This window comes from Nuphar pumila, chromosome 2 (genome assembly GCF_984573655.1).
Source record: "Nuphar pumila chromosome 2, dmNupPumi1.hap1.1, whole genome shotgun sequence".
Lineage (NCBI taxonomy): Eukaryota > Viridiplantae > Streptophyta > Magnoliopsida > Nymphaeales > Nymphaeaceae > Nuphar > Nuphar pumila.
In genome coordinates, this window is record NC_143250.1 from 129,093,476 (window position 1) to 129,210,892 (window position 117,417).

The 117,417-nt window shown below is 36.8% G+C and overlaps 2 protein-coding genes across 4 annotated transcripts; one reads left to right on the plus strand and one right to left on the minus strand.

The window, feature by feature from the left end:
• Nucleotides 1-20,437: 20,437 nt before the first annotated feature.
• Nucleotides 20,438-26,217, plus strand: LOC149847088 (cytochrome P450 704B1-like). Its single transcript, XM_089993175.1, has 6 exons — nucleotides 20,438-20,836; nucleotides 23,092-23,307; nucleotides 23,777-24,073; nucleotides 25,144-25,533; nucleotides 25,721-25,921; nucleotides 26,038-26,217. Exons 1-6 carry the CDS (start codon nucleotides 20,438-20,440, stop codon nucleotides 26,215-26,217), a joined length of 1,683 nt encoding a protein of 560 aa, XP_089849301.1.
• Nucleotides 26,218-45,133: 18,916 nt separating this feature from the next.
• On the minus strand, nucleotides 45,134-93,975 carry LOC149847089 (protein SHORT ROOT IN SALT MEDIUM 1-like). 3 transcript variants are annotated; one of them, XM_089996799.1, is made up of 23 exons: nucleotides 93,892-93,975; nucleotides 93,331-93,516; nucleotides 93,007-93,216; nucleotides 80,278-80,580; nucleotides 80,117-80,134; nucleotides 79,934-80,022; nucleotides 78,980-79,681; nucleotides 78,831-78,876; nucleotides 78,132-78,224; nucleotides 77,985-78,040; nucleotides 77,156-77,276; nucleotides 55,116-55,330; nucleotides 54,951-55,014; nucleotides 51,042-51,215; nucleotides 50,916-50,946; nucleotides 49,799-50,829; nucleotides 49,615-49,689; nucleotides 49,354-49,428; nucleotides 48,940-49,242; nucleotides 45,871-46,065; nucleotides 45,752-45,793; nucleotides 45,597-45,659; nucleotides 45,134-45,494 (listed from the first exon to the last, which is right to left on the minus strand). In XM_089996799.1, exons 2-23 carry the CDS (start codon nucleotides 93,400-93,402, stop codon nucleotides 45,405-45,407), a joined length of 4,068 nt encoding a protein of 1,355 aa, XP_089852925.1. In that variant the 5' UTR covers nucleotides 93,403-93,516; nucleotides 93,892-93,975; the 3' UTR covers nucleotides 45,134-45,404. The 3 variants fall into 3 exon arrangements, with proteins under 3 accessions (XP_089852925.1, XP_089852926.1, XP_089852927.1); XM_089996800.1 differs by having other exon boundaries at nucleotides 93,331-93,445; nucleotides 93,892-93,954; XM_089996801.1 differs by lacking the exon at nucleotides 80,117-80,134.
• Between the last annotated feature and the right edge of the window lie 23,442 nt (nucleotides 93,976-117,417).

The following is a 117,417-nucleotide window of genomic DNA, read 5'->3' on the forward strand; positions in this document are numbered from 1 at the left end:
GGTCCTCATGTGGGTCTCACTTGCCAATAAATGAGAAGGGCGTCCAAGGAGGGTCACATACGTTGAGGTGGTTGCATGGCTGAGGTGGCATAACTTACAATAAGTGGAGCTTGGATAATGGATTTAGATCATGCTACATGGGATCCATTTGTATTTTTTGGACCTTAGGAGTTGGATTTGAGTATGTGGAATTTAGGATCGCATCATTCCCTCGCCCTTGAGATTTGCCTAGTTCTTTAGGCAAAAACCATTTTTTTCTTGCTTCAATTCAAACTTCTTCCATTCACCAAGAGAAAGCATCAATAACTTGATTTTCAGGCTCCTTTTTGTACTAGAGCTCGAAATCACACCTCATCATCTTCACGATCCACTTGTACTAGAGTGCAATCGTGATCCATTGCTACATGAAGTATTTCAAACTCTTGTGGTCACTGCAGATCATAAAAGTGTGTTTCAAGGAGGTAGGGTCTCCATTTTTTGAAGGCTAGGATGATAGCAAGCATCTCTTTCTCATATGTTAATAATGTCTTGGCTCTATTCACAAAACTCTTGCTAAGAAAAGCAAGGGGTGGCCTTCTTCCATCAACACTGCTTTGATCATGATGTCACAAGCATCAGTTTCTACAACAAACTCCTTTGAGAAGTCGGGAAGGGCAAGGACTGAGGCTTCACACATGGCTCACTTGAGCTTCTTGAAAGCAACGACTCTACTTGACCACGAAAATATATTCTTTTTCAACATCATCGTCAATGGGGAAACAATGATCTCATATCTCCACACAAACCACCTATAACAACCAGTTAGGCCACGGAACCCTCTTAAGGCCTTGATGGAGTTTGGTTTATGCCAAGAGACCATGGCTTCAACCTCCTCAAGGTTTGTGCTTACACTGTTCTCATCTACAATGTGGCCAAGGTATACAAATGGGGTTGTCTGAAGTTTCACTTGAATCATTTTGCTACGAATTGATGCTCTTTTAGGGTTCATAGAATGACCTTAACATGTTTTCAGTGCTCCTCCCAAGTACGACTATAGAAAAGTATGTCATCAAAGAAAATGAGGAGAAACTTTCTAGGCATGAGCCAAAATATATCATTCATCACCCTCTAGAAGGTGGTTGGGGCATTTGTCAATCTGAAAGCATGACTAGGAACTCAAATTGGTCATCATAAGTCCTAAATGTTGATTTTGGTATATCCTCTTCTACCATCCAGATTCGGTGATATCCCACTGTAAGATTAATAATTGTGCCCCATGCAACTCATCCAATAACTCAATAATGACCAGTATGAGGTGTTTGTCTTTCAATGTTACTGTATTGAGAGCATGGTAATCAATGCAAAATCACCAAGTATGATCCTTCTTTCTCACCAACAAGACTGGTGAGGAATAGGGACTCAAACTAGGGTAAATCATCCCACAATCGAGCATTTCCCATATTAATCTTTTTATCTCATCCTTTTGAGAATGAGCATACGGGTAGGGCCTAACGTTCACTGGCCTTATGCCCAGAATGAGGGTGATATAATGATCATGGGACCCTTCTAGAGGTAGAGAGGTTGGTTTTGCAAACACTGTAATGCCACAAAATTTAACCCAAAAAATATGACCATTTTTTTTATTTAAAAACAAAAATACAACCAAAACTTTAGTTCAATTACCGATAGAAGTTTTGGGCAGATTACAGGTATTTAAAACCAACATCCATTTTATAAAGCAAATTAACTTAATCATTAGTTAAATAAATTGTATATCAATCAAGTCTTAGTAATTGTTCAAAATAAAGTTTCACATGATTCAAATAAATGGCTCCATGACACTACCCGCAGCAATCCTGTAACCGCTCCATGTTTATCATTCTTTATCTGAAAAATTATAAAGTATAGGGGTCCGACTACATCCAGTCTGAGTAGGAAACACAACAACAATATGTGTATTCATATATATTTCAAGAAACATAAGGATACAAAATACATGCAATCCATATGTATTTTTACCCAGTATAACCATCAGGTCAACATGCAATTAACTGCAATAGTTAAAACTGTGCATTGTAGATCGGAGCAATACCATACTATAATATTTGAAATATCTAGGCATATATCTCAATGCATAAAAGTAAACTGCTCAGTTATAACACTTATGTTTCTCTATTTAACCTCCCATGTGGATACTCAAAGGGTAAAATCATGAATCAGTCTGAAACCACCCGGGGTTTGTTATGCTATGTAATTTAATTACTTGAGAGTTCGGCTGAAATTGATCTAATAGAGATGATCTATGACCAAGAGAGTACTCTCTAAAGGTCAAATAAGAATAGGATGCATCTCGAGACTTATGCAGAAGACATGGATCAACCACCTAGGACATATTGGTTGTCATGATCCCCTGACTCTGAGGACTAGAGACTGAGTGAAACGCCTAGCTCTCACAAAAAATAATCATCCTACAGAGGCTTTACCATCTACCCTTTTCAAGGTACACTAAAAGTCTGGTGACATATATCATCTTTCAGGTATACACAGAATCCCAAAATTTAGATTGTGTGCATGTATTAATTAATTTATTACTTGGTGTAAATCACAACACCCCACTGATTTATCACAACCACAACCCAATCCTAGGTGTTTTCATGTGCATGCATATTTTCATGCCTTACTGCATAATCACATATCATGTCAGACACCATAATAGTTTATCTAAGCTATAGGCTCACACAGTAGCCAACACCTCTGCATGCATAAATATCATAATGATAGGTATATAATACATATGCTACACATTCATAAAGTGCCATTCATATATTGCAAGTGTACATAACATACTGCACCTCACATTGTCATGGTGCCCATAACCATTGCATGAAATCCATAACACCTTCATGCATAATTCATTTGTGTGTACACATCATAAGCATGCACTCATATATGGCAAATTCCACATTATAAACATAACATCATGGACATAGAATCACATGCATAATAATCACATGGATATCATCACATGCATGATATCATAGGCATAGCCTTGTGTGCAACTAAACCAAAATACTTTATGCCGAAATCTATATTTTCATAATTTAATGTTATTTTAAAATCAGTCATGCCTACTTCATAATTTAATAAACTTTCGGATTTTTATATGAGATTCATATATGTGTCACGGTCGTATTGAAAAAAATTGGGACCCAATCTCATTATAGATGAAGAACTAACAAATCCAAAACCAAAGACTATTTTTTTGTCGCTGAAAGTCTTGTCCTAGGTTGTCCTTTCAAAGAATCATCAACCACCATTTGTACAAAATAAAATATTTTTTGAGAATTTTATAGTGCTTACTATAGCATATTAAGCATCAGACCCAAAAAAAAATAGACTTAAATCCAATTTCAACTGAAAATTAAAAATCGTTACCATTGCTATTTTTTTGTTAAATTACATATCAGATTTAGGAACCATTAGCTTCTAAATTAGATTTCACTTATTTTTCATTTCCAATACATAAAGAATTAAGCCCTGAGATTTTTATGGCACATTCATATCATTAACAATAGTTTTTATAAAAATCTCAGCCCAGGAACAAGTACCATATAGGAGCTATAAATCCCACAAAACTGGAATTGTTCCTAAACTGTGCAAAATTCTGCACCAAATTGCAGAGAGAATATCTCTCAATCTCTAACTTCGTTTGAGATATTTAGAGAGTCTAGTTTCACCCTATAAAAACTTAGAATTTATTGGCTCGTAGGCAAAGAGAAATATAATTTACATTGGGTCTGGTTGGAACCAAATTATGCAGAAATTGCATGCAGTTTGAGTTTTTAACCACACAATGTCTTTTTTTTCTTGCCAAAAACTATTAGCTAACTCCACCATTGATTTTGATCCAGCATAAACCCCTTATATCTATACACATATCTATCCCATTTCATATTGTACTTACAAAAATTCAGAACCTAACGTAAACCTATGTCAAAAATCACCCAAACCATCATAAAGACAAGAAACCAATTATCTAGTTAAGCATGATCAGATTCGTGTATAAAGATCATTTGGGTATACATGATTAGATCCATAAATACACACCCAGAGATACTTGATCAGACTCATAACAAGAAAAAAAAATAGAAATACATGATTTGTTTCAAGGATCAAGATTTAGATATCCACAATCTAATTAGTGAATAGAAATCCAGTGTTTTGTTTTTAATGTTTAAAAAAAAAACAAGCATGAGCACCGATTTTTTATTTCAGACCAACATATCCTAAAGGTATGTAGTGTACGTAGATTTTAGATTCTCAAATGACGTTTTCTAAAAATTGAAACTTTCATACTCAAAATAGATACTAGCTACAGTCTAATTAAATATAACCAGATCCAAATTGATTTAACATACATGTTGAAACTGTTTTGAAAACACATTGTTGTTAAGCCTATACTTAACTACAAAGACTATCAAACGTATACAGAAATGCCTAGAAGATATGCACTTTCAAAACCACATAGATCATCCAAAATCGTTCTTAAAAACTTTAGATTTTCTGATTCAGGTGTAGTTTTGGTTTAGAATTGAGATGCACTGGTCCAAGGGTTCTAGGGTCACCTAGGGATGTGTGTGAGGGTCTGAGATATGACCTAAATTCAGGGAAAGGCTGTTAGCGATAAGAATCTATCAATTTAGCAATTTCAGAAGTTTTGGACACCTGGCGAGATGTGATTTTGGGCTTCAGGACATAGAAAGTTAATGAAAGCTAGACTAAGGCTAAGGAGGGTTGGTATAAGTACATGAGACGTATGAAGTCTCACACATTCTAAAACTCGAACACACAATATGCAATGTAGATATACCACTCGGTTCGTCGGAAGAGCAAAATGCTCGGTCCGGGCATTGGGGGAATCTTGGGCTTTAATGAAGGGTTGGACATCAAACCTTTGGGTATGATATGCGAAGTAGTCTAGGGAGGATCAGGGAGTCATGAGAGATCAGAAAGAGTAGAGAAAGAAGAGAGGAAGAGAGACAAGAGATAGATGTGAGAAAGAGAGAGAGGAATGACAGAGAGGAATGACTAGAGATAGAGAAATGTCAGATTCGAATAATTCAATTCAAAAATCAATGAGTTACCCCATACCTCCTTATATAGAGGGGCTGGGTTGAGTCCTAACTAAGCTACACTTTATCTAATTGAGAAAAGGCATTAACCCATCTAAGCTAGGACTCTTATTCTATTAAGAACTCTACACTAATTACTTAATTAATTAAGGACTTTTAGTTAAAAGCTATCTAATTATCTTCTAGAAGGGGGATATACTCTAGGACTCTCTGAATTAATGTCCCCCACATATGGGGGTTCATCTGCTAATTGACTTGGTCTCTCATGGAACCACGTGTTTGGCTTCTCTTCGTTTGACTAAGATTCTAAATGAATTAGTTTTTCTTTAATTAGAGAAGTCTCCTCAGCTTTCACGTCACCATCTTGAGATCCACACACTACTGGTCGACCATCATGGGTCTCTATAGGTATCATCTAGATAGATCCTAGGTACTAGATCTCGATCTCCTATCATATTCTAGATTGTAACAAATCCACCATGCTTCGATATACCTTATTCGTAAGGTCCAAACTGTAACACTCCAACTTTTAAATTTCAAAAATCATGATTATTTTTTTAAATGCTTTTAATTTCTTTAACAAAATAACATCAAAAAAATCTTATCGGGACTAAAACTTAGTGTGCTACTTCTCGTATACATTCATAATCATACAACATTTGAATTGAAAAACAAACATTCATAAATTGAAATAAATGTTCATAATTGTCCGAAATTTAATACAAATGTCCAATTATCAATTTAATTAAAATATCATAGTCTCAATCCAAAACTTCGAAGGTTTGGAAAAGGTATGGCTCGGTCTCCATCGCAACCTCCCACCATCGCACACGAGTTTACTCACTTCCTAAAAAAAATATTCGAACCATAGGTTTAAACATACAATGTCTCAGTAGAGTAGTACTATAATGAACAAGCAAACAAGAATGTGCAAACCAAAATTTCCTCAACTTTTCATGCAAATAATCAAATTAAACATAGACAAATTTAACATCCAATTTAAACATCTCAAGTAAGTGTACTATTATAAAAATAACAAATATTCATAATTCATTCAAACTTAAACAAGTAAAATGCATGTACAGTTAAAAATGCATGAAGTTACTAATGTAGAAACCATTCATATGAGTGAACTGGTTCTTATATTTAATTATCTTTTCTTTCTACCATGATGCATGTCATGCTTATCTAATGCACATACATTTATGTTTCACTTCTTAGCCCCATAGGTACAAAAATAGGCAGATGTTTGGATCAGGACCATGACCTAGACAATGTTTTCATATAGGGGTGGCTTTGGCCTAGCCGGACACTTTTCACCTGTCTTGGGTAAGGGACAAAAAGAGTGGGAGAAACTTCCAACACCACCATTCCAATGCATTGAACTTTTACTTATGAGTTTCTTTCCTCTATGCTGCAGTCTATTGCAAATGGTTTCCCCTATCTTCATGGTTGGGGAGGAGCAACATTCCATTGTCAAAAATATATTTTTACAAAGCCAAATATACTGCTTGCCCTCTCCTTGCAAGCCCTTTCTTTAGTGTCACATGTTTCACTTATTTAAATCAAATGTCTTATATGTAACATCATAATTGAATCCCTCAAAGTGGGTTTGGCCACTTCAGGCAATGGATGCATATTTGGAATATTGCATTTGATACATGTCATATTTCTTGCTTTGCAAACATACGCACATATAGATAAGCAACATAATAAATTTTTATAACTTTGCATGCATCCATACATTCACCTCATCATCATAGAGATATATGCAAACATGCAACATGGATAACATCATGACAGTTGTCATTAAGGTCACAACTCGGACCTTATGGTCCCTTATTTATCGCGTAGACTTATAGGCGAGTACATTTATTCATTAAGCATTCAATCATGCCCCAATAGTTGGGCATATTATTTTCTATAGAAAATCAAACTTTTACAGAGTATACATAGGCTAAGAAGTATTCATAAAGGTACGCATATCAAAGAACGATTTATGCAAGTATTCGGGGATCGGTTCATCACCTGGTTCCAAACTTGCGAAAAGTCCAACTTTGTCCGACTCTTATAGAAGCTACAAAAAAATTCATTTGGTGGTTAGAGCTGAATTTTTTGCAATCTGTAGAAATTTTTTTCATCTTTCCAATTCCACAAGCCGTTCATAAAAATTCATTTGTATGATGGAGTTGTGAATGTTTTGGTGCATGCCTATATTTTTCTGTTCTGACTATCATAGAATAGTGCTCAGTCCATAAACAAAGCTCAAAATTTTATAATATATGTAAAATTTGTTAGCTTTCCAACACAATAAACCGCTCATTAAAACTCTTTCGGACAAAGGAGATACGAGCGATTTATCGGTCAGGTATCAGGTCAGAAACACATAATATCGGATATATGCATTCGGGTGGTGCCAAAACAGATCACTTAAATCCAAAATTCTGAATTTTTTTTAGGAACTAAGAAAGAAAATTTATCAAATTTTAACTACATTAAACTAAGACAAACTACCATGGACAAATCTTATTTTCGCAGTCATTTGGTTAAAAAACAAACATGTTTCACATAGGGCTTATTTTTTCAAAAATAATTTTGGTAAATTTCATAATAAACGAAGTAAATCGCAAAATTTGCATACAAATAAAAATCAAAAAAATATGTAACAATTTCAGAATACTCACATGCATGTACACTACAACTTCCAATTAAATTGTTTATAAGATTATTAAGACATATCATGGTTTTTATAAAAATTATCAATTTTTTTTAAGAAATCCGATAACATAAAATATGTAATTTCTATGGAATTTGGCCATAAAAATCATTCAAATTTTTATAAAGCATTTATAATAATATGATCTACTAACCCAAGTCTAAATTTGTAGAAAAATAACTAGATAACTCATGTATTTCAAAAAAATTTACAGTTTTATTTTATGAGAAATTGGCTTTTAGGAGAATACAATTTTTAGAGGGGTTTTCTTTTGAAAATCTTTCTATTTCGTACTTCGATAGACCTAAGCCAAACCCATGTGTGAGGGGTATGGTTTAGGGTCTATACTTATGAAAAAATGATGAAATTTGTGCCCATGAATTTTGTTCTACGTGTAGAGCATAAAACCCCCTACTTTGGCAAAATTTGATCATATGAGAGTAGATTGCTCTTTTTGCATGAATCGGTCATTCTACACAAACAACATCCTCACCCATGTTCTCCTTACATTCTCTTTGTGCCGGTAAAAGCCTTTCTTGCTAAGCCAAGGGTGAAAAAAACTAAGAGTTTGGTGTAGAGGAAAGGAAGAGAGAAGAGAGATTTGGGAGAGAGATAAGACTTAAAGAAAAAAACAAAGGGGTTAGGGGGGGGGGGCGTGAGCTCCTCATTATTTATAGACTTAGGGCTCTGGGTCAAGGGCTGGAATTAATCCTATCCCTTGATCCAAATCAAGGCTAGGTTTTCCAAAATTTTAATTCTACCTCTTTCTTTTTTTTTCTAAAATTCCCTTTTCCTTTTCTTTTTTCTTTCTTGTTAACCTAAGCATATAGTTCAATATCTATTGCATATACCATAAGATATAATTGATGTATTATATCTTATAAAGAAAAGAAAGGGTTGGTCGACCACCATGGGCTGACACCCTTTTCATTTTTGAGAAATTTCTTGGCAAGCAAGTTGACTAGGTAAGATTTTTTCTTTCTTTCTTTCCTTATTCCTTTCTTTCCTTCTTTCTTCCTTTCTTCCTTAATGTTCCAGCCTTCCCATCCTAGAAGCCTATAGGATGGGACGTCCCCTTCTTTGGAGGCCTACCTAATGAATTTGTTAAGTATTGAACCTTTGTGAATTTAAAGTTTTAAGTTCATTTTAAATTCTTAAAATTGCCAAGGATGTTCCACATAGGATGAGATATCCCACCTATGGACTCCTACCTTTTTATAAATTCTAGTTTATTTACAAGTTCTATTCCATTAATTAAATTTCTAATTAATTCAAATAAAATTCTATAAAAATTCAAATCTGAAATTACATGAAATGACAATACATGAAATTTAAACTAGGCTTAAGTGTAAATAGATTTCATCTATACAATTTTGAACTTCTATTTATTTTAATTTTTTATTTTAAATATTCCTTAAAGGTCTAATTCAAATTCTTCAAAAATAATTTCTGAAAAATTCAAAGCTCAATAGGGTCGATGGGACCCCTGATCGTGTAGGATATTTTTCTCACACTTAATATTTTTTTTTCTAAATCCTACAAGCCCTATAGCATATTGCTTGACTCAAATTATCATTATGAAGTTTCTCTTCTAAAAATATCATTTTCTTAAAAATGTATTTTGAAAACGATTTCTACCAGGGTCGGCAGGACATGTTGTTGGTTTGAATATTTGATTTCATTTTGGTTTTGTACATTAGATTTTAAACTAAATTCAAATTTATCAAATTCACATTGCTATCAAGTTATCCTAAATTCGTCTGAAATCCCATTCGACTTTATTTCGATAAAATTTATCAATTATTTTATTAAATTTTAATCTTTTTTAGAAATTTGATTCTGAATGTGAATTTTACTTAAATCAACTTTAATTTTTTATAGGATGTTTCTTATATTTTATTTTAGAATAATCTATATTTTTATACTTCTTTCTCATAAAATTCTTATTATTATTTTATTCATTAAAAATATCCTAAAAAATCATAGGTATTACTTCTAGATTTAATCGAAGGTTTCAAATTTAAATTCAACAAAATATATAAATTAATGTACATTTCAAAATTGAATTAACATTCAGTTAAGTCTTAATTTATATTCAAATCAAACTCAAATCTAATTATAATATTTGAAACATATTTATTAAATCTAAATTAAAATTCAAATCCGATTAAAATCAAAACCCTAATTCAGAATAAATTCTCTACCGGAAATTTATTTTGAATCCTAATAAATATTCAAATTATAAATTAATTCTTATCTTAATCTTAATTAATATTTTAGCCTTAATTTAATGTTATTTCTCATAAAATATAAAAATTTGTGGGTTTTACACAAACTTTAGAAACTTCTTTAAATCAAACTCCCACTCCCATGTGGCCCCACCGTCCCACTCTAAAAGATGTTTTTGTATCATTCAGTTATACTTACAGAGTCTCTTGGTCTTCAGAATTCTAGTGGGTTGGGACTCTGTCCTCATCATGGGGAGCTTTTACTATAACTTACAGCTCACCGTGGAACAACTTTAGGCAAAAAATATGGAAGACGGGTTGAATCTCCACCTCTTCATACGCTAGTTTCCCCACCTGTTCTTCCACTCAATATGATCCATAGTACTTGGGCAAGAGCTTATGGTAGTCTTGACCCAAGAGAGTCTTGTGTCCTATAGGTCTACATTTTCTCCTGCCTTGAATGTCTGATCGGTCCGGCCCTTGTCGTATATATGCTTCTTATGTTCTTGAGTCTTCATAATGTTTTGCTTCAATGTAGCGAGTATCTTATCTCACCCCTTTAAAGCATGATCTACTTTGGGAGATGTTGCACTCTCATGCTCGTATGTAGCAACTGATGGGGGAAGAAACCTATATAATGCCTTGAATGGAGTCATCTCGATGGACGAGTGATGACTGGTGTTATAAGCATACTCCACCAATGGCAAAAAGTAGTGTCCCTTGTTCAGACGGTCTTCCATGAAGCAATAAAGGTAGGTCTCTACCACTTTGTTCATAATCTTTGTTTGTTAGTTCATTTATGGGTGGTGAGCGGTACTGTAGTTCAATTTTGTCCCACTAAACTTGAAGTAGGTGGTCCAAAATTAATTCAAGAAGATCGAGTCTTGGTTGCTCACATTGCTCATGGGCATCCCATGGAGCTTCACCATGTGGATCACAAAGTGTTTGGCCACCAACTCGGGCGAATACTCTCGTGGCAACCCAATAAAGTGGGCATACTTGGAGAATCTGTCCACCACTGACATGATAACTTTTTTCTGCTCACATGATGGTAGGGCTTTTATGAAGTTCAAAGAAATATCTTGCCACGCTCACTCGAGAATCAATAATGGTTGTAACAATTAGGGCAGCTTCACTGCCTCATACTTATTGGCTTGACATACTATGCATTATCACACATAATCACAGACACAAGTCTTCATGCCCAACAAATAAAAGAGGGCTTTCAGCCTTTGGTACATCTTGGGCATGCCCTCATGACCACCATTGGGCGTGTCATGCACCTTGTGCAATAAATCCCTGATCATGTCACTTTTTGATGATAAGTAGTGATGATGCGTTAATTACTCATAAATATAATATACTATAATTGCATAAATACATCATTTATAGATTTAGAACCCTCATTTAGATGAATTTAGATGTCATTGATTTATAGTTCAAATTCCGTTCAAATCAGACTTAAAACGAGAGAGATATCGCATTTATAGTGTAGCGGGTCGGACCTCGAGGAGAAACGGGTCAAAACGGATCCAATTAGGCCATTTGGGCCATGGATCAATGCAAAACGTACCCAATCCAACCCACATCAGCCCCAGCCACGTTTTTGAAAAATATTTGCTAAAAAAAACCCACTAAAAGGTGCCTAGCCAATAAAAATATTTTAATCCTCTTTTTGGAAATACCAAAAAGAGGGCTTTTGGCTTTAAAATCATGAAAAAACCCTAGCTCCCTTGTCTTTGTCTAGGAAGTTGTGCCTCCCTCCAGCCAAATCTCGATCCACCACCGTCTTCCTCAACCATTAAGTTGCCCCATTGTCTTCTTGGGTTTGCTTGATTTTGCCAAGCCCCCATTGTCGCCGACTCTTTCCTCTTCCATTCCTCTTCTTTTTGAGACCTACCCTTCTTCTCCTCCTTGGTTAAACTAACTCCTCTTGCTATGTTTGTAAGTAGAAGCAGCCATGGAAGTGCTCCAGTTGTGACAAGGGTGTCGTCTACCCTTCCATAGCTAGTCGGCCCTATCTCCATCCGGCTCTCTACATCACCCGTGCCGCCAGGCCTCCACGCCATCCTCGGAGTACCACCCGCTGCGATTTCCAGCATCTTGCAGCAAAGACGCAGTAGACAACACCACCGAGGTTGTGTAGACGCACCTCCTGGGCAGAGTCCACCTCTTCTTTGTCCCCTTCAATCGTCGGACGGCCTCACGAGGTTCATTTTCGCTCATCCCCCTCTTCTAGTTAAAAACCCATATGTATGTGCTTTTGTTTGCATTTGCCTGCGTTTTTCTGTTTTGTCAGCCATAGCATAACTATTTTTGTGCTTAAACCAGCACAGTAGTGTGATTTAGGTATTTAGTTGAATTCTATTCTGCGTTTTACATATTCGAAAACATGTTTCGCCCTTTAGCGTGTCCAACAGACTAGAGTACTTCTAGCCGGCTGGAACATCCCACCGTAGGTACTTAATTTAGCTAATTAACAATAGCTAAACTTTGTTTCTGTAGTGTAGGAAGTGTTGTTGATATTTTAGAAATGCTATTTTGAATTTAATTGTCTCATTTTAGATTTGTGCAAAATAACAAAAATTGGGTAGAAGGGACTCTACCCGATTTTCATATTTTGCCTATTGAAGTGATTAGCATAGGGTAGTTGATTTTCTGTAGGAACAGTAATTTGTTAGCTGATTAGTTGCTAATTAATGCTTTAATTTATAGTGGTAAAGTTTTACAGATGCATTAGTTAAAACCATGTTTTAGTATGTTTAAAGTATTTTCGTAATAAAGGAGTTTGATGTTTTGCATCTTAGGTAAAGTAGACTACATAGATATTTTGTCTACTGTTAAACAACAAATTTAGATACTTTAAGTTTTGTAGAAGAACTATAAGTTGTTGGGAATTTAGACTTGAAGTGTGTGATAACTCGAATGCTCAAGTTCGGGTGGAGTTTACCCCACCCGATTGGAGCATTGTGCAAGGAACAACTCATGTATGCTTTACATTTTGAATTCTTGTTGCAGTTGTGTTTTGATGTTCAGTCCATAGTTATTAGTAAGGTAATTTAGAGGATATTAAGCTTGTCTTGATAATTTTGATTCACGTAATTAGTTTGGCATGTTTAGAATTCAGTAGGTTCAATTTCATGTTACCCGATTTGAGTATTTTGATACATATAGGAAATTGGTTAATAGTCTTGTGTTTCTATTAATTCACTGCTGCAGTAAGTAGGTTTTAATTAGTTAATAAGTATTATATTGAGTAGTTGGATGGATTAGGTTAGGATAATTTGATTAACTTGGGTTCACTTCTTAGTAATTCGTGTGTTAGCCTTGTTAGGGTTGATTTTTAGGATTGATTGAAGTCACTATTTTACAGTAGATTAGGAGGTTGATATACTCTGTTTTTCTTAGCAGTAGTAATGTAGTAGTTTATTTCAGGGATTAGTGAGTTGCGGGATGTGTTTGTTAATTAGGCCAATTCTAATTTTAGCATTGATTAAGTTCAATTGTACTTTAGTCAATGTTTGCATTCGCATTTTAGTCCATGACTGTGTAGTAGCTGTAGACTTGTCGTTCTAGCATGTTCTTGCTAACTAATTAGTGGATATATGTTGTGTTGATTAGGTCAGGTAACTTAAATTAGTTAGGTTTCGTGTTTTTATATATAGTTAGTTGGTTCAAACATTGCACATCAACTAGATTTATTCTAGTCGATCGTGGCATTTTTTAGGCTCTTGAATTGCTGGCACGTTTGTGTTTTCAGCCTGTTCCTATTTTCAAGTAGGTAGGAATTAGTCGAATGTAGGTGTTAGTTATCTTAAATACACTTGTTCTTGCAGTTTAGACTTTCATCGCAATGTCTTTTGACTCCTACGTCAAAACTGGCTAGAACCGCATGTCTACCCAGGTTTGTCGGCTTACGAGCATAGAATTCGTTGTTGATATTAATAATTTTTGTAGGATAATAGTTTACTTGGGTTTAGAATTAGTAAGTATATATTTTAGTTCGATAATTAGTGTTTTAGGATTTATTTTTGCATAGTTTTGCCCTTCACATCATTTGATTTTTTAGATAGGCTCGTTACGCATTTCTGTTTGAATTTGTGATGCCTATATCTGGAGCTCTCGAAGTGATATTCGGGATCCAAAAGCTTTGCTGAATTTCTGATTCTGTCAAAAATTCAACGCGATAGAAATCACTCCAATCGGATTTCGTTTAGGCCATCTACAATTCATTTTTCGACTGCCTATCAGAAATTAGGGTTTCACATAGTGTGGGGGCAAAATAGTTATTTTCCATTTTATGTTGTTTGTCTAATTGTAATTTTTAGCATTCTATTAAGTTTCTAACATTAGTTCAAAGTTAATTGTAGTGTTAGGATAATTAGTTTAAGAAATTAGCTCTGGTAATTTCTTGTTTTATGTAAGACTTAGGTTAGCAAGTAATTTTAGAATTAATCTAGAAGTAGTCATTTCAATTTCTATAAATAGTTTTACTAACTTGGTTTCTATGTCATGCATGTGATATTAAGTTGCGGATTAAGATCAATTCATCCAAGCAGTATCGTGCTTCAATAGTAAAATAACGAAAATGCCCTTGTGTTCGCAGGCTTAAGTCACTGCGCGTTTCTTTTCAGTTCTTGTTTAATTTTGCTTTCATTGTACTATTCTCTGTAAGTGAACAAGCTCGATATCAATAAAATGCAAAGTTTAGTTTTAATTTGAGTATATTCTGTTCTCTGTGGATCGATCTAACTCATCACTTATGTGGAAAATTGGTATTATTACTTGGTTGGCGATTTTCTAAACGCTTTCAATGACAAAATAAGGTTTTAAAAAAGACTCTGTTAAAAGTTCGATCAAGTAGATTTGTCCTTTGTAGAACAAGATCTCACCTCTAACTGAGTGGTTAGGGTGACTATTCGGGTTTGTACCCAACTCACACACAATTGTATGGATTTCACTATCGCCTGTTTGGGCATTACATGCCTTACTCAATACATTGCATTCAATAGTTGTAAGTGTGTGCAAAAGCAGTGTGTTCTTAAAATGCCGGGAAAGTGAGTCATTCTCTTTGTTCTCCATGCCCTTCTTATATTAGACCTCAAAGTCATATCTCATGAGCTTTATGACCCAGTACCATTGCTAACTAACAATAGTGATATGTTGCCCCAATAAGTACTTGAGGCTTTGGTGGTTGGTCTGCATGATAAACTTGCATCCAAGGAGGTAGGGGGCGCCACTTCTCCACTGCAAAAACCATAGCAAGTATTTCCTTATCGTAGGTAGACAAGGCACAAATCTGATTGGGCAAGGGCTTGCTCATGAATGCAATGGGATATTCCTCTTGCGAGAGGACAACACCTACCCCACTATCACGCACATTCATCTCTACTACAAAAACATTGAAAAAGTTCGTCAAGGCAAGGAAGAGAGTTTGGCATATGACTGGCTCTATTGGTCCATGCAAAGCTATCATTCTTCAAAAGAGCAATGAGGGGCTGAACTATGAGACCAATCTCTCACAAATTTTCGATAGTACTCAGTCAGCCCAAAAAAACCTTGAAGTTCCTGTATGGTTATGGCTTGGGTCATGCTTGCATCATATCTAACTTTTTTGGATCGACCTGGATGCCTTGGCCGGAGACAATATGGTCAAGATAGCTCGCTTGCTTTTATCCAAAAAGTCACTTTGACATCTTGGCATATAAGTGATGCTCCTGTAGAGTGTTCAAAACCTTATACACATGTTTTATATGTGCTTGCCAACAATGACTATACACAAATATGTCATCGAAAAAAACAAGCATAAACTTTTGGAGCATAGATTTGAAAACGTTGTTTATAATAGCTTGGAAAGTGGCGGGTGCATTGGTCAACCCGAAGGGCATGACCAGGAACTCATAGAGAACTTCATGAGTTTTAAAAGATGTCTTATGAACATCATCGTGGGTCATACACACTTGGTGCTACCCAAAACGAAGATCTAGCTTGGTGAATTAAGTAGTACCATGCATTTTGTCAAGTAGTTTCTCAATTACCAAGATCAAGAACTTATCATTTATGGTGATGTCATTTAAGACCTTGTAGTCGATGTAAAACCTCCTTTTACCATCATTTTTCTTCACCAAGAGCGCCGGTGAGGAGAAAGGACTCACATTAGGGTGGATGATTCCTTAGCTCATCTCTCTCATAAGCTTTTTAATTTTATCTTTTTGGGAGTGAGTGTATCGATATGGCCGCATGTTCATGGGTCCCAAGCCCTCCTTCAAGGGTATATGATAGTCTTGGTACCGTCTATGGGGCAGCCCATGTGGCTCAGCAAATATATCAGAAAATTTTACCAACAAGTCTGTCATCTCGAAAAAAATGTCCAAGGGAACCGATGCATTTTTTGGCTCTATAGTTTAGGCGATGAGCAAATAGGCACTTTGGGTGCCTCAAAGCAATTTCAATACTCCTTTATGTTGCACTTCTTCCACTATAGGACGTCTGATCGCAACTAGTCTCACCTCTTCTTTGTCCTTCTGAAAATATATCTTCATATTGGAGAAGTCTCAGGTTACTTTTTTGAAAGTTCATAGCCAATGCATTCTAAAGATCATGTTTACACCATGAATAGGTAAGACATATAGATTAACTCTTTGGAATTGTAAACATACATTTGAGCAAACTTATAAACACTTGAGGTTAGTCTTATTGTCAACTATTACATTAAAGAAAGGGTGCTCCTTGAATTTGCATCTGATTTCCTTAACTATGCTCTCATGAATGAAATTATGCATGCTATCAAAGTCAATGAGAACATTTACCTCCCATGAGTTTAGGCTGCCATGGATCCTCATGAAGTTGGGCATAAAGACATCCGAGAGTACATGGTAGTAGATGTCGTTGCCAATCTCCTCCTCACTATCAACCTCGTCTGACAGCTTGTCATCTTTAGAGTCTGATTCTACCACTTGAAACATGTGATAGCACTTGCATGTGTGGCCTTTGAATAACTTCTTGTTGTAGTTGAAGCACAACCCCTTCTTGATGTGATCCTTCCACTGAGCTTGGGAGATGAGATCCACTTTAGGGGCTGACGCTATTGCCTTGGATGAACCAGGCTTGGTTTTGCCTCCTGAGAAACGATCACAACTGTTAATAGGTCGGTTCAGCCTCCGCATGGCTTGGAGTCACTTTTTTTGCTCGTCCTGAAGCTTAACCACCCCATAGGCCTCATCCAAACTCCTCACATCAATAGGTAAGACCTCGATGTGAAGATCCTTCCACAGTCTACTGACATAGAACCCAAGCACGGTCTCTTGTTAAATTATGCTTGGTACTCATCCAAGTTGTCCCATTGCTTAAGATTTTTTAGCTATACATGGTGATTCACCAGTACTGTGATACCAAACATCTCCATTACTCGATCGTCAAACTCCTCCTAAGAGGGTTTCCCACGTACAATATCCAACCACTCATACCATCCAAGGGCTCCACCTTCAAGGCAAGCGATTGTTTCAACAGCATGTGCCGCGAGGGTCATGTTGTGACAAGTGAAAAAGTGTTTGAACTTAAAAATCCACTAATGCACAATCTCACCCGAAAACAAAAGTACTTTGAAGCGAGGTTTTTTTACTCATACCTTGCATGAAGTTATGGGGCAACTGCCGAGAATCGAGTTGTTTGGTCCTTCCATGCATCCACCACCAAATATAAATCCCTGGGGTCCTGGCTGCCCTGGTATGTTGAGTGTACGAGCTTTGATGCTACCTACAAGGTTCGCCATTAACTACTCTATATGCTCCAAGCAGTTTTCTTGTTCCATGCTCACTTATCATTGCTAAAAAAGTTTGGCTTGCTTTTGTTCAACAATCACCTGAGCTTGTTCTACATGCTTACGAAGTTCTTCTGTTTTATCATTATTGGAGGGTTGGGGCTCCATTATTGGAGAGTCGATCTCCAAGAGGAGGGTGATTTTCTTGAGAGAGAGGGTGAGGAAACTTGATTTAATTTTCATATATGCTAAGGAAGGCTTCATATAACAATTACAAAATTTTGCACACTCACACATCTAACAAAGCAATATTAACTCATAATTCTCTACTTTAATCTAACTTAGAGAAACACATCTTCAATGCACTTATGAGACCTAACACACAAGGCCCATTTAAAATTCCAAGATGGAAGTCCACACTACTTCCTTGGAGGGGCTTGAATGTCCTTTGGTGGTGCCAATGGGTGGGACCCACTCTTCTCTTCTTTCTAGAGGCTCTCCATGTGGGTCCCACTTGACAATAAATGAGAGGGGCATCCAAGGGTGGTCCCACATGGTGAGGTGACTGCTTTGATGAGGTGGCTATATAGCTAAGGTGACATGACTTGCAACAAGTGGAGCTTGAATAACGGACCTGGAAAAGATTCATTTATATTTTTTAGACATTAGGAGCTGGATCTGAGTTTGCAAAATTTAGGATGGCATCAATTGGGAAGGGTTTGTTATGTTGCATACATATATACCAACAATGAACATGATTGTCTAAGACCAAAGTTTGCTTTGTCATTTCTGTCTCAAAGGTTATTAATGAGTATTGTTAATAACCATTAACTCGAAAGATGTACCAAAATATTTAATTGGAATAAAGTGACAATATGAGTCTATTACAAGCATATGTACCACATGGCTCGCGGTTTTCAATAGGTCCTTTTGGTGATTTTTTCAGTAGCACCATGAATAGATCTTTTTGTTGAAGGCTTCATCTTCAAGATATCCTATTTAAAAAAAAAAGATGTATAGTATTACTCAAATTCACTCAATATTATACTTGTGATGTAATATGTAAGACTATATATTTGCCGTAAAGGGGTTTGGCATAGTGGGATGGGACCTAGGCCGCTAGGCAGGTGGTCTAGGTTCAAATCCCATTGGTGTCTCTCCTTATGCAAGCCGAAGCGTGGCGACTCCCTAGGAGAAAGCAGTAAGCCCACTGAGTTTTACACTGTCAGGACAGCGACCGTTAGTATATATGGCAGGCAAAGCCAGCACCACGGCTGGGTCTATGATCGTGGGGGTGGTTTCTACTGTAAATATAAAAAAAAAAATGTAAGACTGCATATTCAATGATATGATGCTGGAGTTTTACCAATGTCCAATTAGCACTTTTGTACTAATTTCCAAATGAGTTTATCTTGCAATCAAATTATAATTGTCATAATATAACGTTGCACAAGTCACAAAGGCACACAAAAAAAAAACTATTTGTGAACAAAATAAAGATTTTATCTATTCAAATATTCAAGGATTACAGATCCATACAAAAGACCAACACTAAGCGCATCTTTGACATTAGTTTTTTTAATAGCTGGCATAACTGCGTTCTAAATTTGGCACGCATTATTATTATTGAATTAAAAATATATGTACATACCGCTCATTCCTTAATTTCAAAAATCTTAGGTTCCTGAAAACACTAGTCCGTCACAATTTGGAGACCTTTTGGCATATATTTTGTCGTATAAGAATAATACATTTTTTAATTTGTATGGCAAACAATATCACCATGGAATCGGAAATAAATTGGAAATCCATATTCTTGCCTCGGTACTCGCATCGTTGTGTGTGGATTAATGAACTGGTGCAGGCTAAACGGATCCGCATCAGACAGACCTAGGCCCCTCATAAATCAACTTATAATATATAAATGTGCATCTAGGGGTGGCAATCGTGTCGGGTTGGCGGGTCGACCTGACGGGTTGGCGGGTCAGCATATCTCAACCCGAACCCGACCCGTTTATTAAATGGGTCGGTTGTGGTAAACACGAACCCGGCCCGTTTAATAAATGGGTAACCCGACACGACCCGCCAACCCATTTAATAAATGGGTTGGGTCGGGTAAACGGGTTCTCAGGTTCGCGGGTCAGGTTGGCGGGTTGGCGGGTTAACCTGTCCGCCTAACCCGTTTATTAAACGGGTCAGCCGGGTTGGCATACCCCCAACCCGAACCCAACCCGTTTATTAAACGGGTTAGGCGGGTTGGCGGGTTGACCCATTTATTAAACGGGTTGGCTTAAGCTAGGCGGGTTGGCGGGTCATGTCAGGTTTTGCCACCCCTATGTGCATCGTTGGTTCATCTAAAGCGTGTGATTCTCCTGTTTGATGCCTCACGCAAGAAATGCTTTACTCCTACTAAAACTGCAAATGGTCTTGTAAGTAATTAACAATAATGTTTATTTCTCGTCGTGCTATTACCACTACTACTACTACCGCTGCCAAAACCAAACCACAATCCGTGCTATTAGGACAAAAAAAAAAGCAGCAGCAGCAATGATCAAGTTAATATGTGTCTTTCTTCTCATTTCTATCTGCCCAAGCAGGACATGTAATACGTAAAAACTACTCCATGTATAAAGAACACCACCAAGAGCGTGATCTGCTGGTTGGTATAAAACCCAGTTGGATCATCTTGTTCATTGGTGTGATCATGAAGATGCCTAGCTCAAGCAGTCCAACCGTAGCTGGGGTTCCCTTGGGCATAGCCCTTGCTTTTGTGCTTCTCTCGGCCTGGATGATGGTGCACAGGTGGAGACAAAGAGGCAAGATTGGGCCAAAGACGTGGCCCATTGTTGGAGCTGCGATTGAGCAATTCATCAACTATGATAGGATGCATGATTGGTTAGCAGAATATCTATCCAAATCAAGCTCCATTTTTGTGCCCATGCCATTCGCATCTTACACATATACCGCTGATCCCGCAAACGTAGAGCACGTTCTCAAGACAAACTTCCAGAACTATCCCAAGGTATTATCATTCTCATCAGGAATTCATGCATGTAGTTCAGATTTGCAAGCATAGGGTTTGAATCGATTTTAGTGTTGGGCGCAAGATTCTAATTTTTTAGTCACGTTCATATATATGTTCTACGACTGACCTACGTTTTGGACTCAATTTGGCCTCCTTAATTTGCAACTAAACAAACATATATGTATATATAAAAGTAGCTGCCATACCCTAAAGTGCGCAACTACCAGCGCAATCATACTGGCCATCCATTGTAGCCTTTATGGACAGCCAGTGCAAAAAATGCAAAAAAAAAAATCGCTAAAAAGTGAGTTTTTCTGCTTTTTTTAGGCTTTAGTGGCGCTAAAGGTCCCGGTTCTGCTGGGACCTTTAGCGGCACTCAAAAGTATTGTTAAAACTCTTTCTAAAAATGGATGTGTGTATCCTTTAAGTGTTTTACCGACGCTTTTGAGCACCACTAAAAGTCCCAGCAGAACTGAGACCTTTAACAGCGCTCTAAAAGCATCGCTAAAGCCTAAAAAAACAACACATTTTTTTTGCTGGCCATCCATCAAGACCACGATGGACGGCAAGTATGATTGGTAGGTGTGCACCTAAGGGTTGCACACTATCATATATATATATATATATATATATATATATATATATATATATATATATATATAGAGAGAGAGAGAGAGAGAGAGAGAGATGGGTAGGTGCGAAATTGATATGTGCTAAATGGGTTTTTTGGCTCTGTCGGTATTTTTTTCGCAGTTCCAACCCCATAAATGTGTTAGGCATGGTTGATTTACGAGAAATCTACACCTGATCATGTGTTTTCGATAAAAAAAATTGATATTTGGAGCCTCAAAAATTTACAAAGATTTTGGACCGTTGATTTTTCAAACCTTATAAAAACCCACCCATGTATCGGAATCGAACACTTCAAGAGCTGATCCCTATAAAATCAAGTACATAGATCACATCTCTACAGTCAGAATTTAAAAATAAAACAAAACCCCCCCTGAAAAACTCATTTAGAACCTATCATTTCGCACCTACCAATTACTCTCTCTCTCTCTCTCTCTCTCTCTCTCTCTCTCTCTCTCTCTCTCTCTATATATATATATATATATATATATATATATATATATAGTGATTGGTGCTCACACGTTAGGTGTTAAATGCACTAAATAGGTTTTTCAGTCTTTTTCCATTTTATTTATAAATTCTGAACACGGCTTTGTTGCACGGCCTTGAACACAGCAGAGTAATAATGGCTTAATTCTTGGTTTTATAAAATAGGTTATAAACGCACACTGACGGCTAGTAAACAATCGGAGCAAACTGAACAGAGGGTGTTCAAGGCTTCAAGCTCTGTTCGTTTCTTGTTTTAGCCGAGCTTGAGCTCATACAGAGCCAGAGGAGCTGAAGGGGCCAATCATGATCTAGTTTATTTACAAAAAAGCCAATACAATTTCTAGAGTTGAAAATAATAGAATTTGAAGCGCAAACCTACTAAGCCAAGCTTGAACTGGCTCACCGACCCGACTAAATAAATAATTATTTCAAAATTGTAAGCAAAATAGGATTGGAACTCCTAAACTTATTACTTGCAACCCAAACACTTCAACCATCTACGCTCTATTATATAAAACATATGTAAAATATATTTATTATTAAATAGCAAGCCTATACGAACAAAGCTAGGCCGAACATTGGTCATTCATGTTTAGCTGTTTGGTTTGCTGAGCTCTTTACAAGCAGAACATGAGCTGAGCCACAAGTAGCTCATCTTGTTTCGCAGCCCTGAGTACAGTACAGTACAATGTTTGTATGACAGGTAACTCTTTCCTTATTCTAATTGCATGCAACCAACCATATATCCGTCAAGCTTGGCCAAGGTCTAGGATAGGAGTAACGGGCCAAGTGTTGGGCAGGGATCAATTCCAAATCTTAGGCATTGGATGCCCACTTTGTTAATGTGGCAGACTAATGCATCCATGTGTCTGTTGGGTTTCAGGCTGGGCAAGGCATAGGCTAGGAAGCATTTAAAGTTCATCAGACTAGCTAGATCTGTTGTTGTTTAACAAGCCCACTTGGACAAGTTCTATGAATTCCAACAAGTCCCAACAAGCTAATTATCTAGCATGTTTGAGCAAATTTGTATTTGCATCAGACCTGTTATGATGAATTCACAGATGATGCTTTCCCAGACACATAATCGTAATAATATTGATGATGATTATGTAATAGTTTCCACTTTTTTAAAGGGCGAGAGATATCAGTCACACATGGAGGTTCTGCTCGGAGACGGGATATTTAACACCGATGGGGAGATGTGGAGAAAACAGAGGAAGACGGCAAGTTTTGAGTTCGCTTCCAAGAACTTGAGAGATTTCAGCACCATTGTTTTCAGAGAATACGCTCTGAAGCTTTCACATATCTTATGCTTAGCTTCCATAAGCAATCAGCAGATAGACATGCAGGTGTGTGTGTGTGTGTGTGTGTGTGTGTGTGTGTGTGTGTGTGTTTACAAAATCACTTGGATTTCGTGTTTTGCCTGAAATATGGAGGTTTCTCATGTAATCGTGGACTGCTTCCTTCCTTGGCAAAGCATCTGTAATAGATTCTATTTAAACAGGTAAAATTTGGTTGATTTGAGATTAAAATTTATGGATTGAAGCTAGTTCCCCATGCAAGCTAGTACTTTGTAATTGATATTGAGTTTAAACAAAATGAATACATTTACCATGTTCTGCCCCCGAGAAGAAACAATCTGTCGCCACTATTACACTTGCACTTTTAAGTATACCGAAACTTCCATGACATATAATTTCCAAGATGCAGATGCAGAGATTAAAAATTATGCTCACTCCTGTTGTTTTTAGGCATATACTGACCATCCCTGCTATGACTGCATAATTTCTTCTTACCATGTTCTCCATTATGTTATAGGAATTGCTGATGAGGATGACATTAGATTCAATAGGAAAGGTTGGGTTTGGGACGGAGTTAGGTACATTATCTCCTCAGCTACCTAACAATGAATTTGCTCGGGCTTTTGACACCGCAAATATCATTGTCACTCTCCGATTCCTCGATCCTTTGTGGAGAATCAAACGTTTCTTGCAGATTGGCTCAGAAGCCTTGCTGAATCAAAGCATTAAATTCTTAGATGATTTCACATGCGCAATGATCAGAAAAAGGAAAGCAGAGATTGAAGAAGCTCGTGCCAGTGGCAGGAAAGGCAAGGTATGTATTCTAAACAACAGAAAAGTGTTTCACAGAATCAAAATTGTTGGTCTCAGTTCCATGAGGTACTCTTCTGATAATCACCGGTTCACCTGCAATGGTTTGAGTCAACCACTAAAAGGCAGCATTAATTGAATCTACCAAGTGACCAGGATGAGGACAAATTGCTGTCTTTTACATAGCAACTTCGTTTGTTGGGTTTGAATAATTGTTACATCAAACTATTTTGAAATCATACACTGGTCGAGTTCTTGAGGTACTTGGCTAGCAGACTTGAAGTGCAAGAATGGCTCATGATCTGCTTTAAATCAAGGGGGAGTTTGGCTCAAAGGCTCAATGTTATTTAAGCCAAGGTACTGAAGAATGACCACCCAGGTCAGGTTCTTCATAAATCTATGGCAACACACTAACCAGAAAGCTGGGATTCATACAAAATCTAAGTCTTGAACTGGTCTGGCCAGTTTAATTTGCTTATTAAAAAAATTTGCAGATAATCTTGAAACTAAGCATTAGTATATATAAACCAGAAATTTAGAAATTTTGCAAGGTTACTACTCAAAGAACCAAATACCAACATCAATGATATTAAGCAAATCAGGTGCATGTTATCACAATCTAAGGATGAATAGCCTGAGTATGTAGCCAAAACAGTATAGCACCCTGGACTCTACACTGGTTCAGGTCCAGCTACAAGAGACTTTTTTGGATTTATAACCTGAAGAAACCACGCCTCGCACGAAGACCTGGCCGCACTGGCTTAGCCGACCATACCTACGGTCATCGTGCTGGCAGCATAAAACTCTGAGGCTAGGACACCCCCCCCTGCCCTCGGGGCCTATACTACGTAGGTGTTGGCTTGTGCAGAAGGGCGACACCCATGGGAATCAAACCTTGACTGCCCGTCTATTAGCCATGGTCCCACCCCACTACGCCAAACCCCCTTGGGGCAGCTACAAGAAACACTTTGAAACTATAAAAAATTGAAGCTAATTGACATTTGAAAACAGGTCCAGGATTGAGCTTTCTGGTTATCAATTTAAATCTGATGACTCTCAGGAACAAAATTGCAGATAAAGCATGATATTCTGTCGAGATTCATAGAGTTGAGTGCGGAATCAGAAAGCAGATTGACAGAGAAAACACTGAGAGACATAGTTCTGAACTTTGTCATTGCGGGCCGTGATACAACTGCTACAACAATGTCTTGGTTTATCTACATGATGATAAAAAACCCACGGGCTGCAAATAAAGTATACAAGGAGCTGACAGAATTTGAAGAGGAAAAGATGAAAGAGAAAAATATGAATACTTCAGCCACCTATGATTGTAATGACATCAAGTCATTCACCGAAAGGATATACCAATTTGCTGAACTTTTAAGCTATGATTCACTGGGAAAGTTACTTTACTTGCACGCAGCCATCTCAGAGACGCTTCGACTCTACCCTGCAGTTCCCCAGGTATTAAAAAAAAAAAGCGATCTTACTCTGCACAAAATTTTATTGTTTAGGAGAGGCGAAAATTAAATGTGTCAGATCGTCTTGTTGAGATTTAGAGTGTAACAGGTCTACCGAGCCCTCCATGATAATTGAACAGCATTAACACTATCCATGAATATAATTCAGGACGTTAATTATGTGCATGTAGGATCCAAAAGGCATATTAAAGGACGATGTTCTTCCAGATGGAACTAAAGTGAGAGCCGGAGAGATGGTGACTTACGTCCCTTACTCCATGGGAAGAATGGAATACCTTTGGGGCCATGATGCTGCAGAATTCAAGCCAGAAAGATGGCTCAGGGATGGAATCATGCAACAAGTTTCTCCGTTCAAGTTCACTGCATTTCAGGTATGTCAAAGCGATTCTCAGGTCGTTTTTTTTCTTCTTAATTTCTTCGTGTAGACTTTGGTTGCCAGTTTATACTCGCAACAGGAAGAGATAAGTTACGAAGTATTTGCAAGCAGGCTGGCCCAAGGGTATGCTTGGGGAAGGATTCAGCATTTTTACAGATGAAGATGACACTGGCCATCCTCTGCAGATTTTTCAATTTCAACCTTGTTCCTAACCACCCAGTCCGGTACAGATTGATGACAATTCTCTCCATGGCCTATGGCCTAAAGGTTTCAGTATCTAGGCGCCTTTAAAGGAATATTATATATATATATATATATATATATATATATATATATATATATATATGTATATATATATATATATGTAGTTTTCTCGATTTATGACAAGTACATTATCCAAACAGAAAATGATGTCATTGCTTGGTCATGATCTCAAAAAAGTACACTTATGCCAAAGGAAAAGAAGCATATCAAATCAGTTTTTTTCTTCCTTTATTTTTTTTTCCTTTTTTTTATAAGAAGATGCTGGTGAGAATCCCCCCTCCCCATAAATTCATTAATCAAATAAATCAATCAGTTACACATGCTGGGAGCCAATCCAGTAGCTTATTCTTTCAGGACACAAAATCATTTGAACTATAAAGCATAAAAAGGATATATCCTAACGCCGGCTTAGGACACCTGAATAGCACATAAGCCTTAGAAATCCAGTTAAAGAAATTATGAATATTGGAAATGAAGCACCAGCCCTCCAAAGAAGATTTCATTACACCGATCTAGCGTTTGAAATTGAAATGAATCACAATATCAACCCCAGCGTGAAGGTCATCCAGAATGATGTCCAGCAACTTTATCTCAAGATATATTTGATCCTCTTGAACATACTGCCCAATATTAGATACGTATCCCTCAACAATCGTGTAAACTGAGGAGGGCTTAAGATTGATTCCACCTGCAGCATGGCTTAAGATTGGTTCCACCCGAGGTCCTCCTGCAATTTAACGAATGGGAAAACTTCCTTGGGCCAATCTTGTTTTAAAAATATTCTTCACACACAACTTCCGCACCACATTACAAACATATCTCATCATGTAGGCTTTTATTCCATAGCGACTACACTTTTCAGATGATCACATGAAATACAGCTTCCCTACAGCTCTTGATCCAAGATTGGTTTTGCCTTTTAGAAAACCACCACCCAAGCTCTTGGGGCAAGATGAAGATGGAATTCTCTTCCTCCCATAGCAATTCTCAATAAATTTCTAAATTACTTTTGTTCCATTACAATCGAAGAATAGATGATTATGTTCTTCCTCTTGCCTTTGACAAAGACACTATATGTTAGCCATTGACACCCCAAATATCTTCGATCTGTTCAAAGTCGGCAGTTTATAATTTGCAGCCAAATAAACTATTATCGGATCAGGGCAAATATCCAAACCACTGATTCTCTGATATATTAAGGGCACCATGGATTTTGGGATTCGGTTATTAGCTCATAACCCTCTCATTCTCTAGGGATTTTCCGATGCTAATTGTGCTGGTTGCCCGATACTCGAAGTTCTACATCAAGATATTGTGTATATATTGGGGTAACTGTATTTTCTGGAGTGTAGAAATTACAATCACTTTTATTCTTGGTGACTTTGGCATTTTTATGCCTTAAGCACCCACTATATTTTGTGATAGTATGTCAGCATTGCACAGGACAGTTAATCCTGTGTTTCATAATCGATCAAAACACATTGAGATTAAGTATCACTTTGTTCAAGAGAAGGTGGCGAATAAAAATCTTCATGCTTGTGAGGGCTAGAGCTCACTAAATCAAAATGTTGCCTTCATTGGAAAGAACTATTACAAAAGTGTGAATCATAACCAAACACCACTTTACCCAAGTGGGCCAGCAATCATCGCAACAGTTGCAGCGCAACCTGTCAACTAAACCAAGGAAATATGCATCAAGTCACAACAATCGCAAGATTGAAAATCTGAATCAACAACATAATGACAAGTGTGGTATGCCAAATTTGTTTCAAAACAAATCATACTGCCATGAAATACTATCACAAGTTCAATCAGACATACCTCAAGCGCTCGCCGCAATGTCTATTTCTAAAAACCAAGATCAGACATGGTTTCCTGACACAAGTGCGAGCTCCCACATAATTGTCGATCCAAGCTCGTTAAATATCATGATCATGGTAGATGACGGTAACAAGTTAGAAATAACGCATGTTTACTTCTATTGATCTAGGAGAAAGGAAATTAGATCTCAATAATGTTTTAGTTGTTCTCCAAATGAAAAAGAACTTGATATCTGTCAGCCAATTGACATCTGATCAACCTCTAACCTGTGAATTTTCTGCTAATCATTTTGTTATTAAGGATAAGGAGACTAAGACAGTGATAGCTTCGGGGCATAGGAGCAGAGATCTTTATGTGTTGGATCAAAGTTTTCACATGTTCTCACATAATCTTTGTTTGTCATGTTTAGTATTTTCTGTTGAAACTTATCTAATTGCAATTCATATTGGTCAAAAGGTTTATGATGGCTTAAGACAACACGACATATGAAACGTGTGTGAAACTTAAACTTCTTCTTTCATTGTTTTTTGTGGAAGGAGTTCATAGTGGCTCAAAAAGGACAGTCTATGAAAGGAATGTGTATGTCTTTGTGTATGCATGTCTATATTTACATACATGTACGTGCACATATTCACACACACAACGCATATTATATTATATCTTTATTGGAAATAAAGCATAAAGAGGTATATGGCAGCGATAAGATGTCATTGGTTACCAGCACAAAAAGGTACAAATAAAAAATGCTAGAGATTTCCGCCAATACTTGGTTGGCCAATCCAAAATAGATCATTGTTCAGCTTCTTTATGATAGCACAATATAGCAACGTTTATGTCAAAGATTAGCGGCTTCCTTATTGAAGATTCTCTCTTACCTTTCTAACCAAATAAGCCAGCAGGCTGTGAAAAGTCACTTCCTGGTGAATCTTCGCTTTGCACTGTAGCAGCCTAATGCTGTTCCAGTGCCATTGGTCTTTGAGATCAGGCCAAGGCATTCTAAAGATGGATTGGAAGAAAAGGTCATCACGTAGTCTCTTCATCAGCTTTACATAATTAAAACCCCTATTTTTAAGGTTAGATTGAGTGTTAAAATTGTAACGACCCCAACTTATCCTCGTAAAAAGTGAATTTTTTTTAAAGTAATTGCGGAAACAAAACCCAAACAAAACATCTCATGCAAAGCTCGCAGGCTTCAGCTAGCAAGTTACCCATCACTAACCTCCCGGTCTTGTAAAACAGTTTTGAAAAGAGTCCTTTGCTCTAAAAATCTAAATAAAAAGAAAATAGCATAAACCAAATTCATGCATAATTTAAGAAGAATATAATAATAATAATTTCTATAATCAACTTACCATTCAAGCATTTAAACAAAATATTATGCAATAACATATATCATGCAAAATAAAATAAGCATGAATGCATGAACTAACGTAGAACAGTAAATATGCGTGATTTAATGCACATGTATGAATACCTTATTAAGTTATTTATCAGAGTTGTTTTTGTATGCATGCCCTTATTAAATGCACACAATTTTAGTTTCTATTTTTCCTTAAACCCGTGGATACTCAAAACGGGCATAACTTTCTCGATATCCAAGTTAGGATTTCAGTTGTATCTTAACACACAATTTATATTTTATTACTGAGTTTCACACATGTTCCTCGACCGATATCAGTAATTAGCACCATCCATCGGAATATCAAAAAAATCAGCATCCACTGATGCCACTTTCTTGATATACTAATAACTTCAGACGAGTCAACAACAACACCCCCAGGTAAAGTGGTTGAATTTCCCTAAAATCGTTGTCGAAAGATAAACCACCATATCAAGTTCAGGGGCACAATCACACACAGAGTTTTAGTATCCTCATATATAGTTTTTTTAAAACCGTCATCTAAGATTCTCACATTGTGGAAGGAACATTAAGGAAGAGCTTAATTACATTGTTCGGTCTCTTTTACCTTTTTTAATAAATTCAGGTTCTTTACACAAGAACTGTTTTGCAAATCAACATACAAAACCAAATTTTGAGCCTTGACTCGCATAATTTAACAATGCAATTAATTTTGGAAAGCCAATAATTTCATAAACAAATTTTGCAATGCATAAATTTAAATGACAAAATTGGAGCAATACATGCTCCTGGCCCACATGACCTGCAGTAGTTCACATCCGACCACAAAAGAGTCTCAGGGTGATTTATGCATTTTTTTACAAAATCTCAATGAACATGCAACACGTGTTTCAGACATTTTCACAATGCATATTCAATCACACAACAAGAATGTACATGAAACCAATTGCATACGTATGCGAATAGATGCTTGCAAAACACATTATCATGATCTAATTTATGCATAAACTCTCAAACATGCATATGATTATATTTATGCAAACATCAAAATAACCTCAGAATTTTCATACGTATAATATGCATATTTGTAACATAATATTTGAATGCATAATATGCACAATCAACCACATCGTATAGGTGTCCCTATAGTCCAAATGATTGTAGATTCGAATATTGCTACACTATTAAGAAAAGTAGCATACAAAACACTGTCAATCTGATCAAAATCCATCGGCCACAAACCATGGCAATCTGATTAGAATGCACAAGAGTTGAGAAGGGACAAATCTGGTTCAAATTTAACCGGACCAAGCACCAACCGCCAGGCCAGACTTATGCTGCATCACAAGCATAGCAATATGTTGTTGACAACATGCTATTGCTAGACAGCAACATGTTGTTGGCAATATGTTGTTGTTATAGGAACATATAACATGTTGCAGACAACGAAATAGTGTGGTACAAAAATCTTCAACACTATAATACTCAACAACAGTCCACAAAATAACACGTATATACAACATATTTTTCATCATTTATGGCAGTCCATATGGCGAGAACATTTTAACATTCAGTCAACAAGACAACATTAAAAAATTCCAACATAGTGCTAACATCAGTCAACAATTGCGATAAATCAAAATTGTTTTGACATCAAACTTAGTAGCCTCAAAACAAATTCGACAGCATCAAAAACAGTTTTGATATGCATAACAACATCATGAATAATTTTGATATCCATAACAGCATCAAAAACAATTTTGATATCAAAACAGTTTTGATAGTAAACATAGCAACAACAAAGCAGTTTTGAAAACAAACAACGTAACCGCATCAAAATAGCTTTGATGTCAAACCATAATAATACTGGGAATTTAATCTGATATTTGCCATAACAGAAATCAGATTTTTATAATAGCCCACGATTTCAGCATATAAATATGACTTGAAAGTGAATTTAATCACAGTCTTATGGCAGGTCTTAAACAGCATACTAAGGCTCCTGCGACAGGCAAGACCTGATCTACGTACTTGAAAAAACTTGGCATATTTGGGTCAGATCTGCGCACACACACACACACACACACACACACACACACACACACACACACACACATATATATATATATATATATATATATATATATATATATATATATATATATATATATATATATATATATATTGCAAATTTATACCAGATTTGCATACATATCTATATGTTGCAGATATGTACCAGATCTGCATGCATATATATAGTATTTCAGGTAACAACAGAACAGAAAAAGAAATATATCGATCAGCTGCATGTGTGAACCATTAAACCCCTGAACAAAAACAGGCTAAGGACAATAAACTTAATTAAATTCTTTTTTTCAAAAAGATAACAGAACATGTATATACCGATGACATAGACATAAGAAAAATTAACACATGTAAGTGAAGTGCATGTTTTCATATGTATCAACAGAATCTATATCATGAGCATACATTTTTTTTTATGCATGAACCATGAAATTCGATAATGTGCCTATACAACAATGACTAAGATCGATAGACCTGAAATATATTGACACATGTCTATATCTTTTTATTTTTGAACATGAGTATTAAATCTCAGCCTATGCCAAAAATCAGCAGGGCCAAAATTTATATATATATAGCATAAAAAGAGGATTAGATACAGAAATCGACAGCATGTATGTAAATCCAAGAATACTTAATGTTAAACCCATATTTAAACATAAAAATCATTGGTATGGTTACATCAATCAGGGATATACAAAATCATGATTCAAAACATAGGTTTAAACATGTTTTTAGAAATCAGATTGTATTTTCCCTTTGAAAATTTTATGTGAATTAGATTTAATCTCGTTTCTCCCCGCTCGAATCTAGAAAGGAACATGTACCTTAGTTTGGAAGTAAAAAGAGACTGAAAATCATCAAATATTGGGTGAGAATGATGGATTTTCCTCCTTTCTTCTTCTTCTTCCTTCCTTTCTTTCTTTCTTTCTCTCTTTTCTCTCTCTCTAGAATAACGATTCTAGAGAAAGGGGGAATCCAACCCCTTTTTATCTTCTTTCTAGAATTTTTATTTTTCTTATTATTTTTTTGTTTTATCTCTAAAAACCTTCTTATCTAAAAGACTCCTCTAGAGGGTGGTGTCCCCTCTAGAGGGTGACGTCCCCTCTAGAGGACTCTCTTTCATAGAGGGTTTAGGGTAGAACTCAACCTCTCTAACCACTCTCCTTTATTATCCTTTTATATATATTTTGTTTTATTTATCTTTTTATTAATGGGTTATTTAGAGGGTGATGTCCCCTCTAGAGGACCCATTTAGGTAGAGTTCTATTTCATGAAGAACTCCACCTTGTCTATTAAATAAATTCATAATTTATTTGATTAATTAATATTTAATATTTAATATTTAATTATTAAATAATTTATTCTAAAAATATTTCAATGGGCATTGCCCCTCTTTGTAATTTTGAAAACAAACAACGCAACCGCATCAAAATAGCTTTAATGTCAAATCATAATAACATTGGAAATTAAATATGATATTAGTCATAACAGAAATCAAATTTTTATTACAGCCCATGATTTCAGCATATAAATATGTCTTTAAAGCAAATTTAATCACAATCTTATGGCTGGTCTTAAACAGCATACTAAGGCTCCTACGGCAGGCAAGACTCGATCTGCGTACTTGGAAAAACTTGGCAGATCTGGGCCGGATATTCGTGCGCGCACACACACACACACACACACACACACACACACACACACACACACATATATATATATATACATGTGTGTGTGTACAGAACTGAAAAAAATATATATCTATAAGCTGCATGTGTGAACCATTAAACCCTTGGACAGAAACAAGCTAAGGACAATAAACCAAATTAATTTTTTTTTGTCAAAAAGATAATAGAATATGTATGTGTCGATTACATAGGCATGAGAAAAATATTAACACATGTAAGTGAAGTGCATGTTTTCAGATGTATCAATCGAATCTATATCAGGAGCATTTTTTTTTATTCATGAACCATGAAATTTGATAATGTTCCTATACAAGAATCACTAAGATCAATAGGTCTGAAATATGTTGACACATACATATATCCTTTTTTTTTTAACATGAGTATTAAAGCCCAACCTATGCCAAAAATCAGTAGGGCCAAAATTTATATTTTCGGCAAAAAAAAAGGATTAGATGAAGAAATTGACAGCATGTATGCAAATCCAAGAATACTTAATGTTAAACCAATAATTAAACATAAAAATCGTTGGTATGGTTACATCAACCAGGGATATACAAAATCATGATTCAAAATATAGGTTTAAACATGTTTTAAGAAATCAGATTGTATTTTCTCCTTAAAAAATTTATATGAATTAGATTTAAACCCGTTCGAATCTAGAGGGGAACCCTACCTTAGTTTGGAAATGAAAAGAGACCGAAAAATCATCGGATGTTGGGTGAGAATGATGGATTTTCCTTCTTTCCTCTTCTTCTTCCTTTCTTTCTTTCTCTCTCTTTTCTCTCTTTCTCGCACGAGTTGGGCTCCCTTCTCTCTCTAGAATAACGATTCTAGAGAGAGGGGAATCCAAACCTTTTTGTGTTTGGCTCTGATAAAAGGAAGGCAGATGTGATAGGGAAAGAATAATGATAATGATAAAGGAAAAATATTAGAAGATTGATTCAGAAGAATATTCACCACAATGTGTTCTTTCTATTTATTATATATGTTGAACCTTAGTAAGCAAGTTCTGATTTCCTCTGTGGACGTAAGCATAGAACTGTCGAACCACATAATTTTTGTCTCTCTTTTCGTTTATGGTATCAGATCTTAACCAAACTTTTATTGGTTTTTTTTTTGAATGGCTGTTGCATCAAACACTCCATCTCAATCAAAGTTCCCATGTCTAACAATGCTTAACATTGCTAACTTTGTGTCGATAAAGCTGACACATTCAAATTACATTCTCTGAAGGACGCAGATGCTAGGTCTCATTGAAAGTCAAGACCTACGAGGATTTATCGATGGGAGGAAGTCACCTCCTGAAATGCTTATTGGTGGCAATGATGGTGGAAGCAACGAGAATCCTGAGTTCATCTTATGATGGATAACGGGCACTCCCTCAGAAGATGTTCTGGGAATCATGGTTGGCATTGACATAGCCTCTCAAGAAGGTTTTGCTCTTGACTCTCAAGAACAGGAGTGTGTCCTACTTCAAAAGCTCCAAACCCATAGTAAGAAAAATCAATTCATTTTTTAGTATATTACTACTATCAAAAATGTGTCTGGTGAATTGGCTGCCATCAGCAAGCTGGTTAATGACCTAACAAGGTCTTTAATCTCCTAAATGGTCTCTGCTCTGAGTATTTGGTCTTCATCACCACAATGATGAAACCCTGAGTTCCTGCCTATAAACATCTAGTTCCAGTACTTCAAATGATGAGTTGTGGAGCCTGATTCACTGTTTTTGCCCCTGCAGGAAGGGGGGTCCAGGGGCTCCCCCCGACGCGGGTCGCCCCTGGCGGGGGGTTATAGGGGGGGCAGCGCCCCCCCCAGAAGAAATTTTTTCTGGGGCTTATGTTTGGGACCCGGTTTTCAGTGGATCCGACCCGATTTGGTTAGGGTTAAGGTTGTCGCCCTTGCCTTGTTTATATTCTCGCTTTTCTTTCCCGAACTTGTAACTGTCTGTTAAGAGTAATAAAATTTCTCTCTGGGCGACCGTGGTTTTTTACTCTCTCTCGGATTTAAGGAGAGGTTTTTCCACGTAAATCTGTGTTCTTCTTGTGTTTTGTTTGATCGTTCTTGTTCTTTGTTTCCTTTTGATTGTCTCTTGCTCGTGGTTTTTCCTAACAACTGGTATCAGAGCATTGGTTCGTTGGAGCAAGAATGGAAGAGGGAAAGATAAAGATCGATCGGTTCGACGGTAAGGATTTCGGTTTCTGGAAGATGCAGATCGAGGATCTGCTGTATCAAAAGAAACTGTATCAGCCTCTATCGGGAAAGAAACCAGAGACGATGGGGGAAGAAGAATGGCTATTGTTGGATCGACAAGCCCTAGGTGTGATTCGTCTCACCCTGTCTCGCAATGTTGCGTTTAACATTGCAAATGAGAAGACGACGGCAGATTTGATGGCGGCTTTGTCAAACATGTACGAGAAGCCATCCGCCTCTAACAAAGTGTATTTGATGCGAAGACTGTTCAATCTGAAGATGGTTGAGGGTGCCTCTGTGACAGATCATATCAATGAGTTCAACACCATCACAAGTCAGTTGAGTTCGGTGAGCATCGATTTCGATGATGAGGTAAAAGCCCTCATTCTTCTATCCTCTTTACCCGAGAGTTGGGGTGCGACGGTAACTGCGGTGAGCAGTTCGTCTGGCCAGAAGAAGTTAAAACTCTTAGAAATTCGAGATATGATTCTCAGTGAGGATATTCGGAGAAAGGAGTCGGGAGAATCCTCAGGCGCTGCCTTGAGTTTCGAAGGCAGAGGAAGAAACTTTCAACGGGGACATAGTTCAAACCGTGGTAAGTCAAGGTCAAAGGGAAGGAGTAAGTCGAGACCTCGTGGTGACCTTGTCTGTTGGAACTGCGATAAGAAGGGTCATCTAAAGCGGGATTGCAAAGCTCCTAAGAAGAAGAAGAACCAGGACAACGCTCAGTCTGTGAATGCAACAGTTGAAGAAACTACATGTTTTGAGGACGTTTTGATCTTGAGCGTGGACAGTCCGATCGAGTCGTGGATTTTAGACTCAGGTGCCTCTTTTCACTCTACTCCGTGCAAAGAGCTTATGCACAATTTTGTGGCCGAAAAGCTTGGTAAGGTTTATTTAGCTGATGATGAGCAGTTAGATATTATGGGGAGGGGTGATGTGCATATTACGACTGCTTCTGGGTCCAAATGGACATTGCATAATGTTCGTTATATACCTGGTTTAAAGAGAAATCTGATTTCAATAGGTCAGTTGGATAGTGCCGGGTATAAAATGGTATTTGGACATGGTTTCTGGAAAATTGTGAAGGGAATCTTGGTTGTTGCACATGGAAGAAAATTGGGGACCCTGTACATGACTGATAGCGACCGAGATATTGTTGCTTCGGTGAGTTCGGAAGCAGATGCTAAGTTGTGGCATTGTAGACTCGGGCACATGAGCGAGAAAGGGATGAAGGTGTTAGCATCAAAGGGACTATTGCCAGACTTGAAGTCTGTACACACTGGTTTCTGTGAGGATTGCGTGTTAGGCAAACAGAAACGGGTCAGTTTCTCAAAGATCGGAAGAGAACCGAGGGCAGAGAAATTGGAATTAGTACACACTGATGTTTGGGGACCAGCCCCTGTTTGTTCCCTTGGAGGCTCACGATACTATGTGACCTTCATTGATGATTCCACTAGAAAGGTATGGGTTTATTTTTTGAAGAATAAATCTGATGTTTTTGCCACTTTTAAGAAGTGGAAAATAGAGGTAGAAAATGAGACCGGGCTGAAAGTGAAGGGGCTACGGTCTGACAATGGAGGGGAGTATGACAGTACAGAGTTCAAAGCATTTTGTGCGGAGAACGGAATTAAAATGAGTCGGACTGTTCCTAACCGACCACAACAGAATGGAGTTGCTGAGAGGATGAATAGAACTCTCAATGAGCGTGCGAGGAGCATGAGACTGCACGCAGGTTTGCCCAAAGCATTTTGGGTTGATGCTATCAATACTGCAGCCTATCTGATCAACCGGGGTCCTTCAGTCCCATTGGATATGAAACTGCCAGAAGAAAAATGGACGGGAAAGAAGGTAAATCTATCTCATTTAAGAATTTTTGGTTGTGTTTCTTATGTACACATTGATTCTGAGAATAGGGATAAGCTAGATGCTAAGGCCCAAAAATGTTACTTCATTGGATATGGCTCTAATTACTTTGGTTATCGTTTCTGGAATGAAGAAAATCGGAAAGTAATAAGAACTAATGATGTAACATTTAATGAGAATGTGTTTTACAAAGACAGGTCCAGTGTAGAATCAGAGGGGACAGAAAAACAAGAAGATATGATGAGAGAGATTGACTTGGAGGAAATCTCAACAAATACCCCTGTTGAGAATTCTGATACAATCGAAGTAGACTCTAACGTAGAGCCAACCACTCCTGCATTTGAGTTGAGGAGATCTGTTAGAGTACCTAAACCTTTGACTCGGTATTCTCCATCTTTACACTACTTACTGTTGACTGATTCTGGCGAGCCAGAACTTTTTTCTGAGGCAATGCAGGTGAAAGATTCGGTTAAGTGGGAGTTAGCAATGCAAGATGAAATCAAGTCTTTGCAAAAGAATGAGACTTGGGTGCTAACCAAATTACCGAAGGGAAAGAAAGCATTGCTGAACAAATGGGTGTATAGAGTGAAAGATGAGTCTGATGGCAGCAAGAGGTACAAGGCAAGATTGGTAGTTAAGGGTTTTCTGCAAAAGGAGGGGATCGACTACACTGAGATATTCTCTCCAGTGGTGAAGTTGACTACCATAAGGACAATTCTTGGTATTGTGGCTGCAGAAAACTTATACCTAGAGCAGTTGGATGTGAAAACTGCTTTTCTCCATGGAGATTTGGAGGAGGAGATTTATATGGTGCAGCCTGAAGGCTTCAAAAGCCAGAGTAAAGAAGACTTGGTGTGTAAACTGCAAAAAAGCCTATATGGCTTAAAGCAAGCTCCAAGGCAATGGTACAAAAGGTTTGACACTTTTATGTGTAACTGTGGATTTAGAAGATCCGAGTTGGACCATTGTTGTTACTACAAGAACTTTGGTGAGTCTTACATTATTTTGCTTTTGTATGTAGATGACATGCTTGTTGCAGGTTCTAGCATGCAAGAAATAAACATACTTAAGCGGAAATTGTCAGAAGAGTTTGAGATGAAGGACTTGGGCCCAGCAAACCAGATTCTTGGTATGCGGATCACTCGGGATAGAGAGAAGGGAATTCTAAACCTATCACAGGAAAAATATATTGGAAAAGTGTTGGAAAGGTTTAGAGTTCAAGATGCAAAGCCTAGGAGCACCCTGCTGGGAAGTCACTTCAAACTCTCGAAGGAGCAGTCACCAAAAACAGACGAGGAACGAGAGAAAATGGCTAAGGTCCCATATGCCTCAGCCGTTGGCAGTCTCATGTATGCCATGGTGTGTACCAGACCGGATATTGCTTATGCAGTGGGAGTTGTGAGCCGTTATATGGCGGATCCAGGACCAGAGCATTGGGAAGCTGTGAAGTGGATATTGAGATATCTAAAGGGGACATCAGGTATGGCACTTTGTTTCAGTGGGAGAAGTGCAAACTTGCAAGGTTTTGTAGATACAGACCTTGGTGGAGACGTGGACGGTCGGAAGAGCACTTCTGGATATGTGTTTACATTTGGTAACACAGCGATCAGTTGGATGTCAAGACTTCAGAAATGTGTTGCCCTCTCAACCACAGAAGCTGAATATATTGCTATTTCTGAGGCCGGAAAAGAGATGGTGTGGTTGAAGAATTTTCTAAAAGAGATTGGCAAGGAACAGGACAAAAGTGTTCTCTTCAGTGACAGTCAGAGTGCCTTGTGCCTTGCAAAGAATCCAGTATTTCATTCAAGGACAAAGCACATTCAATTAAAGTATCATTATATTCGAGAGAAGATAAATGATGGGACATTGTCATTAGAGAAGATTCTTGGTGCCGAGAATCCAGCAGATATGTTGACAAAGGGTGTGACCACTGAGAAACTGAGGCTGTGCATTGCCTCAGTTGGACTCCTTCAATGAGCATGAGGGAGGGATGTCGTTTCAGAGATTCAGAGAAGAGTTTGGGAAGGAAGACAGTTGGAGAATTTTTTTTATCAGTCTCCAAGTGGGAGATTGATGAGTTGTGGAGCCTGATTCACTGTTTTTGCCCCTGCAGGAAGGGGGGTCCGGGGGCTCCCCCCGGCGCGGGTCGCCCCTGGCGGGGGGTTATAGGGGGGGCAGCGCCCCCCCCAGAAGAAATTTTTTCTGGGGCTTATGTTTGGGACCCGGTTTTCAGTGGATCCGACCCGATTTGGTTAGGGTTAAGGTTGTCGCCCTTGCCTTGTTTATATTCTCGCTTTTCTTTCCCGAACTTGTAATTGTCTGTTAAGAGTAGTAAAATTTCTCTCTGGGCGGCCGTGGTTTTTTACTCTCTCTCGGATTTGAGGAGAGGTTTTTCCACGTAAATCTGTGTTCTTCTTGTGTTTTGTTTGATCGTTCTTGTTCTTTGTTTCCTTTTGATTGTCTCTTGCTCGTGGTTTTTCCTAACATCAAAGACATGAGATATAAAAATCTTCATGCACCAAGGAGCTCGAGCTCGCCAAATCAAAATGTTGCCTTCATTGGAAAGATACAAAAAAGGTGGGAAACAAAATCAGTGCACATCAAAAGGACACGACTTTACCCAAGTGGACCAGCAATCATCGCAACAGTTGCAGCAGAACCCTAGTCAAATAAACCAAGGAAATCTACATCAAGGCAACAACAATCGAAAAAACATAAATCAGAATCAACAGCAAAAAGACAAAAGTACGGTATACCAAATTTGCTTTAAAACAAATCATACTGCCTTGAAATGCTATCACAGGTTTAATCAGACATATCAAGCTGGAGACATACCTCAAGCGCTCTCCAAAATGTCTATTTCTGAAAACCAAGATCAAGCCTGGTTTCCCGATACAAGTGCCAACTCCCACATAAGGTAAACTTTAAAACCTTGTTAAATATCATGGGCCAGAAAGGATCATGGTAGGGGATGGTAACAGGTTAGAAATAACACATGGCAGCTCCACTTTTATTGATCTAGGAGAAAAGAAATTAGATCTCAATAATGTTTTAGTTGTTCCCCAAATGAAAAAGAACTTTATATCTGTCAGCCAATTGACATCTGAAACCTCTAACCTGTGAATTTTCTTCTATTTATTTTGTTATCAAGGACAAGGAGATCAAGACAGTGACGGCTTCGGGGCATAGGAGCCCAAGCAAAAATTTTGAAATAGCCAGTCGTTTTGAATCCACAAGTGGTAAAGGGAAGACACCTGACCAAGTTCTGCAAGTTCCACAAATTGGTTGGGCATGATACAGAAGAATGCCTTGTCCTAAAAAATATTGTATAGAATAGCCTAAAAAAAGAGTTGGCATTGACTGGTGGTGAATCATAAAAAAAAAAAAACACAAAGTAACAATATAGGGCAGTAGAGCATATACATGACTGGCATCCACCCATAAATCCCGAAGTTCCAATCTTAATCTCTTCCCTAGAAATAATAAAAAGTGAAACTTCTCAAGAAAGTTTGCTCATTCCCATTTGCTCAAAAATGATTCAAGTCTCTTCTCAAGAGTTGCCTCACAATGAAATCCACTCAGGTTCCCATGAGGATGATACTTTCTCTCTATAAAGCCTTTTCTTAGAAAAAAATTCAAATGAAACCTTGCTTGCAAGATTATCCTTGGAAAACACTATCTTCTTCTCCTGCCAAATTTCAAAATTTAAGTCACTTCACCAAGTGTCTATTCTACAAACATCCGTATTATTCCAAAAGTTCAGGTTGATGTAGAATTCCAAGCCAAGATAGTTCCAAGGACCCAAACTCGCCAGAAAAAAGTAGGGACCAAACCATCAGAAAAGATAAAGTCCGAGGTCCAAACCAAAGAATAATGTCATCTATCCCAACCAAAACATTAAAAGAATCATTAGGGAACTATTCTCTACTCAAAACCCTAGTGAAATCCCTGGAAAAGGATATGACATTAAAAACCAACTGACAAGGACCATGGCCAATATTTACAATTAGGAACTAATAAAATCCTCATCCGAACGCCAAGGGGCACTTAACAACATTCTTCAAAAAGTCAAAGTCCTTCCAACTACTGAACCTGGAAACCTAGCGGCCTTTGTTTCTCAAGCCATAACAAATCTGCCTCCCACCCTCTCAGAAAAAAGATATACCAAAAGTATCTTTTCTCCAAACCAAAAATCCTAGCGACATGCCTACAATATCGGATAAAGAAGAAATTCCCATAGAAAAGTCAAAACTGGGAAAGACAAAGGGAGTTCGAATAGTATCAACAAATTCTTTTAATTCAGAAACCCAAATCCTTTGAACATATGGGCAAGGCTGATGGTTCAGATATCAAAGAAGCATGGCAGGGTGTGGAAGGTCAAGAGATCTCAAGGCCAGTTATGCAAAACAGAATCTTTGGAACTTGGATTTTGAGTAAGAAACATGATAGTGGAAGAAAAGGTAAAAGAAGGAAAGAGATCAAAACTCCCATGGCAGGAGGGCAAAAAAAAAAAAAGTTGATACCAAACAAAAGTCATAATAGAATAAGGTATAGAAAGTTGTTCCAATGATCCAACAACTCTGAACCGTGGATACTTTAGGTTTTGAACCTAAGGTATTTGAATTCAAAGGTCCAAGTACCTAAAATGGACATGGAATTGGATTCCTCCTCTTTAGAAACCAGAATGGGAGCCTTGTCTGATAAATGTTTTCTTGAAATAGAATCTATGTTTCTCTTTCATCCAGGGATAATTGGATCATCATTCCCCCAGTCCAGGTGAGGGAATGAAAACAAAACATGGAACTTTTAAACATTAAATCTAGAAAAAAAAAAACAGGAAAAACTCAAAACCACTAAAAATTGAAAACTCTGAAAATCCCCTAAAAAGGATGAAAATTTTAAAAATTCCAAAGAAGTGAAAAATGTAAAAATCCCTGAATTAAAAAAAAAAAACTTGAAGATACTGATATTCCCAAAATCTAAAAAACTAGTCCAAAAATCTTGTGTCGTTTTGATATCTCCAAGAATTTTGGTGACGGTACTCATTTCAAAATAACAAGGTTTTTTAAATTTAACAAAATGGTTTTTTCAACATTTTCTAAATCTTTGATTACCATTTGCAGAACTAGGCACTCTATTATTAAAAGATTGTCTCAATATCATGTCTTGAAATAAGGCTTCCTGACCTGGTCATTCTCATATATTAGGAAAATTTTATCCCTAAACTAGGGACATGAGAAATTCTTTTGTAAAAGGTTTTGAAAACAATCTCCAGTTTTAGGAAAGATGTCATATTCTTCCATTTTCTAAGAAAAACAATGATTCTCAAATGCAGTCAATCTTACTCAGAATCCAAAAGAATGAGTTTATTATGGAAAAATCAATCCATGGTGAAGCGAAGAATTTTAGTTCATTCAAACTAGAATTTTAGTTCATTCAAACTAATTCAAAGCTGGAAGTATCTCATTTGTGAAGTTCCTGGTTGGGCTACTATAAATCAGCATAAGTCCACAAAGGAACCATGCTAATAACCAACTCTATATACTCAAGAAATAAAAACAATAAATCTGAAAAGCCTAGTCTTGCAAGTATCAAGTGAAGAAAATTTGTGAAAAAAAAATTAAAACATTAAATTATACAAAAAAGGGAAAAAATAAAAAAAACACAAAAAAACAAAAAGCAAAGGAAAGAAAGAGAAGTGCACTTTTAAGAAAATACTTGTCTCGGGTCTATGGTAGAGAGGCAAGCTCCGATCATATAACTACCTACCATCAAAGGTTGGAACCAGAATGTGAGGAAGCACGCTCTGGTCATGTTTTTTTTTTAAGATAATCATGGACCATGATCAACAATAAGTGGTCGTTGTTACCATGGAAAACTGAGATGTTTAATACTCCAAAGGCTATGATCAAACTAGTGAACTTCAAGCTATACTTCCCCAGGATTTCTAAAACTCTTAAAAGCTCATTTATCATGCATGAAATAAATATTATAATCATGCAGCCACATTTTTTGGAAATTGACTTTTGCCTTTTTAGTGTTCCTCTATATGAAAAAGAGCAGGGACCTCTCTAGGGCCCAGAAATGTTGACTTAATAGCCGCACGGAAGGCCTAGCTATCTATTCTAAAAGGAAATCCCAACCTGTGGTGCATACAGAACGGGCATCTGCCCGCACACATGAAAAACTTTATAAAAAAAAAAAAACTCTTTCAAAAAATGATTTGTGTTTTCCAATTTGAAATTCAGGTAAACAGTTATTCATGTTACAAGAGTTAGTTTGGTATTGAAACTTAAGATTATATTTACAGACAAATTCAGGCAATAACTTATATGACGCCTGATTTTTCAAGCAACAACTTAAAAAAAGTGGGCATCTAATTTTTTTAGCGACAAAAGAGCAAAATTGTCAAGAAAAAACCGATTACCTCTAATTCGCAACCAATTTCAACATTATACCCCAAATCTAGTGCAATCTAGGTTTTTGTGGGTAAAATTTACAAATGTGACTAGCATTTTTGAGGAAAATGCTTAAAAGATGCATCTAAATAAAAACCAATTCTATGTACTTTTTTCTCCCACTTCCTACTTGGTGGTGTTTTTTTTTTTTTTGAAAGGCAAGCTGGGGTTAGGCAGAGCCACACCAGTAATTATTGGACGTACCACTGGGGTTTTGAACCTGCAACGTCCCACCACAAGGAGACTTGCACTGACAGCTCCTACCAACCACACGGAGCCCCCGTTGGTATTGCTTATTACTTGCTTTCCAACTGTTACGTGTAATTGGATTCAGATATCCATGAAACCAGATACTGATCAAATTTCATAGCAAAAAATCAAAAACACATCTACATCCAATTATAATGAAATATGATTTTTGGCATACCAAATCTGATGAAATAGGATCTGGTTAGACATTGAATAAAATCCAATCCATTGAGATCCCTATTACCAGATCTCCAATTAGTACACCCAGCTTCAAGCTTTCAGCATGGAACGGCCCCTCTAGGCTTCAAGCTGTCAACTTTGGTGACATTACAAGTTGCCCCTTCCAAATGATGGAGCACTTCTGGGCATGGTTGGCAAAATCGGCGAGTCAACTCGTGACTCGTTTGAGACAAAACTCAGCGAGTTCATGATTTGACTCGGACAAGTCAGTCAAGACTCGGCTGAATCAGCGATATTATTTGAGACTCGGCCGAGTCAGACGACTCTCATATGCCTCGTCATTTAATAATGGCTAATTAATTCTTTTATTGATAACAAGTTTAGCACCGCCCCGTTTCTCGTTGTTATTTTTAGGTAGATTTAATTTCTATTTAATTTTATTAAGTGATTCTCTTTTAAGAAGTTTAGGCACCGGCTTCACACCCAATCAAGCGTGCCTTATTTAATGACTCGACCTTATTTTATTGCATGCAGTTAAACATTTTTAAGGCAGTTTTACTTTCTACTTAAATTTAATCGAGTCCATTGTTTTCAAATTACAACAGTCGTTACATCCAATTAAGCATGCTTTATTCTATTTAACGTTCCACCATCATATTTGGTAACCTCAACTTAGAAAAGGTGTTCCCCTTTTTTTCATATTTATTTTTGATAAATTCCAAGTCGTTTTCTTCTCTCTTTTTGTATTATTGAAAAACATTAAAAGTTTGAAATTATAGGTGCTTGTCCCATGTATATTTATATTTATTTGTATTAGATTTTAATTATATATACATATGATAAATCCATATTTCAAATAAAGATGTCTTTGAAAAAAGTTTTTATAATTATAAAATGTATGTTTAGTATTTATTTTTAGTCAAATAAAAAAATCTTGACTGTCAAGCATGGCCGAACCGAGACCAAGTCCCGAGAATGTCAACCATGCTTTTGGGCTATTTGAGAGAGCATTTATGAATTGAGAGAATGTTGGAGATCATATAAGAGAAAGGATAAAAAAGAACTGAAATGAATCCACCATGATACAATCCTCCACTACTTTGTCACCTCAACATCTAGATTTCCCAGCCACTTGGTTAGACATTCAAGCATGAAGCGAACGATAAAGCACAGTCCAATAAGTTAAGATTTTTTTCAGTGCCATCGTAAAGATTGAAAACACACATTCCAGTATGATTTGCATTATCCTACTGGGTCCTACAATCTCTCCACTTGAATCAGGAGCAGTTTTGAATGAACAGCTAGCTGAAACTTTTAATTCAATTGTCGGAGAACCAGTTTCTCATAGAAGATACGGTTGTTCATGTGTGTGTTGGTTTCTAGGAGAGCACTCTGCACTAGTTCCTATACAAAACATAGAAAAGCACAATCAGCCTAACCATCTAATGGAACAGAATATGCCCCCCCCCCCCCAACAGAACAAGCTAAAAGGTATGAACACCTAACCTTGACATAGCTGTTGGAAAGGAACTTTCCCAAGTTATGAATGATAGTTCTCATGTCTTCAACCTGCAAAATACACACCCAAATAGAGCAATAATTGGAAGACACGTGTTAAATGATGTTCACTTTCAAGAAAATTCACAAAACCGAGCAATTACCTTAATATAGCCTACTCTATTTCGATCGAAAAAACGGAAAGCCTGCTCAAATGACAAATTTAATTCAGTAAGACTAGAGCTTTGATAGATGGATAGGTGAAGCACCTCAAACAGCATACCTGTAGTAATTCCTTGTCTACCGAATGCTCTTTTACCACAATCTCCACCCTCTCAGAGACAGACTTCTCATCCTCAACTGTATCCTTGTGTTTCCCTTCCAGCTTGGCCTTTTCATCTTTCCCAGTTTCTTTAATCAAATCAACCTTCTTATGATTAGTTTCATCAGAGTCATCTATTTTATTTTCATCTCCTTCCTAGAACATAAAAAGAAGACTTCATAATTAGCCACAAATAGAATGAAGTGCAATAAACATGACAAATCCCTTTCAGTTGCTGCTCACGAAGCTCTTTGATTTAACAAAACTAACATCCGAAACTTGTTACCAAAGAAAGAAGTCGTTCACTAAGATGACAGTAACTATAATGCTGGAAAAAATATTATTACATGGAAGATGGGTGGCTACATCAAAGTCACTTGTATACCCATGTCAACATGACAAAAATGCTGATGCTTGCACAAGACAAACTGTGCTCCTCCCATGGCTCATTCATGTTTCCTTTTTATGAACTAGAACCTTGATTGATTAACTATCTACTGTGAAATAGGAATTTTGTAGTCCTATATAAATGCACATTCCAAGAATATTCATTGCGACACTATTCAATTATATACAAGGCCGTGTTATAAAAAAGAAAAAAAATTAACACAAAAATTGTTTCCTTATGCATTAATTCTCATCTGATTGTTATGTCCACAACCCATATCCATGTACCTGAAAGCATAATCAGGTCCATGTGATATCACATGGCAGCTAAAAACGTGTCTTTAATGGAGACATTAGTTAATCACATATCCTCTCTTCCATCACAGTAATTCAGCCTCCCGCAGCATTTCTCCATTATTCCACAAGAGTGTATGGGCTCTATATTCCATATCCACGGCAACAAGCACAACCAATATCCCACAGTTGTACACATGACATAGCCTTCGGTAGAAGGCATAGTCTTTGACTCTTTGCTATAATTCAGGGTAGTAACATCGACCATATTCACCAAGTGTTAGCGATGATATAGACAGAGCTGGGTTCAAAGCTAAAAGGCCCTAAAAGCTTTCACGAAAGGATATGAATATATGTGCACATGAAATTTCAGTACCCTTAAACAGGATTTAAGCTGAAAGATCAGCAAATTTTCTGCCTTCAAAAGAAAAAGTTCACCAAATTTCAGAACATTTGTAAAATGGAAAATTCAGCATAAAGAGTCTTCAATTATTACAACCACAAGCAGATCCAGTGTTTCCAAAGTCTCTTATTCGGAGGTGAGGGTTGGAGAAAACACTTGATTTCTTGCAGATGAGAGAGGATAGTAAAGCACAAAAATAGAAAAAAGATGAAGACAAATGAACCAGAACATATCAAAACAAAATCCAAATGTGTCAAATTGTTAAAGTGTCATTTGGATGACACTGAAAATCCCATTGAAACACGCCAGTTATTGGACCTATACCAGGTTCTGGCATCTGTGTGGATGACACCAGAAACCCATTTCATAAACCATGTTTTAGAAAACCTAGTTGAGGTAGATTTTTAATTTCAAAACCAAGTATATCAGGTTGTACCCCCATTACAACTCAACCCCTCCCACCCACCTCCACTTTTCTGCATCTTGTCTAAACCAGCCACTGGCATTTTCTAACCAAATGGTGGCTGGAAGCCACCAGAAGCCATTTTCCAGCCATCCAATGGCCAGAACATGGCCGGTTGGTGCCTTCCAGTGTGGATGGTAGGTACTAAGGCAGGCTGTCTTCCAGCAGTTGGGTCATCAGAAAACAACTAAAGGTTTTCTACTTTTTTCTGCTTTTGCTTCTTGTCCTTTTCCAGCCAGAAATAGCTGGAGTCGTGCCGTTCAACAAGAGCAACAACAGTGGTCACCTGCCACCCATTGGTGGCCAGACAATGCTAGCCTATTTTACTAGGTTTTCCCATACAAAATGTTAAACAAGATTTTGGTAAACCTGGTTTACCAAAATCTCAGTTTTTTGAAAAGGTTTACCAAAATCTCAGTTTTTTGAAAAAAACAGGTTATGGTATATGTCATCCAAACAGTCCCTAAAGGGAATTTGAAAGAGTTATCAATTACAATAACCTCAAACAGACCAACTGTCCAAATTTTTCTTCTCAAAATAAAGTCAGATGAGCTGCATGATTAGATTTCTTGCAGATGTCAGCAAACAGGAAAGCATGAAAGGAAAAAAGAAACAGCATAAAAATAAACCCAAATATTGAAAAACAAAAACCAAAAGAATCACATTGGAAAAGGATATAGCATGTAGGACAAATTGGTGAAAATCATGACTTGCATTAACTGGAACATGCATAAGTTATGGCAGGGATACTTTAAAGGAAATGTAAGGAACAAGAACATGTATTGAGTGGCAACAGAACGTACCATACAATCGGTAGGCTGCCACCAAAACCAATGTAAATAATAAATGGTAAAGATAGGAGTATGATTGAGAGGAGAAAATTTATGAAGTTCGCCTTTGTTATTATGGTAGAAACTCAAGCCAACAACTACTGCTTGTGGAGGAAGACCACTTAATGAAGCACTAACAAATTCATAGCCACATATCAAGTGGTACAGCATGACACTAGCATACATAGTTGTTTCAAAATCCTGATCATCAATGCCAAAGACTAGTGAGGCAATTGCGAAGAGCAACACACACACAGTCCTTGGGACATGAAAGTGAGTTAAAAAGACATGTTTTACTTCTACCAAGATAACATAAGTCACATGCTTTCACCAAATATTTGAATGCAAAGGCAACAATGGTCCTTGGAACCATATATTGTTTTTGCATGGTTTATTGCTGGAAACATACACCATGCCAGTATTGTTACAAAAACATTAGTTTCCAGTTATGTGAGGATCCAGATATGCAGACATCACAAAAGATTATGATCGTGACAGCCACTATCAGCATGAAGGAAATCGAGAAAGTCAAAAGAAATCATATTACGACCAAAAAGTTCTAACAAATGAAAAAAATGGCCACAAGCACTCGACCAAGAACCACATTGATGATTAAACCATTGAACATGAAAAATTTTAAAAACGGTACTTGCCTCAAGATTTCTGTCATTTAAAGGACCATCATCCTTCATTTCTTGATCATCATTTGCTGCATTCTTTGTCTCAACTTGTTCAGCTGCAGCAGCTTCCATCTTAGGTTCAACAATTATTCTTTCAGTATTCAGATCACTAGCACTAGTCATCCCAGGTTTTCCAGAGTCTCTCCGTACAGGAAACTTATCAGAACCTTTTGGACGTTTCCTTGCAGATCTTTCAATCTCATTCCCCTTGTCAGGATTTTCATCTCGTGATCTTTTTAGTTCATTTCTTTTGTTCACAAAGTTCAGGTGCAGCCTCTATCACCAAATTCATTGAACAGCAATCATGCCCAATGAGTAAGAGTAATTTATAACTTTGAATTAAGACAAGCAATTAAATGGTGAGATGAGACTTGAGGAAATACTGACCTCAAGAGATGCCAAAATGCGGCACCCCATTTGATACTGAAGCATTTCATGCAAAACCTCAGCAAATAGTGAAAGCTGCAAAGCACACATGGAATGCAGATGAATATATATCTGTAAATAAGTAGCAGAATTTGCCAATTTAAGAAATATTAATTGGAGTAGCATTTTTCCTCTGAGACTTCAGTCACATTATACATGTATATGTCACTGACCCTAACACATTGGAAAGGATGGACAGTTGAAAACTGAAAACCTGAGTACCTCAAATGTAGATTCTTCAGCATCCTTGTCACAATAATCAAGCATACCGTCTAATGAGAATGAGGTTGACCGGAGCTACAACAAAGAACTTAAAAATAAGCAAGTCTGTTCATTGATTTTCATATTAAAAATCATAGTTAGGCTATCAAGTTCACAACTGTTATGAGATTATATTACAACTCACTTTTAATTCTTTTCTCGCTTTAACCTCTAAAAACAAACCAGGATACGGTGGAGGTTTTTCTGAAAATCGCTTCTGCTTTTCTTTTCTTTCTTTAGATGATTTCTCTTTAATCGCACCAGAATCCCTGCCATCTTGGCTCTTATCATTTTCAACTTTAAATTTGTCTTTATCAGGTTGATGATCAGCCTTGAGATCATCGTGCTTGATAGTACCAGTCTCCATTTTTACCCTGTTTTCTTTCGCAACCATGGATCCTTTATCAGTAGTCTTTTCTTCATTTTCCACATCCACCTCATCTTTCTTTTCAACCAAAACAATCTTTTTACTGGAACCATTTTCCTGTTCTTTGGTATCCCCATCTTGATTCTCCTTGTTTTCCTGTTCTTTTTCCTTATGTTCTGCCTCCATGACGCCCATCTCATTATCTTGATTATCACCTGGACCAGAAGTAGCGTTTTCTGCCTTTCCAACAACCTTTTTTTTAATTGCCTTTCTAATGACCTTCCTCTTCCCAACTTTCTTAACTTCAGGTTCAGCTGCATCACGTTCCTTTTTAGCAATTGGTTCTTTGCCATCCACTTCACTGTCTTTGTTCTCAATTTTCCCAGCATCTGCAGTTTCACCCCTCTGTTTTTTCATAGCAACTTTCCCCTTCACACCCTTTTTAGCAACTACCTTCCTAACAACCCGTTTCTTTCTACATTTCTGAACCTCGATTTCCTGAACAGCAGAGATATCACCTGGTTCTTCAATGTCCTCATCCTTCATCACATGTTGCTTATGATCTGCATCAACAGCCTTTGCTTCCCTATCATCAGTAACAGTTTTCTCGACCCTGCTTCCATCAGTTTTCTTTTCTACATCAATTTTAGCACCATCCCCTTCCTTTGTGTCTTTGATATTCTCATCCTCTACTAAACTAGTTTTTGTTTTAACAATCTCAGTTTGCGTTTTGAATTCAAGATCCAATGTCATTTCCTTTCTGGATTCAGCAGAGTTGCCATCCTCCAACTTACCATCACTTGAGTTCCCTTCAGAACAGAGAAACAGTTTAATCATTTGATAAGCATGATGTGCAAGCAAGGAAGAGAAAAGAATCTGACCATATATTGTGTACCTTTTACATCTTTCTTTTCGCCAGATTTACTCTACACAAACAGAAAATAAAAAAAGAAAATAGTCACCAATCCAAATTCTGTATGAAAAATTTTTCAAAGTGAAAAAGACAAAAACATGCACAGACCTTTTCCCTTTTCAAGCCCACTTGTTCCCTCTCTAACCTGGCCTGCCTTCGAGCAATCCATTGAGTTCGCCAAACATCAAGAGAAGAGAGACACTCAGATAAATTTGGAATGAAATATACAGATATTTCTTTGTGGCTGAACAATCCATTCTTGCCAACTCTGTCATAGTGAATCTGCTACCAGACAAATATTAGCAACACATACCTAAATTTGTGAAACAATCAATCTCTAGAATACATAGATAAGGGACATTGTTCAATTTCAGTGCCAACCTTATTTCGTGAAAGATGCATCCATTCAATTAACAAGATGCACTCAACCTTCGAAATATTTAGCTGGCATTGGAGACTAGTAAGAACTGCACATATGGATGCCATTTTGGGAGTGTGTGTGTGTGTGTGTTGTTTGTCTGTTTTGTTTGCTTGTTTGCAGAAATATTGAATCTTGCAGTTTGGGAGTTCGATGTGGTAATAGAGAAAGAAGTGATTCAGCTTGTCCCCAATGAAGTTTGATGGGACTCATGCTTTTTCTCTGTTTGTCAGAGATGAGACATTATGTCAAAAGCATTCAGAGGTGACATGAGTGGTACGAGATGTCACTATTGCAAAGAAATGGGGCATATGAAAATATCTTGCCCTGCATTGAAAAAAGAAGAGTGGAGATTCTGCAACTCAGTCCATTGGAGAGCATTGTAGGGATAAGAATGGATAAATGGATGGTAGTAGAAAAATTAAGCCTATTGAATTGTGTGTTAGAGGTTCTTTTGAGCATTCTGGTGGGAGTCACTCATGGATTTTGAAGTTGATGTGGCATATGCAACAAAAGATTCTCCAATTGCAGCTCTTAACTCAATCATTTACCATTGCCTTCTCCTTTGAGCTCTCTTTTATTCCTACTTCCTCTTCTAATATTACTTGTGCAGGTATTTCTGGCAGTCCTCTCTCTTTTATTCCTACTTCCTCTTCTAATATTACTTGTGCTGGTATTCCTGCAGTCCTCTTGAGTAGCTGATAGATTCAGGAGCATCATGAAACATGACTTCCCATGAGTCCATTTTAGCCAATTGTCCACCTTGCAGTGGTATTTTCCACAGTGCAGATGGCTCATCCATGAGTGTTATCCAATGTTGGGTTTATTACTCCAAATTCTTACCCTGGGAATAAACTGAATAGTTTACAAGTTTATCATGTCTCAATTGGCAAAATTATCCAGATTAACGGTAATGTTATATTTTCTTCGTGTGATTGTGTTGTGCAAGATCAGCAGTTAGGAAGAAGCATAGGAATTGGCCATAGGAGGGGAGATTTGTATTATTTGGATTGGCTAGATATGAGATCACAGAAGAAGTCTGGAATTAGCCTAGGAGCTGCAGTTATGGATGAGTTTGTCTTGTGGCACCAAAGATTATGCCATATCCCCAACTCTAGGCTGCAGTATCTCATGTCATTAAGGAATTTATATGGGAACAAACTGGCTGTGTCTAGTCATGTAGAGGGTTGTGAGAGTTGTAGGTTATCAAAAGATCATGCATTGGCATTTGGGTCTAGAGAGAATGGTTGAGAATCCATTTGAATTGGTACATTCAGATGTGTGGGGCCCTTCACCAATCTTGTCTAAGGGTGATTCGTCTTATTTTGTTACTTTCATAGAGGATTGTACAACATACACCTGGATACGTTCCATGAGAAATAAAAGTGACCTCTTTCAAATTTTCATGAATCAAATTGCAACTAAGACTCTTAAAACTGATTTTGGTGGTAAATATGTCAGCTACTTGATTAAAAAGGTTTTACAAGAAAAAGGTATAAATCATTAGAAATCTTGTCCCTATACTCCTTAACAAAATGGAGTTGTTGAGAGGAAGAACAAGCACATTTTGGAGACAACTAGAGTGCTTTTTTTGGTGGGTGTGTAACAAAAAATTATTTGGTAGATACAGTATATATGGCTATCTATCAAATAAATTGATGCCATCGGGTGTTCCCAGAGGTATATCTCCTTTCTATAAATTGTATGGAATGGCTCCAAATTATAAAATGATGAAAATATTTGGTTGTACATGTTTTATTTATGGATAAATATAGAGCTAAATTGTCTTCCAAAATTGTTAAATGTTAAAACTTGGGCTTTTCAGATGGTCAGAAAATCTATAAGTGTTACAATCCTACTGGAAGAAAAGTTTAGATATTTAAAAATGCTGTCACCCGTGAAGATACACCATATTTCAGTGAGATTAAGAAAAAGGTGGGAGGAGACTAATTTGTTATTCTCCATGCTATTTTCTGAGCGAGGAGTTGATGAGCATGCGGAGAGCAAGTTCCCATGAGAATAGATTTGAGCAAGTCTATTCTATAAGGCATAAAAAATATCATCGAGATACCATTCTTGGATCCAATAGAGGCTGAGGAAGTAAAGAGTATAGAGGCCATTTTTGGTCCCATTCTCTCTTCAGTTGATCATGAACACTCAAGTTTGGAATCATTGTTTGATGTCAGGTATATAGAAGTTCTAGAATATTTGTTTCACTTACTCGTTTCATGTCTTATGAATCTGTCTCTCCTAAACATCATGCATTTCTAGCATTATTCATTCTTATATTGAGCCTGAGTCTTTGCGGAGGCAGTAGGCAACGGATGAAGAAACAAATGCTCTGGAGAGGATGCATGCATAGGATCTTATCAAGCTTCCACCAAAAAATAATATTGTGAAAAGAAAGTGTGTTTATAAGATCAAGACTAAGGCTAATGGTTCAATTGAGAGGCATAAAGCAAGACTTGCGGCAAAGAGCTATAGTTAACATTTTCGAATTGATTTTGCAGAAACTTTGCACCTATTGCACATATGACCACTATAAGAACTTTGCTTGCAGTGGCTGCAGTGAGACCGTGAAATTTGTGGCAATTAGATGTATTCTTGAATGGTGATTTGGATGAGGAGGTACATATGAAACTGCCACAAGGGTACCCTCATCCATAAGGCAAAGTTTGCAAATCAAGGAGAGATTTATAATTCTGAAAGTGACGTCTGGTATTGGACCTGTTGGTGATTTATGTATTTTGTGTGTGCTATTTATGTAATGTCCCTTATGGGACAGATATGTAATTGCTTCTGATTCTTCATATTGTTTTGTATCCTGACCTATATATATATATATATATATATATAGAGAGAGAGAGAGAGAGAGAGAGGTGCAGCTCTTCACCAAGAATCAAAACATTAAGAGCAAACCTGTGTGTTCTCTCTCACTCTACTCTGCAGTTGCTGGTATCAATTTTGGGTTCATGTTAACACAATGATCATCATAAATGCAGAACATGAATTCTAAGAGCCATAGTACCATTATTAAAGGAAAAAATTGTTAAAAAGAAATTAAATTAAAAGTTGACAGCCATTGCCACCATCTTGGCCATGGAAGATATAACATTACAACAAAATAAACGGATGTCATAATTATTATGCATAGTAAGTCCTTTTAACCTCTTATCCTAAGTTCAAAAGAGTTTTGCATTTTTGACCTTATACATGTTTCAGTCACATATACAATAATGTTACAACTAAAATCACGTATCTAAATCTCTTTGAAGTTTCAACTAAACCCGAGTGGCTCCAGTGTCACTAGTAGCAATCTAGATCAAACTGCACACATAATGAACAATAGACAACCATAACAAGCACAAAGTGGTTTAGATTTACTGGGCATGAAACTAGATTGCGAAAAATCCATGTTATGCACAAGAAACACCATTCCCACGAATTCCATAACAGAATAACCAAGAGCAATAATATCATAAGAAAAATTATCCAGATCATGCAATTACCATTTGGTGACATTATTGTAGAAAAAAAAGGGAACTGAATCAAAACAACATAAAGAGAGATCATCAATCACAACCAGTACAAGAAATTACCTCCAGAAAGCGATTCCAATGAATACAATTGTGCAGATCAAGTTGGGTACTTTCATTTGTATGCCTGTCAACAGAATAAAGTTTTATTTTCTTCAGTAGGCAAAAATATTGAAGAATGAAAGTAGAAGAATTGAGAATCAGAAGAACATCTTTGTAGGATTGCACCTTAAAGCTGTTTGAATCAAAGCATTGTGATCCAAAGATGGATCCCCGCCATCAATTTCGCTGCTCCAATAGCCTCCAATTGCCATAAAGCAACGGTCTTTTTTCAGAACAACAAACCTCAAAATATTATTATAGTGTGGAATCCTATCACCCAAGCTTTTATCCGAGGATAAGTCCTCAAAAGCATCAGGACTTATTCCACTCATCAAAATCACCTGCAAAAGTAAAGCACACTGCCTTAGCCAAGACTTCAACAAAGACTATGTAAACTGTTAAGATTACTCTATCCTTTTTGTATGTATATAATATATTATACATATACATACATATATACGTATATATGTATATTTATATATATATATATATATATATTTATATACATGTTTTTTTTGTAAAGTTGACTTTACACTATTTATTGGGAACTCAGCACAACAGCTAGATTTGTGTTGGAACTAAGCCCAACAGTCTAGTTGTTGGGAACTCAGCCCAACAGCTAGATATGTGTTGGGAACTAAGCCCAACAGCTAGATTTATAGTCCAATGGCTAGAGAGGACTTTCTCTCTCCTCTCTTTACTCTCTCTCTCTCTCTCTCTCTCTCTCTTCCTCTCTTCTCTTTATATATATGGGGTGTGTGTGCCTATTGTGGGTGAGAGTGATGGGTAGTTTTAGATTCTTTTGTGTGTGTGTTAGTGTATTGTAGTGAGGCCCTTATGTATCTATTTCTTTTATGTATTTTTGTTCATTATGAATGAAATCATTTATTCATACAACTTGTATTAAGTTTTGCATATTCTTAGTATTCAAATACATTTCAATTGGCATTTGGACTACGATTTCGAATGTCTTGGGTTTCGTGCTATTTCGTGACATAAACAAATATTTCTTTATAGAGCAATCAGTAGCTAATAGAAACAAGAGTAAACACTCAATTTTTGCTAGTGCATTTTTGAAATTAATGTTTAAAGGGACAAGTGCATAACTGAACCGTATGTCAGGAACACAAAATAGTTGAATATCAAACTCAATCTTTCATTTGCCTTTTTTCTTATGACAAGGAAAACAGTCTGTTTATTTTAGCATCGCCAGGAGGGACCCTCATTTACTGCCTCCTTCCTAGCTATGTCACATGGGTGCGGGTGCGGCACTTTCAAAAAACTTGGGTGTGGGGGTGCGGCAAAAATATAAAAAATTATATATATATATATATATATATATATATATATATATATATATATAAAGTTCAAAAGTTGGACATAAATGACCCTGTGTGTGTTGACTGCACCCAGGGTCAGGTTGACAGCATAGTGTGCGGATGCGACGTGGGTGCAGCACCTAGTTGGAGAGTCCCTGTGACATAGCTTCCTAGAATCCGCTGGTGTAGAACCCCTAGGGCATGAGTCTCTACCCTTAGCTTCCTCTTGAGTAGAACCCTCAGCCCACTAGGTAGGTCTCCCCTTAGCCTCAGCACTAAGACAACGAGTCCCTACCCAACAGTTCAAATTCAGGATGTTCGGGAAGCCACGAACAATCGCGTTCACCCTTTAGTTGTCAAAGGTGGTGCCTAGGCAGGCTAGGTGCAGCCCCACCGCCTGGGCAACTAGGTTTGAGCGGTGGGGCCCTATTTTAGAGCCTATGTGGCACCTAGGCTGGGACCGACAAGGCTTAAGCCTAGATCGGTGCTCTTTTTTTTAGGTTGACAATACGACCGATATAAAAGGGGAAAGGGGGCCCTAATTTTCCCCTTCCCCTTTTCTCGACTCTCCTCTCTCACAGGATTTTGCAAGAAGAAGACCAAAGGTCTCTCACTCTCTTTCTCACTGTCGGTGTCGGGTTTTTGCAGAAAAAAGAAGAGGACCAAGGGTCCAATAGGTGCGTCCTCTCTCTCTCTCTCTCTCTCTCTCTCTCTCTCTCTCTCTCTCATTGTCTCTTTTCTTGGGTTTTTGCAAGAAGAAGAAGAAAAGGACCAAGAGGTATGACCCTCTCTCTCTCTCTCCTTTTTTTTCCTTTTCCTTTTTTCCTTCTTTTTTTCCTTCCTCTTCCTGTTAATTATATTGTATTTCAGTTATATTATATATATATATACTGTATTTCAGCATATATAATACTGTATTTCAGTATATTATATTATTATATATACTGTATTTATATATAAATATATATATGTGTATGTACTGTAAATTATATATAATTTGTTTGTAATTTAATATAATCTGTTTATATATTATACCATATCTATGTAATGTAATTTATAATATAAATAATTTGTTTATATACTGTTTGACAGTTTCTAAGTTATATTTCTCTAGTTGCCTTTTATATACATTGTCAGTTCACAGTTGCATGGTTTGTTTATTCAATTGTTCATTTATTCTTCTTATAAGCCTATTGTTGTTAATTTTTTACTATACATTTATTTTTTGTATATTGTTTATTCACAATGTTAGTTGTATGGCTTGATTATTTTGAGCAGGTTAGCAGTTGCATGGTTTGTTTATTCAATTGTTCGGTTTTTCTTTTTATTTGTCTATTGCTTTTATGTCTATTGTTGTTAATTTGTTTGCATACATGATTTTATTTGTTGTATATTGTTCATTCACATGTTTAGTTGTATGGTTTGTTTATTCAATTGTTTATTTATTTATTCTTCATTTTTTTAGCAAATAATTTAATATAATTAATTTCCAGTGTCTATTGCTTATTGTTGATTGATGTTATGTTGTATACATGTTTGTTATTAATTTTAGCAGTTTGTTTACATATTTTGGGGTACCACCTAGCATAATCACAGATATCGACGATATTTTGGAAATATCGTGATATGATTAAAAAACAATATTAAAGGTAAAATATCATGATATTTTCAAAATATCAAAAATTTATATATTATGATATTAGCGCGATATTATCATGATATTATCTATTAGTTTTACTTTTTATTTATTTTTTACATTTTAAATATGTTTTTCTTCTTTCTTTTACATATTTTACTTATTTCCTTTATTATTTATGTAATTTTTTGTCTAAACATGAAATTTTCTTACGTATTTTTGTTATTTTTTTACTTTTTAAGTCCAGATATTTTCTCAAGATTTATCACCAAACCGATAATATCTCGAGCAATAGCCTCGCCGAGATATAGCCGATATCGATATTTGTGACTATGCCGCCTAGGCCCCGCCTAGTCTTTTTAGGGGCTCACCGCCTAGGCTCCGCCTAGTGCCTTTGACAACTAAGGTTCACCCCTTAGCCAGGTGAGCTAGCCTACTGTCATTTGTTTTTAAATTATTAAACGGTACGAGATTGATACGGTCCAAATTCTAAAGGACCCTGCTACAGATCCATTGCCCCAGTCAATCAAAGTGAATCCTAGTGTGAAAGACCTCAACCCACATCCATTGACCCCAATGGATCTAAATATCGCATACTCAGATCCATATTTATTACACCAAGGGACTTGGATGGATCCAATTAATGCAACATATCCAAAATTTTGAATACCTTGTGCAGGTTGTGGAGGACCCAAATCCAAGTTCAATGGTTTAAGCCAATGTTATTAAAAACACGCCTCAAGGCGCAAAAAGCACGCCTCGCCTCAAGGTGAGGGGCTTCATGACTTGAAGTGCATGTGTAAAGCACAATACCCTTGAGGCATGCGCCTTATAGGCCTCGAAGCTAGGCGTGCCTCGGACTGAGGCGTACACGCCTCGATTTATTTGGTCAAATGAGGGTCAAAACCCTCATTCGACTAAAAAATTTAGGGCTTAAACAAAGCCCTACCGACCCCTTTATGTGCTTTTATTTTTTTTCTCACCCCCTATCTCTGTTTTTTCTCACAGCCTTCTGTCCCTCACGGCTCTCACAGACTCACAACATTCTCTCTCGTGTAGTGGAGCCCCAAAATAGGTACGGATTTTTTTGCTCTCTCGTTCTCCCCTTCTTCTTCTTCTTATCTCTTCTCTTGTCTCTTGCGTGATACAACATTCTCTCTCTTGCGCGTGATACAGTCGCCCCTCTCTATTTTTTCATTTTTTTCACCCCTCAACTTTTTTCTCATTTTTATGATGGCATGTGATGGATTTTGTCTCTCTCTTTTTCATACGATGCATTCAACTATTCTAATTGAAAAAATGTTGCAGTTCATGCACAGATGTACGATGTTTATCTTTTTTTTTAAATTCTATTTTTTTTAATTCAAGAAAGCATGCAGCTGTAGAAAGTGGAACGATTCTACTTTTGTTGTTAATAAACTTGCTTCAAAATGATAATTTGGTTGTTCGGTAATGTCGTATGAATGTATCATAGTTAAACAATATAATTCTTGGGTCTATTTATTCTTTTTTTTAGTTAACATGGAAAACCATTTTCATTTTATGTTATGGACGATCACTTGCTTGACTTTGCTGGTGTACTTAAATGATAATTTTTGCAGGAAGTAGTTTTCTTCGATCTTCTGTTTATTGTTCAACATTATATACTATACCCTTCCTGGAAGGACAAAAGAGACAGTATTGTCAATGTAGAAAGTATAACCGGGTCTCAAACATAAGCCTAAGAAAAAAAATTCGTTCGGGGGGCGCTGCCCCCCACGACCCCCGCCCGCTGAACGGGCAGCGGGACCCGAGGGGAGCCCCCAGACCCCCCCTTTCTGTAAGGGCAAAAACTCTGAATCAAGCTCCACAACTCGTCATTTTGAACCCGTGCAATACCATACAAGTGTTTCTCTCAAGTACATTAGTATAATTAAAGATATGTACGAAGGAGTAGTAACCAATGTCCGCACGTGTGGAGGGGTGACAACCAATTTTCCTATAACGGTTGGGTTACATCAAGGATCTGCATTAAGCCCTTTCCTATTTGCTATAGTGATGGATGAGCTTACGAGATCAATTCAAGAAAATGTGTCGTGGTGTATGTTGTTTGCTGATGATATTGTTTTGATTGATGAGTCTAGAGTTGGGGTTAATGCTAAGTTAGAATTATGGAGACAAACATTGGAAGCAAGAGGTTTTAAGTTGAGTAAGAGTAAGACAGAATATATGGAATGTCGGTTTAGTAAGCAACGAGGTAGTGATGGGAGTGTAGTGAAGCTTGGTGAGCAAGAAATACCGGTGGATGATTGTTTAAAATATTTGGGATCTATCATTCAAAAGTATGGAGAAATTGATAGAGATGTAAATCATAGGATAAAGGTTGGGTAGATGAAATGGAAAAGTGCAACTAGAGTGTAATGGAAAAGTGCAACTGGAGCGTTGTGCGATCGTAGAATGTCATTGCGGTTGAAGGGAAAGTTTTATAGGATGACGATTAGGCCCGTTTTACTATATAGTACGGAATGTTGGGCTGCCAAGAGACATCATATTCAAAAAATGAATGTAGCTGAGATGCGTATGCTTAGATGGATGTGTGAAAATACAATAAAAGATAAGATTCGAAACAAGGAGATACGTAAGAAGGTAGGTGTTGCATCCATGGAAAATAAGATGAGAGAGAATCGTTTACGGTGGTTTGGACATATTCGGCGAAGACCTAATGATGCTCTAGTTAGAAGGATGGAGAAATGGGAAAATATATTAGTTAAAAGAGGTCGGGGTAGGCCTAAGAAGACTTGGATGGAGATGATAGAAAAGGATATGAATGCTTTGAACCTCACCGAGGACATGGCATTGGATAGAAATGATTGGAGGAGAAGGATTCATGTCGAAGATCCAGAATGATTTTCTTTTTTGGTTCATATCGTCGACCCCAATTGTTTTGGGATGAAGGCGTAGTTGTTGTTGTTGTTGCAATACCATACAAGTGGTGGAAGCAGAAGACCCTCAATCAGGACATCAAACCAACTTCTACAGATGTATAATAGTGATATTGTAATGGCAGAACTGGATGAATGCATCCTTGTTTAACAGATATAGCAAAGATATCCCTCATCGGATCTGAGGTGCATCTGTTATAAGATATATTGGCCTGCTTGAACCTAGCATTGTCACATAGGACATTTTAAATATAAGTCTTTTCTCCATTACTGAAATTCATGTATAAAATATGTATTGTCAGAGCCAAAAGCATTTGGTTTCATAAACTTAGAGTTGTGGATTTCAATCATAAGTTCATGATCTGATAGAAAACCCTGTCACTAGAACATGGTTAGCAATAAATAAGTTCTGTTGTGTTTGTGCAAGTAATTAGCACTCTTTTAAATGTTATTTGCATAATGGGGATGGTTTTCTTGATAATTTCCAAGTTATTTAATTAGTTTTCAAGTTGTATATGTTGATTCTTATTGAATATGAATCTAATTTTTTATGTTAATATATTTTTTATATGCATTTTTGCAGTTGAACAATGGAAAAAAATATGGGATAGGATCATGGAACTAAAGTTTCAAATCCCACTAAAGATCCCAAACTCATAGGACATGTAATTTGCAATTACTGTCATAAACAGACTACATGAGGTATCTATAGGTTAAAGCATCACTTGGTTGGCACAAAACATGGTGTAAGCACGTGTGAATCGGTTTCACCTGATGTGAGAAGATTTTTTCAGAATCATCTAAGGAATAAGAAGCAAAAAAAAACAAGAAGAAGAACAAAACAAGTTAGATATCGGAAAGAGTGTTTATTTTGGATCATCAACCGGCGATAATGTAAACAAAAAAACCAGTGGATCATGTAGTGATGCAAAAACAAGCACAGGTGGTCCTATAAACCTCTTTGTGAATAAAGAATCACGACAAACCACAATAAGCACTGCTTTTAAATGGGATGAAAGAAAAAATATATGTCGTGTCATTGGTAGATTTTTTTTATTCAAATGTCTTATCATTTAATCTTTGCAACAGTCTATATTTTGGTGTAATGGTAGAAGCTATTGCAAATTACGGGTGAGGATTCAAACTGTCTTCTTATCACGAGATCAGAACATGGATTTTGAAGGATGAGGTAGATTGTACTCACAAAATTTTAAAAGAGTTCAAAAAGGAATGGGCAAAGGTTGGTTGTAGCATTATGGCAGATGGTTGGACAGATGGAAAATGAAGAAACTTAATTAATTGTCTTCTGAACAACTCATCTGGGACAGTATTTTTAAAGTTCGTTGACATTACCGACATGGAAAAAACGGGTGCAAATTTGTGTAAGTTGTTTGAAGAAGTTGGTGAAAGTAAAGTGGTGCAATTCATTACAGATAATGCACCAAATTATGTGGCAGCTGAGAATATGTTAACAACAGGAAAAACATGTTTTGGACACCATGTGCGGCGCATTGCTTAGATCTTATGTTCGAAGATATTGAAAAGATATCAATTTTTAAAGATATTGTGGAAAAGGCAAAAAAATTACCAGATATATTTATAGTGATACATGGGTATTAAATTTGATGAGAAAGTTCACAAAGAAGAAAAAACTCGTTTTGCCACAACATATCTCTGAAAAGAAGTTGTCATTGGGTCTTGGACTCAATTTATGGATGTACAGGACCCGACCCGATCCATGTACTGAACCAGGTCAAGATCCAGTTAGTATGTAATGTATTTTACGATACTACTAGAGGGTATTTTTCGTACCCTAAAATTGTGTACTCAATATATTATTAATGCATTAATAGACGCAGACTGGCTCTGACGTCTTTTTCTTCCTGCAGACGCCGCTTTCGCTATTTTGTTTCTTCTCTTCCTGCACAGCTCATCGTGAAGACTCCTTGTTTAACATGGTATCAAAGCCACGTGACTTCTGGGTGTGAAGAGCTGCTCCCACTTCATTTTTTGTCAACGTGAACAGTCGACTTCCTCTTCTCGACGACAGGTTATTCTTATTGTCCTCTTTCTGGTCAAGTTATTACTTCTCTTCCACCTCTTCCATCGCAAATCTAAATCATATTCAGTCTGCTAACTGTTATCACCTACTGGATTCTGTTTTTAATCATTTTCCCTTTTGCGCAAAGGTCAAAGTCGAGTCTTACCCTTTTACGCGATCTGCCTAATCACATAAACCTGGTCCTTCTCCTCGTGTTTTACTTCCTAACTCTCCAAGTGATTAGCTTAGGCACGTGAATCTGATTCTCTTTATCCTGTATCACGCAAAAGCTGAGCTTCTCTTTCTATTTCTTCATTCTTTATTCTTGCTGGATATTTGTTCTTTTTCGTTTCCTCTGTCCACATTAGCTTTTTTTTTATTGTTTGCCTCACATAACTGAACATTATTTCAGATCTACTGTGTGTCTTACACAGTTCTAAAACAGTATATTCAATCCTCTATTTTGGTCTGGTTATTTGTCTTTTTTGTTTCCTCTGTCCACATTAGTTTTTTTTTACTGTTTGTCTCACATAACTGAACATTATTTCAGATCTATTGTGTGTCTTACACAGTTCTGAAACAGTATATTCGATCCATGGTTGCCAGTTGAGGAAGCGAGAGCGGGAAGCGATACGGGAAGCGGGAGCGGGAGCGGGAAGCGATGCACTTTCAAAATTTTAGGAAGCAGGGAAGCGTGGGACCACTTAGGACCGATTCGGGAAGCGTCTCGGAAGCGACCTAGGAAGCGTCTCGGAAGCGACCTAGGAAGCGTCTCGGAAGCGACCTAGGAAGCGAGGGGGAAGCGAAAAAAATAAAAATAAAAAATACAAAAAAATTGAAAAAAAACAAAGGAAGCGAGGGAGAAGCGTGGGGGAAGCGTGATGGGAAGCGCGTTTCCCATTAAAGGGAAGTGCGTCCCCCATTAAAGGGAAATGTGTCCCCCATTAAAGGGAAGCGCGCTTCCCAAAAAAGGGGGACGCCTCCCCCACGCTTCGGAAGCGCGACGTTTCGCGCTTCCCCTTTTAGCTAGGCGCTTCCGGTAACCCTGATTCGATCCTCTATTTTGGTTTCTATCTTAATATTATCTCATTTCCTGTCAAATCTTTACCCTCTGTCATAATTTTTTTTTTTATTTCATATCTCTGGGTCGATTCCTGTCACAACTCACTTTCCTCTCAAATGGATTCCCCTCATCCGCAGTAAGGCCTCTCTTCTAGCTTTCTCGGTCAACTAGTCTCCGAAAAACTGAATCATTCCAACTTCTTAACCTGGAAAAGACAGATTGTTCCGTTTATAAGGAGTCAGGACCTCTCCGATCATCTGGATGGATCGGACCCACCTCCTCCAGAGTTCACTTCGCAGGAAAAGACGGACGATAAAGAGGTGCAATCTATTGTTCTGCTCAAGAATCCAGAGTATGTTGCTTGGATGAAAAGGGATCAATCGTTAGTGGCATACATCACTTCAACTCTCTCACAAGAGGTTCTTGTAGTCATTCCTGATGATTGTTCGGCCAAAGAACTGTGAGACAAGCTAGTTCAGACATATTCGCAGATCTCTGAGGCGAGAATCATGTTTCTCAAGCGAGAATTTCAAATGTTGAAGAAAGATTCCATGTCTATTATGGAATACCTGAACAAAATGAAAGGCATCACGGATCAGCTGGCTATTATGGGGTGTCTCGTCAGTGAAAAGGATAAGGTACAACAAACTTTGAGTGGATTGGGGCCAGATTATCATGCTATGACAACGGCTTTATTATGTTTACCAGAACTTCCAAAATTTGAAGATCTTTGTGCCAAACTATTGCAATATGAAATGACTCTGAAAGGATCTTCTGAAGACATTCATGGACATTCAGGAACCCAAGATGTAATGGCCACAGGAATGACTTATGGTAGAGGTAGAGGAAATTTCTTTCGAAGAAAGGGAAGTCAAGGGAGAAACTTTGGAGGCCGTGGTATACTTCTCACGCTCAATATACAAGGACAAAGGCCCGTTCCCACCTGTTTTCTATGTAATAAGAAAGGGCATATTAAAGCAAATTGTTGGTTCAACCCTCAAAACAAAGGAAAAGCTCCACAAGCAGAGGCTAGAAGGGATGGAGAAGTAAAAGAGTTGTTGTTGGCAGCCTTGGCAGGCTTGAATATGAAGCAAAATGATAAAGGCACTTGGTATGTCGACTCTGGAGCAGCGACTCATGTCACGGTGATGCGGGTAAACTCTTGAATCTCACTCCTTATGTTGATAACAATAGCATAGTCACGGGAGATGGGTCTCATCATTCCATCTCACATATTGGAAATGCCATTATACTCATGTCCAAGTCCTCTCTTAATCTTTCAAATGTTATTCATGCTCCTAATATTCAGAAGAACATTGTTTCTGTCTCAAAACTTGATGATATTAATGCTTCAGTTGAATTCATTCCCTCTTCTGTTTATGTTAAGGATCTTCGCACGAGGAAGACATTCGCTGAGGGAAAAAGATGGGGCAACATGTACATCTTTCAAGAAGATCTTTCCTCTGTTCATTCTGACTATTCATCCTTGAAGCCTCACCAACATCAATTTCTCGCTCCTTCTGAATTTGTGTTTGCCATTTCTGAATGTAATAAGTCAAGACTTTGGCATAGTCGTCTGGGTCATTGTGGTCGTCATTTTATTGAAAAACTTGTCTCGAATAATCTCATTCCTAAGTCCAGTCTGAGTTCAGAAGTCATTGATATAAAGTGTTCTAGTTGTCATTTATGTAAGAGTCGTGTTTTGCCATTCAATTCCATTAATAAAAGAGCTTCAAGGCCCTTTGAGGCCATATGTTCTGATGTCTGGGGTCCTGCCCCAATTGCTTCAATTTCTGGCAGTAAATATTATCTCATTTTTGTTGATAGTTATTCACATTATACTTGGATATTTTTCATGAAGCACAAATCAAAAGTTTTTGGATTGTTTCAGAAATTTCATTCCTTTGTTCAAAACCATTTCTCTACCAACATTCTCAATTTCCAATGTGACGGAGGAGGTGAATTCGCCTCTAGTGACTTTGTTAGTTTTCTTCAACATAATGGGATAAAGAGGAGAGTGTCTTGCCCACATACACCTCAACAAAATGGGATTGCTGAGAGGAAGCATCGACATATTGTTGAGAGTGCAATGAGCATGATGCACGGGAGCAATCTTCCTGTAGCACTATGGACTGAAGTCTTTCACTCCACAATTCATGTGATAAACTGACTGCCCATGACCATATTAGAAAATAAGTCACCATATTTTTCTCTATTTGGCATACAACCTGATTACCATGAATTACGTGTGTTTGGGTCTATTTGCTATGTTCACATTGACAGCTCATTGGGACATAAGTTTCAAGACAAAGCCTTAAAGTGCAGGTTTATGGGATACGTTGAAGACTACAAGGGGTATAGGTGTTATGACCCATTGAGTAAACGCATCAAAATATCGAGAAATATAGTTTTTGATGAAATGAATTTTGATGATCAGACGCCTCATTCAAGTCTCCATGTTGTTAACTCAAGTCTCAGTGTTGAGGTATACTACCCATGGTTAAATTCAGAACTATTCTCTAGTGCTAAGGAAGATTGCCCATCAGACTGTAGTCAAAAGGAGACATATGAAGAATTAACAAATACAACTCAAAGAGAAGAGATTGTCACACAAGACTTGGAGCCAACAAGGTATAAGGGTGTTGTATACACCCGGCGAGAGAAAGAGCCCTCATTCATTCCTTGTACAGATATGGGTCCTTCTGACCCTGCTCCACAGATGATGGATATCAAAAGATCCTCAAGGATTCGACATCCGCCTGACAGGTGGGTAAGCTATAAAAAATTTTCATTGTATTTTCAGTTGTTCTTGACATTCATAAATAAAGATAATGAGCCTCTCATGTTCTATCAAGCTACAAGTTCTAGAAGATGGGTCGAAGCAATGAATGAAGAAATGGAAGCCTTGCATGAATGTGGAACATGGGAGATTGTGCCTAGACCACTAAATAGAAATGTTGTTGGATCAAAATGGGTATACAAGATAAAGTATAAACCAAATGGAAGCATCGAAAGGTATAATGCTAGACTTGTTGCCAAGGGATTCACACAAGAACAAGGACAAGACTTCGATGAAACTTTCAACCTTGTGGTTAAGATGGGAACCATTCGTATTGTGTTGAGTCTAGCCATTGAACATGGATGGACATTGAGCCAGTTAGATGTAAAAAAATGTTTTTTTACACGGGGATTTAAAAGAGGAAGTCTACATGGAACAACCCACTGGGTATGCAGAACGAGACGCCAAGCAGTATGTATGCAAACTAAAAAGGGCACTCTACGGATTAAAACAAGCTTCGCGTTCCTGGTTCGAGAGTTTTTCACTAGAGATACAAAGGCATGGCTTTTCTCGGTCCTTTCTGGATCACTCGTTATTCATTCACAATGAACGAGATGTCACTACTCTACTATTGATATATGTAGATGATATCAACATCACAGGGAACTGCAAAAGTCACATTGAAGAGATAAAGAAGTTATTAAGTCAGAGATTCAAAATGAAAGATCTGGGGGAGCTGCAATATTTTCTTGGGGTGGAAGTTGATAAAAGATGTGATACACTCACCCTTACTCAGCACAAATATATGTTGGACATTCTCAGTAGGGCAGGCATGACAGATTGTAAGTCATTAGCAACTCCAAGTGCCATTCATCAGAAACTGAGTTCTAAAGAAGGGGATATATATGGAGATCCCACTAAGTATCGTAGCATAGTTGGCATGCTACAATACCTGACTTTTACTAGACCCGATATAGTGTATTCGGTTAATCAGGTGTCTCAATTTATGCATGAACCTCATACGTCACACATGGAGGCAGTCAAACGAATACTTCGTTATCTGAAGGGTACAATTGGTGATGGGCTGGTATACAAGAAAAGTAGATTAGATCCAGGCGGCAGCCATGAGATCATCATTTATGTTGATGCTGATTGGGCGGGTGATTCAGATGAACGACGATCAGTATATGGTTATTGCAGCTTCATTGGATCGAACATGGTATCTTGGAGCAGTAGAAAATAGAAGGTGGTTGCTAGGTCAAGTACTGAGGCTAAATACAGATCGATGGCAGCTGCCACTGCTGAAGCCACATGGATAAGGCATCTCCTAACGGAAATAGAAGAACCAATTGCTCGGTCACTGCTACTGTGTGACAATCAAAGTGCCATCAATATGTCTTTCAATCCCATTCATCATAGTCGAGCAAAGCATATTGAGATAGATCAGCATTTTGTTAGGCAAAAAGTTGAAGAAAAGGAGATTGAGCCCATGTTTGTGCGAACTAAAAAGCAAGTTGCTGATATCTTCACCAAAGGGCTGACAAAGGACAGATTTTGGTTTCTAAAAGGCAAGTTGCTCATGGTCCAGGACCATGCACAACTTGAGGGAGGCTGAAAAGAAGTTGTCATTGGGTCTTGGACTCAATTTATGTATGTACAGGACCCGACCCGATCCATGTACTGAACCGGATCAAGATCCAGTTTGTATGTAATGTATTTTACGATACTACTAGAGGGTATTTTCGTACCCTAAAATTGTGTACTCAATATATTATTAATGCATTGATAGACGCAGACTGGCTCTGACGTCTTTTTCTTCTTGCAGACGCCTCTTTCGTTATTTTGTTTCTTCTCTTCCTGCACAGCTCAGCGTGAAGACTCCTTGTTTAACAATCTCACGCTTCATAGTATTTGATGTTATAAGAAAGAGTTGAAGTCGATGTTCTTATTTTCAAATTTTAGATCATCTAATTACAATAAGAAATCAGATGCTAAGAACATTTCTTATATTGTTCTTAATTATCATAAGTTTTGGGTTGTCATATTATATCAATTAGGAAATTGCTTTAAACCTTGACAAGGTTGAAAGAAAATATAAACCTATTTGGGATATCATTGATAGATGATGGGACTTGCAACTTCATAAGCCTTTGCATGCAGCTGCCTATTATTTAAATCCACATTTCCATTATGCTCACAAATACGGATGAAAAAGTTATGAATGGCTTCTATGATTGTACTGAGAAATTGGTTTCTGATGCAAATATTCGGTTAAAAATTACAACACAAATTGATGCATTTAAAAAGGCAAAGGGGTTGTTTGGTAGAGAGGCAGTTGTTACAACAAGAAAATTAAAAAGTCCTGGTAAGTTTGCAATTATGTTGTTATTTGTTAATATTTTTTTATGTTTTAGTTAATTATGACATTCTTAATGTTTTTATCAATTTTATATTTTTTATTTGAATACAACTGATTGGTGGAGTTCATTTGGGCACAAAAATCCTGAGTTGATGAATTTTGCAATTTGAATTCTAAGTTTGACATGCAGTGCATCGGGTTGTGAGAGGAATTGGAGTACTTTCTCATTGGTTTGTTAATTTGTATTTTATTTGTGAAATACATTTTTATAAGTGTAATTATCTTATAATCGATTATCAATGATTTGAAATTATAGGTGCATACAAAACGGAGGAATAGACTTGGACAAGAGAAGATGAATGCATTGGTTTTTGTAATGTACAATATGAAATTAAGAGAGAGAAATATAAGGAGGAAGGCTACCAAAGGCCCTATATGTCTAGATCATATAGACTCAGACGATGAGTGAATTCTGGAGAAGGAAGATTCAGTGTTGCATAGTGATCCCAATTGGTTGGAGGATTAATGGTTGGATCCGAACTTCGACATAAATGCCATTAAGCATGTGTCTATTGAAAAAGTTACTTCACCTCATGATTCACAAACTTGTTCTAGGCAAGACATGTCTTCAAGAGATCAAGGTAAAGTTAAATTCCTTTTACCTTGTTATGAATATAAATATATTTTTTAATTACATAAAATAAGTATTTAATACATGATTTTTTATTGCACGAAAAAGAAAAGCAAAAAAAGTGACCGAGGATGTGGAGGAAGAAAGTGCAAATGATGAAGAGTGAGAGAATGAAGATGAAGAAGAACCTATTTATATGAACTCTTCAGATGATGACAGTGAAGACTTAGATATTGATGATGATGAGACACAAGAAGAGCCTAGGCCCCTAATTCACATCATATAGCTATGGTCATTTATATGTTTTTTTAGGTCTTTCAATTGCAATTGTGAATGTTAACACTCTCATTTTGAAGAGTTTTGGACAAATATATTAGCATTTAGTTGTTAATGCTAACATGCATTTTCTAATTATGACATTGTATTGTTAATGCTAAGATGCATTTCGTTGATAATGTTAATTTTTTATTTAATGAATGCCCATGTTTTATTTTTTAGATACTTACATAGATCAAGTTGTTGCATTAATATTACTTTTATATGTTAATCTCATATTTTTTTAGCATTTATTTGAGATTTTTTATTTTCTGTTGGTTGTTGCTTCATCAATAAAGATTTTTTTATTTATTTATAATTTTAGATATGTTTTATAGTTTTTTTTAAGTTTTAAAAAAAAACTTTGAGGCTTACGCTTTACGCCTCGCCTCAGATTTTGGTGGAGCGCCTCGCTACGCCTTAACGCTTTTCACAACACTGGTTCAAGCACTTGATGAGGACCCATTTCCCACAAATCCGGATCCAAGCTCCATCTTGGAGTGGGCATTTGATTTGGGGCACCACCTCATTCAATATTGAAGGCAAATGAGACACAGATCGAGTTCGGCATTGGACGGAGCAAAGCAAGAATGAACCGCATCGGCATTGGAAGGACCCGGATCCAAAGGAGCATTCAAGGGCCAGCCATCCAAGTAGGGGCCATTTAGGGAGGTCAACCTCTCCTATTGAAGTCCTAGATGGACATGCTATGGCTATTATGAAGAGGCTTGGGTGATATCTAATTCTCTAGTAGGTTTATCCAAGTGTCTCTTAGCATTTTGTCTTTCATTTAATATTTCTTTTAAGTTGTGAGGGGTGTTAATACCCTCTCTTATGCCTATATAAAGGCTTGTGAAAACATAGAGATAAAAAAAATCAAGTAATGAAGTTTCCCTCACTCTCCCTCTAAAGTTCGCCTTCCTCTTCCTCTCTCTCTCTAAGTGTCGTCCCTCTAAGAGGCATCTCTCTCTCCCATTCTCTCTCTTATCTCTCGTGACCCTAGGACCTCACACTCTCTTCTGCTCTAAGGCTCTAGCCATTGAGCCCAGACCTCTAGTAGGTCAGCCCAACCAAGGTACTTAGTGCAGCCTAAGTCCTTGATCGTGTGGGCTAGACTCAAGCACACCAATAATTAGAACTTTGCCTCAGCAACTCAGCCTTAGTGGACTTCCCAAGGCTCTGGACCTGTAGTAGACCTCCCAACCTTGCTGAACCCTGGTAAGTCGACAAAGCCTACATCTTAACCCCTCTCTCATCTCAAACCCATCCTAGACGTTGAACTTAGCCTAAGGTTCAGTATTCTGTTGCCATGAAGTGCAGAATCTGACCCGCCCAACCAGATCTAGTTTAAGCCTGAAAAATTAACCCTAACTCAACCCACATGTCCTTGACTAACCCACCAAAAAACAAGTTTTTTCTCCATCCTGGTGAGGAGAAATAAATCTGACATTTAGACCTGTTTTTGTCAAATCTCAGTCCATACCCAATACAGATCCAAACCTGATTCCTTATTTCCGTATTTTTATCTCTCCAACCCTGACGAGTGAGACCCTTAAATTTTACCAAAACCTTTTCCAGCCAGACCTTAGACTCTCCCTAAAATTTCATAATTTTCTGAGCAGTACTTTGAGATAGATATTTTTTCTTCCAAGGTTTGTCAGAACCAGTCTGCAAACCTGCACCCAGAAAATCCCGAAACTTGAACTGTCTGAATCTCCTAGAATACCAAACCTAAAATCCCAAAATTTTAACCCAAGTTGGTCTAACATGTCAAGAACTAAACCCTAAATTTTCAGCATAATGAGAGATCCAAAAATTTTTTCCTAACGCTGTCAAAATCCAACAGAAATAGACCTTGTTTTTAACCTAGCCAACATAGCTAAACCTAGGCTTGAACCCAGACCAAGCACGCAACAAAAGTCAGGCATAAATACAGCCTTTCAAGAATATCAGCTATAACCAGGCTCTTAGAGCAGTGCACAGAAAGGAAACAAACAAGTATTTCCACCATAGATAGCAATTCTATGATGAGGCTAGGGGCTTCCAATGCCCAAAAATACCATAAGGTGGGCAAAGAAAGAGCTTAAGTTTCAGCTACAAGAACCAAGAGATTTTAGAGAAATTTTGTAACTTGCAAAACAAAGAGAGCACATTCTAATCTATGTTAAACAAACACAAAAGATAGGTCCCATACAGAGTTACCGGAAGTGCCTAGGTAAGTGGGGAATAGCGCTTCCCCGAAGCGCACTTCGAAAGCACGGAACGCCATGCTTCCGAAATGCGCGGGGAAGCGCCCTTTTTAAATGGGAAGTGTGCTTCCCTTTTATGGGAAGTGTGCTTCCCATCACGCTTCCCCCCAATTTTTCAATTTTTTTGTATTTTTTATTTTTTTATTTTTTTTCACTTCCCCCTCGCTTCCTAGGTCGCTTCCGAGACGATTCCTGATTCGCTCCTAAGTGGTCTCATGCTTCCCGCTTCCTAAAATTTTGAAAGTGCCTCGCTTCCCGCTTCCCGCTTCCCTTGTCGCTTCCAGCTCCCGCTTCCTCAACTGGCAACCATGGTCCCATACTCCGATGTCAACATCACATGACACTTTATGGACACAATGAAACATGTTAGACACGATCAGCACCATCACAAATTATCCATTTATTTTTATGATTTGATTATCTTCTAAAATTTGCCATTGGTTATTTGTTCAAGAATTTTCACTTAAGATGATAGTGACATTATTCCAAATATAAATAAACATACACATATTATATACATACATAAGACAGAGAGAGAATGACGTGTAGGTCATAAACAGTTGTATCTCATAAACCATCAAAAAAGGCTTTGAAGGGCGACGTTTGGATGTTTGGTTAGTCTGAACTTACAATTGTAATCTCTACAGCTTACTTAGCAAAAAAGCATATATGAGATTAGAGCTTTTCATATTTAGATGTGTTTTTAGAATGCTTCAAAATCAATGGCTCATATTGCACTAAAACTTAAAATCAAATTTTCTCACTAAATTGATTCAATCCAAAGCATCGGTCTAGTAAATAAGCAAAAAACATGTCAATAGGTTATGATCAAGCAAAAAACACTTGCAACTATGTTTTCTAGAAGTGTTCAGGATGTTTAGGGCAGGCATAAAAATGTTTAGGAGTTACACATTTTCTTTCATATACATATATACATACATGCATGCATACATATGTGTCTGTCTGTATATCATAGTCACAAATATCGATATTGGCTATTTCTTGCGATATTATAGGTTTGGTGATAAATCTCAGGCAAATCTCGGGGCTTAAAATATATATATATATAAACAAAAATAAGTAAGAAAATATCATGTTTAGATAATAAAAGAAATATAATAAAAAATAAGTAAGAAATACAAAATAAAGAAGAAAAATGCATTTAAAATGTAGAAAATCAATAAAAACAATAACAATAATCGATAATATCATGATATTATCAAATTAGCGATATTTTTAAAATATCGTGATATTTTACCTATAATATTGTTAGCTGAAAATACAATGATAACATCGCAATATTTTGAAAATATCGCCGATATATGTGACTATGGTATATATATAGAAAGAGAGATATATAGAAATAGGGAAGCAGGACCATCCAACCAAAGGAAGGTCCAAAATCTACAACCGCTGATAATCGCCGGTGTTCCTTATCTAATGATCAAGTATTTCATCGATCAGACTTTACATATTGGATTTTTATCATTCATTTAGTGAGTGGTATGTTTTGGATTATGAATTTCTGATGTTTAGATGTGTTTTTTAAACTGCTAAAAATCAACAGCCCACAATACTTTGTATTGTAAAGTTTTAAATACATTGTGAGCCATCGATTTTTCACGTTTCGAAAAACATGTCTATATGTCATAAAGTCTTAGTATAAAGCATATTTCTTAATAAATTATAAATAACAAATATATGAGGTTTGATAGATGAGATGCTCAAGCATTGGCGAAGAAGAGTTGTCTGGTCGTCGTTGGTTGTAGATTTTGGACCTTCCTTTGGTTGAACAGCCCCCCTTCCCCTATATATATACATATATATATATATATATATATATATATATATATATATATAAAGTTTTATTTCCTAAGATCTATCCTAATTTTGGCATACTTATTTTGATGATCAATTCAACCTTTGATAAAAAAATGTATACTTAGTTATCTTTCTTCTCTTCCACAAGATTAGTAATGAGCATAACCACCCCCTATCATTGCAATGGAAAAAAAAACTACGATTAGCTTTCAGGAAATTTCTAAACGAACAATTCAATGACCTTTCAATTTCTTATTCTAGTATATTCAACTCTATGTATTCCTCTATCCTTAGAGTACATTGAATTTAAGTAATGGCTATAATAGACTTTTTGTTATATGTATTAACAGCTACTCTAGGAAGAATTTTTGTATGCAGTGCTTTAATAACTATCTTTGTAGCTCCAAAATGTTTCTATTTATGCTTATTATCTGGAATCTGGATATATCAAGAAAGATGTATGATCTAATGAAGCTACTATGATGCAGGGGGGACACCCCTTTACATTTTACTATCCATTGGATAACATCAAAAGAGAAATCATCTTGAAAACATATTTCTATTGAGCAAAATTGACTCCTAGGACTTATAACTGTCTCAATAAGTCTAATATATATTTTTAACCTTTTGAGCAGGAATCAAGATCTTATGATATTTGAGCATTTCGCATAGAAGATGTAATAAATATTCAACATTCTAAAGGGTTTCACAATCAACTTGCTTAAAAATAAAAAAAACAGTTTTTTTATTTTTTCCATCTCAAATGAAAAAATATATAAAATAAAAACTATTTATATCATCTTATGAATTAGAAAATAATGAAATCAAATTTATATTATTTTCTCATCTTTATCTTATTGATTATTTATTATAACTAAACTAATCATAAACTTATAACTATACTTATTCTATATATTACAAATTATTATTCAATTCAAATTGAATAATAATTTGTGATATATAATCAATATCTGTTTTGAATCTTCACCTTAGTCTGTACCCATGGATTCTTCAAAAAAAGATTCATAATCAAATTAAGGAGATGTGCCTAGGGATCAACTTTGAAGTATGGCAGACTTTCAATATCTATTTCAATTTGAAAAAGACAAAGTTAGAGATTTATTATATATATATATGTATATTGCCAGTCCAGGAAGCAGAATAGGGAAGCAGAAGCGTGAAGCGAGACACTTTCAAAATTTTAGGAAAACGGAAGCGTGGGATGACTTAGAAGTGAACCAAGAATCGTCTCGAAACCGACCTAGGAAGCGAGAGGGAAGCGAAAAAAGAGAAAAATAAATAAAAAAAATAAAAATACAAAAAAAAGGGAGAATCCAGAGGGAAGTGTTCTTTCCCTAAAATGGAAAGCACGCTTCCCAATTTTTTTGTGCTTCCTAGCGCATTTCGGGAGAGCAACATTTTGCGCTTCCCCACTACATACGACGCTTTCAATAACTCTGATTATATATATATATAGACACACACACAAAAAAAAAGAGAGTAGGTGGTAGCTGCCGACCACTTTTCTAGCCTACTGCTAATCTACAGGGCTTTTGAAGGGTTTTTTCATGTTTTCCTTAAATCTGACAGTGCAGATGTGTTCTATATGCTTGATTTTATAGAAATCGACTCTTGGATTGTTTCCAACACATAAGTAGGTTTTTATAAGGTTTAAAAATCGACGGTCTAAGATTTTCATAAATATTCAAAGCTTAAAAATCATGTTTTTTATTGATAAAATATTACCCAAGTGTTAATTCCTAGCAAATCAACCATGCTGGACACATCTGAAACCAACCTGAAAACACCCGCTCGCTTGTGGTAGGCCAGAAAAGTGGTAGGCAGCTACCACTTTTCCAATATATATATATATATATATATATATATATATATATATATATATATATATATATATAAATATAAACACACGTGTGTGTGCCCCACAATGGTTTGTGAATAAGTAATTGTCTGCAAGCAAGCAAGGAATATCCATATTTCTGCTAAACAGGAACTATTGAACTGATAAGTCACATTATATAATATATATATATATAGTTGTGTCCCCCCAGTCAGACATAGTGTGTACCATGTCATGTCCCATACTCATGTCTTCGCATATGTGATAGATTCTAATCAACTGACAACTACCATTTTAAAGGAAAATGTGAACAATCATTGAAAAGTATTTAAAAGGCAATGTCCGACAGTCATCACATAGTGATGTCACTAGAACTGCTGAATACCAGGTGTTTCGTTCTCCCACCTTATTTCCCTCCCCTTCCCCCATCTTCATGAGTATGTGAGCCTGTCTACAGGTGTATGTTTGTGTGTGTGTGTGTTCATTTGTTGTCAGTATTATCTCCATGTGCCTGTATATGCATGCACATGCTCATTCATCGATGTTTGTGCGTGTTTGTGTGTGTGTGTGTGCACGTGAGAGTGAGAGTGTGAGAGTGAGTGAGAGTGAGAGAGAGAGAGAGATGAGAGGATGGGTGGCAAAGATTGTGAGCTTATTGGTGGCTTGTGACTTGTCATTCACATCTCTCATGGTCACTTTAAAACTGTCAGAATGTGCCTCACTAAGACATGTAATGCCCTCTGTCTTGAAGGCCTGGCTCAAGACACTTATGCCCTTCCTCTCTAGGGCATGGTCCTGCTGACAGCCACAAGTCTAAAATTAACACTAACTTTTGGGTACAATTGGATGCACCTTATTATAGAAACACTTTGCAACATTGGCTTAATGCAATATTATGCCATTCACACAATTTTGAGAATGTTTGGTCTGGTAAAAGACATCAAATAAGAGACAATTTCGACAGCAAGAAATATTTAGGTAAAACCCAACTACTTGTAATGTAAGGGCATAATCTAGTGAAAGCCTTGCAAGTATGAAACTAAACGTCCCATTCCATTATACCCACCTATTTGTTTCGTGAAGAAAGGTCCAACCATCCATATACAAATAAATAGGATCAAGAAAATGATCTCATTAGTTTGATACAAACACAAACAATTATTTAGCATTCTACCTTTGCATTCCAGACTGTTCTCACACCAGAAGATTTTCCGGCATTCTCCTCTGTAGTTGGTTCTGTTGATAGTTGTTTTTGCTCCATATTGCCATCAGTTTCAATTATCTCATGCTCAAAGCTGCACAAAACAGTGTAAAATTCATGCTTGGAGAAGCATTACACACTGATCTATCATGCCAGCCAAAAAAAATAACAGAGGGAATCTGACAGGGTTGAAAGTCTTGGTGATCTTAGCTGGGCAACTTGACAAGTACTACTTGGTTGACCCTGAAGACTCAAACATACTCTTAGCAAAGCTAACATATATCAACTTCTTCGAGTATATAAAGAGTTTGTGACATATAAAGATCTGAAGAAACACTCAAAGTCGGGCTTTTAGATCAGTACCTGGAAAACCTAAATGAAGTATAAGGCAACGCAACTTGTAGTTTTCTTAGACACACACCATTTTTTTGCCTTTTCTGATTAAGAAAGACTATCATCCTTCCGACATTGCTTTTGAACTATTGAAACATATGGAATCAAGCCAATTATCAGGACTGACATTAACTTGACAGAAACAATTCTGCCATCAGGGAAGAATACACTGTCATCCAAGTCAAGTAATCCATTAAACAAACATCATTGACACATTTTTCACTTAGAAATAGAATAAGTACAAGTTCAGATAAGAAAACTATGACTTGGCCTTTCAAACTTAAATACCAGCATGAATACCACATCTGGAAGAATGCTCAACTCTGACACAATCACGAATCGGGGTAACATAGGACAACAAATATGCAATTTCATTTTGGAAGAGAAAAAGGTAGCAGTTTAACATTACCTGACAGGGGTGTGAAACGAAACATTTAGGTTATGTTTTGGCCAGTAAATGACAAGCTGCATATATGTCAAATAACAAATACTGCATCAGAACTCCAGATGTACTGCCAACTTATACTGTGCATATATTTGTAGCTGGAAGATTTACCTTGCTAAATTCTGGAGAAACTGGTAGCCTGGGATAGCGTTTGGTGATGGACACAAAATCTCTTTCAGCATCCACCAAAGAGAATGGATAAACCTGAAAAAAGAATAAGCTCATTAGCTTTGAAACTATATACATCTCTGCAGAACCTGCTAGGGAGAGGATTGCCCATGAAGGGTTTATGTAACAAAATGATGATGAAATTCACACTTTTTGTTTTGTTTCTTTGATATTGATAAACTTGTAAAATAAACAAATTCAAGCCAAATCCATGAACACGAAGCACCTTGGTTTGTCCATTAAAATAAATAAATTAGAGCCTCACATATTTCCATAAACATTTTACTTGTGATTGAGGATAAATATTTTCCAATCAACCAAGGCCTAGCAAATGGCATGACATTTTTTACATAAAATATCGGCAGCAACACAATCAACTAGTAACATGTACTGCAAGCACTCATACGCAAGAAGTAACTTCTGAAATGATAGTATCTAAAATCTCCTAGCTAGTTGCACCCAGCTGCATCCTAGCAGTTGTCGCCCTATGTACTGATCATTCAGGAAAAACAAATGCACAGCAAGAATCAAGTTGGAATTATCTAAAATAGACAGGACCAACGAAGTCCCTAACTCCACCATGTGATGGTCGACTTTGTCCTGAACAGTATGGAAGATATTAAGATCTTAAATGCTTTGTACCTTGCAGATATACTCTCTCCTCCTTTCTTTAAGAGATGAATGACGCCTTCAAGAAGTATGACAAAACACAGAGTTTAGTTAAAAAATGGACCATAACAGCATCATCAACCTAGTTAACTATTACGACACTAGAAAGCTTCAAGTTCCACCTATGCACAACTTCGTGGTGTGTTGACTCCTTTCTCAAAGAGTGCTCCTTTGAACCTTGACGATCCCTTGTGATCCTCGGAGGAGTCCGTTCACGTCTAACTTCACGTTCACGTTTACGTTCACGGTCTCTCTCCTCGCGGCGTTCCATCATGCGTGCTCTCTCCCTCTCCCTCTCCCTCTCCCTCTCCCTCTCCCTCTCCCTCTCTCTTTCTCTTTCCCTTTCCCTTTCCCTTTCCCGTTCTCGTTCTCGTTCTCGTTCTCGTTCTCGTTCTTTCTCTCTCTCACGTGCAAGATCTCTGTGACGATCGTCCTCCCTAATCTCAAAATCGTGATTAAGTACACCTCGATCATCTTTTCGATCTTCCAGCCGAGAACCTCCAATGCTCAGATGACCAGCACGAGAAGAAACACCTCCAGAATAGTCAAGCACATTCCCGAGTCCTTTGCCAGCACTATAATCACGACCAGGAGGTAACCCAACCCCATAACCTGAGCCAGAAGACCCATGTGTATGGTAAAGATCATCAAGGTTACTCCTTCCAGCAGTACCGAGAATTGATGTTGGACGTTGTTCAGCATATGAACCACCACCAATTGCAGATAAACTGCGGTCATCCGCATCCATCCTTGCACCGTAGGAGGCAGGATCTTGAGATCCATGCCGGGCTGTACCACTCCTTGCTGCAAGATAACCACTTGGTCTGCCAGAAATTCATATGCTACTCAGTGCAGTAAGGTGCATAACTATTCGAATAAATGTAGGGAAAATGCATTAACTCGGTGGTAGCAGCATAAATTAATAAAAAATATATATGCAGAATTTTATAAGATAATGATGAACAAGCAGCAATTGCAAAGCATGATAACATTGATGTTTTCACTGAACAGAAAAGATTGTCCAATCACCATCACAATCTGGACTACATTAAATGGCTTTATCGAGAGACAAGTACCTCATGCTTGCATCTAGAGCAGAAGTTGATAAACTCTGCCTCATATTTGTCTCATCCTGCAGAAACTGTTGATGATGCATCAAAGAAACCTATGTCAAGGAAAGATACAGATCAGCCAGCTTATTCCAACTATGAATTCCTAAATGAAGGAAGTCAACCAAAAGCAGAAAAGTGCATTAGTACCTGATCACGTAGATCAGACTGCCAAAATAGAAACCAGAAAAAAAAATAAACTAGCCATCAGACTATGTCCATTTAAGCCAAAAACTCGTATCCACTCTACACATATATGCAAATGAAGGAGGACGAAAGAAAAGTAATGTCGCAGAGGGAAACAAAAATACCTGATATTGATGGCCAAGACCAGCATAGTCAGAGTATATTCTTGCTGTTTCACTTTGCAAGTCTCTTCCGATGTATGTATTCTGATTTTCGACATAATGACCCCTATCCAAAGGGTATTCAGAGACCTGTCCCTTAGCAAACTGGTCACTCTTACGGCCATATCCATGGTCTGATGATGGAATATAATCACTGGTTTTCAAACCCAAGCTGGATCCAATATCCCCAGAAGAAAACTTAGAAGATCCGCCAATACGATCCTGAAGGGCTGACAAACCCATGCCCTTCCCACTGACTACATCCAACTGCAAAACCAAAAACTCTTGAAGTTGAATCAACTTACCATAAGCTACAAGGTGGTCGCAGAAAGGAGTCCCATTCCCACACCCATCACAAAGAACACAAATAGCATGTCAACCAGCAAAAAGGAATTTTGCATTGTTTTCAGATATGTATGTAAATGGAAATAGTGAGGGAGGTTATCTTGGCCTCCAAAAAAGGGAGGCCATCTCAAGACAATGCAATAAAGGTATCGTCTCCAAACATTTGTATCAAACAAGAAGAGCTAGACAAGAACACCCTGAAAAAAATACTCACATAGAGCTGCTCACCTTTAGTGGATCCCAGCTTAACCATGGACCAGGATTGGCTCATGTTTGAATTCAGAACATGCCTTAATGACAAAGTTCAATGCATGTTTAGAACTACAAACTTGCCTAAGCATATAATTCCAGCTATTGAAATATCTTCAGTAGGCACTATGACTAGAACTTTGTGCAATCATCAATACGCATTGAAAAAACTCGACAAAAAAAAGAAAAGAAAAGAGTAGCTGCTTCCACATTGATCTGCTTTTGAAGAAAATAAATTTTAGAACAAAATACAATATGCATAAAGCTTATTGTAATTGATCACAAGGCTTGATGTCCTCGACAATCATGTTATGGCTAGTTAGAGACGGCAAGGACACAACTTTGAATGATCAACAAATAAGCAAGAAGAACGATATTACGATCTGCACAAATGCACACAGCCCTCACAAATCATCAGATCTGCTTGGATCTGAGTTATAGATTCAGCAGAAATTTGATTCCTTTTCTTCTTCTTCTTTTCTTTTCTTTCTCATCTAATCTTTCTTCTCTTTCCCGTTGTGCTGAACAAAAGATCTACTCAGATTCTAATCATATTCAGCTAAAACTCTTGTTCTCTTCATCTTTATCCCTCCATTTACCAAGAGAACAGTACAAACTTTGCTCTTACTCACACTTGTGTTCTATTAAAGGATTGAGACAAAGGGCCCACATTTGCTAGTGGTAACTGTCTTGATTTTTACTACCTGAAACTTCTACCCATAAGGATATCAGAATTGGTACTTTATGATGATCAGGAATGTAGGCAAAGAAGAAGAAGAGAAGACGTTGAGGATTGGGGCTGCTCCTCTTTCTATTCCAACGATTCGCAATGAGGGAATGTGGGTCTGCCATTACATTATATAGAAAATAATACAAGTGGGCTTTCCATATTTGCACATAATACAAGCTTTACAAGATAGAAACCACAAAGGGTAATACTGGAACCAAGGATAAGGAAACCCCGCACAACAGGAAACCAGGGTGTAATGTCAGCTGTATTGAATCTGGGTTTGGATCCAGATCCAAACTCCAAATCCAAATTTTGTTATCTCTCAATAGCCTCCCTCAAGTTATACAAGATAATCACCATGGACAACTTGGACTTCAAATACCAAAACCTTTGCTTTGTCAAACCCTTGGTAAAAAAATCTGCAATATGATTTTCTGAACCGATGAATCTGGCTTCAAGTTCCCCATCTTCAATTTTACTTATGATGAAGTGCTGATCAATTTTTATATGCTTGGTCTTTCCATGATAACCGGGATTCAATGAGATTTGATGGCACTCTGATTGTCACAAAATAAAACTGATCTTGGAACTGTCTCATCTAGTCCATGTAAGAGACTTCTTATCCATGTCAACTCTGAAGTTGTTGCTACCATAGCCCAATATTCAGCTTCTATGCTTGATCGTGCTATGGCTCGTTGTTTACGACTGGACCAAAAAACTAGATAAATTTCAACAAATATACGATAACCTGAAATTGACATTCTTTCATCTGGATCTCCTGCCCAATCAGCATTCGAAGAGGCCATAACCATGAGAAGATCTTCTCTATGATCTCTTTTCTTATAGAACAATTCATCCCCCAGGATACCTTTCAAATACCTGAGAATTTGCTTCATTGCTTTCATATGGGTAATTGCTTTCATATGGGTAGTTCTTGGTTGCTGCATGAATTAAGACACTTGGTTTACTGCATGCACAACATTTGGCCTTGTGAAAGTATGATATTGCAACATTCCAACCATACTCTTGTATTGAGTAGGATAACTATACAATTCTTCATCATTAATGCTCAATTTTTGGTGTACTAAGACAGGAGTTAACAAAGACTTACAATCAGACATACTTGTTTTATTTGAGTTAAGACTAAACCATCTTTTCTTTTATCAATGTAATAACCATATTTTTTATTATTATTTGGATTTTTTTATTATAATGCATAAATTATTTGATTTAGGCATGGGATCCGAGTTTTGGATCCAGGACCCATAAAGGGGTCTTTATATATATAATTAGTATCATATGTATATATATATAAAGAGTTTAGTACAGGGATCCACAGTTGGATCCAACCAGTGGATCCACAATTCGGTTGGATCTCGGGTCTCGGATCCAGGCCACGCCCCGTGTAACGAAACAATTAAAAAAAATAGATAAAGGCAACCCGATACGGGTTGCCCGATAAAAAAAAAGAAGGGTTAGGGTTCAGAGTGAACCCTAACCCCACACGAAGGAATCGCAATGGAGAGGGGGGTCGGAGCGCGGCCGCCGGGAGGAGGGTGGAGATCCCCTTCCTTTTCGAGGGTCACCCCTCTTCAAATAGGGGCCCAAACCCTTTCTTCTCCTCCCACTCTCGTTCTCCTACCCTCTGCCTCTCGTCTCCCTCTCGGTTTCACGCGCAACATTGGGACCTCCGGTACCGGCGACCTCCCACCCGCGGCAGACACCTTCTCTTCCTCCCTCTCTCTCGGTCGACCTCGCCTCTCACTGTCTCTCTATCTCCCGGCTTCTCTCTCTCTTCCTCTCGGAATCCCCTTCACAGCGCCGAAGCCGTTGAGGCCAGTGGAAGCACTCTCCTTCTCGCAACAACCGCAACCCCCAAGCACCAGTTCGGAGGTACGGGTGTCTCTATTGTCTTAGATGAGAAAAAATACATGGATTCGTATTCCATGTGGTATTTTAGTGAAAATCCAAGGGAGGAGAGTAAATCTGAACATTTACTCTAGTATGTATAGATTGGGATTAATGAGTTTCTTTTTCCTGTGTTTTTATTTAGAACGTGTGCATCCAGGCAAAAGATTTCTTTACATATTTATTCTCATGATAAAACAGAATTTTTATTCATGTTAAAAGACTGTTTATTAAGTGTTTGTTCCATGGTGATTTTATTTCCATGAATAACCTAATGTAAAAGTCATTGGATGTATGTATGCTGTAAACTCGAATATTTTGCATCGGAATGACTTGCTTTTCAGATCTGTAATGAAGTTGTATTCACTGTTAAATTGTTAATGCATCTGAACTGGTAGTCTGGGTTGTTTGTCACATCACGTGAAACTCTTCTTTTTAATTTCTGTTGTGGTTGAAAATATGCAACAATCATTTTCTTCTCTGGCAAGGATTTCTTCATAGTCCTAAGCATGGCTTGTTGGTGTTGGGCACTGGTATGGTACTGACACCAGCTTGGGTGGACATGGGCTTCATATGCTGTTATTACAATAAGAATAAAATGGAGTGTCCAACTGTGCACTTTTTTATTTTCGTGTCTGATATTCTAAAATTGTTTTCAGCACACTTATTTTATATATTTTTTTTATCGCTGGACTGACTGGCAGCCCAGCCGAGTTGGGCTCGGCTGGGCAATGCCCACTCCCTGTGGGTCTGGCAGCACTTGCCCAGTGCTGGCAGATTCCACATGTATCAAAAAAAATAAAAGGGTTTTGTTGGGGTGAGCTGGCTGTCAGCCCAGCCGAACCCAGTTCGGCTGGCCTGACAGGCCGAGCCTGGTGGCAGTGGAGCCCCAGCCGAGTACTCGGCTGGGCATGGGTTGGAAGAACAAAAAAAAAAAGATTTAGTTTAAAAATATTTTTGTGTGCTGAGCCTAGATGGGGCAGTCAGCCCAAGCCGACTGGGTCGGCTGGGTGGGTTTGGTTGTATGCCAGACCCGGCCGACTGGGTCGGCTGGGTCAAGTGTATTGAAAAAAAAATGTGTATATTTGTGATGTGTGTGTTTTCTAAATTTCCAGATTTTATTAAGTGTGTGTAATTTCAATGCATGTTAAGAATGGGATTTTCTCATGTTTTAACTATGTATCATGTGCACGAACTGTATGTCATTTTAAGTCTTGGTTTCAAGTTCATGCCTACCGTGGACATAGTCATTTAGGTGTTTATTCCCAGACCTATGGATGAGCTGGACTGTATGCATGAAAAGAATAATCGGTTTCACCATCTTGGATATGATATGCTGACTCAATGTTACACTTCAAGGCTGCACTTTCCGTTTATATGTTTGTGCATATATTAAATGATGCCTTTGGCACATGTACTATTACCAGAATGCTCACAAGTGTGATTAAAGTGCGGGCTGTGCAAAAGAATTGCATATGACATGGGTATGTAAAATTGAATATGCATTTGACATGAGCATGCAAATTGAATGAAAGCATGCATTTAACATGAATGTGTAAACTCATACGCATGCATGAGAATATTGTTGTTTAATGCACATTTCTATATTGACTTACATGATTGTGAATGGAAAGGCATGTGGAATGAATGCATATGGGGAAATGATTGACGATTTTTGCTTGTGAATGTATTGATGGTCAGTTGGATCATCAGGGGCTGGATGAGCCCCGAGAACATGTTGTTCTCTGTTTTAGTTGTTTTAATGCATTGTAAAAATCAAATGTGATATTATGGTTTTTACTGCACTGTTCTATATTGCCACGGACTGTGGTCCCGTGAAGAGCTTGACATGTTGATTTGCAAGCTTATGTTATTAATTTTGCATGTGGATTTGCAAATGTAGAAGAGATGAATTAATAACAAGATGAAAGAAAGTAAAGAACAGTGTAAATTATGTTTTCTTGATGTTCCTTCTTTAGTGTGGGAATCTTGGATGTTGCGGTTTAAGAAAATCGTGAGAATACAAAAACTTTGTGTGCGTTATTGTTGCCCCTGAACCCGATATTGAGGTTCTTCTTCTGACCATGGTTTTAAGGAGAATCTGCCACTTTGCCTGGAGGTGGTGTGTTTGACATCGTTGTTGTTGTTTTGGTATACCAAGAAAATGACACAAGTGAATGTTGTTTTCCATGGTGTCCCCGACATTGGATGTTGTTTTTCAATGTTCCGATGGATGGTGTTAATTCCTTATATCGGTCGAGAGCTAAGTTTGGAACCTAGTAAAAAATACAAATTGTGTGTTAAGTTATCCTGAGAACCCTACTTGACCTCGGAGATTTTTACCTGTTTTACGTATCCGCGGGCATCGGTAATTAAAAAGAGAAACTTAAATTGTGTGCATTTAATAGGAACATGCATCTGAAAAGAAAACTCTGATAAAAGGATAATAACGCGTTCATGCATTGTACATAAATCATGTATATTTCTGCTATGCATTAAATCATGCATGTTTACTTGTCTCCTTAGTTGTTATATGTTAATGAAGGCATGATGTTGTTCCCTAGTGCATGTTAAATGCCCTTATCGCTTAAAGTGTGGTTCTTGTGGTTTATTAAAAGGTCTCTCATGCCTAATAATTATTTCTCTCTTGCGTGAATGGTTAATTGCCTTAGGAATTACTTGTAACTGTATCCCTCTAAAATATTACATGAATCTTATTTATGTCATTTATTCTTATATGATTCACTAGAGTGACCTGTACGCAGAATTCTTCGAATTCTGACACCCTACTTTTATAGTTTTTTACAAACACAGGTGATCAGTGAAGTCGGCTAGCTCCTTGAAGGTACAAGGGTCACACTTGTTTTAGACTGTTTCACCTATGGACAGAGTGACTCTCCTTTTTTGTTTCCTTTAGTCTATTTTGTTTCTTCTAGTTGTTGCCTTACTCTCAGTTTGAGTATGATAATGTTTCTTTTGAGACTGATATTGATTCATTAATAAAAGGTTTGGTTTGGGTGGTTATGGATGATAATTGTAAGTTCTATTGTGGTGTGGTTGGCTATCCAATTGAAATTGGAACTGTAAGAACTCCGGGTCTCTGGGATTGTTTTCGCACTTGTAAAACGGTTTAAGAAAAAAAATACGCATTTTCAAGGGCTATGAGTTGGGGTCGTTGCAGGTTTGGTATCAAAGTCACCACAATATCTTACGCTTTTATCATCCTTTTTGCATTAAGTTTTAAATTTTTGTAAGTGAACCCTGTCCTGAAATGTCAGCAAGTTGTGCCTCATACTCCAGAGGAGTCTTTTTCACTGGTAAGGTTATTTAATACTCTTATTTAAGCATTGAATCTTTTATGCTTGAGTGTATTCATGGGTAATTCTCTTATGGTGTGCATTAAGAACTTTGATGTAATTGTATGAAGGATTTTTGTTCGGGATCAACCCCAAGGGGGTAGGATCGATCAAACAACAACAACTACGCCTTCATCCCAAAACAATTGGGGTCGGCGATATGAACCAACAAAGAAAATCATTCTGGGTCTTCCACATGAATCATTCTCCTCCAATCATTTCTATCCAATGTCATGTCCTCGGTGAGGCTCAAAGCATTCATATCCTTTCCTATCATCTCCATCCAAGTCTTCCTAGGCCTACCCTAACCTCTTTTAACTAATATATTTTCCCATTTATCCATCCTTCTAACTGGAGCATCATTAGGCCTTCGTCGAATATGTCCAAACCACCGTAAATGATTCTCTCTCATCTTATTTTCAATGGGTGCAACGCCTACCTTCTTACGTATCTCCTCGTTCTGAATCTTATCTTTTATTGTATTTTCACACATCCATCTAAGCATACGCATCTCAGCTACACTCATTTTTTGAATATGATGTCTCTTGACATCCCAACATTCCGTACCATATAGCAAAGTGGCCTAATAATTGTCTTATAAAACTTTCTCTTCAACCGCAATGGCATTCTACGATCACACAACACTTCAGTTGCAGTTTTCCATTTCATCCACCCAACCTTTATCCTATGATTTACATCTCCATCAATTTCTCCATATTTTTGAATGATAAATCCCAAATATTTGAAACAATCATCCACCGATATTTCTTGCTCACCAAGCTTCACTACACTCCCATCACTACTTTGTTGCTTACTAAACCGACATTCCATATATTTTGTCTTACTCTTACTCAACTTAAACCCTCTTGCTTCCAATGTCTGTCTCCATAATTCTAACTTAGCATTAACCCCAGCTCTAGACTCATCAATCAAAACAATATCATCAGCGAACAACATACACCATGGCACATTTTCTTGAATTGATCTCGTAAGCTCATCCATCACTATAGCAAATAGGAAAGGGCTTAAAGCAAATCCTTGATGTAACCCAACCGTTATAGGAAAATTGGTTGTCACCCCTCTATAAGTGCGGACATTGGTTAATACTCCTTCATACATATCTTTAATTATACTAATGTACTTGAGAGAAACACCTTTCTTCATTATTGTCCACCAGAGAACGTCCCTAGGTACTCTATCGGATGCCTTCTCCAAATCAATAAAAACCATATACAAATCGTTGTTCCTCTCTCTATATCTCTCAATAAGTTGTCTAAGAAGATGTATAGCTTCCATAGTTGATCTTCCAGGCATAAAACCAAATTGATTCTCTGATATCATGACAACCTTCCTCAACCTAGACTCAATCACCCTCTCCCAAAGTTTCATAGTATGACTCATGAGTTTTATACCACGATAGTTTTGCGAAAAATATATGTGTTGTAGATGTCGTATTCACGCAGAGGTGTCCCGTCTTCCTCTGGTGCACCCGCGAACTGGCAGGAGTAGAGGGATTTCATGATGGAGGCCATCGACACTCTGACCGAGACCATGATGGCTCAGGCGACACAGACAGCACAGGCAGTGCAGGCGGCTCAGGCCATACAGGCGGCACAAGCTGCGCAGGCAGCTGCGCGTGATCCTCTTGTCGAGGTTGTTCCAAACGCAGACGGAGTTTGTTTTGAGAGGTTCCTAAAGTTGGACCCACCGACTTTTGCGAGCAAGGCCGACCCAGAGGCAGCTGAGAGCTGGGTCGAGAAGATTGAGAGGGTGTTCGACGTCCTACATGTCCCTGAGGACAGAAAGACACCATTTGGCACGTACCATCTCAAAATCCGAACCTCCATCCCCGCACGGGGATGGATTTTAACCTTCATCACCGGTCCAAACGGGGGTGAGGCGGGGCGGGGCCTCGTTTCCCCTTGGCCTATTGTCATCCCTTAGAAGGATTAGGGATGGAGCGAGGCGGGGATCGGGATAGGGCGAGGGAAAGCGTCAGTCCATCCCCGCCTCCATCCCCGCACGGGGATGGATTTTAACCTTCATCCCCGCCTCCATCCCAGTTTCATGCCCTTCATCCCCGATCCAAATGGGGCGAAGCGGGGCGAGGAGAGGCGGGGCGAGGCTCTGTTTTCCCCCGGTCCACTGCCATCCCTATCTATTGGGACTCGACCTTCTCCTCTACTTTGTGTACTACTCTAACCTCCAAATTGGCTCTTGCCTTGATTCTTGTTATGTGTTTCCCCTTGATTATATCTAGGATCATCCTTGAACCAACAATTCGCTTTAACATGGCTTGGTTTCTTGCATATGAAGGGAACTGTGTTAGGAGCAACATTTGGTGTAGAGAGTATACCTCAACCTCCCTTATTGCCTCAACAACCACGTCCCCTATCTCCGCTAAAGTATCCACCTCTTCCACAGCCTCGTGAAACATTAGTGACAAAAATTTCCTGAGTTTTACTAGAGGCATCAACATCAACAAAAAAGTCATCTCATAATGTAAAAATTTGGCCCCTCAAATTCTCAAATGTAGGAAACAATTCCAAGTACTATAAGGTGGTAGAGAGGGCGCGATATTTAGGACTAAGACCGTTGAGAGCCTATTGAACCATATCCTTATCTGATACTTCATAGCCAACCATAGCAAGTTGATCAATGATGCACTTTATCTTATTCAGATACCCCACGATTGACATGGAACCTTTCTTCAAATTCTGAAATTCTCTCTTCAAAAACATTATCCTGGATTCTGAAATTTAAGAATATGCTTGGACCAGACTAGTCCAAAGTTACAATGCAGTACAATCATCACTTTAATAAGCACCTCCTACGACAAAGTGGAGATGATGTAGGTGACCAATGCCTGATCTCGCTTCATCCATGAAATAAAATCTAGATTTCTAACATTAACAAAAGAAATTACAACCTCATTGTCATCAAGGGATGATGGACCCATCAAGGTATCCAGAGAGATCTTGACTCCTAATGAAAGGGGTTATTTGCCTCCTCCAAGTTAGGAAATGGAATTGTTCAATTTTTCATAAACTAATTGGGGTAAAAAGGAAGAAGATAGGTACAACTGAGGATTTGATCCATGAATAAGGAGGATAATAAAAACAATAGAGAATGAAAAGAATGAGAGAAAGAAAGGAATGGGAATATTCAGACCATCACGTCAAAAAAGAAAAAATTGCCAACCTTTTTTTAGGTCAGAATATCATAGCAAACACGTACCAAAATTAACTTGATCAGAAACTTGATGTTTCTAACCTAAAAAAATTGTGAACTTTCAATGTAGGTGACGTGATATATGAAACCCAAATAAAATCTTAAAGTCTCACTTTAGTCCTCTGCCACCATATTCTCCCCATTAATCCCTTGCACAAGACACGTCAATCTTTTCCTCAACTGACTATCTTTTCCCCCTTTCCCTTGTTGATCTTCTTTGATAAACCACCATCTTTGTTTCTCTTCCCTCTCATGAGTGTGGGTCTTAGCTCAAAAATGTAGATTAGTGTGTTTGTAATAGACGGTTATTTATTAAAAATTGTGTTAGTAAAGCACGCAGAACCTATGAGCTATGTTGTCAAAGGCGCGCCTATGCGCCCGCCTAGGCGTGCCTAGGCGCCACCCAGATCGACTAGGCGAGCTACCTAGTCGGTTTAGTATGTATATATATATTGTTAGTTTATATATTGTTTATACATATATATTGAACCGTATATGTATATATTGTTGAGTATATATATACATAGACATATATACATATATATACTGAACAGTATATATATATATATATATTGTGTGTATGTTTTGTTTATCTACTTTATTGATTAATAATTGTTTGTTTTGAAATGTTTAATTAGAACGATGGAAGATGCAAACCCAAGTAATATTAATTGCATGGTTTTAAAACTCACTGAGTCAACTCGTTGACTCGGCTGACTCGGCTCGGCCCTCCAACGAGTCAACCCAGCAAGGCAAACTCGGCCTGACAAGACTCGGGCCTGACTCGGCTTGACTCGGGCGAGTTCTGGGATGTTTGAAATTTGATTTTTTATTTGAGTTAAACAAACATGGGATGAAGTACGGTTGTTACAGACAGAACATATGTTTTGTCTGTTATGTTCTAAGGGTCTGTCCAATCTTGGACAAGCAATCAAACAGACCCTTAGGGTCTCTTGTGAGTGTGTCCTTAGTGGTCCTTGTGTTGGCTGATTTGGTGGACTGATGTGCTCATTGGATTTGTGGTATGTGTGCTCTTGGATCTTCCCTGTGTGTGTGTGTTAACTTCGTAACAGGTACTAAGTATCACTATCATAGCATAATCAACTATAATATTTATATGTTGCATCTCTTTCGAGAATTTTTGTCATGCCACTTAATTTCATATTTTTCAACTGACACCAAAGTTATTCTTCAACTTACTCCGTAGTCCTTTGTCTAAAAAAGAAATTTGAAGGCTATTTAGCAGGATATCCTAGAGTTTTTTGCTACAGCATTAGTTGCTTTTAATGACCTTTGTTCATCTGTCAAGGATGTACATTTATATATGGTCACATGGACAACAAAAAGGACACATGGCATGCCATTGTTGTTCAATTTTTCATTAAGAATACTGTATAAGGGGGCATGACACAAGGGTAACTGGTAAGTTGGAAATATTCCTGTGAGATAGTCTGGGAGAGATCAGCCTATGCATTTTTCAATGCTACTACTCTCTATGAATGGTTTAACTAGAAAATGACAAACCCAGGAAGTAATACAAGCAAAAACCAAGCTAATTTAGTTGATGCCAATTGTTATCAGTTCAAACGCAACCTAAGAAAGAGTCACATCTCTCTCCCGATTTCAGTGATTACATGCCTTTACACAACCCAAGGATCTCTTGTTTACTGAAAAACATGGTTTGAGACAAATTATAAATTGTTTTTCTTTTAAAATCAAAAGTTAACAAAACCTGGTCCGAGTCACTGAGTTGACCCGTCGAGTCACGAGTCAATAAAGAACGAGTTGAGTCCCGAGTCACGGGTTTTAAAACCTTGATTAATTGTTTGTTAGATGTTTAATGTCATTCACTCTTATGTTTTGACCCTTTAATATTAATTGTTTTCTACATTGTTTGTTCTTCATTTTTTTTGGCCCGCCTAGGCCTTTTTGAAGGTCCACCGACTAGCCCTGCCTAGCGCTTTTGACAACATAGCCTATGAGGGGATCCTCGACCCTTATCCTGCATAGGATCATCTTAATAAGGACAAAGCTGATATATATGGACCTAAGACCAGATTTTGACACAAACTCCTATCTGGAACAAAATTGCAAAGAGCCCCATGAGTTCACTTCTCTCCACCCTTAGCTTTAAGACGCTTTGTTCCTCCCCCTTGATTACGAAAACATCCCAAAGATATGATTTTCGTTCTTTATACTAAAAAGTCTTTTGAAAGAATGAAGATTTAAGCAGGTGAAGAGCCACAAGGGGACCTCAGCAAAGCAGATGAATTGGTTTAAAATGCCTTAAAGCAAGGGAAAGTAAATGCCACAAGGTGAGAGAAAATCTGAAGCATATACCTAAGCCATTAAGAGATTGAGAGTTGATATATGGGAAATAACAAATTTGAAAAAGGAAGAAAGCTTGTGACAACATCTTCAAATATAACACTATGATGCATAGACTATGGAAAAGTTGGATAAAAAACATTTGTGCCCGAAACGTATCAACCACATCCCAATATGGGGCTTATCGCATGATGCAGAGTCAGTGCAAATTGAGTTGTGTCAATTTCCCTCTTCTACTAAACGAGCCATGAGAAACATTAAATGGTGGCAATAGTCTGCTTGAACTTCAATCTTTGAAGCTGGAATTCATATGAGAAATGAAGCCCACAACATATTATTTCTTATTAGGCCTTTACTGAGCTAAAGAGTGATAGAGAGAGAAGAAGGGAGCGCAAGGGACATGCACGAGAAAGAGATCAGAAGCACTACGGCTAAATATTACTCGGGTATAAGAAAACACCAGATTCAAGAAGACAGGCGAGAGTTAAAAGAAAGCCATTTCACATCTCATATGCATACTATTTTATTAATTGGATAGAAATTTACCATTTGTGGAGCTCCATAAGCTGCCCCATAGTGTGAACCATACTGTGTGGTAGAAGGTGCAGACGATCCTCCGCTAAACACCCCTCCAGAGGAGTGGCTGCGAAATCCACCACCCACATGCGCATCCTGAGGGCCGCCCACCATCGCAGGGTGTCGAGATGGCAATGAATCAGGGCTCGTCGCAGAAGTTCCATGGTACCCAGGTGCACCCTACGGGAACCCAATATTTAAATGCAAAATGGAATAGACAAAGATAGCATATAGCACAGAAATCTTCGGATGAATCCATTCAATGAAGAAGAATTGCTGAAAAAGATTACTCACAGATTGCCCATATGCATGCTGCGGCGCATACGATTGCTGCCCATAGGCATTACCACCCCCAGTTGGGTACATTTTTTCCAGCTCAGACAGTCAAGAAAGGGAGAGAGAAAAATCACTGCAACAACCGAACACACCGATCCCGATTGAGAAATAATGCCAAGATATCGCACTAACGAAAAGAAAACCCTGCAAACCGATCAAACAATCGGCTCCGTGATCAGAGAACGAGAAAAGCAGTAAAATTGAAGGTCAAGAAGAGGGACATGAGTTCCGATGGAGTCAATACGACAAAGAAAACCACGTCTTTGCTAAAAATCTACAAGACCAGAGAGAGAGAGAGAGAGACTAAAAGCGATCAACATTACTTAAAAGTGAAACTCAACAAGGCGTTGAGTCCCACAAGCACAAACACAACAGCAAAACATGAAAACACCATTTACACAAAAAACAGAAAAAACCCTAACACAAAACAGAAAACCGATAAGGACCACAGACATCGAGATGGTGATCGGTTGGTGAGAGAGAGAGAGAGAGAGAGAGAGAGAGAGAGAGAAAACGTACCCGGGAGAAGAAAAAAATGGGTTGAACTCTCGGATTTTAGCCTTTTAGGGTTTTGCGCTTTGCATCGCGAAAGGAATGCCCTCCTCCGACAAGCATATGTTGACAAGTATGGGGCGCAAGCGGGTTGAATACGGTTCGGCTCGCGGCATATTTGAATCCTAGTCCGAATATTTGGCAGCAACTCGTAATCCGTGTTAGACCCACTGAACTTGAACTCAATTTTTTTATTTTTTGATAATCTAAAGAAAAAACCGAATGACTCACCGCACATTCGCTGGCCTCAGGTTGAAAGGGTGTTGTGTATTCTTCCATAAACAGAATTGGCGTATTCCGGTGTGTACGAAAGAATAAAAATGCATATGTCAATGTTGCCCACGATGACTTTATAATAAAATGACATATAAAAAAAAGGTAGATATGCTTTTGACGAAAATGTCTTTTTTAAGATAGATATGTGTTTGACGAAAATGTCCCTCTGCTCCCGTATATAGATTTGCATGTTCTACCTTTGTTTTTAGCTTGTGTTACAATACATGGTCGTCTTCTCATTTCTGCCTTGTGTTAGATCGAAAACATTCTCGAGTTCATTCATACCTCATCGAGATAACTATAAACTGAAAGACTGGTTCGATCATTGGTGGGCATCATAGAGGGATTTGTCGGCCATATCTTTTTACAGTCATCTCTTCTTCTTCATATTTGTTAAGCAGTATGGAAAAAAGCAATGACGCACAAACATTCCAATAAGTGTCATTAAAGCGTGGTGAGTACATTTTCATGTTATTATGCTATTATTGAAGAACGTGAAACTTGAAGATATTTGTAAGGCGGTGGGATCTGTTGACAAAAATGCTTAGTTACAGTTGCAAGCAAGGACTTCTACTCCACCCGGTATCATTCATTCACTTAATATGTGCAATGTAACGTAAATCGCTATTGTAGTAACATATATATCAATTTGTGCGATATTTTTTGTTTGTTAATATCGATTTGTAATATATTATGTTGAATTGTTGTATATCGATTTGTATGATATTATGTGTTTTCTAGTATCGAATTGTGAGATATTGTTTTGTTTGTTAATATAGATTTGTAATATATTATGCTGAATTGCCGTATATCGATTTGTAAGATATTATATGTTTTATAGTGTCGATTTGTGAGATATTGTTTTGTTTGTTAATATCAATTGTAATATATTATGCTGAATTGCCGTATATCGATTTGTAAGATATTATGTTGTTTCTAGTGTCGATTTCTGAGATATTGTTTTGTTTGTTAATAGCGATTTACAATATATTATGTTTGTAAGACCCACGATTTTTTTGAGAAAATTCAATGTATGATATGATTTCTAAGATAGATAGTTCTTGTATGATCTCGAGGTTATCACACACACACACACACACACATATATATATATATAGTGATATGAATGTGAATTCATAATGCATTGTTCACCGAAACCCTAATTTCGATTCAAAATGTATAAGGATAACCAGATTTAGAATCGAAGAATTCAAACGATGCTAAAACCCTATTATATTATCCGAATTAATAGAGAATGTGGTAAGGCTCATATCAGAGATGATTTTCGCAAGTGATATAGATTAAAAATATACTCTGAAAGATTTAGTTATAATTAAAGATTTAATTGAAATTTTCTTCATATACGAGCATAGATCCGACTAGGAGGTTAACCCAAGCCCTTGATCGACCTCTATTTGGGATATTGGACAACCGTAGCCACAAAGACCAGCTGGTCAAGTTGACCAGCTGGGGCGGTGGCATTCCTAGAAGGAATGAGGTGAGATCCAAAGGGAGGGTCACGATTGGCCCTCCCTATAGCTCAAACCTCATGATGATACATGGGGTTGTGAACACCCCAAATTTTTTTAAAAAAATAAAAATTCTCTTTTTGCCCCTGGCCCCCATCTTCTGAATAATTGAGTCAATTTCTGGTCAAAATTCTATTCATTTCTCGGATTCACTGGAATCAAAATCCAATTCTCATATCTGGCAAAATTTTGGATCTAGATCTGATATCCAAATCCAATTCAGAGCTCTATTATCCAATTTTCAATTCAAAATTCTAAAAATACAAAAATAATTTTCTAAATGGCTCAGATAGTTCATCCAGTATTCATTTGGATCCACTGTTCTCCGTTCCTCAATTTGAGATCCAAAATTCAAATATTTTCTCAAAAACTCTGGATCCAGATCCATTTTTTTGAAAATTTATGTAATTTAACCATATATTTTAAAAAAAAAATTACTTGTAAAAACTTTAAGTTTTAAAACAAATATTTTACAAAAATGTTTCAAAAACACCGTTTAGACCCCATCCCTTGTATTTCCCTCGCGTTTTAGGGTTTTCTTTCAAAGCACCAAAAAAAAAGAAAATTCGGAAAGTGCCTTTACCCTCTTTCTTGAAAAATTTCGTAGTTAAACCCCCTTTTGAGAAAAAAATTGTAAAAAAAACCCACCATTTTGAAAATTTTCAAAACTTAGGAGACCCAATTTGTAAAAATCCTTAACGGTCTCTCATTATAAGAGAGACCGCAAGGGCGCTTCTGAAAGCATCCGCCTTCACCCCACCAAGCTTCACGTTCTTCTCTTCCTTCCTTTGTTTCCCTTTTCCTCTTCTTCTTTCTCTTCTTTCTTCCTCTGTTCTCCTCCAAATCGACTGAAGGAAATCGATCAATCCCACAACTATGGCTACGGTAAGTGCCCTTCATCTTCTCTATTTTCCTTTGTTTTTACTGGTTTTCTCCATCTTCTTCATCAAAGCACCCTTGGTAGCATCGAGTTGCTTATAGCAACATTGATCTACCTATGTGCAATATCAATGGAACGATCAATTCCAACATTTGTTTTTTGCTTTATAATTTATTTTGCTGAATTGTTGCAGTTTATGTAAGTATAAATATTTGTTTATGCTATTTCAGGTTCAATAATCCTTTTGCAGTTCATCGTATCATTTTTTTTATTATTTTTTATTTTTATGTTTTACATTCCAATGCATCGCTCTCTGTTATGCTTTTTACATTTCTGTAGTTTTCGATTTGAAGTTGCTATTTCATTTTAGCGATTTGTATTTCCTGAGATTACATTTATGCAAATTGCGATTTGAAGTTACTAATTCATTTTAGCAATTTGTCTTTCCAGAGATTACGTTTCTGCAATTTGTGATCTGAAGATGGCATGCATTTTGGCGATTTTCTTTTCTGAAATCATACTTCTGCAATGGGTGATTTGGAGATGTTATGCATTTTGGCATTTTTCATCTTCTGAGATTATATATCTGCAACCTGTGATTTAGAGATGCTATTCATTTGGGCGATTTACATTTCCTAGGATGATATCTCTGTAATTTGTTGTTCTCTCTCACCCCTATCAAATCCTTACCCCATACTGCACTTTCATTACACAATAATTCTTGTACGCACTATTACCTTTCCCTCACACAACCTCCTTCACAACAACATTTGCAGCACACACAAGCACTTACTTCATTACTACTTTCTTCACGCCATCAACACTCCACTTAATCACCTGTTGCACCTTATAATTTCACCTTGCTACTTCTGCACTCATCACAATCGCAGTTACCCTATTGCAACCTTCCCAATTCAAGGAAAAACCTTATTATGGGGTATTGAAAATTTTGGGCTTAGGCATGTACTTTCTTTTACTCTTCCCTTTGTAGTGTTTCTTTATTTTACTTCCACAAAGAAGTGATCAGAATCCCTTGGGTTCAAAACCTTTGTGGCAACAATTCTAAGAAAAATGCCATGTCCTTACTCGAACAGTGATGCCAACGAGAATTTGACCATTCCTAGACGAGAAAACTTGAGAACATATACTTCTCATTTTCTCATTCTTTTGCTTCTTGGCCATTATCCTGTTGTGGACCTTCACAAAAATTAAGTTGTCTTGTGTTTCTCTTCCAAAATCTTGGGTAGTTTTCTTGCTATCTCTATTGTTGGTTTTGTTGAAAGCGATAGAATAGACTTATGGGTGAAAGATGGAATTTGTCTTTCTTTTTAACTTGATCTAATGAGTTGTTAGTTAATGCCCCATCCTTTGCTGCTTGTCCCTTTTTGCTCTTAACCCTTGCTTTTTTTCTTTTCTTTTCTTTTCCTAGTTTAATGTGGGTCATTAGATTATAGTTATTTATCTCTAGTTAAAGCAAAAATAGGGTGGTTGGTGCATGGATTTCACTTTCCTTTCCCCTGTATTGGATGCTCTTATACAAGGATACTTTACCTTTGGCACATCTTGGTATTATGATTCTGCAAGACATAAAGTTGCATTGGTTGTTTGTTCCTTGTTGAGCCCTGCAAGAAATTACCAACTTTTCTTTTCCAGTCAAACCACCACTTTGCTTTAAGTTCATACCCTTGGCTTGGTGACAACTTTTTTCTTATTTGGTACCAGTTTTGGTGAGTTCATTGCTAGTTGGTTGAGTAAGGACTGCGGTTTGTCCACCTCACCTTTTTCAGGCTCATAGTTGGTGGAATTCTAGTGTGCTTGCAGTTTGCACCATATATTATTGGTGGGTGGTGGTGTGTTCTAGACCATGGATTCTAGCAGTAATGGCGATTTTGGTTTTGAGCAGAACAGTGGGATCCCTCCCCCTCCAACCTACTCACAGAGTTTGGGTTCTACAACCCTTATTGGTTCCTCGACATAGCCAATACAACCATTGCTCAAAATTTCATCAAAATGTTGTGAAGTTTCAACTGATAAACCCAACTTGACATCACTGAAAACAATAAGTATTGGGGGGGACCAGCTGTCTGGATAAATGAATGATGTCAAACCTACAAGTCAATCATTCAATGCACCTCCTAGTCATAATCCTGTCCAAACCTCCACAGTCATGTCCCTGTGTAGCGCCACCACATAGCATAAGAATGGCTAGCAGGGTCAAAATGCAAAACAAACTGATGCGAGCGATTGTGCCAATCAAATAGTTGGTGTCAATTCGGATTCCAATATTAGTCAGCAAATTGAACTGCCTTTTGGATTTCATAATCTTGTCCATACACATACAACCATTGTGATTCACCTAGTTGGTGCCTACCAAGTCTACTACCAACCTCTCTTTGCATTTGTAAGAAAGTGGGCACAACAGAGATGGCCTAAGAACAACCTCTTCACCAAGGAGATGCACATTCCTATTGCCCATTCCCTGCACCTATCTGCTGCCACCTGAGCTCTCACACTCACCTCCCTCATCTACACTTGCTGCATAGGGATAGTGCCACCTCATTCACCTCTGCCACACCATCCAATGCCTACAGTTCCTTTATATATGTTTCATGCACTTATACACAGGGCATTGCTACCTGCACATGCTCACTTCATTATCCAATATGTCATTCCTTTATACATTGTTGCACCACTTCCACTTATGCATTTGTGCATCATGTAATACATCTCATAGGCTTGGTAGCATATGCATTTAGCCTTCTCATTGAATTTCCACCATAACTCTAGTGTGTATGCATGCTAATCTAGTTCATGCATTTCATGTTCACAGTATATCCATGTTTTCCTATATCTTCATCTTACATGCATTCTCATAAATGAATTTTCAATGACATAGGCATGGCATTTCATGCATTACCTAGGCATCCTCTATATATATATATATATATATATATATATATATATATATATATATATATATATATATATATATATATATATATATATATATATATATATATATATATATATATTCGATAAAGTACATGCATGGCATTTAGATATTCCATATGCATTCTTCGTTTAGAATAGGCAAGATCATATGCATTCTAAGTTCAATATAATATTTGCAATCTCTCTCTATATTTTTGTCATCTCATGCTAACTCAGTTTTGCAGGAAAATATAGAAAATTTAGACTTGCTTTCTTAGATTAGGATTTTATCATTTCAATTTCAAGATTGTAATAGTTAAATATTAATGAGAATTTTTCCTTTTCAACTTAGAATAGAATGTATGAGCATGTATTTCTCATAATTGCTTGTTTCATCTCATTTTCACTTTTATTTCAAAAATCCACAATGGTGAAACACGAATGACACATGCACTATTCTAAAAGGAAGTAAATAATTCTAAGTAAATGATTTACATTTATGGCCATAGTCAAAATGTGAACAATACTTAGGATTTTTATCTTTTATGGAATAACATTTGATTTTCATCATATTTTTTCTGAAATATTTTTTTCTTCTTTTATCAGAATTTAATATGTGAATTAACTTAAGATATATTTGTGGCTATAGTCATGGATATATTAAAAGTTAATTTTATTTTAAATCCTATAAAGGCACCAAAATTTATTTTATTGTTTATTAGAATTCAAATATAGATTATATTATAATATGTTTGTGACCATAGTCATGAATGTATTATGATTTAATCTTATTTCAATTCTATTAAAGAATAAAATATGCTTTTAAATTTCAATCTTTAAATTCTTTCAAATCATTCATCATTCAGGATAGAATTGCATTATTTCTCAAATTATTTCAAAATATCTTCAAAATTCCAAGTGATTTCTGAGATAAATTTTCAAAACTCAGTTTTTATTTCTAAATTCATTTTCAATTTCCATTTGTAAATTCAGATTTATCCTTTTATTCTCAAATTCCATCTTATTTCAAATTCTAAACTTTCAATTCTCATTTTTTGAATTTCATATTTTAAATTCCAAAATTCACTCAAATTCTTTATTTCCATTTCAAAAATTTCAAATATTGAGTTTCATTTCCACTTTAAATCAAAGTTTTAAAATATACTTTAAAATTCCAACTCAAATTTTGAGATTGATTCTGAGTTTCTAAATCGATTTTTTAAATTCAATATTCATTTCAAGGCAAATTTCAAAACCAATTCAAGATTTCTAAATTCAATTTCAAATTCCAAATTCAAAATCAAAATTCAATTCAAAGTTCCAGTTTGAATTTCTATTCAAATTCCATTTTCGAATTTCCATTTTGAGTTCCAATTTCAAATCAATTCCAAATTTAACTCTTATTTTCAATTTCCATTTTTCAAGATTTCACTTCATTTTCCAATTTCATTCTTTTCCAAAATTTCATTTTCAATTTCAAATCTTCCTTCTTTAATTCAAGTTTTAATCTATTTTAAATCTTTAACCTATTTCAGCTATGATTTCAACTTCAGAATTTCAAATTTTCTTTTCAAATCTCAAATTCATTTCAAAATCCAAGTTTTGGATTCAAATCCCAATTTTTCAAATCAAGTTCAATCTCTGAACCTTTTTTTCAAGGATATTTCCAAACTTGTTTCAAAATCACTTGAAAAAGTCCAAAAATTCTGAAGTATTTCTCAAAAGCATACATCTTTGTATTTTCATAAGCACAAGCATGATTTAATGTGCATCTAGGGTTTTGAATAATCATTTAGACAAATTTAGGCAAAGCAAAAGACATGAATTTGATCCTTGGTTCAATTACCCCTGGTAAAGGCGCTAGGAACGGTTGAACCTCGTACCGACGAGCGGGTCCCGTCTCTTCATCATTTTCTCACAAATATTTGAAAAATGAAAGCGAGTTAATCTTTCAAATATTTTTTCAAATTAAGGTCAAGTGAGACCTTTCAAAAGAGTTTCTTTTCTTTCTTTATCTTCTCTTTTCTTTCTTTCTTTTTTCCCCTTCAAAAAGGGAAAAGGTGAGAAGGGAAAAAGAAGAGGAAAGAGAGAAAAAGGAAAAATTTTGCAACGATCACAGAAGTGGCGACTGAGATGGGACTCGTATTTGTCTGGTCAAATTTATGCTTTTGCTTTGCTTTGATTTTGTCTAAGTCATTATTCTACAAATGTCAGCTTCATTTTCATGCAAACTTTAGGCGCCTAGATTTTGTCCCAGCTGACATAATGCATATAGGATTTAAGTATGGTTTGGTAGGACCATATTGAGGAGATTTATGCATGCTCACTTAGACTTAGGTCTGAAATACAACTCTCCTCAATTCTAGGGATTGAATGTAAATAATGTATGCAAGTGTATGCTTCTTATGATTTTCAAAATTCTACCTCTTTAGGACTTTGCATTAGAAACATCTGGTTTATTGCATGTTGAACATGTTTTCAAAAACATCCCTACCTATATTGTCCTGGTCTTCACGTTGCTGGGCTGTCTCACTGAACCATATTTCGGGAAAGAGCCCCACAACTGGACCACTTATTTGGGTTAACACCCCTTGCCACATACTAAGGGTCATAGTCCAAAGTATATCGGTAGGTGCTCAAGGATGTTGGGAAAACCTTACCTTAGAACTGGAGAAATATTTCTATGCCACGTACTTTGAGCTTCGACTTGAGTATATCAGCGTATCTTGATTGAAATCAGATGATTGAAATCATATAGTTAGGATTAAGGTCCAACAAGCCTTTTCAAATATTGCATTTTGAGTCAGCTTCTAGGGAATGTTGTTCTGTGCATTATTGCTTGTATAGTTTTGCTTCTTTTGTGGATATTATCTTATAAATCTTTATTTACTTCACCTTTTTAAAACCCTAGATATTTATTTCAAAATTTCTCCTATTTCTCAAAATCCAGGTTGTATATTTCTCTTTCTTTACTTCCTCATAATGGTTTTTCTTAAAACCTGGATATTTATTTCAAGATTTCCTCTATTTTTTCAAATCCAGGTATGTATCCCTCTTTCTCTATTTTTCAGAATAAATTTTCTTAAACCCTGGATATTTCTTCAAGATTCCCCTATATCTCTCAAAATTCAGGTTGTATATTTCTCTTTCTTTATTTCTTCATAATTTTCTTAAACCCTGAACGTTTTTCAAGATTTCTCTATATTTCTCAAAATCTAAGTATATATTTCATTTTCTCTATAATTTTTTTAAACCCTAGATATTCTTTTAAGATTTCCTTGTATTTCTCAAAATCTAGGTATATATTTCTCTTTCCATGATTCTTCAGGATTATTTTTCTAAAAAAGAAAAACCTAGATATTTGTTTTGAAGTCTTCTTCTACTTTTTAAAGTCCAGGCGTATATTTTCTCTTATTTCTTCATAATTATTTTTCCCAAACCCTAGAATTCCTTTTTAAAACTCTCCTTAGATTTTCAAAAATCCAGATGTATTTTCTTTTCTTCTTTTGATTTCTTCAAATTTCTTTGATCATATCTACAAATTTTCAAATATCAAAATCTTGCCATCTATTTTCAAATTCTTCTTCATACCTTCTAGTATATCTTTTGATTCTATTCAAAATTCTATTTTCTCACATGAATTTTCTTTTGTCAAGAGATATCTTTCCAAATTATGAGCCTAATTCTTAAATATCTCCTTCATCGTCTCTCTTTCTCCCAAAAATTCTTCAATCTAAATCATCCATTTATTCTGTAGAAAGCATTGACATTTCATCATGGTTCAAACAAGGATAGAAAATGAGATTGTTCAGCAGTACAGTGATAGCGAGGCAGAAGAAATAAATTCCCCCAATTCATCCAGAAGGCAGGGCCAAAAAATAGAAAGCGATGTTGATCCAGTCATATACAAGTTATTTGAGAAAATGATGACAAAGATGGCATCTGAACAGACTGAGGCAAATTCAAAGAAAGTATCTTCCGAAAATGAGATCAGAAGAAAGCCCATCAAGATTGGCAAGAAGAAAGTTCAGCATGATAGCGCTTTAAAGTCAGCAGAAGAAGACTCAGAGGAAGAGCAACCAAATTTTTTCCAAAACCCCTTGTATCGACCCAAGAAAACCATTGATGAGCTTAAGTCAGTGAACAAGACTAAGTTTCAGATCCTGGTGGAAGACCCGATTCAACTGCATTTAAAGGAGATGACTCGTGTGGTCAAGGATCTACAAGCTTGGGACAAAGGCAAGAAAGTCTACACCTGCAAAGATTTCTATGATGGCCTAGAAGGGGATGACAACCTGGAGGACCTTCCTTGCAAGTTCATAAAGATTGATGGAACTGGCAACCCCAAAGCCCATTTGGCCATGTTCTTTGCAGAATGCAACCGGTTTAAAAGCAATAACAGGGTCTTATTCATATGCTTTCAGCGCAGTCTAGAGGGAATAGCAGCAAAGTGGTATGCAGAGCATACCAATCCAATTGAGTTGCGAGACTTCGATAAAGTGGTCAATTTGTTCATCAAAAGGTTTCTTTTCAATGCTAAGGCTCTGCCAACCCTCAACCATCTTTTCAATATAAGATAGAATGACAGTGAAAAGGTCAGAGATTTCATTCATAGGTGGAGATCCACCTGCAACATGATGAAGGACCCAAAATCAGAGGGGCATGCATTGTCAATGATCCTGAACAACTTTTCTAAGCCTCTGAAGGGCCTGGTCTTCACTTTCCCATATCAATTCTTTGTCGAATTGATAGAACGAGCCAAATGACTTGAAATATGAATGAAAAACAGTGTATATGAGAGCCTCACACTCTCAAAATGGAGCTTAGACTAAAAAAAGATGACACCAATCACTTTCTCCATGAATGCTACTAGAAGTAACTATGAAGGCAGAAAGGGGGACATTTACAAACAAAATGACAAGTCATGCCAATCGAGCTCTCGTCATAAATCAAAAACTCAAGAAAACTGAAGCATGATAACTGGAGCTTTACTCGAGATTTTACTCCCTTGGACTAGCTGCGCAAAGAAATCCTTGAGTACATGTTGGCTAAAGAAATGATTAAGTTTCCAAAAATTAATGATCTTACTGTTGTCAGGGAAAGATTTAAGGATCAATTATGCGAGTTTCATCGGGCGTTCGGGCATGATATCGATCACTGCTTCGTTCTCAAGAACATCATTCAAGACTACATTGATAAAGATCTTCTGGTGGAAGACGAGGAAGAGAACAAACCAATTGGTTCATCAGCACCTTGAGAGCAGCAATGCCAATGTTTTCTCGCTTTCTTCTTTTATCTCCTTTCCTTGTAAGGACATCATAGTCCTAAGTTTCTTCTGCTTGGTTGGTCATCCTCTTGTAAATACTTCAGTCATCAATGAAATATCAATTTTCTGCGCATCTTTTCCTTTGCCACACTAGAGCATCTTTTTAAAATTTTGTCTTTATGTTTCAGAAACCCTGTATGCAGGCAAAATCAAAATAAATTTTTTTCACCATTCATATTTCCTCTTCCCTTTCAGGTTAAGGGATAAACCTGAACCTCCTTCTAACAAGATATTTCTTCATTTCCCATTCAGAATAAGGGGTTAATTCTGAAAATCAGACCACATACAGCTAACTATGATTGTTCATTCAAATCATAAATCAAGAATCTTTGAAGTAAATAAACATCACATAATCACAGCCGCACAAACAAGGATGCACAAACAACACTTCCTAAAAGCTGACTCTAAATGCAATATTTGAAATGACTTGTAAGACCTTAATTCTAACTCTAAGGTTCAGATCATCTGATTCCAATCAAGGTATGCTGATACACCGAAGCCGAAGCTTGACGTATGTGGCATAAAAATATTTCTCTCGTTCTAAGGTAATGGCTTCCCAACATCCTTGAGCACTTACCGATATACTTCAGACTATGACCCTTAAGTACGTGGTAGGGGGGTGTTAACCCAAATAATTGGTTCAGTTGTGAGGCTCTTTCTCGAACTATGGTTCAGTGAGACAGCCCAACAACGTTGAAGGGGTACAATAGTCATAACATGGAGCCAAAATCAAAACATACAAAATCAGAATACAAGGTTTTGGTATTTAATAAAAATAAAATAGAAATTGATCATATTTTTTTTTAAAAATTTGCAGAGATGAATTAGATATATAAAAAAAGAGAAACCATTTTACAAAATTGGAAAATGATCTTCTATTGAGGAGATATAATTCTGACAAAATGGATCAAAATTTGAGTCGCTAAAATGACACAGGGTGACAGAGTTATGGTTTTTGACCCAAAACAGGTATGAAAATACCATAAAAATCATTGAAAATTTTTATAAACAAATTAGATTCAATTTCAAAGATACCATTTTTTACGGATTGAAAAGATCATCTCTGGTTAGGGAGAAATTGTTCCGGCAAGTCAGCCCTGATTCTGCTAAAATCCCGACAATACAGAATAACAGGTTCTGAATCTCAAATTTTAAAGTGGTTTAAACAAACTCAGAATAGTCTTATTTTTGGTGGAGAGAATGCAGACATATGCATAAAGTTGCAGTAAAAAATTCATATTGAAATGAGCTCTGGTTACATACAAATCGATAGATCTAAAATGCACCAAAATTTGAAATGCAATCTAAAGGCAACTGAACATGATAAAAGCGAACTGCACATGCATGAACGTTTAAACGTGAGATCCAATGCCTTAAAACATGAATGAATGCATGGATGATGAAAAATTAAGACAGAAATGTATTAAAATAAAACAAAAATAGTTGAGGCATAAATCTAACTTGCTATAGCCCTTTTAAAAGAAGGACTTGATCTAAAAAGATCAAATCACTTCAATTCTTTTGGCTCAATCAAAAATATGTTAAACAAAGATTAAAATGCAGCAGATAAGAAGATGAAAACTTAGATTCTAATCCATTAATTATGCTATGACAAGAACTTTTAAGGGAATAGAAGAAGGATACTCACCTTGACTGAAGGGGTCTGAAAGAGAGAGTTGGAAGCTTCTCTAAATTTTGTCAACTCCAAGCAAGAAGGAGAGAGAGAGAGAGAGAGAGAGAGAGAGAGAGAGAGAGAGAGAGAGAGAGAGAGAGAGAGACTGCTGACCACCAATTGCCGATTCCCCCCTTTATTTTTCCTTCCTCTTCTTATTCTTCTTTCTCCTTCTTTTCCTCCTTCTTTCCTGCTTATTTTCTTCCTTCTTTTCCTTCTTCGTTTTCTCCTTTTTTGCTTCTTTTCCCCCTTCTTTCTTGCTTATTTTCTTCCTTCTTTTCTGCTTCTTTTCCTTTTCTGTTTCCTCCTCCTTTTCTTCCTCTTTTTCTGGAGGGTCTAGGGCTGAGGCAACATCGGGCCAGCTTGGGGTTGACGACCTTTCTTTAAAAATGTATTTTTTTTCCTTTCATGATTTTTAATAGGTTTAAAAATATAAGATAAATAAAATATGAATAAAAATGGAGGATTTTGAAAATAATGGATCTCAATTGGATCTGACATCCAATTTGATTTCTGTATCCAAATTGAGTTAAAATTGGATCCAGATTGAATTTTAAGAAATTTTGCAAAAGTATTGAATTTAGGATTGAAATTAAAGAATTGTTTTTTTTAATTGGGGATAAAAGATTGGATTTTGAAACTGGATCTGAATCCGTCTTAATATTTCAAAATCCAAATTGAATTATGAATTGGATCTATGGTATTTTTAAAAGATTTTTGCAAATTGATAGACTTGAATTTCAAATTTAAGAATTAATCTTTAAAATTAGGGCAAAAATTGAATTTTGAAAAGGATCTAGATCTGAGGTTTTGAATAAAAACTAGATTTGGATCTAGATTGCAAACCAAAATGAAGGAAATTGGTTCAAGTTGGTTTCAAACCTTGGGAATGAATTTATAAAAATGAAAAATTCAGGCTTATGATGGAGTTCGGGTTTGGATATTGGATCAAACCTGAAAACAAATCTTGGATACTAGATCAAAACTTAAGAAATGAAGTTGGATCTTGGATATCAGATGAACTCGAGATCATGAATTGATTCAAATATACTCCTAAATGAATCAGGAATACAAAAGGGGGTGTCCGAAACAGATTTGAAAAATTTAGGGTGTTTACAATGTCTTGAGATGGATCAAATGGGCTATATCTAGTTGCACCCCAGGGAAGTTCAAGGGTATGGGTTCATGCCTTGTGAGGCAATGTGATAAACTACCTAGCGTGGAGCTTAAGTTTAAGGAGCCTGGTGTTGAGTGAACCCATTGTTTTAGTTGAGCCCAATGTCATAACACCTAATAGCCCATTTGGACCCTGACCTACCTTAGAGAGGGTAGGAGGTACACATGATTGACTGACAATTATGTTCTTTGGAGGGAAAATGCACCTCCTTGATCCCTAGTCGTTAGTTGTAGGGGGCCTGGACTGTCAATGAGGCCTAATTAAGCAAGTCTCGTAGCTCAATAGAGTAGAAATTTATTTTCTGGACCACTATGAGTTCCTTTTGATCACATACCACTCCACTGAATGCTTTTCAGACTCTTCGAATAAATGACAAAATTAAAATACATAGCATAATAAACATCCTATCTAATTGCGGAGTTGGAGTTAAGTACCTATGAGTGTGCCCTTACAAGACAAAGAATGAATAACAATATAATAATGCATTAGATAAGGTTTATAAGTATTTAAGTGTTTGTGAACACCCAAATTTTTCCAAAAAATCCAAAAATTTCCTTTTTGCCCCTGACCCACATCTTTTTAATAATCAGATCAATTTCTGATAAAAAAACCATTCATTTCTCAGATTCATTGGAATCCAAGTTCATTTTTTATTTTTTGACCCAATTTCTGATCCAAATCGGATATCTAGATCCAATTCTGATCCCGGATCTTCTATTCTTCAAAAAAAAAATCAATTTGCGGTATTTTCTCAGATATTTTATCTGAATCCAATCTTAATTCAAGATCCAAAATCAATATTTTCTAAAAATCTTGGATCCAAATCCATTTTGGAATTCATTTTCTGAAATAAATCTTGTATTTTTTGCAAAAACCTTATTTTGAAAATCCTCATATCTCAAAAATATTTTTTTTTTTGCAAAACCTCCTTTAGACACCATCCTTTGTATCTTCCTTCGCATTTTTATGGTTTTACCCCCTTTTCTGAAAAAAACCTCATAAATATAAACCACCTTTTTAAAAAACTTTAAAAATTAACCCGTTTTTGTAAAAACCAGCAACGGCTTTCTGTTACGAAAACTGTTCTCTCTCGCTCTTCCTGAAAACCCTTCTCGATTCTTCTCTAAACCCATCACCCATCTGCCTTTTTCCTCAACCCTTCAATCGACCTCCTTCTTCTTTAACCATCGATGCGTAACTGCCTCCTTCCCGATGCTTCTCCCCCCCCCCCCTCCTATAAAAAGAGGCACAGGGGAAGGGGTTCAACACCGCCTTTTCACCCCCGCATTCATCTCTTCTGGATTCTACTTTTCCTCCCTCTGATCCTCTCTTCCAAAGTCTATGCAAGCAAAAGGAAACCAGGAAGTTTCCCCTTTGATTTCTTTGAAGGAGCATCATCTCCTTCTTTCTGAACCTCTGCGACCCGCTTCAAGGCTTCAAGCAATCCGAAGGAGCATACAGGATATCAATGCTCCTTCCTTCCGAACTCCAGTGATCCAAAGAGCCTTGCAGCAGAGCTAAGCAAAGTCAGATTTCCTCTTCTGATTGCCTGGAGGAGCCGGATCTACGATTCAACTCTGCATTGATTCTCCCTCTTCAATCCATCACAAATACCTCTCCTCACATTACCGCCATATACTAGAGGCATTCCTCCTAAACCAGATCCCAGTATCAAGGCTACGGTAAGTTTTTTCCCCGTCTTTTCTGATTTTTCTGATTTTCTTTTAAACTTTTTGGATCCATCACCCCATTAATGCACGTCCTGTAACCTCTATTTGCATTTAGCAAATTCGAGTTACAGGTGTGCTATATCAAAGGAATCTATGTGTTCCAACATTTCTTTGTTTTCAGAATTAGTTTATGGGCTTCTTTTGTTCTGCAAATGCATTTTGTTCTCTGCGGTTTGATGCTCAGTATCTGTTCTTCTTTTTTTTTTTTTATTACAATTCAGTATGCTTCTCTGCAATGGTAAGCCAAATGTAGCATCTCATTTAGCACTCTTCTTTCTTATTTTCTAAGTTCTCGTTTGCTGCTGTATGATGTTCACTTCAATCGCCTCATTCCGCTCATTTCCATTTTGTTGGCATTAGTATCACAAGCCATGTTATTTTTATTTGGGTATCTTCAGCCATGATCGTACAATTATATGATTTAGCCTTCTGCATCTAGATATTGCATCGTATTCCTATGCCTATTCATTTTCATTTTTTGTTAGTATTGTCTCTGCATTACGTCGTTTACTTTGATTTTGCCCCTTTATTTTTTCTTTTAGTCACGTCCCTGTTTCTGTATACTGAATGTTATGGTTCATATACCTGCATTTTCTTTCAGATTCATACTTCGTCGCATCATCCCCCCTCTCTCATCTACATCTTTCATTTTTATTACATACGCATTGCATCATTGCATCGAGTGTTCTGATTTCCAGGTAAGCCTATTAATTTTCTATGCTCACGTTTCATTGCATTCTCTGTATGCAATGTATGATGTTTAGTTTAGCAATACCTACATAATATTTTGCTTTCAAGCAGTAGTTTCATTTCATCATCTTGCATGTGATAGAGCTCTGTGGCTGTTTTGATGCCATTCACCTATTTCTCCGTGGATGTCAACATATGAAGACTACTGTCTTATTGATCAAACACCCTCATCATTATAAGCTTGAGCCAAAATGCCTCATGTATTGGTCGGGTAATGGATCCATACCCTTTTAGACTCTTTTTCCCACACTAAATTGATTATGGTGTTAACCAGAATAAAGAAAGCTGACATCATATTGCCTTTTCTGGTGGCCCACTTGCTACCTCATTAGACTAGAAAGGTAGGTGCCATGAGAAATGTTAAAAAAAATTGTGTAAAATGCATCTGTAGGGCAAGAGATACCACTGTATTTCCAAAAAAAGAAGAAGAAGAAGAGAAGATATATGTATATTTCCTTAGCAAAATATGCACGTTCCTCATTCGCCCCAGATAGGGGGACTTTGTTGCACTAGGTGGATAGCCTCTAGTGAATGGCCGATCACTGAATGAAGGATCAGAAAGAGTAGTTCTGTGACTTAGGTACTACTGACCCTATCTGAACTTGGGGTGTTAAATAACGATGCCATTACTGCTTTTTCCTGATTTACTATAAAAACATCTTCCTTATCTGACTTTAAATCATTTTTTTAGATCAGAATTGAATGCCTTGTTCATGTTTCTAATTTGCGGTAAAATTAGGATTGGTTGAGCTAAGATTGGACGTCCTGGCTATAGTTTCTGATTTATCTTGATTGGCTGAGTATAACTTTTGCTAGTCTTTGGCACCATATCTTTATATCCATACCTACACTCACTTTCCCACTTGCCACACATCAGCAACTCTTGCCACACTTACCCCTTTGTATATAACACTAGCAGGTCATTTGCAACATCTCGTACATTGCATTTACCTTTCAGCTCCACTGATTGGCTATGTAAAGTCCATGATTGATGATATAAGAACCCCTATGTCGCTGCCTTTTAAAAGAAATCTGTAAACATGTTGTATGCAATCAATTTCTACAAATCGAGTTGCAGTTGCTAGAGATCTGTCCTGCTGCTGTGAAGACAATTTACCAACATAGGCAATTGAGCTATTGCCAATTAAGTTGTCGCCAATAAAGGTAAGTTACAGACTAACTGTTGTTAAAGTTGATGTGTCATATATAATCAATGTGTCAACTAGGACCATTGTGATGTGCTGACTGGAAGCACTCTGAATAGCATTACTAGCCTTCACCCATACACTTCTTTGCTGTAATTGCAGCAACTTATCACTGCTACTGTATCCAGCATCCATTCTACCTACACATGATATTAATCTTTGTACAGCATCTCACATTCACAATATCATACCCCAACAACTCATATTTTGAGCACTTTGCACTAATAGGCTACCTATAGTCATCTCTTCATAGTAATATCTTGTCACCACCATTCACTTGCGTTCTTGCATACAACATTAGTGTGTCATTAGCTATTACAATTAGGGTTCACCTTCACTGCACTACATAGTTTCACAATAATGGCGCATTTGCATAGCCACTGTAGCGCTCCTCCATTTCGCATTTTTGCATAGCATCTCATTTGACATTTTACCTCATATCATTGGATCCCCTGCATATTATATTATATTTACGTTTCCATGAGCACATATAACATACATTCTAGTTCCAAAACAGTCCCTTAGCTTTCCTTTTCATATTCTGTGCTTTGCCTTATGCTAACCCTGTTTTGCAGGAAAGATATAATGTATCAAGTTTTCTTTCTAGATTAGGATTCTGCCATTTTAATCTAAAATTTCAATAATGTAATAGTTAAATCTAATGAGAATTCTTTACATTTTAGTCCTAGATTAGAGTGTATGAGCATACATTTTTCATAGAAATACTTGTTCTATATTAATTTTCTCTTTTATTTCAAAATTTCACATGATGGGACACAAATGACACATGCACAATTCTAATACGAGGTGATTAAATCCTAAGTTGATGATTTGCATCAATGACCATAGTCAAGGTGTGAACAAAACTTATGGTTTTCATCTTTTATGGAATAACACTGGATCCACACTGGGTCTCTTTTCAAAAATCATCATATTTCTAAATATTTTTCTCCTTTATCAGAGTTTAACTTAAAATTAACTCAAAATGTATATCAATGGCCATAGTCAGGATATATTGAAAGTTAATTTCATTTTAAACTCTATAAAGGCAGAAAAAATATGTTTTATTCTTCACTTGAATTTAAATACGATTATTATATAATACATCTTATGACCATAGTCAGAAATGTATTATATCTTTAATCTTATTTCAATTTTATTTAAAGAATGAAATATGCTTTTCAAATACTTAATTTTTAAATTTTTTTAATTCATTTCATCATTTAGAATAGAATCACATCATATTTTCAAATTATTTCAAAATTTTCTTCAAAAATCAAGTGATTTTCAGACAATCCTTCAAATATCTTCTTCATTTCTCAAATTAATCTTCAATTCTTATTCATAAATTCAAATTCATCTTCCTATTCTCAATTCTATTTTTTACTTCAAAATTAAAAAATTCAATATTCTAATTTTAAAGTTTAATTTAACTTTGAAATTCTGAATTCATCTCTAAAATTCAAAATTCAATATCCCAATTTCAAAGTTCAATTTAACTTTGAAATTCAAAAATTCAAAAATTCAAAATTCCAAAATTCCAAATCAAATTTCAGAGTTCAATTCAACTTTGAAATTCCAAATTCATTTCCAGATTCAAGATTCAAGTTCAAATTCAATTTAATTTCAAAGTTCAATTCAACTTTGAAATTTCCAGATTCATCACCTGATTTCAAAATTCAAGTTTCATTCTCTATCCTTCTTTCCAATTTCAAGAATCGATCTAGGATCTCTAAAATCTAATTCTAAGTCCCATCTGAATTTTCAAAAATCCAATCCTATCTTTGAATTCCAGGGAGATTTCTCAAAACTAATTCCAAATTCATTTCCTTTTTTTTCATCTGGAAATCCAATTCTGTTTTCCAATACCATCTCGAAATCAGGTTTTAGATCCAATTCTATTTCCAAATCCCATCTGGATTCGTCAAATCCAATCCGATTTTTAAATTTCCATTTAGATTTCTCAAATCCAACTCCAAATCCAATGCCATCTTGAAATCCAGATTTTAAATTCAATTCCATTCTCAAAATCCTTTTGGATTTCTCAAGTCCAATTCCATTTCTAAATTCCATATGGATTTCCAATCCAATTTCAAATCCGGATTTGAAATCCAAATTCAAGTTCAAATCTATATTTCAAAAACCCAATTCCAAATCCCATCTAGATTTCTCAAATCCCATTCAACTTTCATTCTGATTTCAAATTTTAAATCTAGAATTCCACTCCATTGTTAAATTCCATCTCGACTTTCAATTCTAAACTTCATTTTTTTGAAGTCCATATTCATTTTTCAATTCTTATTTTCTAAATCTCCCTTCTTCAAATTCAAGTTCATTTCAATTTTTTTCAAAACACAAGATCTATTCTAAATTTTAAGTTAGAAAATCTAACTTCTCCAAATCCATCTTTAACTTTCAAAAACCATTCCTTCACAAATATTCTCAAATTCATTTCAAAATCACTTGGAAAATCTCAAAATCTTAAAATTCTTCTTCTTAAAAGCATACATCTGTGCATTTTCATTTCACAAGCATGACTCTTTGTGCATTTTAGACTTAGAATAATTTCTTAGATAATATTTTAGCAAAGCAAAAGGCATGAATTCGATCCTTGGTTCGATTACCTCTGGTAAAGGCATAAAAAACGGTCGAACCATGTACCGACGAGCGAATCTCGTCTTTTCCTTTTTCCCGCAAATATTTCAAAATGGAGGCAAGTAATTTCAAAACATTTTCAAAATTTAGGTCAAGTGAGACCTTCGCAAAAGTATTCCTCCCTTTCTTCTTTCTTTTCTCTTCTTTTCTGTCTTTTATTTCTTCTTTAAAAAGAGAAATAGAGGTTAGAAAGGAAAAGAGAAGGAATACAAACGGAAAAATTTTGCGATAATCATAGAAGTTGGCGACCGTGATGGGACCCATCTTCGTTCAGTCAGTTTTTTTCCTTTTGCTTTGCTTTGATATTATCTAAGTTTTTGTTCTTCAAATGTCAGCTTCATTTCCATGTAAACCTTAGGAGCCTAGACTCTGTCCTAACTGACATAAAGCATATAGAATTTAAGTATGGTTTGGTAGGACCATATTGAGGAGATTATTGCATGCTCACTTAGACTTAGGTCTAAAATACAACTCTCTTCAATTCTAGGGATTAAATGCAAACAATGTATGCAAGTGTATGCTTCTCTTCATTTAAATTCTATCTCTTTAGGACTTGCATTAGAGCCATCTGATTTCTTGCATGTTGGACATGTTTTTGAAAACATCCTACCTATATTGTCCCGGTCTTCACGTTGCTGGGTTGTCTCACTGAACCATAGTTTGAAAAAGAGCCTCACAACTGGACCACTTATTTGGGTTAGCGCCCCCCTACCACGTACTTAAGGGCTATAGTCCGAATCTAAACTATTTTTTTTTAAATAGTTTAGAAATCACAACAAAAATTGGATAAAGAGATTGGGCGGGTTACAGATCCATCAAACCATTTATCGTATCACATTGAATTTAATAATCACATAATTAATTGAATTCAATTTCACAGTTTAAAAATAATATCAGAGTTATCAATGCCCAATTGACACATGAATGTCCAATATTCAAAACCTCACAAAAAAGAAAAGATTTGGCTCAGATTATGTTGCAATGCCCCACCATCGCAATGGTCTTCTACTCAGCACCTGTAAGATATATATTGGGGTCAGACTCATCAAGTCCTCAGTAGGAGGTGTTATGCAACACAAGTAAATCAGAATCTGTATGCATAAACATATGCTGATAATTTCACAAAATTATTCATAAAACTATTCATTTTAAATATGCATAGCATTGCAATGCACAACAAGATTATCATTCAAAAGTAATTAGAGTCTTATGCATGAACATGTAAACAATATATGCACTTACCAATGCTGATAAGATAACCTTTCCATGCATGTGTGGCTTATAATTGCATTTATTTATTTTTCTTTTTACATTACATATGCCATGCTTAACTAAATGCACAAATAAATTACGATTTTTACTTTCTTAACCTTATCCCTATGAGTACAACACAAGCTTAACCTGAATAAAGAGCATGACTCAAGAGGGGTATATTCAAACAATTTGTGATTTGACCCTGATCGGGACACCTTTCACTAGTCTCAGGTGAGGGACGACATAGTCGAGAGAGAGCCCCCACACCACCATCCTGATGCATCAGACTTTCACTCATGAGTTTTGTGACCTATCATTCTTCAGCTAATGTGAAAGCTTTTTTCTATCTTCATGGCTAGAGTGAAGCAACCTTTCGTGCTAAAAAATATTCTATGAAGACTGGAGTACAACTTACCCTCTTAGTGTAAGCCCAATAGAATCAATGTTTACATAATTGTTCTTTTAAACTATTAATTCTATTATTTATTCATGCACATACAAAGTAAATCTAATCTAAGATTCAGGCCACCAATTTGGGCTCATGGATGCAAAAATTCAATGCCAAAGATGTTATCATGCCACACATGTAATTTGTAATATATGAAACTCATTTATGCATTCACTTATAGACATTGGTCATGAATAATTATATGCATCCATACACAGTCACATAAACACAATGCACAACACATGTACTTCAATAGTAGCGTGCATTCAATCATAACCATGTGAAAATGAATAATTTTGTGTCATGCCCCTTTAGGCACTTAGCACCTGCATAAACACAACATTATATGTTGCCTCTCATGTTCATTTAGCATTTAAAAACATAAGCTCAGATCATACATTTATTGCATGCATTGCTTATCCACTCCATAACCGGTTCAGAACTCGCTTAGGATTATATATGCTTTGTTGTTTTGACTATAACTACTTTGTGCACAGTCTAAGAACAGAGCTCAAAATTCTAAAGAATATGCAAAATTTTGTCAACTTTCCAATGCCGAACGAGAGAGATACGATCGATTTAAGCCCATACATGTTTTTCTATTCTGAGTGTCATTGTTCTATGCACTATCTGAGAATTTTTTTATAAAATATATGAAATTTTGTCAGCTTCTCAATGCCACAATCCATTCATAAAAGCTCCTTCGAACGAGGAAGATATGATTGATTTACCGAACCAATGTCAGATTTTATATACATAGGCAAGAATAACACATTCGGGTGAAACCATTAACATATGTTTCTTATATTCTTTTCACTGATTCTTCAAAACAAAAATTTGTAAATTTTTGGTCCTCTTTTCTTTTTATGGGTTTAAACAAAACCCCAATTTTGATTTATTCAAGGTTACCCATGGTTTTGAAACGATAATCACATGGATGTTCTTTCAAAAACTGGTTTGGCCTTCAAAAACAAACATGAAGTGTTCTTTCACATTTTTTTTATCAGTCATGATGGACTGAATACATACATACTTATAAGCATATTAGTTCCACCACATCAATATGTATAATAAGAACAAATCTGATATGCCTAATGACAAAGACTTGCAAAAATACATACATGATTTCAAAAACGTTATTCCCAAAGTCATTTTGAAATACTTTTATCTCAAATCTTGCATTAAAATCATGTTATGAATCTATGGTTTGTTTCACGCCTTATTTTAGACACACATATTATCAGCATGGGGTAATAATAATGACAGTCACACACACACACACACTTAGATAAGCAAGTAAACCTTCACCCCAAAAATGTTTTTTCTCAAAATCATTTTTGGTAAATCTACACTACACGTAGACTTTTAACAAATATTTTTTTTTTGTTAGGAACCAAACCGACCTAGTCCAATGAGATCTGGTCAGGTTGTTCCTAAGTTGATTAGAACTGATCCATGAGGGAATCAGTTCATGATCCCTCACACAACCGGTTTTGACCAATCGACTATTCTTGAATTACCCGATTAACTCCCATAATGCAATAAAAAAACCAAATTTTAATTTTTAAAAGAAGCCATGCTCTTATACACGTATATGTATATATACATATCAGTACATATGTATACATACAACACATATATGCAGTCTCACATCGGACCA

Excerpts from the sequence above, each read along its gene's own strand:
- LOC149847088 (XM_089993175.1), top strand. The coding sequence starts at position 20,438 with ATGTATAAAGAACACCACCAAGAGCGTGATCTGCTGGTTGGTATAAAA. Across the intron at positions 20,837-23,091 it reads ACTTCCAGAACTATCCCAAG|GGCGAGAGATATCAGTCACA; the intron begins GTATTATCATTC and ends ACTTTTTTAAAG. Across the intron at positions 25,922-26,037 it reads TCAAGTTCACTGCATTTCAG|GCTGGCCCAAGGGTATGCTT; the intron begins GTATGTCAAAGC and ends ATTTGCAAGCAG.
- LOC149847089 (XM_089996799.1), bottom strand. The coding sequence starts at position 93,402 with ATGTACCCAACTGGGGGTGGTAATGCCTATGGGCAGCAATCGTATGCG. Across the intron at positions 77,277-77,984 it reads TCGTTTCACACCCCTGTCAG|CTTTGAGCATGAGATAATTG; the intron begins GTAATGTTAAAC and ends TGTTTTGTGCAG. Across the intron at positions 45,495-45,596 it reads TTTCCAACAGCTATGTCAAG|GAACTAGTGCAGAGTGCTCT; the intron begins GTTAGGTGTTCA and ends TGTTTTGTATAG.